Genomic DNA, 144,179 nt, shown 5'->3' with positions numbered 1-144,179 from the left:
GAGGCCCTGGAGGTTTTTCGCCTTCCTCTGTAGCATGGGGCACGGGTCACTTGCTGGAGGATTCTCTGCTCCTTGAAGTCTTTAAACCATGATTTGAGGACTTCAATAGCTCAGACATAGGTGAGAGGTTTTTCGCAGGAGTGGGTGGGTGAAATTCTGTGGCCTGCGTTGTGCAGGAGGTCAGACTAGATGATCATAATGGTCTCTTCTGACCTTAGTATCTATGAATCTATGAATCTATAAAGACATAGAGGTAAACAATAATTGGAATAACATACAACATGGTTTTACTGAAGGTAGATTATCCCAGATCCCTTTCTTTGAGAAGACAGTTCCTTTTCTGGACAAAGGAAATGCCATAGATCTAATCTACCTGGATTTCAGGAAAGTATGGCATATATACAGTTCCACCTGGGAAATTTTGTTAAACTGGATAAAATGGGGATTAATACGAGAAACAAAAGGTGGGTAAGGAACTGGTTAAAAAGGACACTACAAGGGGTCAAGCTGAAAGGTGAACTGTCAATGTGGAGGGAGGTTACTAGTGAAGTTCCTCAAGGATCAATCTTGAGATCAATTTTTATTTGACATTTTCATTAATGACCTTGGCAGAAAAAGTGGGAATGTGCTAATAAAATCTGTAGATGACACAAAGTTGGGGATTTTGCCAATAGAGAGGAAGACTAGAATATCATACAAGAAGATTTGGATGACCTTGAAAATTGGAGTAATAGAAATGGGATGAAATTTAATGGTGCAAAGTGCAAGGTCATTCACTTAAGCTGGGGACTCATCAGCTGGAAATGACAGAGGAGGAGAAAGACCTGGCTTTATTGGTTGATCACAGGATGACTATGAGCCATTCATGGGATGCGGACAGGAAAAAGACTAATGCAATCCTAGAAAGCATCAGGCGAGGTATTTCCAGTAGAGATAGAGAAGTGTTACTTCCATTGTACCAGGCACTGGTGAGACCTCATCTGGAATAGTGTGTGCAGTTCTGGCCTCCCATGTTTAAGAAAAATGAATTCAACTGGAACAAGTGCAGATATGATCAGAGGGATGGAGATCCTACCTTGCAAGATGGGACTTGAGGAACTTGGCTTGTTTAGCCTGAGCAATGCTGGCACAAGAACAAATGGATATAAGCTGGTCATTAAGCTTAGGCTTGAAATTAGATGAAGGTTTCTAACCATCAGAGGAATGAATTTCTGGAACAGTCTTCCAAGCGGAGTAGTGAGGGCAATAAACCTAACTTGTTTCAAGGCTGAGCTTGATAACAGAGAGCATGGTATGATGAGGTTGCCTTCTATGGCATATAGCTAATTTGGAACTGCTATTAGCAAATATCTCCAATGGCCAGAGATAGGATGCAAGAAGGGGATGGTTCTGAGCTACAACAGAGAATTCTTTGCCAGGTGTGTGGTTGGTAAGTTTCACCCACATGCTCAGAGTCTAACTAATTGCCATATGTGGGGTTGTGAAGTAATTTGCCCCCAGTAAGATTGGCAGAGGGCCTGGGGATTTTTTACCTTCCTTTGCAGCATGGGTCACTTGCCAGTTTGAAATAATGGTGGATTCCCTGTAATGTGACACCTTTAAATCAAGATTTGAGGACTTTGGGAACTCAGCCAGAGGGATGGGCCTAATATAGGGCTTCATGGATGAAATTTTGTGGCCTGAAACATGCAGGAGGTGCTAGATGATCATGATGGTCTCTTTGGGCCTTAAACAGATGTCAGTGTATTAAGCATTGCAAGAGTTGTAATGATGCTTATGGATCACTGCCACTTGTCTATAAAATTTACTTGGGAAGACCAATTTTCAAGCAGTTTGATCCTGATGAACTGCCCAGATGACCAGACTAAGAGCAGATTGAGATGAGAGGGAGCATGGAGGGGAAAATATGGACACAAATATGTTGATTCTGATGGCGTTACACTTAGCTTTAAGATTCAAAGCTTTCTTTGTTTTCTCCCTCTTTAGCTTTTAGCAGCTTCTTCCTTTCTGCCAGTCTGTCCTTCCTCTCCAGATGCTCCTAGATACTGGGAGCTTTATTTTTCATTCTCCCCTAACATCTTGAAATGTGATTCTATGGTATAATTCCCTAGAGAACAAAAACTCACTATTAAAATGTTCTTTTCCCTACCTGGCCATACTATACATCACTGCAATCCAATTTTTTATATGAAAAATTATCCATTGAGATAAGAGAATTTCTATAGGAACCCAGTAAAATCTCTAATTTCTTCTATTAATGAGGAAACCCATTGTCGATTACTGAGTTTTCTGTGTGAATTAGCACGTAAGTGATTATAAATTTAAATGCTGTGCACAGGTAACATACATATCTTTAAAAACAGATATAGACAAAAGCCAAACAAACCCCTATCACTTAAGTCATGAGCAAAAGAACATAATACAATAAATGTGATCATGGTAATGTGTTCTGTATACGCATCATGCACATTGGCACATTAGACACTTCCAGAAGGAAGTCATACAACTACTCTATCAGGTTCTAACTGTGTCGAAGTAAGCTGTGCCCTTTCTTTCACAATGGGGTGGGGGTGGGGGAACTTTCTCAGAAAGATCTCATTGCTCTAGTCTTTCTAACAGCAGATTTGTAGCCTTGTTCTAGGGTAGAACTTAAATATGTGTTGTTCGAACATGTTAGCGACACATTTGAACTAACATGTTCTAAAAGTCTAGTGTAAACAAGCAGTGCATGGCTTAACACATGCTAAGCTGGTCAAGTTATAGCCAGGAACACAGGTACAAATTCCATCTGTTGGAAAAATTCCAACTGATATCCATCAGACACAATAATCATGACCATACAACTGGGTGGATGACCAGTCTGCATTCTGGTTTTATCCTATCGTAGTGATTTTGTAGCATTCTGATTTTCCTTACCGATCAGAATGGAAGTGTGGATACATCAAGTTAAGCACCTGAATCCAAATAAGTGGCCTGAGTTTCACAGCTTCCAGTCACCTTGACCATATATAACTCCCAATAACTTATTGTTGCTTGTTGTTATAATTTTGTGTGTTAGGTTATTGCAAGAAGGCTTTTGCAAAAAAAGTGAGTCTTGCCACATACTCTGAAATGGTCATATGTGGGATCAGTCTTTTATCTGATATATTGTTCCACCTTCAATTGAGAATGCTTTCTCTCCTCAGTTGATCTGACACCATGATTAGTGTTAGCTGTATTTGTCTCAGAGGACTATAGCTGCTTCAGTTGGTCACAAAGGGAGATGCTGTCTGTAATCCCATCAACCATCCCTCAGCCTGAGGATCTTTAAAGATGACGACCAGGCCTTGAAAACCAAGAACTGGCACCAGAACTGCATTAGGAATTTGATGAAGATATCAGAAACCAGCATGCTATGTTCTCAGGGTTTTCTTCTTGCTAAGGAGGGCTGCTGCATTTTTACACTAGTTGGAGTTTCCATATTGCTTCAGCCCTAGACAGAATGAGTTAGAATAGTCTAACCTGGGTATGATGAACATATAGATCCTTGAGTGAGAGAAAGATGAGTAGTTTCCTGGCAAGTTGTGGGCAGAGAAAGGCACTTCTCACTACTGTTGCTACCTGAGTATGCAGTAGAAAGTCAATATAAGTGATGCAGAATAGGGATAATATGATCCTGTTTTCAGGGAGTGAGAGTAATCTGGCTTCAGAATTCTACAGCACTTTAAATTTAGAGAGTTAAGATTTAGAAAGAGGGAAACTGCAATAGTTAAGTATTGAGGGCATAAAATGTGTATTATAGCAAAGACTCCAGATAAGGACAAACTCTTGTAATTTTCTGAAGTAGAATAGGCAGATTTATGAACAAGGTATGAAAGAAAAATAAAAAATGAGTAACATTTTTGGTCTTATGAGCAAAGTTTAGATTAGTTAGAGATATGGGACAAGCAAGACTTTTTAGCTAACAGGATGAGTTCAGTAGTGATTTCCCCCTAGCTAGCCAGAGAAAGAAGGCACAGTGGAGAACCAGTAAATGAAGAAGTAGAATTGAATGTCAAGTACTTATCATAACCAGTCACTCCAAAACCTCAGCAAAGACCTGGTATCGTCACTTATCTCAAATAGTTCCTCAGGGGGACACAATGTTCACAGGAGCACTACATCAGACAGCATTCAAGTTTTTGCCTGGGCTCTCCACATTCACATTTGGCACCATTTCTCAGCTTCCACCTGGTCATATTGTCACCAGTCTTTGCCACACCAGTTCTTCTTTGATTTAGAGCACATCATTGTTTTACTTTGAGGTCAGAGTCTGGGGGCAGTTTTTCTGAAGGAACGAGGTTCTCCAAGATCATCAGCATTTCCTGCCATTTTCTGCTATTTTGTGATAAGGAATTCTCAAAGGCAAAGCTCTTTCTGGACTTCAGCCTCTTGGGTGTTGGAATGTGCCCAGGCAGTGGGCATCTTGGATCATACATCTGTTGATGTCTCTCCTTTTTAATGAGGGCATCCTGCCTCCCTGATGGTAGTACAATCCCAGCAAGGCAGTATAGCGCCAGTGCAGGAGTCAGTTTCAAAGTCCTTGTGATGATGCTACAGGATTGATTGAATGTCAATTTTGCATGCATGTGTCATGGGGTGCAACTGGATGATGCCTCCCACTGGCAATTCTGGGGATAAGCTCTGCTCAGTTCAGCACCCCCTTTCTTCTCTGTCACCGTTGCAGCTCTCCTTCCACCCACAGAGTAACAGCATAGCTGCTTTGTGAATTGTCCCTCCGGCTAGGTCACACTGTGATTCCCCTACTGGGAGAGTCTTTCAAAGTCTCTCTCCACAAGCAGCGTCAGGCAGTCCTCAAGCCCACTGCCCTGACTATGTCACTCCTGCTGTGGATGGTACAGGCCCACCCTTTACTCTGGGTTCCAGTCCCAGGCCCTATAGCAAGCAGTTAAGGTCTGTGGTTATGTCAACTTTACTGCTCTTGCCCCAGACTACTTCCTACCATGCTTCTCCAAGCTTTTCATTCTCTAGCCTTCCTAGTCAGACCCCCCTTCTCTTTGGCTTACCAGCTAAACCCTTTCTCAGGGGTTCCTATCCCCCCCTCCTTCTCCTTTATGATCAGGAGAGAGACTGTATACCTCCTCCCTATAGCCTCCTACACTTTTCCCAGCCTCCTGGCTTTATAGAAGCCCCACCTGTTCCCTCACAGGTGAGTTTCCTTCTAATTAGCACCCTCCACACAGCCTAAATCTCCCTCCTGTTTGCAGCTTAATTGGTTGATTGGACCCATCTGGCCTAATTCAACTCTCTCAGGACTGGTGTAGGGAGTACACCCCATCACAGCGTGGCTCAAATGTGACCATATCAGGGCATAGTACTGCACAGCTGATAAACACAGGGTGAGACTGGTTGCTCAGAGTATTTTGGTGTTAGCTTCCCACTTTGTGTTGGCTGGTCTCTGAGGTATACAATTCCTGGAGCTCACTTTCCTTTTCAGCTTCCTGATGTGCTCTTTGAATGACAGTGACCCTAAGGTACACCAGATATTCATAGAGCTCAAAGACTGTACTGGGCAATATCTGGAGTTTTTGCTTGGCCTGATGGCATTTCAGCTGGAAGATGCACACTTCTGTCTTGATAGGGCTGGCATTCAGAAACCATGTGTGATAGTATTTTCCAAGTACACTCAAAGAGCCACTTAAAAATCTGCTCAGTGTCTTCAAATCTTTTCAGCTGTGTGGTGATGCGAAGATCATCTGCTTAAGTGAATCTTTGCACATTGGGGAATTCTGGTTGGTCATTTGTGTGGACATTAAACAGCAAGAGTGATAGCACTGACCCTTTGGGTAATCCATTTGACCAGGAGAGGATCTGGACCATTTTGCTATTTCTCAAAATTCTTGCCAATTTCAGTAAAAGTGTACTGTGGTTCATTGTTGTAAGAAGCCAAAGGATCAACAAACACATGCCCTGTAATTTTGCAGATTTCCAAGCCATCTTTGATGTATTGAGATAGGTTTGCAACTTGGCTGCAGCATGAATGTCCTGGACAGAAACCTGCATGGTCATCTGTCAGCTGCCCTTCCACTATTGGTGTTGTTCTACCTATCAGTATCTACTTCTACCTATAGCTTGTGGATTGAGCAAAGTAATGATACTGGGTGGAAACTCTAAAAAGAGTTAGGGTCTTCAAGTCGTTGTAGTGGTGCTATCAATCAATCACTTTGACCTGTCTTCACAGCCTGGGTATCTGCATTGTCTCTGTGCAAGAGTTAAAGAAGTCATACAGCTACTTCTGTGCTCTCATCCTGCAAAGTAGTAATAGTCCACTAGATAGACCACTGAGTCCAACTACCTTTCCACATTTCAGCGTTTTCATGGCTGTTGTCAGCCCCTTAATTTTCAGCTGCTCATTGTAGACTTCGCTGTCTCTGAGGAGTGAGCTAACTTGTTTCATTCTGCATTTTACTTTGTGGGCTTGTTTACCAATTAGAATAAGTTGGTGTGCAACTTGGTTTGGAGAGTCTGTGGCAATGTAAGTTGGTTGTTATCCATCCAGGTTCAGTTTATGAATGGTGACCAATGCTTTTTTTTTTTTTTTTTGCTATTATGACACAGATTTGTTATTTTAATCCGCTCTCTCCACTGTTCCTTTCCAATCTCGCTCATAAGCATTTCCCCAAGCCCAGTGGTTTCTTCACCAAAGGGATCCAGGTCAAACAGCTCTGAATATCAGAGTATTGTTGGTTTGTCTGTTCTGAAGGCCCAGGAACACGGAGTGTCCAGCATGCTTTTGGGCAGTCTTCCATACCAGGAGACAAATTCTTCATCATGCTCATATGTTGGAGTAACATTACAGATGGATTCATGCAATTCAAAGGCAAAGCACTTCCTAGATAGCCTTTCTGAAGCTGAATCTTGACAGGTACTTTTTTTCCCTGGGTTGTACTGCAGCCTCTATTGTCACTTGTACTGGTCCATGCTGCAATCCTGGGATCACTGTGAGAGACATTCACTTCAAGGAGTCAAAAATCATTAACTGTCAGTTGTCTGGAGGACCATACAGCCAATGGCTCTGGTCGGGAAAAGGGAGGTCCCAGGGAAGTGGTGTTCTGGCATTATTAACAGATGTGTCAGCCCTCTCCTGTTCCCTAGAAAAAGAACTAGTATCTCAAGTTTCTCTGTTCCCTGGGTCTCCCTCTCCACTGGGAACATAGCCAGTGCCCATTCTGCTGAGCTTGAGGTGGAAATGGGGGTAGGGCTGCTGCTGTTACAGAGCTTTGCCTTCTCTGGTCTCCACTTGGCTGGAAAGTGGAACAGTGGCCCCTCATTCTGTCTTCTCTGTCCTAACTCAGCAAACTTCTCCTGCCACTCCAACTGTCTTTACCAAAGATCCTACTTGCGTCTTCCTTAGACTTCTCCATCCCACCCTCCTCACACTCCCTAGAGCTGTAGCTTCTATACAAAATTGACACAGGAAATTCCATGGAGGAATGCTCTGTGAAAGTGTAATTTTCTTCAAGGAATTTTATTGGAATAAGGAAAAGAGTATCCTTAAAGCTACCCACTCTCTCTCTTCCTGAGGATTGTAGGAGTATTTGGGAACAAGGCTGAGAGTGGGTGTGCTTTGCTGTTTTCTCTGTGTTTTTCTACTGGAGAAATGGGTTTTTGGTTTTTTGAGTTTTGTTTAGTTTTGTGATGGTTACTGGTTTAATTTCAGGATTAAATGGCCAGCTCAAGGGCACAGAGACCTCAGTTTGTTGTGGATTCTGAGGGTTTAAACCATGGCCATGTCTTGTGGGCTTTGCCTCCAGGCCCTGCCTTTGTAGAGGAATGTGTTCTAACTGTGGGGAAGGTGACTGGGTTTAAAAATATGATGTATGCCTCCCACATGAACAAGGCTGCTGTGACCACCTGTAGCCTTGTCGAGCATGTGGTTGGGAGGGGATCAGTGTACAGTGTTTTTGTCTCTGTAGTGCCCTTCTCAACACCTGCTGTTAAAGTCACCATCTCTAATGTTCCTCCTCTTCTAGAAAATGAGCAGCTGGCTGGAGACCTGGTGAGTTATGGTCAGATCACTCCTGTTAGGAGGATTCTTTGGGCTGTAAAGCCCCAGAGGTTTGGCATGTCTTGTCCTTTCATAGGCAGGTTCATATGATATTAAACAATGCTTCCAAAGTTCTAAAAGTTTTCCTGAAGTATAGGATTGGGGACCATGACTACATTGTGTTTGCTGCCACTGAGGACATGGCCTGTTTTCATTGGTCTGTTGACAAATTTGGTTAATCAGCACTGGAAGAAGAGGCAGGCTGTCCCTGGGAACGGTGACCCTGTACCTGGGAATGTGGGGGTTTCTGAGAGTAAAGCATAGGGTGGAGTGGCCGTGGCAGAGACTGAGCCCTGGTTTACGCTACAAATTAATGTTGAGATAACTATGTCACTCACACCCCCCGAGTGACACAGTTATACTGACTTAACTCCTAGTCTAGACAGTGCTATGTCTCTGGGAGGGCTTCTCCCATCAAATAGCTACCGCCTCCCGAAGAGGTGGAGTACCTACGTCGACTGGAGAAGGTCTCCTGTCAGCATAGGTAGCATCTTCACGAAGCAATACAGTGGTGCAGCTGCATCGCTGCAAGTGTAGACAAGCCCTGAGCCCCAACAGGCTCCAGATGTCTCTATGGATGTTGGTTCTTGGCAGTTAGTGCCCCCTTTATTACCTGGGGGAGGCAGTATTACTGGTTCTGTGGCTCCTGACTCAGTGGCCTCTTGGCCTGAGCCTGACTGCAAGATGGAGGCTGAGCCTGTTGCTATGGAATCTGGGGCCTTGGCTGTGGATTTTGCTTGCTGGCAAAGCCCAAAGTAAAAAATGGCTATTAAAGGAGGACAGGGTTCCAGACTCTGGGGATGCTGAGAAGTGGGCTAGTTTGGTCAGTGCAGTTGGGAAGCATGCTGCTGGGGTGCTGCTGAGGATGGTTCTTTGGCTTGGGGTATGGAGAATTCTCAGGTTGTCATTCTGCCCCCTTGGTCCCAGAAGCGCCTTCTCTCTGGTCTCTCTGAGGTCAGTTGTGACTCTGAGTCTGAGAGTGTGCGGGATGATGAACTCAGATTCTTTGAGTCCTGAACTCCCTGAGGGGGTGTATACATCAGATGCTATTGGAAGGTTTCTGGATGAGACTAAGGGGAAATGTGGAATAGAGGTGGCAGATTGGTTTCCTGATCTTAATCTGTTTTTGTTGTCAGCTCACTATGCTACGAGATGTCTCTCTGTGTCTGAATTTGACAAACACAAGCAGTATAGACTGAACAAACTGATGACCAAAGTGCGCGTCTCTTTGACCAACGGAAATGTTGAGGATTAAGAGAAGACAGCTACCAGTGACAGACTCCATTCAGCCTGGCAAACTGTATACAAGCCTCCAATTGAGAAGAGGATGGGTGATCTCCAATGGAGAATTCTTCACAGGGCTACTGCCACAAATGTGTTTGCGAATCATTTGAATCTGCATATGTCCATGTCATGTCTTTTTTGTGACACTGAGGAGACTGGTTTTCACATGTTTCTTACTTGCTTTACTTCATTATTTGTTTTACTTCAGGGTATTTTTCAGTTATTGTCGCTAGATTTTTCTCTGACTGTATTTATTTTTACTGTTAAATATAGGTTCACAAATAGATCTATGGTATGCCTTGCAAACTTTATTTTGGGGTCAAGCGTAGCTGGCTATTTTAAAAAGGAGATGATGTAAATTATGTGATACTAGGGTTGCCGATGTTATGCTTGCTTTTTTTTATTTTTAGTGCTTTTACGTGTTCGTTTGGAATTTGGATATTATACTCATAAGCAATTTGGATCAATTTATTCAGAGGTGGGCTATGGGAAATGCACTTTGTACTGCTCAGGATGGGCAATTACTTTTGAATTTGTAATTTATTGTCTTGTTTTTATTGTTTCTGTACTGATTTTATTAAAAAGGTTTTAAAAGTCAAAAGTCTCTTTCTCTGTCTCTCCGTTTCACTATAGAGTTCTGTCTAGAAACTTCCCTATCCTCATCCCTGACTGGTTTCCCACTAAAGATTTAAAGAAATAATATACCTAATATCCATAGTCCTCACATCCCCAAGAAACATACACAATATTGGTAAATTTAACCATGTTTATATCTAATTTTGACTTTATCATACAGAATTTCTATAAATATATATTATTTAACTTATTAAATTCCTTGGTCCAATCTTATAAGCAAAATTCCATCGACTTCCTTTACTTTCTCTAGTGTGTCTTTTTGTCTCTTTTCCTCTGCCTTTTTTAGTATTTAATAAATACAGCCAAATCCTGCATTCCAGGACTTCTGCATTTGGGCCCACATGATCTAAGAAACACAGTTCGCTGTCTAACAAACACTCTTAAAGACGCTTTTTTCATGTCTAATCTAACAGCATATTCTAATCTAACATCTCTAATCTAACAGCACAATTCAGTAAAGAACTTTTAGTCATGGACAGAGAGCCTCAATTTTGTTGTAGGTCTTACAGTACAATTGGAATAGGCTGCCAAATCGGCCTATACTGCTCCTACAGTACCCTATATTTTCACTGTAGGCATTTTGACCAAGAATGAGAGAGAACAGAAAAAAAGATGCTTTGGGGTAAAATTTTCAAGAGTACCCAAGTGACTTAGGTGCCTAACTCCCATTGATGTTTGGTGCCTAGTGGAATCTTCAACAGCACCTAGGCATCTGTCTGTATCTTTAGATGTTTAAATGACTTTTAATATCTTCCCTAAGTCCCATTTTCAAACCTGACGAAAGTACTTAGGAGTCCAAGTCTCTTTGACTTTTAATGAGTTAAACTTTTAATGAGTTTTAATGAGTACCTAGGTCACTTCTGAAAATGAGATAATGGGCTGATTTTAAGAGGCATGTAAGCACCTAAAGGTGTTTTTGAAAATTCTACTAGGCTCCTATGTGCATCTTTAAGTACCTAAATGCCTTTATAAATCTAGCCCTTAGCTCTTTTGTTAATGTTACCCTTTATCTTGTTAATAACAAAGAGTTCTTATGGAGGAGTAAATATTTCAGAGATATAGTTATGACAAACTATCAGTCATGTCTGTGAAAGGAATGGGAATATGAGATCTAAACATATTAAGCTGAATAACCATTTTGTCCCAAAAAGAAAAGGAGTACTTGTGGCACCTTAGAGACTAACCAATTTATTTGAGCATGAGCTTTCGTGAGCTACAGCTCGCTGTAGCTCACGAAAGCTCATGCTCAAATAAATTGGTTAGTCTCTAAGGTGCCACAAGTACTCCTTTTCTTTTTGCGAATACAGACTAACACGGCTGTTACTCTGAAACCTGTCATTTTGTCCCAGTTATCATTTAAAAATAAGGTTCACCTCCTGTTGGTTTGTCTTACTCTTTGGATGAAGAGGAAGAAGATGCTAGAGGCAGTTTCCATAGTGGATATGAGATACATAATAATATTGGAGCAGATTAACATATTAATGAGTATATGTTTGAGGATGAAGGGCTTGATGAAGTATTGTTCAGTGGATGTTTGGAAGTTCACCAGCTTCTCCCTGCATTTTTGTGAACATCTGATATGTTGTGTGAACAACTAAGGGCACTAATTTAGCTGAATTACACTGTTCGTAGAAAGGAGAAAAAAGAAATTTAATTTTTCCTAGGTATTTCTACTGCACTTTTCAAATTGAATTTTTCTGTGAGAGAAAACTTGGACATCATTTAATCCATATTTGCATGATTAAAATGCCCTGTGGAAAACCTAGTCTTTTTTTTATCAGACATTTCAGATCTTGGTTACTTTTTCACCCCGGTAATATAAATCTGTGTTTTATACCATCAGAATGGCAGATGAAAATACAAAATTTTTATTTAATTTGCCATGCCTGACTTTTGTAAAAGGAAGAAAAATAGTAGAGAAACATTAGCTATAATTTTTTTAAAAAGAAAACTAAAGATCAGCAGCTTTAAATTATTTCTCGTTCATTTATGACCTCTAGTGGAGGACATATACCATTACACTCCCTCACCAGTATGACCTGCTCTCTCATTTCTATGCCCTGGTCTACACTAGGACTTTAGGTCGAATTTAGCAGCGTTAAATCGATGTAAACCTGCACCCGTCCACACAATGAAGCCCTTTATTTCGACTTAAAGGGCTCTTAAAATCGATTTCCTTACTCCACCCCTGACAAGTGGATTAGCGTTTAAATCGACCTTGCCGGCTCGAATTTGGGGTACTGTGGACACAATTCGATGGTATTGGTCTCCGGGAGCTATCCCAGAGTGCTCCATTGTGACCGCTATGGACAGCACTCTCAACTCAGATGCACTGGCCAGGTAGACAGGAAAAGAACCGTGAACTTTTGAATCTCATTTCCCGTTTGGCCAGCGTGGCAAGCTGCAGGTGACCATGCAGAGCTCATCAGCAGAAGTGACCATGATGGAGTCCCAGAATCGCAAAAGAGCTCCAGCATGGACCGAATGGGAGGTACGGGATCTGATTGCTGTTTGGGGAGAGGAATCCGTGCTATCAGAACTCCGTTCCAGTTTTCGAAATGCCAAAACCTTTGTCAAAATCTCCCAGGGCATGAAGGACAGAGGCCATAACAGGGACCCGAAGCAGTGCCGCGTGAAACTGAAGGAGCTGAGGCAAGCCTACCAGAAAACCAAAGAGGCGAACGGCCGCTCCGGGTCAGAGCCCCAAACATGCCGCTTCTATGATGAGCTGCACGCCATTTTAGGGGGTTCAGCCACCACTACCCCAGCCGTGTTGTTTGACTCCTTCAATGGAGATGGAGGCAATACGGAAGCAGGTTTTGGGGACGAAGAAGATGATGATGATGATGATGAGGTTGTAGATAGCTCACAGCAAGCAAGCGGAGAAACTGGTTTTCCCGACAGCCAGGAACTGTTTCTCACCCTGGACCTGGAGCCAGTACCCCCCGAACCCACCCAAGGCTGCCTCCTGGACCCAGCAGGCGGAGAAGGGACCTCTGGTGAGTGTACCTTTTAAAATACTATACATGATTTAAAAGCAAGCATGTGAAAGGATTACTTTGCCCTGGCATTCACGGTTCTCCTAGATGTACTCCTAAAGCCTTTGCAAAAGGTTTCTGGGGAGGGCAGCCTTATTGTGTCCTTCATGGTAGGACACTTTACCACTCCAGGCCAGTAACACGTACTCGGGAATCATTGTAGAACAAAGCATTGCAGTGTATGTTTGCTGGCATTCAAACAACATCCGTTCTTTATCTCTCTGTGTTATCCTCAGGAGAGAGAGATATAATTCATGGTCACCTGGTTGAAATAGAGTGCTTTTCTTCAGGGGACACTCAGAGGAGCCCGTTCCTGCTGGGCTGTTTGCCTGTGGCTAAACAGAAATGTTCCCCGCTGTTAGCCACAGGGAGGGGGGGAAGGTTGAGGGGGTAGCCACGCGGTGGGGGGAGGCAAAATGCGACCTTGTAACGAAAGCACATGTGCTGTGCATGTAATGTTAACAGCAAGGATTACCCTGAAAGAGTGTAGCCACTGTTTTATAAAATGTGTCTTTTTAAATACCGCTGTCCCTTTTTTTTTCTCCACCAGCTGCGTGTGTTTCAATGATCACAGGATCTTCTCCTTCCCAGAGGCTAGTGAAGCTTAGAAAGAAAAAAAAATGCACTTGCGATTAAATGTTCTCCGAGCTCATGCTGTCCTCCCACACTGACGGAGCACAGATGAATGCGTGGAGGCAAATAATGTCAGAGTGCAGGAAAGCACAAAATGACCGGGAGGAGAGGTGGCGGGCTGAAGAGAGTAAGTGGCGGGCTGAAGACAGGCTGAAGCTCAAATGTGGCGGCAGCGTGATGAGAGGAGGCAGGATTCAATGCTGAGGCTGCTGGAGGACCAAACCAGTATGCTCCAGTGTATGGTTGAGCTGCAGCAAAGGCAGCTGGAGCACAGACTGCCACTGCAGCCCCTCTGTAACCAACCGCCCTCCTCCCCAAGTTCCATAGCCTCACACCCAGACGCCCAAGAACGCGGTGGGGGGGCCTCCAGCCAACCAGCCACTCCATCACAGAGGATTGCCCAAAAAAAGAAGGCTGTCATTCAATAAATTTTAAAGTTGTAAACTTTTAAAGTGCTGTGCTTAAAGTGCTGTGTGGCATTTTCCTTCCCTCCTCCACCACCCCTCCTGGGCTACCTTGGTAGTCATCCCCCTATTTGTGTGATGAATGAATAAAGAATGCATGAATGTGAAGCAACAATGACTTTATTGCCTCTGCAAGCGGTGATTGAAGGGAGGAGGGGCAGGTGGTTAGCTTACAGGGAAGTAGAGTGAACCAAGGGGTGGGGGGTTTCATCAAGGAGAAACAAACAGAACTTTCACACCGTAGCCTGGCCAGTCATGAAACTGGTTTTCAAAGCTTCTCTGATGCGTACCGCGCCCTCCTGTGTTCTTCTAACCGCCCTGGTGTCTGGCTGCGCGTAACCAGCAGCCAAGCGATTTGCCTCAACCTCCCACCCCGCCGTAAATGTCTCCCCCTTACTCTCACAGATATTGTGGAGCACACAGCAAGCAGTAATAACAGTGGGAATATTGGTATCGCTGAGGTCTAAGCAAGTCAGTAAACTGCGCCAGCGCGCCTTTAAACATCCAAATGCACATTCTACCACCATTCTGCGCTTGCTCAGCCTGTAGTTGAACAGCTCCTGACTACTGTCCAGACTGCCTGTGTACAGCTTCATGAGTCATGGCATTAAGGGGTAGGCTGGGTCCCCAAGGATACATATAGGCATTTCAACATCCCCAACAGTTATTTTCTGGTCTGGGAATAAAGTCCCTTCCTGCAGCTTTTGAAACAGACCAGAGTTCCTGAAGATGCGAGCGTCATGCACCTTTCCCAGCCATCCCTCGTTGATGTTGGTGAAACATCCCTTGTGATCCACCAGAGCTTGCAGCACTATCGAAAAGTACCCCTTGCGGTTTATGTACTTGGCGGCTTGGTGCTCCGGTGCCAAGATAGGGATATGGGTTCCGTCTATGGCCCCACCACAGTTAGGGAATCCCATTGCAGCAAAGCCATCCACTATGACCTGCACATTTCCCAGGGTCACTACCCTTGATATCAGCAGATCTTTGATTGTGTGGGCTACTTGCATCACAGCAGCCCCCACAGTAGATTTGCCCACTCCAAATTGATTCCCAACTGACCGGTAGCTGTCTGGCGTTGCAAGCTTCCACAGGGCTATCGCCACTCGCTTCTCAACTGTGAGGGCTGCTCTCATCTTGGTATTCATGCGCCTCAGGGCAGGGGAAAGCAAGTCACAAAGTTCCATGAAAGTGCCCTTACGCATGCGAAAGTTTCGCAGCCACTGGGAATCGTCCCAGACCTGCAACACTATGCGGTCCCACCAGTCTGTGCTTGTTTCCCGAGCCCAGAATCGGCGTTCCACAGCATGAACCTGCCCCATTAGCACCATGATGCATGCATTGGCAGGGCCCATGCTTTCAGAGAAATCTGTGTCCATGTCCTGATCGCTCACGTGACCGCGCTGACGTCACCTCCTCGCCCGGTATCGCTTTGCCAGGTTCTGGTGCTGCATATACTGCTGGATAATGCGTGTGGTGTTTAATGTGCTCCTAATTGCCAAAGTGAGCTGAGCGGCCTCCCTGCTTGCCTTGGTATGGCGTCCGCACAGAAAAAAGGCGTGGAACGATTGTCTGACGTTGCTCTGACGGAGGGAAGGGCGACTGACAACACGGCTTACAGGGTTGGCTTCAGGGAGCTAAAATCAACAAAGGGGGTGTCTTTACATCAAGGAGTATTTCAGGCAGGACTTCATGGAGGGTTCCAATAAGAAATGGTGCACCTAAGTTATTGTTCTTATTGGAACAAGGAGGTTAGCCTGGCCTCTGATTGATACATGGCTAGATTTACCTCGCTGCACCTTCTCTGTGAGTGACTGCAGTGTGACCTAGAGGAATGAGTCCCCTAGACAGGGGAGGGGGGGAAGCAAATGAGTACAAAACAAATCTGGTCTATTTCTTGTTTTGATCCACTCCATCTATCTTTTACATCTTTGGCTGGCAGCAGACGGTGCAGAAGGACTGCATGCCATCCACATCTCATGGCTGCTCGGCAGAAGATGGTACAGTACGACTGCTAGCCATCCTCATCTCTTGCCTGCCTGGCAGAAGATGGTACAGTACGACTGCTAGCCATCCTCATCTCTTGCCTGCCTGGCAGAAGATGGTACAGTACGACTGCTAGCCATCCTCATCTCTTGCCTGCCTGGCAGAAGATGGTACAGTACGACTGCTAGCCATCCTCATCTCTTGCCTGCCTGGCAGAAGATGGTACAGTACGACTGCTAGCCATCCTCATCTCTTGCCTGCCTGGCAGAAGATGGTACAATACGACTGCTAGCAATCCGTATCGCCTGCCTGCTCACCATAAGACGGTTCAATAGGACTGACTGCAGGACTAAAGAGAATGACCTGGTCAAGTCACTCCAAAGTTAGTCCCTGCGCCCATGTCTGCCCAGGTGCTCCCAGCCGACGTGGCCAGGAGCACCTCGGACATGACGAGGACGACTACCAGTCATACTGCACCGTCTGCTGCCAGAAGGCAATGGGTTGCTGCTACTGTGTAGCAAAGCCGTACCGCGTCTGCCAGCACCCAGGAGACATAGGGTGACGGTTACCTGAGCGGGCTCCATGCTTGCCGTGGTATGGCGTCTGCACAGGTAACTCAGGAAAAAAGGCGCGAAACGATTGTCTGCCCTTGCTTTCACGGAGGGAGGGAACGGGGGCCTGACGATACGTACCCAGAACCACCCGCGACAATGTTTTAGCCCCATCAGAGTGCTCCATTGTGACTGCTCTGGACAGCACTCTCAGCTGCCCGATTGTCTGCCTTTGCTCTGACGCAGGGAGGGGCAACTGAGGACAAGGCTTACAGGGTTGGCTTCAGGGAGCTAAAATCAACAAAGGGGGTGTCTTTACATCAAGGAGTATTTCAGGCAGGACTTCACGGAGGGTTCCAATAAGAAATGGTGCACCTAAGTTATCGTTCTTATTGGAACAAGAAGGTTAGCCTGGCCTCTGATTGATACATGGCTAGATTTACCTCGCTGCACCTTCTCTGTGAGTGACTGCAGTGTGACCTAGAGGAATGAGTCCCCTAGACAGGGGAGGGGGGGAAGCAAATGAGTACAAAACAAATCTGGTCTATTTCTTGTTTTGATCCACTCCATCTATCTTTTACATCTTTGGCTGGCAGCAGACGGTGCAGAAGGACTGCATGCCATCCACATCTCATGGCTGCTCGGCAGAAGATGGTACAGTACGACTGCTAGCCATCCTCATCTCTTGCCTGCCTGTAGAAGATGGTACAATACGACTGCTAGCAATCCTCATCTCTTGCCTGCCTGGCAGAAGATGGTACAGTACGACTGCTAGCAATCCTCATCTCTTGCCTGCTCACCATAAGACGGTTCAATAGGACTGACTGCAGGACTAAAGAGAATGACCTGGTCAAGTCACTCTAAATTAAGTCCCTGCACCCATGTCTGTCCAGGCGCTCCCAGCAGACGTGGCCAGGAGCACCTCGGACATGACGATGACAGCTACCAGTCGTACTGTACCGTCTGCTGCCAGAAGGCAATGGGTTGCTGCTACTGTGTAGCAATGCCGTACCACATCTGCCAGCACCCAGGAGACATAGGGTGACGGCTACCTCAGTGGGCTCCATGCTTGCCGTGGTATGGCGTCTGCACAGGTAACTCAGGAAAAAAGGCGCGAAACAATTGTCTGCCCTTGCTTTCACAGAGGGAGGGAGGGAATGGGGGCCTGACGATATGTACCCAGGACCACCCGCGACAATGTTTTAGCCCCATCACGCATTGGGATCTCAACCCAGAATTCCAATGGGCAGCGGAGACTGCGGGAACTGTGGGATAGCTATCCACAGTGCAACGCTCCGGAAGTCGACTCTAGCCTCGGTACTGTGGAAGCGCTCCGCCGAGTTAATGCACTTAATGCACTTAGAGCATTTTCTGTGGGGACACACACACTCGAATATATAAAACCGATTTCTAAAAAACCGACTTCTATAAATTCGACCTTATTCCGTAGTGTAGACATACCCTATATATTTGGCACCTGGGTATTACTGTGTCCCATTGCTTATCATTGTTCCCAGTTTCTGTGATGCCTACTATATCAATATTTTCATTTAATACTAGGCAGTCAGGTTCACACATCTTAGTATTTAGACATCTAATATTGGTATACAAGTACTTATAACATTTGTGAATATTTAGTTATCTGCCTTCATCTGATGTCAGTGAATGGGACTCTTTCCTTTGACTATTTCTCTTCAGTTCCTACCTTTATCAGTTTCTAGCCTTTCCTCTTTACTAGGATATAGAGTATCCCCTCTAACAAATCCTCCCCTAAAGGATGTCTCTGTCCAAACTTTGTCCTCCTTCACAACTGTCAGCTTTTCCCTAGCTCTTTTCATTCAAAAACTCCTCTATAACCTTTTTAATTTTACATGTCAGCAATCTGGTTCCTTTTGGTTTAGGTGGAGCCCATCCTTCCTCTCCTCCTGTACCAAATAGTTCCTAATAAACTTAAATCCCCTCCCAACACCGATTGTTGACCTGCATGTGGAACTGGAAGCATTTCAGAGAATGGTACCATAGAGGTCCTAGACTTTGTATGTGTAGGTAGCAGGGCTGCTACTAATAGGTCAAGCTCTTGTACCAGGTAAGAAGTGGCTACAGAGCTTCTTTCCTAGAGAAATACAGCAGAGAGGTTTCTTCCATAAGAGCCTTTAATGCACTGCAGGCTATAGTTATTACCAACTCAGGTATTTTATACATGGGGTCATCTAGTGGCTGAACAGTATAATACAGTATGGTATTCCATTACAGGGCAGTTTCCCTATAAAAAACTGTATACAGATTAAGGGAATTAGGGATATTGTTAAAACAAAAGCCTTACTTAATACTGTATATTTCATAGGCTTTAATTGTTTGTTTCTTTATTGAAAGGTAAATGGTAACTTGCTTAGGCCCATGGCAGGCAGAAGTCTCCATACTTGTAACCACAAACAATGTTTAACTTTTGAATGTTGCATAGTGACAGGATCATGTTCACAACTTTTACTCTTTGGGCTCATTTCTTCTATTGAAATGAACACAACACCTCTCCAATTGTGCATGTGATTAAAACAGGTTGTGCTTTTAGTCAACATCAAGATTTACAAGCCTCCATTTTCCTTTAACAAGTGTTTTCTGCATGTATTTTAAAAACAACTCTTTTGAATTTCTAGCTTTTGCCCCCCAGGCTTCTAGCTATAGTAGTTTATCATTTCTAGGGGTGGTCCTACTTACTGAGGACTCCTGGGTCATATACTAAATCCCATTGTTTTCCCTGTCTAAGCAAGGTGATGGGCCTTCCTGTGGATGGGTGGGGATGAATCATGGGTTGGAAGAAGTTAGACTAGCTCCCTTATGTTTTATATCATTATTTCCAGGACATTGTCACTTCCTGTGAAATCATAACTAGAGCTGGAAGAAATTTTTCAAGCTAATATTTTACTTGCCAAAAAAAAGCAGTTTTGGGTCAGCAAAAACTATTTGTGTCAAGTTCATAGAATAGTTTTGACCAAAAAGTTTTGAAACGTTTTATTACCAATTTCTTAACTCTCTGTCATGGGGCAGCTGCTCTATGGGGAGCTAGGGCTCAGCCTGCCTGTGACTGCCTTATCAAGGTCCCACTGAGGGTAATTGACTGTCCCAGGTTCCTAACTAGTAAACAAGCACCTGGACTTATAAAGGTTACCCAAGTTCAGTTAGAGGGGAACTCCAAAGGGAGACAGGAAGCTCCTGTGGAGAAGCACTCCCAGGAGAAGTCTGAGGCCAGAGGGCTGAGCAAGGGTGAGCTTGCTGTGGAATCTACTCCAATGGGGGACCTGTAAGAGGTACTCCTAGAGAGAAGAGCCTCCTAGATGGAGGTCTGCAGGCATCCAAGAGGCCCTGGTCTCAGACAGGGGTCTCTCAGACACTGGCCAGATGCCTGGCAAGGATCACCCACCACCCACCCCTGGAGAAGAATCACCTCCCTGGGCCCCTGAGTCCAAAGAAGGATCTGACTCTGGTAGGGGCATGAGGCCCAACACCAGGGACAGCGATTGGAACTGAGAGAATGCCTGGGGAAAATCCTGGATAGAGGGGAACACTGGACTCAGGTGGAGACAGATGGACTAAGAATGACCTAGTCATCCAGCTGAAATATTGGGGTGAAAGTTCTATTTATGGTCTGCATTGGTTCTTCTGTTACTAAATGAGACCCTTCACAGGGGGTGTTCTATAGCATCTAATGGTCTATGGGGACATGTTGAAATGCTGGGTGAGGAGAAAAAGTCAAGTAAGGACTCACCTTCAATACCATGCTCTCCCAATCTCTTTTTTGATGTTTAGTAGGGACAACTTATTACTTCCCATATGTCATCTGCTCCTTTCAGTGTCAACCTCTTCCTGCTGTGTGGTGCCACTACCCCTTGTATCTCCACTGCTCATCCTCAAGAGTTGGTTGCTCCTCTCGGCACATCTGTCACTCTCTCCACCTATACTCCCCTGCATCAGCTGCTCACTTGCTCCCTCTGCAACTCAACATCTTTAAACAGAAAGCTGCTCTCACATGGTACTGACTTTGGGACACTCCCAAATGTAGTTGGAAGATTTGAACTACCAATCAAGGGGAAAAGGGGTCTGCATTCCTATTGCCAAGCCCGTGAACAGAGCTCTCTTGGGAGTTTTTAATTATCCCCTAATTTCACGCAGTCCCAGGGCCACCCTTGCATGTTTTTAAAGCCCAGTGACATTTCCGGGAACATAACTGCCAGAGGAATAAGAGACAATGTGGGTGAGATAATATCTTCTGTCCAATAAAAGTTATAACCTTATTACCAACAGGTTGCTCCAATAAAAGATCTTGCCTCACCCACCTCGTCTCCCTAATATCCTGGGACCGACATGGCTATATTTACACTGCGTACAACAATGGAAATAAGAGTCAAGAGACATAAAGAAAGGTTTGAGATATCCCAGAATATGTATCCTGCTTTAAATTCACACCCTATCTTATTTCAAAGTAACTTTCATGTGTGGACAAGTTCTAAACTTCAGAATCTGACATCCTGTCATGGTAAATGGCTGCAGTCAACCATCTTGCATTAGTAATGGGGACCCAACTCTTATACACATTGAGAGCCCACTGGCTAATGAAATAATGATGCTCCACTGTATTTGAATGCCACCTGGCACAAAGCTGGCATCTTTCTGCTGGTCTACTGTATTTTAGAGCTACAACTTATTCTATCATTATAGCTGTAAAACATCTGGAGTTAAAATTCCGCATGTGTCTGAGTTTCTAATTTTACAGACAGATTCTTGTGTCCAGACACCCTTTCATTAGCTATGGAGTTAATCTTTATTCCCTTCTAATCATAGAATCATAGAATATCAGGGTTGGAAGGGACCTCAGGAGATCATCTAGTCCAACCCCCCTGCTCAAAGCAGGACCAAGCCCCAGTTTTTGCCCCAGATCCCTAAATGGCCCCCTCAAGGATTGAACTCACAACCCTGGGTTTAGCAGGCCAATGCTCAAACCACTGAGCTATCCCTCCCCCCAATCACAGTTGGTTCACCTCCTGTTTCAACAAAGAAGGCAGATGGTTGTGCTGAGTCTTTCTTTCAAGCACCCTTCACCTAATGTGATGATCTTTGGTGTTTATATGAAGCCAGAGTGGGATGCTCTTCTTTACCAGCTCAAATCTTTTACCTGGACTTCCCCATTCTCAGGAGTGACTCTCAACAGTTAACCCCATGGTGAGGTTACAGGGCAGCAATGTCATCATAAGACAATGTCATAGGGTTGCCAACTTTCTAATTGCACACAACCAAACACCCTTGTCCTGCCCCTTCTTCGAGGTCCCACCCTGCTCACTCCATCCCCCCCTCCCTCTGTCACTCCTGCTCCCCCACCCTCACTCACTTGCTCATTTGCATTAGACTGGGGAGGGTCCTTTTCGACTGCATGTTCCAGTTGAAAACCGGACACAGCGACAAAGAAGGGGAGAGAAGGGGGGGGGGAGGGAGTGAGGTGGGAAGGAGAAAGAGTCTTAAGTTGAAGGCTGGGCAGAAAGAGGTGTTCTGAGCCTGGGGTGTTTTAAAACTAAGGAGGAAAGAGGCTTTTGAGTTTGATAAGGCTGAATGTGAGGGTTGACTGAGGGAGGCAAGGGTCTGGTAGGAAATGGATGCTGAGGATGTAGGATTGGAGGGAGAAGAGGCAACTTGTGGGGGGGTGGGAAGACCTGAGCTGGGACTGGAATCATTTGGGATGACTGTAGGTGGATGAAGATTAGTGTGGATGAATTTGTGATGTATTGGGAGAATTGGCATGATAATAGCTAGAATGGAGGGGGAAGAGATTGGGAGAAGGAGAGAAAAGTGAAAGGATCACAGGGATAAATGCTGGTTTCTTCCCTTTATAGTAAAGTATCCCAGCTTTCCATTCTGAAAGGGGGAGTGTGGTAAGAATGTGTGACCTTGGCAGGCCTCCTGCCAGCTTTTGCCAAGGCTACAGGGCAGGTATTAGCTAAGTACTGTCAAGCTCATAGCTGGAGACCAGACCAGTTCACTCATTAAAACAATAGGATTTAGCTCAAAATAGGTATTTGTCTTATAGGAATGTATTTAGTGTTTAAACTCTACAGAATGTTACTGCATTCATTTGCAATGTCTGTATTCCATGCTATAAGCAAATATGTAAGTTTTGCTTTATAACTTTGAAAATATTTGCTGTGAACTCAGATGGGAAGATCGTTTTATTTCCTTCATTCAGCCTCCAAGTCCATAGGAAGAGCTTCCTTGCACATAGTATTTCCAAGTTGCAGTAGGGCCATTAACCAATCCTTGGTTTTGAGATGTTCCTTAATAGCCCATCTTATTTTGATAGTTCTTCCAGACAGGCAGGCAGTGGGTAGGGGGGGAAGTCACAGGAAAGTTTTCCATCTCTTTGCTGTTTGAACTCTCACAGGGCCAGAGACACTAAACTGAAGCCAGATATTCCCTGGGGTTACCCTGGGTTGGCCTGAAAGACATTTTGAATTGTCAGATCACTCCAGTTCTGTCACCCTTAGGATTTAGATTGCAACTCATTTATGGGTATGTTTGCTTGTTTTAAGCTGTAAATAATGCTTTTATTTATTTTTCCTATTTAATAAACCTTAGTTTATTACAGGATTGGCTACACGCATTAGATTTTACACCAAAGGCAGTTACCAATTGATCTGGGATAAGTGACTGGTCTCTTGGGACTGGAAACAAACTGAATATTTTATGATTTTTGGTGTAAGTGACTAAGTCCAGCTTGCCTGGGTGGCAAGATAGACTGGAGAGTCTAAGGGGACTGTCTGTAGCTCCATGGTAAGACTGTTAGTGATCCAGGAGTCCACATTTGTTACTGACTTGGTGAAGTCTAATTGTAGACTTGTCTGCCCTGTTTTTGACAGTCTGCCCTGAGGTAGGTACTGACAGTTGTGAGCCACTCCAGACAGTATGACAGTGAACACACAGCATTTTTCTTCCTACTTTGCCAGCTTCCTTGGTCCCTCACCAAAACCCTTCTTCTCCCATGTTCCTTATTTTACACTGAAAAGCTAGCCAATCCCCAAAAGGTGGGGAGGGGGACAGATGACACTCATTGATTCTTCCTCTACGAAGAGGAAACTGAATTAATGTCTCCCATATCCTAGGCTTTTCCCCTAACTAGTAAATGGCCTCTCAGATTTTACTCTCCCCAAGGACAGAGAACTCTAAGATGAATTGATTCAGAATAACTCTGTTCAAGCGAATAAAGTTTCTCTATTTCTGATATACACTGATCAGCATCTGGCCAGCTTGATTTTTCATGTCATGATGGCAGAATTCCAATTAATTTATCTATAATGTAAAAAGAAATTAAGTTTGTTAGGCCTTTAAATTAACATACTTCCAGAGAAAAATGCATAAGTACTAATGGTAAGCTACAAGCCCCAGTCTTTCTAGTGTAGACAGCCCCTGTTGTGTTTTGATAACTTCAACTTGAAGAAAGTTTATCTTGGTGTTACACTGAGAAATGGTTGTCTGATATTTTGTAAAATCTCCCCCCTCAGTTTAACAAATATGGAAAAATATTTAAGAGAAGACTCAGAAAACTAATTAAACAAGGTTCTCATTACTTTAGAAAGCATCCATAGAGGAAATGCAGCAAAGGATTTGCAAAGCTGCAAAAGGCATTGCTCTCTAAATTGGCAGACCCAAGAGATCTTCAAGAAAATCAGTTCCTAATTTTGTGAATCCTGAGGCCTACCTGTTTACGTTGCTCTGTGGGCCCCCATGCAAACTGGCATCATCACTCTAGCATATGTTGGTATTGGATACCCATCAGGTGCTCTGGAGGGATCTCTGGGAGTTAATGTTTTCAGCAACATTACCTTCACAATGGATTTCTAGTCAGAAACTGGCAATGTCCTGAAGGGAGCCTGATGCAGAGAATGACTATTCCTTGGCTTCAACATTTTCCACTCACCCAGAAGTCTGTGGAGTTTGGGTAGCACAGACTAAGCTAGGATTATGACAAAGCTGACCAACAAATTTGGGGGAAATATGCAAGGGCCCACTGAAAGATAAAAGTATAGATGCATTCCTGGACCTTCATTTTGGAATGTGGCTCTGTGGACGGCCAGAGGTTTGGCTGAGAGTCACAACTTGGGCTGAAAATTTGCAGGATGTCCTTTCCCTGTGAGCTGTAGTTTTTCCAAGCATGTGTACAAAGGCACCACCTAGCTAGATTCCCCCTTATGGCTCCAATTTCTACATAGTTTTGAGAACTAATTGTAGAACAAACTCCAAATGCACAAACCCTCAACTTCCCCACCCAAACAGCCTCCCTTTTCTCACTAGGGGTTTTTACAGACCCTAAAATAATCTGCATGAGGGGATATAGTTGGATAACCTAAAGAATAAAAATCACTTTTGCTAACTGACCGTTTGATGTGATAAAATAGCAGTGCACATGTGCAACTGTCTTGGTTTTTTTAAGTTTAATTTTTGTCAGTTAAAGATGCTCCCAAGAGGGGCTGCTGCTGATTCTTCAATCTTAGTGAATAGGAGAAAACCCTCTTCAATTAGCTACATAAGCCTTTTTCCAAATGGTTTCCTTTTCAAAGGTGTGTATTCTCTTGCAGTTCATTGTTCATTTTAATTCATCCTGCTCAACCAATATTACAATGGTAGAATAAATAAAAAAAGTATTTCAGAAATCTTGTAATGTGAAAAATGGCAAACCCACTCTCTAAAGACAGAGACATACCAAAACTCACTTTTCAAAAGGAAGCTAGATTATGACAGATGGATTCCAGCACTTTCTGGTCTTTGGAAAACCTGATGTTGTCTTGAGAAAGATGACTCAATCCTCGTAGCTCTAATCCTGTGTTACACTCGTGACCATCAAGGGAGAGGGATAGATAGTATAAAAAACCTAGCTCTAATATCTTGCTTCCCAGCATTATAATCCACTTGGAAAACTTATTTGCATATAATTTATAACTATTTAAAATTTCTAATGAGCAGAGCCAGTATTTTTTATTCTAAAAGTTAAAAGTGAGCCCCCTATAGTTTTCCTGGTTAAATAGTATTTTTAAAACTCATCCCATATCTCTGTGGTATATCCATTTATAGCATGAGATCATTACAGCTGTAAACTGTCAACGTCTTCACAGAAGGATGGTGTGATCAGGTCCTAGTGGGGGCCAGCTGTGGTCACTCAATTAGGGTAAACTGCAAAGAATGGGGAAGCCAAACCCCCAAAAGCTGGTGGATATTCCAATATTTAAGATTCACCAAACCAGCATAAAACGGCTTCTTTATTACCTTAGTGGTTACTCAGAACTCCAAACAGTTTCCTTAAAGTGATCCAGCCTCAGGCCTCCATCCAGGTACCCAAGTCAAATATGATGAAAATTGTTGTTAATCTTATTTCATCATATAAAAGAAAAGGTTCTATCAATCCCAAAGGATCGGACACATTACCTCCCAGGTTAACGAATGTTTCAGATCTTACCCAAATACACACTACAGCCAACTCCTATTAACTAAACTAAAATGTATTCAAAAATGAGAGAATGGTTAAAAGATCAATATACATACAGACATGAGTTCAGTTCATTGAGGTTCAGATTCATGGCAGAGACTGAACTTTGTATTTGCTAAGAGTTCCTTTAGAATTCAGTTCATAGGTCTGGGGCTGGAGCACCCATGGGGAAAAATTGGTGAGTGCTCTGCACCCACCGGTAGCTCCCTGCCCCAGCTCACCTCCACCTCCGCTCTCCCCCCTCTGCTGAGTGTGCTGCATGCCCGCTTTTCCCCCCTAGCTCCCAGCTGTTTTGCGCGGCAAGCGCTGGGAAGGAGGGGGGAGGAGGGGGAAACAGTGAGCTAGGGGACGAGGTGGGGCCAGGGTGGAGTCGGGGTGCAAGCACCCACTGGCGCCAGGAAAAGTTAGCGCCTATGGGTCATAGTCCAAATCTCATATTCAAGGCGTACCAGCATAACTGGAGGACCTCAGTCTTGCGACTCAAACTTCCCCAATGAAGTCTAAGCAGATCTGAGATGACAGAATCAGGACCCAAGGATCTTTTATACAATTTCTTGTCCTCTTTGAGAAGTTGGAATTTCCTCAGGGAACAAAAGGTAATTTAGGATGACCTTGAAAGAGGTCCATCACTGGTACTTATGTTAATTCATATAGCTAAGGCCATTTGCTTTTTCCTCCACCATTAACAGTACATTTCAAAGAGAGATGAATACTGAGATATCCCATGTTCACAATTCATTTAAATGATATCAGAATACAGCCTAGACGGGGACTGTTGACTACATTGTTGACCCTACTCATACATATGTAAATACACAAAAATGCAAACATGATCTCCCCACATGTCTTTTGAGGGTTATTTTGCAGGATGTTTAACCCTTTCTAGCCGTGTGTCACAGATGGTCTGTAGCTAAGTTGTGAAACTAGAATTGGGCTGCACTGGTCAGGCCAGCAGAAACTCACTACTGGATACCAATGAGGCTCTTGCCCTCTTGCATTGGGGTGCTGTTAGGATCATAGAATACTACTTTATTTTTATTTTAAATATTTTGGAGATCTTCAGATATTATGAAGATGGGAGCCACATAAGTACCTCACTGGAACAGGATCTTCCAGACACTAAAACTCTACATAAACTTGCACTGAAACCGGGTTATCTGTACTTTGATTTCTGCTGGGGTTGCTGATTATCTGCTATGTGGCAATCTAAATCTCTCCCCTCATATGTTTTCTTGGTTTGTTTTCTCTGAAGCAATGCTACTTGTATGGCCAGGATAGCTTGTACCTATAATCCATCTAAAACTCTTCAGGCTCTCCCTAAAACCACATTGTTTATGCAAGTTTCCTTGCCATAAGTATTGGTAAGGGACCTGTAGATCCCCTGCCTTCACCTACCTGCTCAGTTACTACTATGCTTCCACCTTTCTTATCACTCTTCGACGGTACGTTAAGCTATTCTGGCTATACAAGTAGCACTGCCTCAGAGAAAACCAAGAAAACACTGAAATTTTTCTAAAGCCATCCTTGAAATAAATTCCTTGACCCATAGAATATTAGGGTCTGAAAAGACCTCAGGAGGGAGGTCATCTAGTCCAATCCCCTGCTCAAAACAGGGTCAACACCAACTAAATTATCCCAGCCAGGGCTTTGTCAAGCAGGGCCTTAAAAACCTCTAAGGCTAGAGATTCCACCACTGCCCTAGGTAACCCATTCCAGTGCTTCACCACCCTCCTAGTGAAATAGTGTTTCCTAATATCCAACCTAGACCTCCCCCACTGCAACTTGAGCCCATTGCTTCTTGTTCTGTCATCTGCCACCACTGAGAACAGTCTAGCGCCATCCTTTTTGGAACCTCCCTTCAGGTAGTTGAAGGCTGCTATCAAATCTCTCCTCACTCTTCTCTTCTGCAGAATAAATAACCCCAGTTCCCTCAGCCTCTCCTCATAAGTCATGTGCCCCAGTCCCCTAATCATTTTCATTGACCTCTGCTAGGCTCGCTCCAATTTGTCCACATCCCTTCTGTAGCAGGGGGACCAAACTGGATACAATACTCCAGATGTGGCCTCACCAGTGCCGAATAGAGGGGAATGATCACCTCTCTCGATCTGCTAGAAATGCTCCTACTAATGCAGCCCAATATGCAGTTGGCCTTCTTAGCAAGAAGGGCACACTGACTCATATCCAGCTTCTCAGCCACTGTAATCCCCAGGTCCATTTCTGCAGAACTGCTGCTTAGCCAGTTGGTCCCCAGCCTGTAGCGGCACATGGGATTCTTCCTTTCTAAGTGCAGGCTCTGCACTTGTCCTTGTTGAACCTCAAATTTCTTTTGGCTCAATCCTCTAATTTGTCGAGGTCACTCTGGACCCTATCCCTACCTTCCGGCATATCTACCTCTCCCCCTAGCTTAGGGTCATCTGCAAACTTGCAGAGGGTGCAATTAATTCCATCATCCAGATAATTAAAGATGTTGAACAAAACCGGCCCCAGGACCAACTCCTGGGGCACTCCACTTGATATACCAGCTGCCAGCTAGACATCGAGCTGTTGATCACTATGCATTGAGCGTGACAATCTAGCCAGCTTTCTATCCACTTTATAGTCCATTCATCCAATCCATACTTCTTTAACTTGCTGGCAAGAATACTAAACTTGATCAGAAAAGGCAATATATAGGAGAGAGAGAGAGAGGACAAACACAGGTTTTATTGGTGCAGAAATCAAAGTACAGATTATTTAAACAGGTCTTGATAACCTGGTTTCAGTAGAAGTTTACACAGAGTTTTAGTGCCTGGAAGATCCTGTTGTGAGGTACTTTATGGCTCCCATTTTCATATATGATATATCTGGGCATCTCCAAAGTATTTAAAATAGATATAAAGTAGCATTCTGTGATTCTAACAGCATGCCAATGCAAGAGGGCAAGGGACTCACTGGTACCGAGTAGTGAGTTTCCACTGGCCTGACAAATTCAGCATACACCAATTCTAGTCTCATACTTTCACTAGAAGCCATCATTCTGTGAAGACATCAACAGTTAAAACTTGTTTAATGATCTCATACTATAAATGGATGTTATGACATTAGACATAAGCTGGGACCATATAGATCATTGTTGCAACCAAAGTCCTGTAGTGGCACCAAATCTTGCCTAAAGGGGGTCAAACAAGGTGTCTAAGACAAGCTTATGGTTTGCTGGTTATGATTATGCTGTCTAGATGTGTATCATTTTTGTAATTAAAGTTATGAATATTGGCTCTATACTGTCTGTATTTCAAACTTATGCTATGCTTCTTGGTGACACCCCAGACAAGTTGGTGTCAGCTCTGCCTAGCCTGCTTGATGGTCCTTAATGGGCCATCACCTATACAGTTGACCCACTGAGAGAAGGCAGACATGCCTTGTGACTCAGCAAGGTATGCAGGGACATACCTATGGATAGAACGCTGAGGTTTTTCCAGGCCATGTGGTGCACTGCTTGTCTTTGGAACAAAGCAAGACCACATGGCATGAGAATATAAAAAGCTGCTGCAGCTCCTCCATCTTGTCTTCAATCCTGCTTCTTACCTCTGGAGGAACTTTGCTACACTGAAGCTTTGAACCAAGGACTGAAAAACCCATCCCAGCTGTGGATGTACTCCAGAGATTTGATTTGAACCTGCAGTTTATTCTATCACTGCTGCAAGCCTGAACCAAGAACTTTGCCATTACTAAATGGAATCAGTTACATACAACCAATTCTAGCTCTCATCAATCTCTTTTCCTTTTATGAATAAACCTTTAGATTCTAAAGGATTGGCAACAGCGTGATTTGTGGGTAAGATCTGATTTGTATATTGACCTGCGTCTGGGGCTTGGTCCTTTGGGATCGACAGAATCTTTCTTCTTTTACTGGGGTATCGGTTTTCATAACCATTTGTCCCCATAATGAGTGGCACTGGTGGCGATACCGTGAAACTGGGGTATCTAAGGGAATTGCTTGCGTGACTTGTGGTTAGCCAGTGGGGTAAAACCAAAGTCTTCTGTTTGGCTGGTTTGGTTTGCCTTGGTGTGCACAGAAACCCCAGCCTTGGGCTGTAACTGCCCTGCTTGAAGCAATTTGTCCTGAAGTGGCACACTCAGTTAGGTCCCGCCAGAGCCAGCATCGTTACAGATGTAATGCAGAGATTTGGGATAATGGCTCCTGATATCCAGGCATCCCAATTTTTTACAATGTGGTCAGCGTGTTGGGAAAATGCCACGTCTGGTTTCCACCTTCAGACTCTGAACCGCAGATGGGCATGCTCGGGGGTTAGCCCCATTCTAGTTCTGGCCTTTTGTTTAAAAGGTTTGTGCTCGTTCATGTGTTCTTTAGGCATTTCAGCTGCCATCTCTGCTAGAGGTCCACTGAGTTGTGGCCTCAGCTTCACCATATACCAGTTGTACCCAAGGCAGGCCCTTTCAAAATGTTTTAAGAAGGCCTCTGTATCATCACCTACCTTTTAGGTGGGGAATGGTACCTGGAGGAGGACTGTTAGGGCTACCCGGTTGACCCAGTTTAGTCCTTTCCAGCTCCAATCTATTTTAAATACTTTGGAGATGCCCAGATATCATATATGAAGATGGGAGCCATACAAGTACCTCACAATAGGATTGTCCAGGCACTAAAACTCTATGTAAACTTGTACTTTTTCCCCTCCAAGCTGTAAGCTGGGTTATAACAACGCTCACTGCTCAAGTTACACTTCACTCTGGAGCCAAGGGCCCTCGCCTATGGAGCATCCCTCTGCTGGGGATCAGGAAGAGCCCATATATTTTACAAAATAAAATGCTGGAACATCCTTGAAGGCCTGGCCCCAATAGAGGACAATCTTCAAATACACAATACATCCCATAGGGCTCATTTTCTATACAGCAATGAGCAATTCTTTTCTTTTTTAAGTAATGGTGTTACCCACCTATCTAAAGTACTATGGTGATGGTTGTTTTACTCATGGCTAGGGTAGATACATACTCTGCAGCAGTGGGGCTAGGCACCAGATGCACAATTACCTAGTGCTTCTATTTTGTGAATCTGACTGGGGGGGTGGGGAATGTGATCCTTTATGTTGGATCATATTAAAGAAGTTCTGTATTAAAATCACAAATGAGTTTGATTCCCCATAGTTTAAATTCCAGGGTATTACTAATTAAGAGGTCTCTTGGTTTTTGGTACTGTTTCTCTCCCTCTATGTGCGAGGCTTGCAAGCTGCTAATTGTGTTAGTACATTCTAAGACAGTCTGTTCTCAAAGAAATTCACGGAGAGAGAGGCTCAAAGCAATACTCTAACAACAGAAACAGCACCCAGAGACTCCCCACCCTTTTGTTGTATTAAAAATTGTGATTAAAATAGAGAGAGGATTTATGTGGATGGATGCTTGGTGTGGATAATAACTGAATGATGAGGGAGGTGCCAGCCTAAGAATCCAGCGTCCATCGGCTGAAGAAGGCGTCAAATGGAAATAACCAGAGGACCCCCGGAGGGCAGACTGGAATCCACCCAAAAGCCTCAAGAATGGGAGAGCCAAAGAACAAGATAACATCTTGGAGCACGGAGCCGTCAGGAATGTGCTATCTGCTGATTGATTCAGCAACAGCATGATGAAGCAATTCCCATAGACTGGCATAGGAAGAAATTCCTATAAAAATAAACTCTAAAAAGTGAGAACTTTGGGGTCTATTCTGCAAACCAACTTCCAGGAGCATCAGATGAGCATCTGACAAGGCCCTGCTCCCTCCTCATGTCCAGGCCACCTGGCCAGTAGCTTGGCATGAGCAACTCTAAGGCTGGTAACTATGATAACAACCTTGCAGAACTTGTGTGTGTGTTTGTATGAATGAATGTGTGAATAAATATGAGATTGAATGGAATGTTATAGCTATAACTGCTTACTATGATTCTTTCTGTATTCACAATAAATGTGGTATTTTGCCTTTTTCCCTTTAATAGGATCCTGCTGGTTTTTATTGGTATAACATTTATTTGTGTTTATTTTCTTGTTTGGGGAATCACAGCTTGCTATGCCAGTGAGCAAATAAGTCCGGTGATCTCAGGTTCTGGTCACATATGGAATAGACACATGCGTGTAGACAAATGACCTGATGTCTGCATGAATGTGTTCTGCTTCACCTCCTTCCCTCCCTTCCCCCCCCCCCCCACTTTTTTGTTCTCCAGCCTCTTGAGAGCGACAAACATACAAGCAATCCTGAACCATGTAGGTCATGACCTCAGACAGGTAGTGAATTGGTGAAAAAGGAGTATTTAAGAAAGCATAGCACGACAGGAAAAGTTAAATTACACAATTTTTGGAGGGAGTAGATAAAATCGGGGCTAATGAAACTCTGTCATTTAGACATACATGCATACCTGGTTGGATGGTCTCTATACTATGCTGTTTAAGATCCTCTATCAAGACTTTCCAGGACTTGGCCTTTATACCTGGGCAGAGGAAGAGTTCTGATCTTCAGTTGAAATAATCCTGGGAAATGTAGTTCCTCAAGGGACTACAATCATTTTAATTAGCTGAATTGCAGCATTAAGTCTGTTCTATTATCCTGAGCTACAATGTCTCAGAAGTACCCTACCATAAAAGGTCCCACATTCCTTCTGCCTTTGAAGAACATAATTAGGGCACTGACAAACATTTAGCATCTGATTTTCAAAAGGCTAGAATGGTGGGAGCTAGCAGGTATGGAGCACCTTTGAAAGTCTGGCCACTTCACAAAAGCACCCAAATGGGAACAGAGCTCTCGAAAATGTGGCAACAAGGGATCAATTCTGCTACAGCACACACTTTTAGTGTCTTAGAAGGAGTAAAGTTTCCCACTGAAATCAGGAGAGAGGAATGTGCCTTTTCTAGTTTGGAGGGTTTTTTTATTGTTTCAAGGCAGCCCAATCTATGTAGAATAAAAACCAACCAACCACCAACCAAATTTGGGCTAGGCCAGGCACTAAGTAAATTCAAATCTTAGCAGCACAATTATTTATATGACTTACAAGCAATACTTATCCCATCCAAAAAAAGAAGTTTCAAGTAAGCAATCTTTGATTTCATTGCCTATGAAATTTCTTCCAAAAGACTTATGGCCAAAGGACAGTCAGTCATTTACTGTTTGCCAAAGGTGCTCTTATCAGCTGGATGTAGACAAGGGCTGAGATACAATGCTTGCCGTGAGGCATAGAAAGAGAGAGAGGGGACAAGCAAAACTACAAAAATGTAGTCATTTCAGACATGCAGCAGTTAAAGTAATGCAAGAAAAAGCATTGTAACAGGGTTTACTCACCTCTCTGCACTTCCTCATGGCCAGGCATGGCATGACAGCATGCTTGTAGGGGAACAGCCCTTGTCAACAGTCACTCTGGGGCTGTGGTGGTTTCTTTCAGAAAACTCATATCCCTCCAGCCAGGGTACAGTCTTTAGCCCATTCCTTCCAGGGTCAGCTACCCAAACTAAAGTTCAAAACCCTCTTAACAGAAATCAAAAGCTTCCACCCTCTGCACAGCTCTTCTTTAGCACAGTCACATTCAGCCTGCAGCCCCCTCATTGGGCTCACCTACCCTTGTACACCACTTCCTTGGGGCTGGTAGGGAATCCAGTCCCAACCTCAATTCTGGGTTACAGCCCCAGGCCCTGTACTGCACAGCTAAGTCAAATCCTCCACCCATAGTGCAGTGTTCCCTGCACCATTACCGTCCTCACCTCTTTACTTACCTTCTAGGTCTCCCCATCTACTCCCTGGGTGCTCATTCAAGGCCCTGCAGGCACCTTTTGACTCTCTACATTCTCTTTCCTCCAGCCCTTCCTCAGCTGGGCCCACTCAGTAGTTAAACCTGGAATCACCTAATTTCTCTCAGGTGGGGCCCATTCTGTAATCAGGGCTGGCTTAGTCAGGGGCTCTCTATTATTATCTCAGAGCTCTGGATGATCTCTTAGTGTTGATCTCTCTCTCTCTCTATATATGAATTTTATTGTCAGGCTCTGGCTCTGACCCTCTTACACCAATCACTGTGACTGACTTCTAGTTAGGATTATCTGTTTTCTTCTAATGATATTGGGCCAGCCAGTGGTGCCATGCTGCATTCCATGAGCTGAGGATCTGGCCCATTGTTCTCATGTTGGGCCAGATTCTGCCATTCTTATGTTGACTAGTACAATACCCTACAAGCAAGCCACATTGAAATCAGTGTTAGTAGAGTGAGGTATTCCTCAGTGTGAGTAGGAGTGGCAGAATCTTGCCTATTACATCTAACTATTTTTTCTACACATAGCAATGTAAATTAAAGGCTGTTTTCTAAATACTACACTTGTAAAAGTAGATTTTCTCCCTGCCTAATGCAGCTGCCATCTTGTCCTTAAATGCAGCATGTTACAGTCACTATGCTTTCTCTGCCATGAAAAATTTCTGTTTGTTCAGTCTTTGGGCCCAATTCGGAGACGTGCTGAGCACCCACTAGTTCAGTGGGAGTTCAGGGTGCTCAGTACCTTGCAGGAAGCGGTTAGTGCCTCTTAGGGTTAAGCCCTTTCTTTCATGTTTTTCCTTGACCTGAAATGAAAACAAATCTAGACTGAAGAGTATGTTTTACTCGGTGAGTATGAGCATGAAAAACATCGATCCTGTGGCTTGGAATCACCTTTGCCATAGCCTGCGGAGGTTCTTTACCTTATGCAAGATTTTGTGTTTAGGTAACAGTGGTAGCACCTCTGTCTTGTCTATTTATGTCCTTCTGCTTGTGTGTCAGTCTGTGTTGTGATCCTGTGTGTCATATCACTGTGTAATGTATGAGTAAATGTAAGTGCAAAGAAGTATCTGACAGATGTTCAAGGAGCAGATTTATACCACACAGATTTATACAAGGGGAGAATTGATGCATTCTGACTTGTAGTTAGTATATGTTTTTGAAAATCAACATTTCAACATAGAAGATAGTTTTAACATTTTATTATTTTGCAAATGTCAGTTGAATATATGCTGCAATTATCTGTGCGTTTGACCATCACCAGCATGTACACAGTCAAGTAATTGAAAACAATCACCCCACTAGATATGAAATTGTTCTTTTGTGAAAGGAGTTGTGTTGAAGGGTTGTCACATTGTCAGAAGTTCAGATGAATATACGCCAAGGAAGCTTGTCTTTTAGCCAAAAAGCTCCCCAAAGTTGGAAAGCCCCTCAAGGGAAATTGGGATTAAAGGGGTTTATTTGAGGGCCCTTACTAGTTATCTAGCACAGTTTTGGATGAAGCTGTCCATAAAAGGAAAAGTACAGGTAAGCTTGACACAGACCAAGAGAGAGAGGAAAAGGAGGAGAAATGATGTGAGAAATATGCCATGAATTTTGCAAATGTCAGTTGCATATATGCTGCAATTATCTGTATCTATATGATTTTATGAAAATAAGCTAATGATTGTGAGTATAATGTAACTGGAATATGCTTCATGCAAAAGGTCTCTTGTAAGGTATCATTACAAAGCTTATAATCTACTGAGTGTGGTCATCCTATTTGCATGTATGTATCATTCTTGTGTCTGAAACTACAAATCTGAAAAATAGCTCTGAGGATCTATTGTAGTTTTGCAAAGTGTGGGCCATTAATGGTGGTTTGGAATCTTGATGGCTCCCATCAACCAGGACAACTGACTGTGGATGGCTCTGTTTCTTTGCAGGCCTTCCTGTGAGTCAGGAAGGCTTGGGGTCTCACAGGACATGCGACCATGTCACCTGGTACTGAAATCCATCTTAAACCTGGTGCTTTTCGATTTAGAAGGAGGGGTGGGGACCCAGAGAGACAAAAGATTCCCACCTTGTGCCAAAGCTATATAAGGGGGTAGAACAGAACAAAGGGGGTTGCAATCATGAGAAATCCCATAGCTACCGCCTGAGCTGGAACAAGGGCTGTACCCGGGGAAGGGATTGTGCCCAGACTAGGAAGGTGTCCAGACTGTGACAGAAGCTTCTTGAAACATCTGAGGGTGAGGTTTTGTCTGTATTCAGTTTTCTTACTGTACTAGGCTTAGACTTGCGTGTTTTATTTTATTTTTCTTGGCAATTCACTTTGTTCTGTCTGTTATTACTTGGAACCACTTAAATCCTACTTTTTGTATTTAATAAAATCACTTTTTACTTATTAATTAACCCAGAGTATGTATTAATACCTGGGAGAGGGTGGGGGGCGGCAAACAGCGGTGCATACCTCTCTATCAGCATTATAGAGGGCGAACAATTTATGAGTTTACCTTGTATAAGCTTTATACAGTGTAAAACGGATTTATTTGGGGTTTGGACCCACTGGGAGGTGGGCATCAGAATGTTGGAGACAGGAACACTTCTTAAGCTGTTTTCAGGTAAGCCTGCAATTTATGGGACGTGGTTCAGACCTGGGTCTGGGTTTGTAGCAGGCTAGCGTGTCTGGCTCGAACCAGGCAGGGCACTGAAGTCCCAAACTGCCAGAGAAAACAAGCTCAGAGGTAAGCTCGGCACATCAGTTGGCAGTTCCCAAACCCAGGAGCTGTAGCTCACGAAAGCTTACACTCAGATAAATTTGTTAGTTTCTAAGGTGCCACAAGTATGCCTTTTCTTTTTAACCCATCACGGGTACATCCTAGATGGGAAGCCCAAAACTGTAATCGAGGCGGGGGAGATCGGAGCCAAATGGGTGGAGGTAGCGGAGAAGAAGAAAGCTAGTAGCAGTTGGAGGGGATACCAGAAGGGGCAACCCGGGTCAACACCCCACCATCAGGGTCAGCCCAAAGCCCCACCTTGCAAGGAGGAGACCTGCACACAGCCAGGGACACCTCCCAGATGCCCTCTCATCCCACCACCCTCCTCTCCAACCACCCACCTCGCCCCAGCCCACAGACAGCTGGGCGATGCTTTAAACGTAATGAGCTGGGGCACGTGAAGGCCAGCTGCCCCAAGAGCACCAGCCGACTGCAACTCATCACCCCAGGGTCCCACCGAGAGTCTTCAGGCCCACATGCCTCACAAATACCTCCAGAGCAAAGGGAAACTGAGTGTGGATGGGAGGAAGATTACTGCGTGGAGAGACACTGGAGCACAGGAGTCAGCTATCTACAGGTGTCCGCTCTGCGGCCATGAATCCCTGGTGGACCCCAAATTCATTGACCCAGAGGCTCAAGTGATGGTGCAACCCTTTAAGGCCACCTCTTTTAACTTGCCTACAGCCAAGTTGCCTATCCAGTACAAGGGCTGGTCAGGAATATGGACGTTTGCAGTCTATGACGACTATCCCCTTCCCATGCTGCTGGGAGAAGGCTTAGCCAATCATGTGAGGCTAAGAGAAAGCGTGGGGATGCTCATCCGTAGCCAGGCTAAACAGGCCTCCACACCTAACTCCATTTCTGAGCCTCCTACTAGGGCCTGGTCCGTGTCCCCAGATACCACCAGGCCAGGGACCCAAACAGACGTGGTGGAACCAGACCCCAGACCAGAGTCTATGACAGCGGTTGTAGATGCAGTTCCTGGGACCCAGCCAGAATCGGTCCAAGGATTGGAACGGGCGGAGCAGTCAGCACCAGAACCCGTGCTTACAACCCCACCAGAGTCCGGGGAGCCAGCACCAAGGGGTGCCACGGAGCCTGAACCTGCAGCAGCAGCTAACCCAGCACAAGGGGCTCAACCGGACCCTGAAATACCACCTAGTGCGCCAGCGGAGAGCAGTTAACAGTCAACGGAGACACCCCCGTCACCTGCATCACTTCCAGGGGGACCAAGCCCAAGTCCACAACCCAATGAGGAACTCCTGTCTCCAGTATCAAGGGAGTAGTTCCACGCAGAGCAGGAAGTGGATGAGAGCCTCAAGGGAGCTTGGACGGCGGCCCGGAGAAACCCACGACCTCTCAGCTCTTCTAATAGGTCTGGGTTTGTTGTAGAAGGAGGACTCTTACACAAGGAGACCCTTTCTGGTCGGCACAGGGAGGACTGCCATCCTCAGAGACAGTTGGTGCTTCCAACTAAGTATAGGGAAAAGCTCTTGAGCTTAGCCCACCATCACCCTAGTGGCCATGCTGGGGTGAATAGGACCAAAGACCATTTGGGGAAGTCATTCCACTGGGAGGGAATCGGCAAGGACATTTCTACCTATGTCTTGTATCGTGAGGTGTGCCAGAGGGTGGGACAGCCCAAGACCAGGTCATGGCCCCTCTTCAGCCACTCCCCATAATTGAGGTTCCATTTCAGCATACAGCTGTGGATATTCTGGGTCCTTTCTCTAAGAAAACACCCAGAGGAAAGCTGTACATACTGACTTTCATGGCCACAATGACCTGAGGTGGGAAACGACCTGAGGTGAGAGTTCCATTCAGAGATTCCAACACAGGCTCATCGGCAAGTTGGGCATCCTGAGACATGTTTGGTTGCAGTGATGGAAAATGGGACTCCCTGACCAGGAAGAAAGGACCTACAGTTTCCCAGGATGAACGTGAACAGATACCAATTATTTCATAAGAGACAAGCAGTTTGGCCTCAGTGCTAGCAGGAGAATCCATGTGGAATTGTGGGGTTTTCAAATATAGGACAAACTCACAAAGAAGTTTAGAAATTTAAATACCAACATTTGAAGAAGTACTAACTGAAATCAAGTAATATTATACACATGATTTATAATGAGATGCAGGGGAATTTTAAAAGCTGTTACTATTTGTTCTATCCGTGCACCGTGAAAATATTTTCAGTTCATTTTACAATATTTGTAACGGGATATTTATGTCAATCTATTATTTATGTATTTTTCCTCTTTATGTATTTATCATAGATATTTGTTACTTATCAATAAATAATTATTTGATAGAAAATGGCAACCTATAGCAATCATGATTTGAATTAAATACCTATTGAACCAAAAAGAAAAAAGGAGAATAAAAAAAGCCCAGTAATTGTTCAGCCATAAAACCCCAATTCCAGAGAGTACTTATGCACGTGACTAACTTAAAGTTTGTGAGCCATCCCGCTGCTGTTCATGCTCGAACTAGGAACATGCTTAAATACATTGACAAATCAGTGTCCCAGTTCACAGTAATTCCATATTAAAATAATCGGTACAGAATGATAATTAGCCTTTCCATTCAAACAGACCACACACCACACCTGAACTCTGCCACCTTTTCCTATTCTACTTTTTACCAGATTACTTTTCCCCGCAAAAACTTGTCAATTTGGATGTTTAGTGTAGTAGATGGTTGTGTTGGAAGAGGCTAGATTGGTGCCGTTTCCCCCACTAAGCAAGATTGCATGCACCCCTTAATACAATTGTAATCAATTGTAAGTTTGTAATTAGCCTGCCCAGACCCCATCAATCAGGTTGATGTGCATTCACATACCCTCTCCCCACACCAAAATCAAATCAGGTTTGCATGTATCCAGCACCTACCCAGAATACATTTACTATCACTGCCCCCAATAGTAAGTCTGTGATCACATGCACTCTTATCAGGTTTGTGGTCCCACCCCCTCATCCCATTACCTCTGTGTGCCCCCAGGCTAAATTCATTCTTGGGTGTATACCACAAACAAAATTACATGTGAATAATAAGAGCAGGAATAGACCATTTTGTATTAGGATTATCAAAGTTTCTCTTTGTCACCTCTAAAATGCAGCTCCCCATTTGTTGGAATATGTCAGTCAGTTACTACACATGAAAAATACGAATTCTTCTGAAAAAGTCTAACAACCCCAAACCTATTCAGCTGAAACTATTCCCCTTCATTCCATCACACCTTTAATAAAAAAAGGGCCATGCTGAACTGAGCTTCAGTTGAGCTCTTTGACAATATCACCAGTTTCATAAGGAGCAGCCATGTCTCTGGGGAATCCCAGCTCACATTTATTAGAAGAGAGGAAAAATTTGTAAATATCTCCCTCTGAGATTCTCCCACATCCTTCCACTCATGGGCAGGAGGAAGGAGGGGCGGGTTCATCTGACAACTTCCTCCTGGAAGTGGCTGTCCTTCCATCTGCAGACTCAGCAGATTCTACGGTTTTGGCTCTGATCAAAAAGCTCTCTCCAGACACAGAAACCTGCAGCATCTGTCTCAGCTCTGGTCCCATTAGATTCCCTGCCCCCGTCCTTTCAGTGCCAAGTAGTATTTTCAGAACTACTATCCACTTACACAAAACTTGGGAGAGAGGTGAATCCTCACTAGATCTGATGCCACTTTAGATCACTTTAGATAAGCTATTACCAACAGGAGAGTGGAGTGGAGGGGAGGGGGGAAGAAAACCTGGATTTGTGCTGGAAATGGCCCACCTTGATTATCATACACATTGTAAGGCGAGTGATCACTTTAGATAAGCTATTACCAACAGGAGAGTGGGTTGGGGGGGGAGGGGAGAAAACCTGGATTTGTGCTGGAAATGGCCCACCTTGGTTATCATACCCATTGTAAGGAGAGTGATCACTTTAGATAAGCTATTACCAACAGGAGAGTGGGGTGGGGGGAAAGAAAACCTTTTGTAGTGATAAACACCCATTTTTTCATGGTCTGTGTGTATAAAAACATCTTTTGTATTTTCCACAGTATGCATCCGATGAAGTGAGCTGTAGCTCACGAAAGCTTATGCTCAAATAAATTGGTTAGTCTCTAAGGTGCCACAAGTACTCCTTTTCTTTCTCCTTACAGTGTGTATGGTAACACCCATTGTTTCATGTTCTCTGTGTATATAAATCTCTGCACTGTATTTTCCACTGAATGCATCCGATGAAGTGAGCTGTAGCTCACAAAAGCTTATGCTCAGATAAATTTGTTAGTCTCTAAGGTGCCACAAGTACTCCTTTTCTTTTTGCGAATACAGACTAACACGGCTACTACTCTGAAACCAGTTGATATTATGAAGTTGTTGTCATGAAATTTCCTAATCATAGGAAACCTCTTTCTCTGTGTATCCATCCTCTTGGAGAAAACCTACTGCAGGTCCTCACTGGGCTGAGGATAATAGGAAACACTTAACTTTAAAACTATGTTCTAAACACAACATACTTATGCTAAGTAGGGAAGCAGTTTGGCCAAGGTGGTGTTAAGAAGAATGAGGGTTAGGAGTGGAACCTACTGAAGGTCAACAAAGAGACAGATGACAAAAACAAAAGGTTCTAAAAGAAATCACTAGGGGAAGACCCACAGGACATTTGGGGAAGAGGAAGGAAGGGGATAAACTGGCAAAGGTCAGGTTATCTGAGCTGGGGGAGAAGGCTCTGTTTTTGTGCCTCTAAGTGATGCACTGCAACAGAAGGATGTTGGATGACCCCAAGTGACCCTGATCCAGGCCCATAGAAAGGCTTGGTGTGTTGAGGAAACTGAGATAGGGAATTTCGTGTAGGGTTTACAATTTTTCTTCCAATCTGTGTATTTTCTGCGTGATTAAGTAAATAGCACTAGTGTGTTAGAATCCTGTGCAAAGTGTCTGGGTGTTATTATCTACACCAGAGGTGGACAACCTGAGCCTGAGAAGGAGCCAGAATTTACCAATGTACATTGCCAAAGAAAGAGCCACCGTAATACTCAGCAGGCCCCCCATCAGCTCCCGCCCCACTCCCAGCGCCTCCTACCAACCGGCAGCTCCCAGTCCGTCCCCGCACCTCCCGATCAGCTGTTTCATGGCATGCAGGAGGGTCTGGGGGGAGGTGGAGGAGCGAGGTCATGGCAGGCTCAGGGGATGGGGCGGGAAGGGGTGGAGTGGGAGCAGGGCCTGTGGCAGAGCCAGGGGTTGGGCAGTGAGAACCCCCCGGCAGATTGGAAAATTGGCACTTGTAGCTCCAGCCCAGGAGTCAGTGCCTATACAAGGAGCCGCATATTAACTTCTGAAGAGCCACATGTGGCTCTGGAGCCACAGGCTGGCCACCCCTGATCTACACTTACTCCATGGCCCCTGGAAGAGGTAAACATCTATGGGTGTACTTCTGGGAGAGGACATGTTGAAGCACATTCTGAGCTTCAAAGACTTACCAGCTGACATCTCGGACGAGCCCCCACTTGCAATGCCGACAGTCCCTAGTTGTCAGTGGGCAGGATTGAACCTTAGACATTTGAATCTTAGTGTACGAGCCTTGACTGTATGAGCTGAAAGCCACATGCCTCTTAAGCCAAGGTTGTAGCAGACTCCTCAATGTCTAGGTCAGGGTCAGCAACCTATGGCACGTGTGCCAAAGGCAGCATGTGAGCTGATTTTCAGTGGCACTCACACTGCCTGGGTCCCGACCACCGTTCACTTAGTTTCTCTGCAATGAGTTTATCGTCTTTAAGTGCTCCTTTTCTATCTCGATTGTCCAGGGGCCCCACTGGTTGTTTAGCAGGCTTCCTGCTTCTGATGTACTTAAACATTTTGTTATTGCCTTTTGAGTTTTTGGCTAGCTGTTCTTCAAACTCCTTTTTGGCTTTTCTTATTACATTTAATTTAGCAGTGTTTATGCTCCTTTGTATTTACCTCACTAGGATTTGACTTCCACTTTTTAAAAGATGCCTGTTTATAGTTCTTGAAAAGCTTCCCCCCACCATCCCCAGTGTTGGATGTTACCTTATCATTCACTTCAGAACTCAATGCATAACTACAATAAATGTATTTCCTAATTCCGTTCATTTATTAATACTGACTTGCTAATTGTTTGTTTATTTCTTACTTGCTAATAATTTATCTAGGCACATTTACAACCATTTTCCCATTTCAAAGAACTCTTAACTTGTGTAAGTGATTTAAACTTTAGACGAATACATAAACCTTGCATATTGTTACCTCTGAGCAGGTATCTTTCTAACTTGTGGTTGTGAGTAAAACATTCTCCTTAGAATAGGGCCTTTGTCAGATAACATACAATGTACAGACATCTGTAAAATGTCTAATTTATATAGTAAATATAATACATATCAGTGATTCAAAGTACAGATTGTCACTATCATTTCTCTTACATTTAGCACAAGTGATAAAGCAGTTACTTAGGGACCTGTGAGTTCTCTCTTTTCAATTTCCATTAAGAAAAGGTTCCTAGAATATAAAATAACAGAAAAGCAGGGGTCCAATGGGGACTTGACTTCAGTAAGATACTGTGAGAGTATAATATTATCATTGGAACACTTCAGCGATTGCTTTTAATTTTATTTGGGTTTTTTTGCTTTTCTTCTTTCCCTATTTTTAAGTTCCCTTGGCCCCACCACTCCCTCTCCACCTGTTTGCAGTGGTGGCCAGCTATAGCTAGGAGCGTGCACCATTCTAATCGGTGTACAAATCACACAAGCTGGACCTTTGCTTGTAGGCATCAGTGAATTCACTGCCCTCAGATTCTCTACAACCCCAGCTTTTAATGGTATGTCAGATGATATCACAAATAAACATTTTAAGATGCATTTTTTAACATTTTTTCTTCTTTTGAGCACAATCAAAATAGGGCTGCTACTTTTGTAAATCAGTCTTAAGAAGCAAATTTGTTTGTCACAAATTCCTAACACTGCATTGGCACAATGTATTGCAAAGTGATGGTGGTGTAGTAAAATATCATCCTGTCAGGATATAGCTTGCTGTCATTCTACAACCCGAGGACAGTGCAGCAGAATCACACAATGTGCTGCAACAAAATGATGTTACAATGCACCGTGAGAAGGTGTCACAGTGTAATGTGACAATGGTGCAATGTATTGTGACATGTTTTCATCATCTCATGATGTAACATGGTGATGACATGAAGCAACATGTGCCAAAAAATCCTTCATGTGGTGTGCCAATGTTGTGGTTCAACAGTCGGGTGTTACACAGCAGCATGTCTTCATTCACTTCCCTTTTCTGCCTCTGGATCCTTTCCCAGCTTTGTCTTGTCTGTTTTGATTGTACACCGCCCAATGCAGGCCCTATCTCCTACTGGTTGCATGTACAGGGCCTAGCCCACAGGGCCTTGATGGCTGTTGGCAGTACTGCAATACACCTTGTGTAACTAAATCATTGAGCTGTGATACTATGTGCTGATGGGGAGACCCCATAACTGCTTCACTGAGCTGGCACGACCCCCTGTGCCGTGGTCCCTGGCTGGGGTTCTGGCCACACCTGAGGCCAGAGGCTTGGGGAGGACAAGAGGGCTGCCCTCTATTTGGGGGGTTATCCCATAGAATATCAGGGTTAGAAGAGACCTGAGGAGATCATCTAGTCCAACCTCCTGTTCAAAGCAGGACCAATCCCCAACTTTTGCCCCAGACCCCTAGAGGGCCCCCTCAAGGATTGAACTCCCAACCCTGCGTTTAGCAGGCCAATGCTCAAGCCACTGAGCTATCCCTCTCCCCTTGTCAACCCCCCCGCGCCAGGCTGCTTTGTGGGGAGGCTGGAGAGACCCAGCCAGCTGCCCGGGGACGCGCATGAGGATGGCCCTGGGCGCCAGGACTGGGCTACCAGCAGCACGTCAGTCACGCATCCCACCCTCACCCTCTACCCCGGGCCCGGCGCCTCCCACCGTCTCCCGCCTGCCCAGCTCTAGGGGACAAAAGAGTGAAGGGCCGCGGGGCTAGAGCGGCAACACCGGAAGCGCCCCAAACCCCTCCCTGCTCTTCCGGTTTGTGTGCGTGTGCGTAGTGCAGCCGGCGCGCGCGCTCTCTACTTTGTGCGTAGCGGGAGGCTGGTGCGCGCGCGGCTGCTCCTCCTATAGCTCCCTTTTGCCGTATCGGCGCGAACCCCCCCCCCCCCCCGCCGCAGCTGGCGCTCGCGCACGAGCGACTGAGAGTCCAGAGCCCGCTGGCCGCATTCGAAGAGTCTCATCTCTGCCACTCACCGCCCCCCCCACCCCCGTTTGGAGCCCCCCGCCGCCCGCTCAGTGCGCGCGCGCCCCCTCCTCTCCTGGAGATGGAGCGGCCTGGGAGTCAGAGCAAGAAAGTCAAGCTGAGCAACGCGGTACAAAGCTGGGTGAGCGGCTTGGGGAGCTGCACCGGTAGCGTGGGGGGAGGAGGGAGAGCAATGGGGAAGCTGGTGGCTCTCTGCCTGCCTGTGCTGATGTGGCATTGCTCGTCTGCAGACCTGCTTGCTGAGCTCGAGAGAGGCAGCAGCCTGTGTGTCCGGTTCGCGGTCTCCGTTGCACAGGCTGGGTCTGCAGTTTGCAAAAGGTGAGGGGCGGCGAGGGAGGATGTGCACGGCACGTTTGCACAAAGGGGGGTGTTTCGAGCGAGGGTGACTTGAATCCTTGGTACTTGGCTGGGGTAGGGTGTGGTGGTGCAATCGGATTGTAAATGTCTCATTGAGAGATTATAAATGTTGCCTTAAAATGAATATACCCGTGAAAGTGTAGCTCCCGCAGGCGAGTGAGACTGGGTAACAGCACCTCTCTTCATTCCCAAGGGATCTGCCTCCAGGGGTCGTTCTTTTATGTTTTGAAAGTTGGGCTCCGGGGGAAGAAGTAGGAAGGAGGGTTTGCACAGGGAAAAATGCAGATTTCAGGCTTTCACTCCTGTCTTTTGCACCTTGGTTCCTCTGCTTCAAGTATGTTGGAAGAGGGAAAGATGAAGAATTCAATGTACAATGTAACCATTCATAAATCTGGGGCAGCTTGAGACAGAGGTTCTTTGTAATGTGGTGGCTAAATAGAAAGCTGTCAAAGTAAGATTTAAGCCAAACAATGAAAACCATGGTTCTTATTCATAGAGGTGTGGGCATATGGGCAAATCAATTTACAGTGCAGGCCCTAGACTAGCAAACTAGGGAGAAAGAAGCATTCCCCGAGAACACTTATGTTGTTTTTGATACTGTGTGTGAAGAAAATGATTGGGAGTCTGAAAATAATGCTATATTTAAGCAGATGTGATATGGAGAGATGGGCCTCTATTCCTTGCCATAATAAATATTAGATATTTCTTACTGTACCATTAATATTGTAGAAATCAAGTAGCTAGTGTCAAAGTATTGCTTTGTAGTTTCCCACACGTTCTTTTGGTAAGGAAACTTCAAAATTGAAAACTAGTATTTCTTGGTGTAGTATTTCTTGGTGAATGTTAGACAAAACAGGTGGGATCTCTGTTCCTTCTGTATTATTTAGAGATAATATTATTGGTCAAAACACGTGCCTGTAAATTGTTTCCATACTAATTTATTGTATCAAATTGTTGGAAGTTCTTAATTCTGTGTCAAGAATGAGGAGCACGTGACATATTTTAATCTTTTGCTCTTAAACTGTGTGTGTTCAGTTATTCTGGATTCTAGAGTAGGAGAACCCTCTGATCCAGAATCATTGTTGTAATTGACTGCAATGGGCTTACGCAAAAATGAATTTGGTCCTTTGTATTATAAGGATCTTCACCTAGTATTTTATGACATTCTGGGCAGTGTCATTAAGGGAATACTGGTTAAAATCAAATATTTAAAAAAACAAAACAAGTTACTAACAACTCCATATGATTTTAAAACATTTAAACAAACAAAACCTGCTGGTCACTGTTCCTGCTGGTGTTTTGTTTAACTGAAAAGAAATGTAAGGCTAGTCCCTCTTATCTTTGTTTTATAGATAGTTTCACTTTTTCCTGAGTTAGTGCATTGCCTGAGTTCTAAACACTGCTGGGGATGTTTTTGTTTGGGTCTCATCTGGAATTTTAACACCCTCCTCCTCCTCCATTTCTGTTGGTTTTAGGGTTGTATAAGCTCACTCACCAAATCTAAATTGTCAGGGGCAAATTTGCCTCAGCAGTGTCACTTAATTTTAGCAATGTTTTTTATTCATTTAAACAGCTAATATCAATAGACCATGTATGTTGTTGTTGTTTTTCTCTAGTACTAGGGGGGTAGCCGTCTTAGTCTAGAGTCCTGTGGCACCTTATAGACTAACAGACATCTTGGAGCATTAGCTTTCGTGGGTGAATACCTACTTCATCGGATGCATGTAGTGGATGATGAAGGGGTATTCACCCACGAGAGCTTATGCTCCAAGATGTCTGTTAGTCTATAAGGTGCCTCAGGACTCTTTGCTGCTCTCTAGTACTGTGTAACACTTAAAACTGGTGATGTAACTAACCTGCAAAGGTAAAGTAGCAAATACTGTTAACTTCACCAATGTGTGCTGGATGTTTCCCTAAACCAGGCTGCTGTGGAAGTCAGCATGATACTTAAAAACATACTTGTTTCTTTAAGGTCCTACTATGTTCATCAATCTCCTATATTGATATGTTTCAGAGTAACAGCCGTGTTAGTCTGTCTTCGCAAAAAGAAAAGTAGTACTTGTGGCACCTTAGAGACTAACCAATTTATTTGAGCATGAGCTTTCGTGAGCTACAGCTCACTTCATCGGATGCATACCGTGGAAACTGAAGAAGACATTATATACACACAGAGACCATGAAACAATACCTCCTCCCATCCCACTGTCCTGCTGGTAATAGCCATTTCCAGCACAACTTGATGATCACTTTAGATAAGCTATTACCAGCAGGACAGTGGGGTGGGAGGAGGTATTGTTTCATGGTCTCTGTGTGTATATAATGTCTTCTGCAGTTTCCACGGTATGCATCCGATGAAGTGAGCTGTAGCTCACGAAAGCTCATGCTCAAATAAATTGGTTAGTCTCTAAGGTGCCACAAGTACTCCTTTTCTTTATATTGATATGATGACCAATTGTGCAGTGTGCTGCAGGGGTGGGAGGCTTCCCAGAGCATGGGCTTCAGTCCAAGTCTGAAGGCGTACACCGTAGTTAAACAGCCCCTTATTCCAAGCTGGTACAGTGTAGATGTGGCCTGTAATTGCAATGTAGACATGGCCTGGGATAACAATGGCTGAGCCATCAATGGGGCAAGATTCAACCTGTATGGGATTTTTTGGATGAGCTGAGAGAAGCTACCTGGATGTATCAGTGGAAAAAGTTGATGGTTTGGGAAAACTCAATCAGACTAAAGGATCATGTTGGAAGTGGTGCAGGCTGTTTCTCCCAATTCAGAGCAGGGGAAAAAAGACACATCTGCCCAAATTATAGGGATAGAGTGGTTGAGCTTAGGTAAAGAAATATAAGTGTAGGATTCTTTTGTTTTATATCTTGGCTCTGCCTGCTGTATACTATTGGGCAAAAGAATAAACAGTACTTTGTGTTGAAGTTGTTGTTCATTCACTTTAATTAGCTGCTCTCATAGACTTCTGAAGGGAAACACTTGTAGATTCCAAATCCCAGTTGGACCTGCAGAAGTAGTCATGGTTGGTACCCAGCAAGCTGTAGCCCAGATTCTGGTCCAAGAGTAGCCAATGTGCAGAATTCAACCTCAGGAGAAAGAAAGGCCTGATACTTCCTGAGACCCCCAAGAAGGAACAGCAGTGCATAAGCCCCAGTAACAGTGTTGCATTTATGGCCTTTAGGCTGTTAAAAAACTTATAGCTATAAAGGTGCTGCTGAATTTGGCCACCAAGAATGGCTTATTTATATAAATCTAATTATATCCTTTCAGTATTGATTCACATCTGTAGATAAACCTTATTATATTGGCACCATTCATTTTGATATACATAAAGGCTTTCTCAGCATTTATATTGTAAAATATAAATCCCTGACTAAATTAACTGATCGCTTCTTCAGACTGAAATTAGACATACATAATCTTATTGCCAGGAAACACTGTCTTCAAGTAGAGCCAAAAAAACTGACTGTCTTTAGACTTTGTGTCCTTATTATTTTAGCACTTTTTGGTCTTTTTGCAACCCTTCTGTCTATAATTTGAAATTTTACATTTAAAATCAATTTAATATTTTGGAAAACTGCACATTTTGAGTGATCATTGTCAATTTTTCATAACATTTAATTGTGATACACAATAGTTTTAATTTTGCATAGTGGTGCAACAGTAATATTGATTTGCGTAACTTTAAGATCCCAAAAGTGGGATTTCCAAAAGCACCCAAGTGACTTAAGAACACAAGTCTTATTGACCTACAGTGACTTATGTGCTCTAAATCCCACTTTAAATAAATAATGTACAAGTGTTATGAGTATGTTTACCTAAGATAGTAAGTGTATATTACATGCTTCTCCGAGACTTTTTCCTTACAAAAGAAAATTATTTTGAAGTATTAAGACTGAGACGTCCTTGTTTTATTGTCCTTGAAATTAAGGAATGTAATATTCTCTGGTCATTGTATAGATTTTTTTTTTTTTATAATCAATGGTATATAAACTTTTTCTGGAAAATCAGTATTTATATTGTGTCTCTGTTAGAACATTTACTCTTTCACAAGTGAATGGCTTATTTCTATTAAATGCGACTGGGTGGGCAGGGCTGAATGGATACTCTTGTTCTCCTCTACTGCAGTGCCAGCTGTTCCAAATACATATTTTTTTTCTTCTTTGAAATCAGGAAGTGAGTCTAGCCATGGAATATCTCCAATTTAGTATATGTACCTGAACTGGTTTGTTTCTTGAATCTATTCCAAAGTTGTCTCGCTACTGAATTAATACATTGGTTGCAGCCTTATAAAAGCCTCCTTGTTAACTTCCGCAGGCAGACAGAGCAAGAATTGGGAAACCCACTTGCTTACTGTTCAACTTACATGGAAACTGAAGCAGTCTGAACCATTAGTTAGTGTGGAATTGAAACTTTCATTTAAAAAAAATTCAAATGTACATTGGTGCACTGTTGTTGTCTTTAATTAGAAAGGACAACAGCCCTAGTGTTCCTGCTGCTGTTCTTAGTTTTGCTAGCACAGTACGTGACTGGATGCTTTCGCATCTTAGTGCAACCCTATGGGCAGCATTAAAACTGGCAGGAATCATGACAATTTTGCTCTGCATTCCCAAGCAGCTGATCCCAAGCACTAGAGCTGTTGCTGTGGACCGGGCTGGTAGCCATTGCCTCACATCTTATTCCCCTCTCTTTTTTTGTGCTGTTACTTAGCTGATTGGTTTATATCTCTGACTCATATGATTGGTAAATTTCTGGAGCCCTGAAGTCACCTGGAAAACATGCCCACACAATTATTGAAAAACCCTTTTGTTCTGGAGGTATTTAAATGTCCAAGTGTACAAATGTTGAAAATTCTTCACCAAAAATCAAGCTGAACACAGAGATCTGTGTCAGCTCTCCCAACCCTTCCCTAGCCAAAAATGCTAGAGAATCATAGTTTGTCAAATATAATGCAACATGCCAAGTATAGACAGCAAAATAAACAAGCCAAGGTTAAGATGTGGTACAGAAATGGAGGTAATTTTCCATTATTTAGGGCAATGGTGCTAGAGCTACTGTGAATCATTCACTATTGATGATCCCGTTTTCTGTAATACCGGCTGCACAATTTGGTGGTAGGTTGTCTAGACTAGGAAAATTTGTACTGCATCAAAACTGTCGTAATTTCCCAATTATGTTCAATTGAGAACAAATTAACAAAGTCACTAAATCTTAGTGCAACTCTTTATTAAAAGCTTCTCTCAAGAGATTTAGTCTAGATCCAGCTTTTATTTGGAGTCATGGGGGTTTTGTCACTTATGTGAGAGGGAATAGTATTGAGCCCTTTGGTTTTAAAGGTGAACTGCAAAATAAAAAATGAGTTGTGTTGTTAGGAAAGGGGTGTATTCTGGGATTCATAACCTTTGGATTTTTTTTATGGTTTCGTGACTCACAGCTGCACCCGGTAGGTTTTTGACACTGAAAGTACACCCCCAGAGCCCACTGGCTGCTGTGTTGGGTGTGTGTGTCTCTTCTCCACTCCCTCAGCTTTCTGCTTGTGGAGTGCCTTGCATGGTGACAGGTTTCAGAGTAGGAGCCGTGTTAGTCTGTATCAGCAAAAAGAATGAGGAGTACTTTTGGCACTTTAGAAACTAACAAATTTATTTGGGCGTAAGCTTTTGTGGGCTAAAACCCCCTGCATCAGATGCATGGAGTGGAAAATACTGTAGGTAGATATATTATACACACACAGAACTTGAAAAGATAGGGGTTGCCTTACCAACTCTCTAATGAGACAAATCAATTAAAGTGGACTATTATCCTTGTGCTGATACATGTTCTCTGTGTGTATAGATATATATCAGCATGAGGATAATAGTCCACCTTAATTGATTTGTCTCGTTAGAGTTGGTAAGGCAACCCCTATCTTTTCAAGTTCTGTGTGTGTATAATATATCTACCTACTGTATTTTCCATTCCATGCATCTGATGCAGGGGGTTTTAGCCCACGAAAGCTTATGCCCAAATAAATTTGTTAGTCTCTAAGGTGCCACAAGTACTCCTCGTTCTTTTTGCTTGTGGAGTGTCTCTGCTAATTTATCCTTGGCCAGACTCTGATTTTGAGTCTTCCTCCCTAGCGAATGACTGCAGCGCCTCTTTCTGCTGCAGCTCACAGTTCTTCAAGCAGCAGCAGAATGATAATGACCTGATCTTTGTCACTTTCATTGCTGTCTACAGTTTTCTCTAGAACACCAAAGAAAACTGATAGGACTTCTGCTGCTGCAGCCTGGGAGAGCCAACAGCAGAAGCACTGGAATAGTGTGCCCTGGGTTCTTGTTTTGAAAGGTATCTTTGACACTGTGAGTGTGTTGGGGAATAGGGGAAAGCGAGAATGATGGCATTGTGTGTGCTACTGGAAATAGTCATAATGAATGAATGCTTCTTTTAATAGGTTAAACAGGGTCTTTCTGTACATACAACCGAGCAAAAATATTTAATTTTTTAATACTTCAGGTTATTGTTAAAGAAGATGCCTCTGGGCTGCATCCCACTCACTGCACCCCCTCCCAAGTTGAGACTGTGCGAGATGTATATGGCAGGGAGAATAAGGTTTCTTATGCCATTCAAGATATCTGAAGCAAAAGTAAGGCCTTGTCTGTATTACCGCGGTAAGTCGACTTAAGTTACACTACTCCAGTTATGTGAATAACATAACTGAAGTCGACATAGCTTAGGTTGACTTACAACGGTGTCTACACTGTGCTGTGTTGACGGGAGATGCTCTCCTGTCGACTTACCTTATGCTTCTCGGGGAGGTGGAGGACAGAAGTCGACGGGAGAGTAATATGCCATTGACTTAGCTTGTTTTCACCAGACCGGCTAAATTGACACCCGCTGCATCGATTGAGCAGCGCCAATCTAGCGGTAAGTGTAAACATGGCCTAAGAGCGCAGTGGTGATGAACATACTAAATATGGATGGTTGGTATTTTCCCATTATAGTTTCTGCAGTGCACCTTTTTAGTACTCTGTATCATATCTCTGAACTTCTCCTAATTAAACATCTCACTTTGGACTCCAAACTACCTGTCTCCCATAAACCTCACTTTAAAACTATCAAATTGCTGAATCCAGAAAGTGAATTTAGTAATGTCAGTGTGTTTGTTTAAGCTAATTCAGCATTTTTTGAGAATCCTTTGAGAATCCTTTTCTAATGTGCTTTGTGTTTTTGTTTTTCCCCTTTATTGTCATATCTCTCATGATCTATTGTCTAATTACCTAATTTAGGCCTCAATCTTGCAGTGATTCACATGAGCAGCCCTCTACACCTTTGTGAAATTCCATCACCAGACACGTTAACAGACTTCTCCGGCTTCATTGGGTTGGGAAGGTATTTCAGTCAGGGTGATAAAAAGATCCTGGCTGTCGGGGAGAACGGTGTGCTGTGTGCTCTCCTCAAGCTCCTCCTCCTTCTCCTCATCTTCCCCGTCCATAAAATCCTCAGGCACGGCGGAGAGTACCCCATCATCGGAGTCCACGGACAGGGGTGGGGTAGTGGTGGCGGCCCCCCCCTAGAATTGCATGCAGCTCAGCGTAGAAGCAGCCTCTGTCTTGGCCTCTGTCCTGGAGCGTCCATTTGATTCTTTGGTTTTCTGGTACGCTTGTCTGAGCTCCTTAAGTTTCGCACAGCACTGTGTTGCATCCCTGCTGTAGCCTCTGTCCCTCATGGCCTTGGAGATTTTTTTGAAATGTTTTGGCATTTTGTCTTTTGGAATGTAGTTCTGGTAGCACGGATTCCTCTCCCCATACAGTGATCGGATCCAGCGTTCGGTCCATACGGGAGCTCTTTTTCGATTCTGGGACTGCATGGTCACCTGTGCTGATGAGCTTGTCTGACCAAACAGGAAAGGAGATTCAAAAGTTTCTGGGGCTTTTCCTGTACATCTGGCCAGTGCATCCGAATTCAAAGCGCTGTCCAGAGCGGTCACAATGGTTCACTGTGGGATAGTTCCTGGAGGCCAATATGTTTGAATTGCATCCACACTAACCCTAATTTGAAATGGCGATTTCGATTTCAGTGCTAATCCCCTCATTGTGGAGGAGTACAGAAATCGGTTTTAAGAGCACTTTATGCCGAAAAAAATGGCTCCGTTTTGTGGACGGGTGCAGGGTTAATTCGATTTAACGCTGCTAAATCCGGCAAACTCGTAGTGTAGACCAGGCCTAAGGACTGCCATGCTGATCACTCTGCTGGTTTAGGGCCTTAGATTGTAAGGTCACCATGACAGGAATGTCTTCTTTTTTGACTAGATTGTGTCACACATGCTTACAGTGCTATATAAGTAGGTTATTTTTAAATTTTTTAATTATAAAATAATTCTGTATGAAAGGTTTTGGCCAAAACTATTAACCCATCTCCCGTAATCCCTTCTCATCCACGAACAATGTCCTAGACAGATGGAAAACATATTATGAAAGCGTGTTGAACCACACACCTGCTGACAGCTGTCCAGAGCTATGTGATCTGCTAAATCGCGTGGCTGCAGACCTAGGGGAAAACACTGATCATCTGGGATAGCCTTTCATACTTCCTCAATGACAAAGTTGCAGAATGGCAGTGCTGCTGGACCTGATGGTATTCCATCTGAGCTACGCAAAAGTGCCTGAGAATCAGTGAGCATCAGCTTGCATCGACTGTTCCTAAAAGTGCGGTCATCAGACAGTTTACCACCAGAATGGAAAGTTGGCATCATAGTGTCCCTGTACAAGGGCTAAGGATCTCACACCGAGTCTGGCAACTGTAGGCTGATCTCATTGTTGTCAGCGTCTGGGAAGGTCTTTGGTCTCATTCTGTTTAGTAGGATGCAGCTGCTCCATAACAGACATTGTCATCTACAGCAATCAGGTTTCACTGATGGGTGATTAACAGTGGAAGCTGTCCCTATCCTCCAGCTCCTGGCTGAGCTGTGCCAAGAATTTAACCTCCTGCTTCATGTGGTATTTGTCGATATAAAAGCAGAGTTCAATTTGGTTGACAGGTCAGCACTCCTCACACTGAAAGGAGTTGGCATTCAAGATGTTTTGCTAAACCTGGCACGCAATCTTCACACCAGTACTAGTGCTTTGATTCATGGCTTTTGCTGTGTTTCAGCACAATCTCAGGTGTGCAGCAGAGATGCATTCTAACCCTATCACTTTTCTGTTGAGCAGCTGACTGGATATTAGGACTTGCCGCTCCACATGTTAGAATCAAGGCTGGCCAAGAAGCGTCCACTAATCAAGACTATGCCACTGACATTTCCTTGCTTGTGGAGAAGGCAGAGAATTTCAGCCCTGCCCCTCAAAGTCTCCAAGACACCACCAGCACTTTGGAGTTGACTGGTCTTCTGCCATGAGATGTAGCTGGACCTACAGAATCCTTGGTGCAAGTGGAGTCAAGTACCATGGAGAAAACTTGTCCAGTTCATCTATCTAGGTTGCTAACAGAGTTCAAATGATGGCAGCAAACTGGACATTTAGACTAATAAGAGTTGCTGCCTTCTATGTGAAGTTTGTGTTTTACTTAGGGAGACAAAAATGTCTTTGTGCTGAAGCAAAGTTCAGGATCTGTTCACCCTGTGTGCTACCTGTATGGCAATATGGGTCAGAAACCTGGATCCTCTTACAAGCGGGCTTGGAGCGCCTAGAGGCATTTCATATGTGGTCTGTTGGCAGATCCTGAGCGCAAAGTGGTATGACATTTAGTGCAGTCAAAATCTTCCAGCATTCTGGTCTTCCTCATTGCATATTCTTTGCCAATGCCACTAGGATAGACAAAAACATCCCAGCACACTGTGCTGTCACACTTCCCATTGACATGCAAAGGGGTGCATGCCTTTGTGTCGTTATCTGATAAAGTATGACCATGTAGATCACTGTTGCTACCACTGTTATATAATTGCAACAAATTTTATACAAAATGTGGCATGTAAGGTTATGAGTATGCTATGTGTATGCACGTATCATTATTGTATTTGAAGTTATGAGTATTGTATTTATACCTGGATTTCAAATGTTTGCTCCTGGGGTAACACCCACAAGATATTTAGCCTGCACATCTTGAGGGGACTATTCAAATTAAGTGGCTCATCAAGGAACACTTATCTCACAATGGACCATGGGAGAGGCCTATCTACAGATAATGAACTTTCTTTCTGTGACTAAGCGAAATTATGCATGGACATGTGATTTGCCCATGTGACACCAAACTCCATCTTTTATCTGTAATTTTCTACTAGCTGTGCTGAGGGCTTTGTTTGACACAGTGGATTTCCCTCCACATGGCAGAAGCTATAAAAGGTGCTGGAAACGTCTCAATTTGCCTCTTTCCTGCTCAAGCCTCTGGACTATGAACTTACACTAATGGGCGCATTCTAACCAAGGGACTGAGGATCTTCCAATGATTTGGAAGCAACCAGAGACTTGACTTAAGCCAGCAGTTTATTCCATCACAGCTACAAGCCTGAACCAAGAACTTTGCAGTTATTGTATGTATTTTAGAAATAAACCTTTAGATTTTTTAGATACTAAAAGATTGGAAACAGCATGATTTTTTGGGTAAGATCTGACTTGTATATTGACCTGGGTGTGCGTGGCTGGTCCTTTGGGATCAGAACCACCTTTTATTTGATGAAACTGATTTTAAAGAACCACCCATCTCTAAGTTTAGTGGTTTTGGTGGTGATACAAGGGCCGGAACTGCTGTTCTGACTACTTCTGTTTCACCACACTGGCTAACAAGTTTACTTTTGTTGCTGGTTTGGTATAACTCATGGGAGAATAACCTCCAGTTTTGGAGTGTGTCTGCCCTATTTCTCAGCAGTTTGTCCTGAATTTGGTATTCTCAGTTGTGACTCATGGAGGCATAGTCTTGACTCTACCTGATGCTGCCCGTGGGGTCACCTCAGACACTGTTGGATTTTGAGCCGTATCTGGGAACTTCATTTCACAACAGCTGCAACATCATCTAATGGTAGTCACTCTGTGTAAGGCCCATCAGATCTCGAACCCAGGCCTGTAGAGCTGCTAGGCAGCAAACACCTCCCTGTTGCAGCCAGCAGCAGCGGTAGCCAGCTCACTCTCCATTCCCCATCACCTGCTGCAGACACAGACCATGGGAAGTCCCACCTCATAGGGTAGTAACCTCATGGCTCCTGATTGGCTCCCCACCCCATATAACACCCAGGGGCATTCCAGGAAGTATCCAGTGTAGATCTTCTGTAGCTGCTGTGACTATTCCTGATGTCTGCTCTTGAACTCCTGGCTTCAACCTTGGCTTGATTTAGACCTTGGCTCTTGACCTGGACCTGAAACCTGACTTGGACTCTGGTCCTTGGTATTGATCCTGTCCTGGAATTTGACTATGAACTCCTCCACTATTGTCAGCCTCAGGTTTGACCTTGCTCCAACTATTTGTCCTGACTGCCCTCGTCAGGATCTTGGCAGTCTGGCTGGTGCAATGGTCCTCAGTAGACTATATTTGTTTGATGATGGGGGACCCCCACCTCCTCCACACACACACAATCCTAATTCCTTTTAATAACTTTTCATAGTTTTTTAAAGCATTTTGCTAACTTTTCCTCTAACTGAATAGTCAAGAATTGGAATGATAGTTGAAGGTATTTTAGAAGTTGAAAGAAGATTTACCTAAAGGCAGGGTGGTCTAGATGTTTGAGTGCAAAACTGGAAATCGGACCAGACATGCACAATTTACAGGGGAAAGGACCCCTTTTGGGGAATTTTAGAAAGGAGCATTAAGCCTTATAACTGGAGCCTTGTTACAATCCTGTGAGAATAGTTTTCCCCTTAATCTAAAGAATTTACAGTAGTGCTGAAAAAAATCTAACTGGTGTTCTAATTACCTAAATAAGGGCATTTTAGCATCTGACCTCATATTTTTAGCCAGTCAAATTTGCATGCAATAATTGACTAGTCCAGCCATCCCTATGGTGGAAAGTGGGGAGTTCAGTGTATGTGGTTCACGCAGGTGGTCTGTTTAATTTCCTTTGTACCCTTTGGCTTTATGGAGCTGCTGATCTATTCAGTGTTAACTTTTGCTTTTATTAGTTTGCCTGCCAGTCTCGCTTTGTATGTGTGAATAACTTAACCTAACTAACTCTCCTTTCTACAGGGAATGCAGAGAGCTACCAATGTCACTTATCAAGCCCACCATGTCAGCAGGAACAAGAGAGGCCAAGTGGTGGGGACGAGAGGTGGCTTTCGCGGCTGCACAGTCTGGTTAACAGGTACAGTCAAACCCTGTGCATGGATTTATGAAGGTTTTCTTCATTTTTGTTTACCCATTGTATCTTTTTTTCTTCTTTTCAACTTTTTCTTGCTAAATGTGGGTATGAGGCTTAGATTAAAACAAAGGGGCTTGTCACGGTGCAAGACTTGCCCCTGCGGCGCCTCCTGCTGGCCTCTCAGGGACTTAGCTCTTCCAGCCTCCGGCGCGCCCTCTGGAGGCTGGTGTCCCTCTTGCCGCTGGCCCTCGTGTCCCTCCCGGACCCCGGTGCCCCTTTTACCAGGTGCTGCCCCCTGGCAGTACCCCCACAGTCTCTGGGTCTCCCCTCCCTAGGGAACCCCAACTTACTATCCCCACCTCGCCTCAGTCTTTGGCTACTGCCAGTCACCATTGAGCCTGCACACTGGGGCGGACTGCAGCGTATAAGCCAGTCATCACAGGCAAGGGGGGTTTGGACCTGCTGCCTCTTCCTACCCGTGGGCTGCCCTGTTGCAACCCCAATACCCTGTCTTAGGCCGTCTGCCAGGCCTGCATCCTGGGGCTTTTCCAGTCTGGAGCCTCCCAGCTCCTCTGGCCTTCCCCAGCCCTCGTACGCTCCCTAGCAGCCAGGCCCAACTCCCTCCACAACTAGAGGAGGCTCGGTCTGCTCCTGACCCACTGCCCTCTTATAAGGGCCAGCTGAGCCCTGATTGGGGTGTGGCCACAGCTGAGCCTGCTTCCCCCAATCAGCCTGGGAACTGCTTGCTCCCAGCCACAGCCCTCTCCTGGGCTGTTTTAAGCCCTTCAGGGCAGGAGGGGTGACCACCCTGCTACAGGGCTACTGCTAGTTTATTGACTGCACAGTCATGGAGTAGGGAAAAGTTTGCTTATGTCAGAGAGAGCGCTGAGTGTTGCCTGTAAAAGGAGCTATTCAGTCCTTTGTGGGGGTGGTGTTTTTTTTTGTTTTTTGTTTTTGAAGGGAGGTTCTTGGAAAGGGAAGTGTTCTATAGAATCACAGGTCTCATAAAATATACAAAGTTTTTGTGTAGGAGAGCGAATGTTTCTCTTTAAATCTGTGCAGTGGGATCCTGGTCAGGCTTGCAGGAAATTACTGTAGGATAGACAATAAAATGGTCTTTCTGCTTTGAACGTAATTTTGAGTAGGCCAAATATCGGCTTACATTTGTGTAAACAAGACAGCACCATGCCAGTGTTAGGGAGCTTATTCCTTCACCCACTTACTTCCCTGGTCCTTCTCGCATGAACAGAGAGCAACAATACCCGAAGTCCAAAGGTGCAAACAATTTGATGTTTATTGGGGTGAACTTCCAGTAAGCATGATTCCAGTTTCCTTCCTTAGTGTCCCCCTTTCCAGCTCTGAATCCAGAGAGCCTTACACCTGTGTCTCTGTTCCCATTCCTGCCCTTAGCCAAACATGATTCCAATGTCCCCACCCCCATTCCCTGTTCCCCCATCCACTTCCTGATTGACTGCAGACTATATAGTAAAACTTGAGTTCTGCGTAGCTATACTGTAACCAATCGTTTTACTGAAATTTAACTAACCAATCCTAACATATTGTAACATGATTATTTAACCAATTATATCCCACCACCTTAATTAGTTTACACCCAGCAAAATTAATTATACAGAAGACAGAAACAAACACAGAACCAGACAGAGATTATACAGACAAACAATGGGGAAATGGGGACTACAGTGATAGAACAAACACAGAAATGAGGATTTCACATCCCAGCTATTGATAAGTGAGTTCTTGCCAGATAGGATGCTATCAAACTAAGTTTCCTTTTACATCTTCTAGGCACTTCCCTTTCTCTGGAGGCGATAGGCATTATCAGGACAGGATTGTATTCCGAACAGGCCAATAGCACCTTATTTCAATGTGACTAGTTTGGAATGTGAGGATGTGACCGGTCGCTTCCCAGCTTATGGCTGTCTCTGTTGCTTAGCCAAAGGCCTTAGCCTTAAGAACAGGGCCTCAGACTGTCACAGTAAGAGAAGGACCTTACGCTGGCAGACAGTGATTTTGATTCTTTCTTTTATACCTCTATAACTAGCCAAGTGATAAGAATACATCTAAATTCTTAGAGTATAGGCCTTTACAGACAGGCCTGAATATCTATATCCTAACAGCCAGGATCAAGAACTTCCTTCAAATATAATTTTAAATGGCACTGTTGATTTAAGTCTCACTGCTGCTTCCAAATATAAATATGGCAAATTCTAAGAACGTTGGTAAGCAGACTTAGAGGAAAACCAGAAGTAAAAGTACTGATTTCTGTCAGGATTCACAGGATGAAATTGGCCCCTTATTGCCTGTCTAGGCTCCAGGTAGAGAGTTGGAACGGCTGTTTCTGAAAAACCTTGAAGCTGCACTACAAAAGGATGGGATTTTCAAAAGTGGCAAGTGACTTAGGATCACAAGACTCTCCATGGGACATGTGCTCCTAAGGCGCATAATCGCTTTTGAAAATCCCACTAAAAGTCTATAAGAGAGCCTTAAACTTTTTTGCATATCTCTGTGCACAAAACGATACATGATTTCAGAGGTTCTGCAGATGATGAGCTCCCTCATTTGGGCAACACAGTGGAAACCTAAGTCTTGTTGGATCCCATAGATGATATCAATACGTTGTCAAGTGCTTCAGAGGCAGAGTAGTGAATCAAAGCCATTAAAGACAGGTTCTACAGCACATGATCAGAGCAGTGAAAAGCAAATAAAGTCTTAGGTTACTGGATCATCTTAATTTGGCTTCTTTATTCAAAATTAATCTTTTTTTGTACCACCAGGTTTACATCTTAAATACCTGGCAACCTTTTCAACATAATCTTTCAGGCAGATGTCCAAAGTAGCCCATTAATGGCTAAGAGGAAAAACTAGGGCTCTCTGAGCAATGAAGTGTCTAGGTACTGTTTACATCCCCCCCACCCCCCAAGGTTTTAGGGCCTGAGCTTAACTACCCTGAAGTTGATGGGTTGACTCTCTTGGTTGACTTCAGTAGTCTTTGGGTCAGGCCCTTACTGTATGAGATTCTTTCTTATATTTTAATGGATTTATCTGCAACTTGTCAAGATTCTAAATTGCAGTGTTTGTTCCTTCACTTGATATCCCCCTCTTTGTGAATTGCAGAAAATTATAGTTCCTCTTCAGGGTTATGTGATAGTGTACCATTCTCTTTGTTCTTTCTTATGGTCTCAGTCCAGAATGTTAAAGAAGTACATTAACCAGCATATCAATAGTGTCAGGCAAGTCATATCGCTGAGTTCACTACCACTCAAATAGGTATTGCTCTTCTGTTTTGTAGGATCTCTGCCTCTCTTTTTTGAAGACTAAGAATTTTCTGAGTCAATGATTAAGATTTTTTTAGTCTTTTTTTTCCCCTCAAGTGGTTGCTCTTTGAGATGACTGTTACTCTTAAATTTTTTCACCCTGTTGCTGTCTTGTTTGTTTTCTCAAGTTACTTTTCAGTCAGGCCCTCCGACTTTGTCTGCTTTAAGAATCTGTCATGTGTATCTACGTAATCATACAACACGCAGTCACAGGCCCTGATCCAGCAAAGTACTTAAATGTTTAACTTGAAGCACATGAGTAGTCTTACTGACTTCAGTTAAGTTTAAAGTTAAGCATGTGCTTAAGTTCTCTGATGGATTGGAGCCTTCATGATCAGTCTTCACTGAGTTCAGTGCTACTACTATCTAGTTTGCAGAAGACGGCAACTACACTAGAGACTTGTGTGAGCACTGCTTAATCTGTCTCTGGTATTTCTCTCATTCAGTAGTCGAAGTCTGGAAGGAGAAAGTAGCAGCGCAATAAGCAGCTTCTTATTGTAGACCATGGAGCTCCTATTCATATGGCATCTCTGGCTCAAATTTCCTTCATCTGCTTAAAAATATTTGAGGGGGGTGTGAGAGAGTGACTGAATATAAATAGAGGAAGCTGATGGAGTTTAACATAATTTTTCTCCCATTTCTTAAAGTGGTGTATGTTGAATGTCTAATTGGTCTAACTTTTTTGTTTTTGACTTGTTTAGGGCTGTCTGGGGCTGGGAAGACCACAGTTAGCATGGCACTGGAGGAGTATTTAGTGTGCCATGATATTCCATGCTACACATTGGATGGTGACAATATTCGCCAAGGCCTTAATAAGAATCTGGGCTTCAGTCCGGAAGACAGGGAAGAAAACGTTCGACGTATTGCTGAGGTTGCTAAGTTGTTTGCAGACGCTGGTTTGGTGTGCATCGCTAGTTTTATCTCTCCTTATACCCAAGTAAGCATACTGCCTTGATACATATTTATGGTGCTACAGGATGCAGTGGTTTTGCTGTGCCACAAATGTGTTCATATCACCAGTCTCACTGGAGAAAACATGTAAAATATGTCAGTGTCTCTCAAGGAAAATTTTTAAGCTCTAGAAATCGTCCATTTAGCCTCTCTTCAGCTGATAAATATAGTATACATTTTTGGTATGTAAGCTTGAATTTCCTTTGAGTTGCCTTAGAGATACAACTGTAGGTGACATCTCATGAATTTCCTAGCCCAGTTGAACTTTTTTCAGTATTAGTGCAGTCCCTGCGTCTGCTAAATTTAAAATAGGAGCTGTCTTTTAGTGTAATTTTGTCACAGCTGAGAAAAACAAATTTGGCATTAGGACAAGGGGGAAAAGGAAAAAAAACAAACCAAAATTTCAGTGTGTTTTTTCACTTGTCCACGTTAGCCATCTGGATTTCTTTGTTTTTTAAATACTGAGAAGATGGAGAATATGCTTCATCTGGAAAACATAATTCAGCTGTTAAAACCTCTTTTCCACCCACCTCAAATATACAGCATGGTCTTTACTTCCTTAAATTGTGCAAGCAAAATATGCACTTGAGCATGCAAAATGGGTAACTATGTTCAACTAGTTCAGTTTGTTGTTGCATGCAGTTTTGCATGTGTATTTGGATGTGGCTTTTTGGAAATACAGCATAAATGTGTGTGTACATTTTGTACTGTTAAGAATTTTTCATTGTGTCTGTGAAGATGTACTCAGTGAATGAAGGGGAGAGAGTTGGTGAATGGACACCAGGGAGCATCTTTCAAAATAGGTTTTATGGAGGGTGTCTATAGTGTGACAGTTTCCAAGTGAGAATTACCTCAGTATTTCTCTGGGTGTTGCGCTGCAAACTATTCTTTAAAGAATAGTTTGGAGAGTTCAGGATCCTGTAGCAAGCCACAAGTTCTAGAGATGAGAAAAATGCTCTATTGTGTATTTGTTTAGAGATCAAGAAATCTAGATTTAATATTTTAATTAATTGCTTTTTTAATGATGGCTAATGATTGGGAATCTTGTGACTAATAGTATGCTCTCAGCAGGACTGTATTTGTAAAATGTATGTGTGTTATTTGGGGCTGCACAAGTCTAGTCAGGTTGAGGTGTGCAGAAGGAAAGTTGGTATTCAGTGGAAAGCCAAAAAAAAAAAAAAGGGTCGGGAGGAGGGTTGAGAAGAGTTGAAAGATTCATGGGCAGTAAGTGACATCCCTTCATGGCTTCAATGAAATAGGGTAGATGTATTACTCCTAAAAATTTTTTTGGGGGGAAATAGAATATCCCATTGTACATATGACTTGAGTATAAAAATCCAGTCCTGTATAAACTACCTCTGAATTTGGTGTCCATTTTACTATGCAGATAGCAGCAGACCCACTAATCATATGTAGTTTATACTTTATGGAAGGAACATATCTGTTCCCCCTACACCCCCACCCCCGCCACCCATTTTGTGATTGCAATCTTAAATAAGCTAATGTCCTTCAAATATTCTTCTTTAATTTTTTCTGCTTCAAAATTCTATTTAAAATCTGTTAATTCTTCCCCCCCCTCCCTGTTCAGGATCGGAGCAATGCCAGGCAAATTCATGAAGGTGCAAGTTTGCCTTTTTTTGAAGTATTTGTGGATGCTCCACTGCATGTCTGTGAAAAGAGAGATGTCAAAGGACTCTACAAAAAAGCCCGGGCTGGAGAAATTAAAGGTGAATCTAAGTATAGTCACATCTTTTTCCATGCTAAACTTTGATCTTGTTGTAATGGTTGGCTCTGTGGACAAATAAATAAAGGGCACACTCCAGGCTACGTTTCATTAAGGTGCAGTATGGTCCAGTGAATTGACACTGGACTGAGACTCAAACAACTGGATTTCTATTCCGTACTCTGCCCCTAGCCTGCTGTGTAACCTTGGGAAAGTTGCTTTGTTTCTCTGTGACGGTTTCTCCTCCCACCCTTTACCAGTCTTCTCTATTATAAGCTTTTTGGAGCAGGAACAGTTTCTCCACTCTGTACAGTGCCAACCACTGTGGGGTCCTGAGCTAGTTTCCATGTGTAGACACTGCTGTAATGCTAATAATGGCCTGCCAAAAAAGTAATGGAAAAGTAGTACATTCACAATCCTTCCTTCTGTAAAGCTGCATCATGAAGACCGGTTTTACAAATTTATTTTCGTGGTGCTGAAGAAGCTGTGGTTGCGTACTGATGCTCTGTTACATTTTAATACCCCAAATGAGACCCACTGCCCCACTAGAAAAAATTTAAAAAGCTGGAAAAAAATATCCTAATGGATTGGAATCAGTCAGCAATTTTGCTTAAGGATAACCTCATAACTGCCTTTTTGCTGGATAGTAGTCCTGCAACTTGTAGTGGTTGGCAATAGTCATTCTGCCTGTATTTGGAAGCAAAACAGTGTTGTACAGTTTCTGCTTCAGCTACTCAATTTCATAGACTTTAAGGGCAAAAGGGACCATCATGATCATTTAATCTGACCTTCTGCATGTTGCAGGCCACAAAACCAGCAATAGGCCCATAACCTCTTGATGAGTTACTGAAATCTTGATTTAAAGACTTCAAGATACAGAGAATCCGCCATCTTTTTCTCTAGAGATGATGAAGCTACCGAATCAAAGACCGCTTAGTGTGTATCTGGATTTCTGTGGAAGCGATTGTGGGTGTGACAGTTTCAATCATAGAAATCTCCTTGGGACTGTCACCTGATGTGGTGAAACTACCTCTGAGCCCATTTTCTCTGCCAGTTTGGGCCTCCAGAACCCTGCCTTGTTGTGCCAGACATGCCAGTCTTCTCCAGCACAGACCCAGGGTCTGAACCATGTGCCCCAAAGCTGCAGACTTAACTGAAAACAGCTTAAGACGTGCTCCTGTCTCCAGCACCCAGACACCCAGCTCCCAATAGGATCCAAACCCCAAATCAATTTGTTTTACTCTGTATAAAGCTTATACAGGTAAACTCAAAAATTGTTCGCCCTCTGTAACACTGATAGAGAGATATGCACAGCTGTTTGCGTCTCTGCTCTGGGTTAATTAATAAGCAAAAAGTGGTTAAATATAAATACTAGGATTTAAGTGGTTCCAAGTAACAACTGACCAAACAAAGTGAATTACCAAGCAAAATAAAACAAACACGCAAGTCTAGGCCTAATTCAGTAGGAAACTAAATGCAGGTAAACCTCACCCTCAGAGATGTTCCAATAAGTTTCTCTCACAGACTAGACCCCTTCCTAGTCTGGGTCCAGCAATCACTCACATCCCCATACTTACTGTCCTTTGTTCCAGTTTCTTTTGGGCATCTCTTTGGGGTGGAGAGGCTATCTTCTGAGCCAGCTGAAGACCAAATGGAGGGGTTTCCACGGCCTTTTATATTCTCTCTCTTGTGGGAGGAAAACCCTCTTGTTCTCCTGTGCAGAATCACAGCTACAAGATGGAGTTTTGGAGTCACATAGGCAAGTCACATGTCCATGCATGACTCAGTTATTTACTGGCCAATGCCATTGTTTACATGTTTGTTTGAACGTTCCCAGGAAAGCTCAGATGTGGATTGGCGTCTCCCAAAGCGCATTGTCGGTTAAGTGTTTCTTGATTGGGCACTTATTGAGAATAGTCCTTTCTCAAGAAGCTGACCAAATGCTTCACTGAGGCTACTTAAAATCAAAAACACATTGAGATACAACTACATAGCCAATATTCATAACTTCAACTACAAAAATGATATACACATAGTATAATAACCAGCAAATAACCAGCAAATCATAACCTTTCCATAGACACCTCACACAACAACCTTTGTACGATATTTGCTGCAAATATTGTGACAAAACTCTGTCCGTGCCTCTGTGGGTCCTGCGTTTCCTGGTGAATTTTGCTAGCCTCAGAGGCTCACTGTGACCCTCCAAGTAACCCTTCTCTCTCTAGGGACAAGGCTCACAGTCTACTGAGCCATTTTCATCATAAGCCAGCGAGGGAGGTGAGGAGAAGTTATCCTTCCTTGCACAGTCTCTGTTATCTCAGTGATCTCAGTCTCTGTTATCTCAGGGGGCAAAGGTGGGGGAGAGCCCAGGCCCACCCTCTACTCCGGGCTCCAGTCCAGGGACCCTAATAGTATCAGCTATGGTATCTGACCTTTTAGAAACATGACATGTACAATTCCCTGGGCTACTTCCCCCACAGCAGCCCTCACTTCCTCAAGCTCCACTTCACCCTTACCTCAGGGCCTCCTTCCTTATGCCTAATATGGTGTGTACTACTCAGCCTTTCCACCAACACAACTTCCTCCCACAGCTCCTGACATGCACACTCACCAGCCTAACTGGGAGGCTTTTAACTAGTTTCAGCCAGCCCCTGATTGGTTTCGGGTGTCCCAATCAACCTAGCCTTCTCCCTGCCTTCTGGAAAGTTCTCAATTGGCCCCAGGTGTCTTAATTGACCTGGAGCAGCTGCCATTTCACTTATCCTGGTACTAGGGATTTGTTTAGCCTGGAGCTAATATATCTATCTCCCACTACTTTTCCATAGCCATCTGGCCTTGCCCCGTCACAATATACAGTAGTGATTGCAACAATGAACTATACCATCACAGTTTATGTCAATGTCACACACTGATAGAGAGATATGCATAGCCGTTTGCTCCCCCAGGTATTGATTACTTACTCCTGGTTAATTAATAAGCAAAAGTGATTTTATTAAGTATAAAAAGTAGGATTTAAGTGGTTCCAAGTAATAACAGACAGAAGAAAGTAAATTACCAAGCAAAATAAAACAAAACACGCAAGTTTAAGCCTAATACATTAAGAAACTGATTACAGATGAAATCGCACCCTCAGAGATGTTCCAATAAGTTTCTTTCACAGACTCGACTCCTTCCTAGTCTGGGCCCAATCCTTTCCCCTGGTACAGTTCTTGTTAGCTCCAGCTCAGGTGTTAAGTAGCGGATTTCTCATGTCTGGAACCTCTTTTGTTCTGTTCCACCCCCTTATATAGCTTTGGCACAAGGTGGGAATCTTTTGTCTCTCTGGCTCCTTCTAAATGAAAAAGCCCCAGGTTTAAGATGGATTTCAGTATCAGATGACATGGTCTCACATGTCCTGTGAGACCCCAAGTTTTAATTCTTCCCAGCCTGACTCACAGGAAGGCTTGCAAGTAAACAGAGCCGTTTATAACCAGTTGTCCTAGTTGGGAGCCATCAGGATTCCAAACCACCATTAATGGCCCACACATTGCATAATTACAATAGGGCCTTAGTTATATTTCATATTTCTAGTTTGATACAAGAACGATACATTTATACAAATAGATGACCACACTTGGTAGATTATAAGCTTTGTAATGATATCTTACAAGAGACCTTTTGCATGAAGCATATTCCAGTTAAATTATATTCACACTCATTAGCATATTTTCATAAAATCATATGGAGTGCAGCGTCACAATGGGATTGCGTCCCTGGATGGAGAGGCATGATAGCGTGATTGGTTAGAAGCTCTTCTGTTTCAGAGTAGCATGTTAAGTAGAGAGGGCAGAGAAAATGATATGGTGTCTGATTTGGGATGTAAATACAGTCTTTAGGAGTGTAATAGCCATGTATAGCAGGCTTTAACAACTCACTTAACTACTTTCAGCTGTATTAGAAAAACCACTGTGATGTTTTGCCCTTTAGAGTTCTGCATGTTGAATCAAAAACTTGTTAATCAATCTTGAGTGCGGATAAGCGAAATATATAAAGATTTAACAATGCATTCCGTATCAAAGCAATTACAGTAAGGACAGCCAAAAGGGTGTCTAATTAGTAACTTCAGATTGTTGTGCATTGTGCTTTTGCAACACTGCCTTCCTCATGTTATATTCTGTTATTTACTGTAGAAGGGTGCATTTAGAAAGATCGGACAGTGATAATAAAGGACCTCATTTAAAAAGTCAGTCACCATACAAAATAGTGTCAAAGAAGTTAAAACTAAGTACTCTGCAATACTGCGTGTCTGAAGTATGGAGGAATTTTCAGTTCTGTCTTCTGTCATGCAGGTTTTACTGGTATTGACTCGGAGTATGAAAAGCCTGAGGCCCCAGAACTAGTGCTGAAAACTGATTCCTGTGACGTGAATGACTGCATTCAACAAGTAGTGGAACTTCTTCAAGAAAGGGTAAGGAGATGTGGTGGTGTTGTCTGATATTGATTTAAGTTTTGGTTTAAATTTATCTCCAAATTTGAATTCTTTTAAAAATAAGTTTTATGAAACTAAAGAGCTATAAAAATCTTTTCCACAATTAAAAAAAAAAAAAATCCACTGTGAACAGTTGTCTTTAAACTCACCCTGCAGAGTCTTAAAAACAAACGTTGTAGCAGTAAGAACCTGAAAGTGGGAAATAGACTGCAAACAAAAATGAAACTTAATTCATTTTTGTTGTCTAAGCTGAGAGACTCAAAAAGTGAGGAGCTCTTCTGATACCTCACAACTTGTTCATCAGTAATATCATGGTAAAGTGCGTATAGCAACATTATAAATAAAGTTATGAACATAAACTGAAATCCATGGCTGAAGAGTATTTCCCAGTTAAGTCTGGGGAGTGGTTAAACCAGTTCCTCAAAGACAAAGAGCAAGTTAATGCCCCAGCCAGGTGTCAACAAAGCTAATGAGCCATTACCTACCAAGTGGCCATTATTTACAAAAAAGGGTGTGCAGGGACAAAGACTTGCACCTTAGCACAGAAACAGCATGGAGATTTTTTCTTCCTGAGACTGGCAGTCTTCTAGTTTCCAACTGGAAAAGCTTTTAAAAGAGGAACAGGGGCAAACACCCCAAGGGACCCCCCTTCCATCTGCATCTGGCATGGCACCTAAGACGACAGAGGAAAACAGCCATTAGACTCTGGAGGGAATGGGAGGGGATGTGGGTCCTGACCTGAAGAGTTTGGTTAGTAATCTTTCTGGAAGTGTGTGGTGAGAAATTTTGCTTAAATCTAATATAGTTTAAGCACCAGTAAGCTTTTTATCTTGATGTTTCATGTAACCATTTTTGACTTTTATGCCTCGTTACTTGTACTCACTTAAAATCTCTCTTTTTAGTTAATATACTTGTTTTATCTAATCCAGTGTGTTTTAGTTGAGTGTCTGGGTAACTTTTTAAGATAAGGTGGTATATTATTCCCTTAAAGAATAATTGAGTTAATACATTTGAGCAGTCCAAGAGAGAACTGGGCAGTACAGGACGTACATTTTTGGGGTGGGGCTGGGGGAGGGGATGGGAATCTGGGACTGGGGGTATGATGTGATTAGGTGTGATGTGGCAAGGGTGACACAGCCCCTCACTGTTCTGACTTTTACCCCAGTATGTCACATAAAGCCACCCCTGTCACTGTAGCGTCTGAGCACCTCACAATGTTTATTTATCCTTGCAGCACCTCTGTCAGGTATGGGCAATACTTATTTTACAGAGTCTCTGTGTCTCAGGTCCCCAAGTGACTGTGGCAGAGCAAGGAATTAAATCTAGGTCTCAAGTGCTAGGGTAGCACCCTAGCTATAGGCCATCATTGTCTAAATATATACAGGGAATACATACAGGGAAGCATTACTTGCCATATATAGAATGTTACTAATAACTTGATCACAGGATCTCTGCACTTCCTACTAGGAAAAGCCATCTCTGTTCTAAAACTTCATAATTCAAGAGACCAGCAGCATGTGAGCCCATATAACGAGCCTCCAGTTCTTTGCTCAGTGCACTGGGTCTGGTATGCTGACTAGGGTTTGGCGTTTTTCTCAATTAAACCGGTTTACCCTGTCCCTTGCTTAGACCATACTGTAGCACTTACTAAGAAGAGAGAGAGAATGAATAACTATTCAGGGAAGGGCATGGGGGACTTTCTTGCCATTCCTCCCCTGAAGGACGAAGAGGGTGAATCCAGAAGGGAGTGTTGATGTGCCAGAGACTGTCTACACTACATCGTTTACAGTGTCGCATCAGTAGTGCTTCAGGGGAAGACCCTCTAAGCTGATTGGACAGAACTCTCCCATCGGCTTAACTACTGCCTCCATGAGAGGCGGTACCTATGTTGGTAGAAGAGCCTCTCCCGTTCACATAGTGCTGTCTACACCAGTGCTTAATTTGTCACTCAGGGTGTAGACTATTCACACCCTTGAGTGATGTAAATTATACTGAAGTAATTTGTAGTGTAGATAGAGCCTTAGTCTCAAGTGAATTATGTATGCTTTAAGAATCTATTAGGAGTAGTATTTTACCTGTAATAAGCACGTGGATTCTCTTTTTTAGCAATCTATTAGGACTAGCAGAGGAAAAGCAGCAGAGGGAAGACAAGATTAAAAAATTTGATTTTGTTTAAAATAGTTATGGAGCAATCCTTATGCAAAATGTTGGTATTCCTTGAATTTTTTGAAGGGAAACAAGCAGCTTTGATGTCTTCCTGAAATCTGTGCTAAAAGCTGGTAGTTTAATGGCTATCCAAGGGTTATGTAATCCCAAATTAGGGGAGTAGGTGTTAAATTGGTATAGGATTCCTCATAATCCTGCATCTTCCATTTCACTCATGCTTTTGAAATGGAGTAGGAGGAGGTTTCTGGAGCACTGAATCATGTCTGGATTCCTGTGAATCTTGTCATGGCTGGAGAAGTGCTGGATGTAGCAACATCAGTACTGGTACTGTCCTCCACTAGGGGGCACGGAGAGCTACAAATAGAAGGAGAAGATGAGTTTCAGACTTAGAGCTGAATTGCGGAGATGCACAAAAAGATGGAAGGTAGTAGTGAAATAGCGGAAGATATTAGTTCTTGCTGGGTTTGGTTCATGTTCTCTTTGGTGATACAGCTGTAGTAACTGAAGAAATATCATCAGTAGGATTCAGGAAGGAGAGTTGATGAGAAATAGACTCTGAAATGGGATTGTGCATGTAGAGGGGGAAGAAGATACAAAATATATCTCCATGAGCTCCTGGGAGAAAAGGAGTGAGGGAGACTAGAGAATAAGACAGTACGGGAGAGAAGTGAGACATCAAAGGGGGTTTTGAAGAAATCTTACTGCAGAGGAGATGAGAAATCTTACTGCAAAGGAGATGAGACAAGGAAAAGAAAGGAGTTAGGACACAGATGAAATGTAGGAATTTGGGTTTCTTTTGGTTATAGTTAGTTTGGTGGCTGAAAAAACCTCAAGCACCCTGTAAAGAAAGAACCTTCTCACCACTGCCCCACATATTAAAATTAAGAAACCTGAATGACAAACTAGCGTATAATATGATCTCCCGTTACCAATATCCATTCTGCTGTAATACAGGTTTAACAATCAGTAAAAAGCACACTGCTCAAACTTCTTTGTCTTAGGTTCAGAGACTGATATTCTCATTGTTAAATCAGGAGGGGAACTGGCCTGTGTGTGATGTGAACAGCCAGAAGTATTGAATTGTTCTCTAAGGGTATGTCTACACTGCAATTAGACACCTGTGGCTGGCCTGTGCCAGCTGACTCAGGCTTGCAGGGCTCAGGCTAAGGGGCTATTTAACTGCAGTTTTGATATTCTGGCTCAGGCTTCCATTCGAGCTATGGGTCCTAGAGCCCAGGCTCCAGCCAGAGTCCAAACATGTACACCACAATTAAATAGTCTCTTAGTCCGAGCCTGAGCCAGCTACCATGGGCTAACTGCAGGTTTTTAATTGTAGTGTAGACATACCTGAAGGGTGCTTAAGTTGACCAGCAATATTGTTGCTAGCTATTTTTCTTTTGTTTATTGTTTAGGGCTAACTATTTTCCATTCCCTTCATTTGCTTAGTTACACGTGTTCCCATAATCTGTTCTGAGGAAGTTCTCCTTCTAGCTAGCATACTTTCCAGGATGTGACATCCTAGATTCTGTCAGTCTTAAAAAACACATTGTGTATGAAACACCATCCCCTGTAGTGTTTTATACATTTCACAGCAAAGAACAGCTATTAAGACAAAATCAATCAAATAAGATCTAAGCACTATCTGAGTTCTATGACATGACAAACAAAAAAGGTATTAGCCTTTATTAAAAAACAAAAACAAACCACCACCCCCAAAAACCCCCAAACAAACCTATGGTAGCTGTGAGGTTCAGAATATTACAATAACTGTGAACTAAAGAAACAAAGATATGGGCAAAGTCTAAATCACAAGAGCCTTTAGACCTCAAAGCCCCATACTCTCCAATCCACTTGAGTGTCAAGATACTTACCTCAGGGTCTCCTTTAAACAAAAATGTGTAAGTCAGTATACATGCCAACAGATTGGTACTCTCTATTGGCTACAAATAGGAAGAATTCCTCCCTTCCCATATTCAGCATTGATAAAGTGCTGTCACACTTGAAATTTAGCTCTGGTTTTGCATAGCTTGAAATAGTGTTTTATAATATACCTTCTGTGTCTGAAAGACATGCATTTTTTGTGGTTGTCTATTCAGTAACCAAGAGGAAAAGCTTCTGTCTCTAGCAACTTCCTTGAGATGGTTTAAAAAATGGCTCTGCGTCTCCTGTAATATAAGTTTTGGTTTTATCATATTACTGTAAAATTAGAGTAACGTCATTAAATTTACTGGAGTGGCTCCTGATCCGAAGAGTTGTAACAGAGCAGAATTTGGACCTATAACTTCTGGCTTTATTTTGTCTTGTGGCAAAATAGTCTTGTCTTCTTGAGGAAATACAGAAAAGCATAGTTTGGTGATAGTTACTTTCTTATAATTTACACAAGCTGTGGTGCTTAGAACCTCATTGCTACTCACCAGCCAGTTTCTCAGTGGGGTTTCTAAGAAGAAGCTATTTGTCACTAGGGTTATTGGTCTCCCTCAAATTTCTTATTGATCATAGTTTCACCGCCTCTGGGTCAGCAATACCGTGCAGAACGTACGCTGCCCATTCTATAAACAATAACCATTAATCTGCTGGTATATAAAATGTAGAAAATACACGTTTAAATTGCAGTGGTGTCACATAAATACAAATGTGAAACAACAAAACTATTGACTCAATATTTATTTTGGAGTGTCACAAACTGTCACTGTGAATGCACAGTGTGGGGTAAAAAAAATACAGGAAAAGGCTGATTATTACAGGATAGAACACCACGTTTAAGTTGTAATACAGAAACAATTGCCTTGTGTCACTGTGTTTAGCCTGTGGGTGTTGCTGAAATACTGAACAGTGCGTTCTGTTAACTTGATGCGGAACACTAGTCACCAATAAGCCATAGAGAGTCACCCTGGGACATTTATGTAGGGATAATAGATCAGTGTCCAACCTGCTGCTGTATTTATTTTAAGGGTAGAAATGGTTTAACGTACTAAAATGAAGTATTTTTTTGTGATAGCTTTCAACCCACCTTAATATTGGTCTATTTTTCTTCATGCTGAGGTCCACAGATCCATTACAAAGGTACTGCAGCGTGGGGGCAGAACCAGACCGGTCAGTTACTGGCAACAGGAGAATGTCCCACTTTCTGAAATCTACAATTTTATCTGTATCTGCAGCAGCCGATTGCTTAGCAAGACCTTCCTGTTGCAGAGCATTATTGAGGACCATTCCGAACTTCATTTCCAATTTTCAGACTAACATTTCAGTTCAATATATCCGTGTAATTCCCAGCTTTGTCCATTAGGTTCTTGAAGAGATTGTCCCCTTAACTCCCCTTTCCTTACTGCTTACCATTTCTTTCCTACCCTGGCCTCCATTGTATAAGGCCAGAAGATTCTTGTGTGTGCAGTCAAAACTTAACCTGGTATCTGTAGTAAAGATAAATGTGGCTGTTTTCCATGGTGGTCAAGGACTTGATATCTTTTAACTGCAGGGGAGATTTTATCTTCACTATACAGGCCCTTTGTAGACAGCCAAGTCCAGGCAGGCACTCTCTCAGTCCTTTCATTTGAGCATAAAATCATAGGTGGCAACCGTTTAATAAAAAATATTAACTGTCCTCTGACAATATGTGCCTCAACATGGTTTCACAAGCAGCGCTAACATGGATGGACTGTATTGCAAGTATGGTCTGTCTCTCTCTCTGTCGAAAAGTCACATAGTCGAAGGGTTTCTGTCTTGCAGGTTGGGGGAACGGGATTCAGATGTATTTTATGCAGATATATGGAGCTTTCGTCCTTGAAATCAGGTGCTCAAACAATCAGTTCTGAGTTATCATGGTGTGATACAATAGGAGACTTTACGGAGAGCTGAGGTTATTCAGTCATTAGAAAAATCTACTTAAAATCCTGACCCCTGCCAGTTCTAGAAAGGGATTTTTTGAAGTAGTCCGAAGTACAACAGGAGAAAATACCTCTTTGCAAGTGATTGCTAGATCAAGTTGCTAGATCAGGGCCAGAAGTTGCTCTCTTTTACCTCAGCGCAATCTACAGATCTTTTAACTCACCTTAGTGGCGTTGGACCCTTGCTTAGTGCCAGCTCTCTGTTTGGGAGAGAAAGGACTACCTGTAGCTTTGGTCATCTGAGGTCCCTGGACACGGTCTTGAGGGATACGTTGCAGAGATGTGAAAGAACTTCAGGAGCAGCGTTGTTTTATTCCTAGTCTCAACAACCCACCAGAAGGCCGTCTACTTCAGATTGGAGCACTGTGATCTGCTTCCCGTCCTATTTCTAGCCTCAGAACCAGGGACAAGCAGAGTAGGACGCTGAAACGTCTAAAATTTCATAACAAAGGCTTATGTTTAAAGCATTCCCGTATTTTCTGTCCTCAGACTATTCTGTTTTGCAGCTGGATGACAGCCTCTTCTCACAACTTAGATCATTTTCTGTTTGATCTTGTGTGTATTCCCTGCGTCCCAAGTCTCCCCACTGCCTGATGGGGAGGAAGTATTTGAACTTGAGTCTCCCACCAACTGGGAGAGTGCCCTAAAACTGAGCTATGGGGTATTCTGCTGTGGGTCTCTTGCTCTCCCCTGTTAAAGCTGTTAAAGCCACTTGGAGCAGGACAACTGGACCTCACCTCTCAGGAGAGTGTCCTAACCACCAGGCTGTCGTCCCGCACTCACACTGTCCTTAGAAGTGGGAGACACCTGTTCAAACCCTCTCTCCTTACAGCCGAGGGAGGCACTGAACCTGGGTGTGTCACCTTCTGAGTGAGTGCTCGAAGTAATAAGGGAGGAATCACCACCACCTCCTCTGGCATTTCTTGCAAAAAACAGCTTAGGTGCCTAATGCCAGGAGAGAAGCTGAGGATCCCAAGCAGAGGGAGGCACCTACCTACAACCTGGACTCAGGTGCCTAACTCCCAGAAAGGGGCAGAGCTTAGGACACACCCCTTTCCTTGGCATCTACTAGTGGCTACCTTGGGTGGCTCCCAGCCTAGTGTGCTGGTTTTTGTGGTTCCCATTCTTAGGTGCCTGTCTGTACCCGTTCATTGTATAGGGAGCCTAGGGTTAAATACTATGCCCAGTTTGTTCAGTCCTTTTCTTCAGGGCACCTTTTATTCGTTGTATTGATAACTTTCAGCAAACCACAAAATAAAACAGTTCAGCATAAGTCAAACAGCTACCTTTCCTTTGACTCCAGGGCTTCTTGCCAGAGATTCCCTGTTCCTGGCAACTCTTCCCTGTCTTCCTGTCACAGGGGTTAATCTGCATCCTGGAGCCCCTGCTCATGAAACTGAGCAGTTTCAGTCTTTGCCTGATAAGCACCTGATTCCTATAATCACCTAACACATCCCAGCTGGATCTGATAATCCCCTGTACCAGACACAAACACCTGTTCTTAATAGGCTCAGAACAGGGCTGGTTGGACCCCAGGCCCATTGGTCCTTAGTGGGTCAAAATACTCTGTTACATATATCTGTCCAGTAACTCAGTATTCTTCTCCCACCACTCTACACCCATATTATCCTATCTCATCCATTGGCATAGTCTTCATTCCCACAACTGGTGAATGCAAAGAAGCAGGTTTTTATTTATTTTTTTGAAGGGGCATCTACCCAGTTCAGCCTAGCATCCACCTGCTGGAACACAACGATTAATTGAGGTCTCTGAGCACTGCTCCTTCCATAGATAAGACTTGTTCTGATCATGACAGTCAATGTGTCTGAAAGAATTTTCTGTACTGCTATTATGAAAGGGATTCTTCAGTTTTGGGCAGAGCAAACTTTCCTGTCTCTGTGGACTGCACACTAAGGGGGATACGAATACCAAGAAGCCAGATTAGCAGGGTGGCTGCTGCACCCAGAAATATCTTGAAGTCAGTTTGGTGAGCTAATAGATCACATTGCATCTGGAAGCAGCGGTCACGGGGCCCTTTATCTAGTGTCTGTGTGTTGGATCTTTGGATGCCTTTATCTTATTAGAAGTCTGCTATTGGAAGACCATCCTCCATCTGAGACCAGACAGGTTTTTAATGAATTCTTGGTTGAAATGATTATTGCTCACATGGAGCCCCAAAGAGATATTAACAAATAGAACTTATTCTACTGGTTGGTGCAAAATTTACTGGCTAATATATGTTAAACCAGTGAAACATAGTTGTTTGCAATGTTGTTGTAGTCATGTTAGTCCTAGGATAAAAGAGAGACAATGTAGGTGAGGTAATATCTTTTATTGGATCTACTGAAGAGGAGCCTTTTGTAGGTCTAAATCATGTACCTTCCACCAACACAAGTTGGCTCTGCACAACTGCCTGCCTTGTCTCAGTGAAACATTGTCACGCGTGGCCATCGCCCAGGAGGGCTTTCTTTATAAAGAAAATAGGAACCCAAAAGCCAATCCTTATGTGTAGAAGCCCTTACTGAGGTCTATAGGAATACTTTGCTGGAACTGAAGGATGAGGCTCTCAGTTTCTCACTTGACTCCTGAAAAATACACAGTTGTAAATATGCATAAACATATACAGAAATTCTGTATTATCTGTGCTATATTTTTGATTTGTACCTGTCTGTTTAGAGTAACAGAAATAGAATTCTATTATGTGAAGCACAGTATGTTCCTTGAGCTAGTGATCTGATGTCTGTACTTTGATATTGAAAAATAAGAGTAAAGGGCATGCTGGATGGCCACCTGTGTCATAAAATGGAATCATTACAGGCCCACATACATCTTTCAGTATTCTTTTATTGAGAAACTTAGGCCATTTCAAGCATCGGAGCCTAATATTTTCAATATCAACATAAAGCATGCATACAAAATCTTGAATCTACTGCATTTTCATCATTTTAATATAAATTAGGGAAGCAATAGAGTGCATTTGACACACAATTCATTATACCCATCTTTTAGTAAATTTTGAATAATTATTTTACCTAAAACCTTCTTTCCTGTCTCTCATGCCCTCCCCCAAATGTCCTTAGTAGTATTCCTAGGCAGTCCCCATTGAATCCTTGAGACCCTTTCTTAGCTAACTATCACAGAGGATGATTGGGTGGGACTTCTTTGGAGTCATAAGAAAAAGTGCTCAGCATAAGATAACTGAGTTAAAGATTTGTAATGGTGGGGGAAGGACTTACTGGATAAAATGTAATGCACAGGAAGAAATCTATTGAGCAGCCTGTTTCTAAATCTTCAGTGTGTGCAGCGCTGCATATTCTCGGATATCAAAAAGATAAGCTAATGGAGAAAAGATCACTGTTGGTGTAACCTTGAGGAGATTTGTAAGTTTGTAAGAATAAGATTGGCAGTCAGTTTCAGTAGTAAAAGGGGGAGAGAATGGTTTAACATATTGATCTTAATGAAATATATTGTTTTGCATCATAAGAATGACAGCTATATTTTGACACAAATGAGGGGAAAAACACTGGTGAACTGGTTTAAAGAGACTTTTATTTAATTCCTAAAATATGATTATTTTTATACTTCTAAATTGAAGATTTGAACACATATTGTAAATATGTTCCACAACACTGTGGGCAGAGAAAAGCCTGCATCATCATAAAAAGTGCTCATAATATTAAGTATGATGAGGAATTTTTGTGTACATTAAACTTCACTAATCTTCACACCATATAGTCAACACAAAAGGTGGATCTTTTCCCATATCTCTCTGCAAAATTGAACAGCACATATGGTATTTAAGTTGCATAAGTTTTCTCTATCTTTACGAAATATACTAAGTGTGTTGATGGGGTAAGCTGTTTCGTATAATTAAAACAACTATAGTTGATCAAATCAATAAAATACAGGTATAATTGTTTTGAGTTAGTTAACTGGCTAATTTAAAAACTTGCACTGAATCTCCCAGTCATTCATGAGGTTGTGCTGTGGTTTCTATTTTATCAACTGCTACATTCTTTCAATTTATGTCATGTTGTCTATGACTTCTAGAAACAAGAATCAGGGGAGGACTGCTAATAAAGAAAAGGTGTAGGAGTGAAACGCCCCCTCCCCTCCCCACTTCCTCTTAAGTTGCTTTGTTTTACAGAATATGGGGTAACTTAGAAAACATAGGTGCCTAATTTGAACCCAGTGTATTTAAACAAATAAATAATTACATGTTTAAAACCATTAAAACCGTAAAATATACATGCATGTTTATACATATGCATACATTGTGGTTTTAACTGTGTTTGCAGCTTTGACCTAAAATATGTTTACTGTTTGTCTAAATATTATTTTCACAAAAAAAACAAAGTGTATTTAAAATGTTGATCCATAATTGGAGAGGGCTCTAAGTGCACTTGTTTTCACCAAGGCTATTTAAAGCAGAAAATATTATCAGTGTCATGTACCCAACTTGCTACCTGTCGGCCCCAAAACATTTAAAATACCCAATGAACACTGATGTCTTTTTAATACTGTAAAATGCTTGTGACTAATATGAATATATAGTGGTCACCATTAGGATCTTGACAGTTGTTGCATGCAATTCTGGCCTTGTCCATGAGACTGAGTTTTCCCTGTACTTGAACTACTTCAGCACATGCTATTCCAAGCTGAAAGTATCAAAATTTTTAATGGTAATTGCAGTACAGCAGGTGTCTGTACTACTGCATTTTTAATATCTGGTTTTTGTGGGCTTAACTCAATGTTAGTTGAATGACTGGTGTTACAAATGCCAATCTATTTGTGTAAATTTGCTGAAGACTGACTGTTCCTTCCTCTAATAGTGTATGCTTTTCGCTACTATCCGATGTGCTTAATAAATTGCTTGAAATGCCTAGGTTTTTTTGTATTGGTTTGACATGTAATTATATAAATGTACAAAAAAAATAAAAGGGAAATGCTTTATAAGCATTGAGGGATGTTCAGTGCAACTTTATCAACCTAAAGTGGTCACTAGATGGCCTGCTAGCATAGCCTTTTTACTGAAATTTCATATGGTTTGAAGACATATGGATTCTTCTTGCTGCTGTTTTTAATCTAAAGTGATGTTTTAAATACTGTTTTTATATCTACCAGGAACACTAGATTTACTAATGCTTTAAGTTATTTAAATGTCTGTCTCTTTGTGAAATGGTTTAATGTTCCAAAGTGAATTTTATACTGCACATAAAACCCAGGTTTTTTTCACAAACAAATTTTAATGTGCTGTCAAATATATCTTTGGGTAGTGCGCACCTCCTTGGATGGGGGGAGGGAGTGTGTGCACGCACGCGTGTGTGTGTGTGTGTGTGTGTAATATACACATTATACAGTTCAGATAGAGATTTTTAGTAGACATAAAATATGACTAAGTTTAACTTTCAAAGGCAAATTTGGATGCAGAAAATAAAGGGGGGAGGGGAATGTCATAACTTTGTTATGTGAGAGCACAGTGTTTTGTTAACAATATACCAAAATGCTTTTATGTTTAAGGAAAAGTGTCCTTCACCTCCCTTTTACGCTTATGGAGCAGACTGAAAGTTGTGCTTGTTTTTGTTTCTTGATTATTTTGAGGGAGGGAGCAATGTTTTAATTCTGTCATTAAATGAAGCTTTAATTTTCTCATAGCCATGTGATGGAAGTTAAAATAAAAACAGAGGCTAAGCATTAAGATGTATGAAAGATGACCAAATAAACATTGCAAAATTTAATTTTTAATAATGAGAGATCTGGCAGCAATAATAGATACAGATCATTGACATATTCTTAGCTGGGTCTATGTAATTGATTCTGTATTTTCTCATTATATACATAATTAAAATTGAATATCTTCATTTTTGTTTTGCATTCTGCATCTGCAGTAGATCAACTTTAAAACAAAATATTTTTACTAAAAACTTTATGGTAGAAAAATGTATGGATTTTGCAAAGCTGCATGCTGTGGAATTTAAGATTTTTATTAACAATAAAGAATGTAATATTTAATTTCTTTCATGTGTACAAACACATCAGGTTTATAACAGAATAAATGCCAGACTGTTCCCATGAACAGATTATTATAGTTCGTAATCTTGTTTAGAAAACTGTAAGGATTAGTAGATAGACCCTGGAGATTTCTTAGGTACTATCTTGCTCAACTGGAACTGTCTGCATGCATACTGTGGAAAGTGTAGAAGATGTTTTTATACACACAAAGCATGGAAAAAATACCTTCCCCCACCCCACTCTCCTGCTGGTAATAGCTTATCTAAAGTGATCACTCTCCTTACAATGTGTATGATAATCAAGTTGGGCCATTTCCAGCACAAATCCAGGGTTTAACAAGAACGTCTGAGGAAGGAGGGAGGGTGGGTTAGGAAAACAAGGGGAAATAGGTTACCTTGCATAATGACTTAGCCACTCCCAGTCTCTATTCAAGCCTAAGTTAATTGTATCCAATTTGCAAATGAATTCCAATTCAACAGTCTCTCGCTGGAGTCTGGATTTGAAGTTTTTCTGTTGTAATATCGCAACTTTCATGTCTGTAATCGCGTGACCAGAGAGATTGAAGTGTTCTCCGACAGACACACCCCTGGAACCCCAACCTGGGATATTCTATCTACTACCCAAGATCCATAAACCTGGAAATCCTGGGCGCCCCATCATCTCAGGCATTGGCACCCTGACAGCAGGATTGTCTGGCTATGTAGACTCCCTCCTCAGGCCCTACGCTACCAGCACTCCCAGCTACCTTCGAGACACCACTGACTTCCTGAGGAAACTACAATCCATCGATGATCTTCCTGATAACATCATCCTGGCCACTATGGATATAGAAGCCCTCTACACCAGCGTTCCACACAAAGATGGACTACAAGCCGTCAGGAACAGTATCCCCAATAATGTCACTGCAAACCTGGTGGCTGAACTTTGTGACTTTGTCCTTACCCTTAACTATTTTACATTTGGGGACAATGTATACCTTCAGATCAGCGGCACTGCTATGGGTACCCGTATGGCCCCACAGTATGCCAACATTTTTATGGCTGACTTAGAACAACGCTTCCTCAGCTCTCGTCCCCTAACGCCCCTACTCTGCTTATGCTATATTGATGACATCTTCATCATCTGGACCCATGGAAAAGAAGCCCTTGAGGAATTCCACCATGATTTCAACAATTTCCATCCCACCATCAACCTCAGCCTGGTCCAGTCCACACAAGAGATCCCCTTCCTGGACACTACAGTGCTAATAAGCGATGGTCACATAAACACCACCCTATACCGGAAACCTACTGACCGCTATTCCTACCTACATGCCTCCAGCTTTCACCCTGACCACACCACACGATCCATTGTCTAAAGCCAAGCTCTGCGATACAACCGCATTTGCTCCAACCCCTCAGACAGAGACAAACACGTACAAGATCTCTATCAAGCATTCTTACAACTACAGTACCCACCTGCGGAAGCGAAGAAACAGATTGATAGAGCCAGAAGAGTTCCCAGAAGTCACCTACTACAAGACAGGCCTAACAAAGAAAATAACAGAACGCCACTAGCCGTCACCTTCAGCCCCCAACTAAAACCCCTCCAACACATTACTATGGATCTACAACCTATCCTGAAGGATGACCCAACACTCTCACAAATCTTGGGAGACAGGCCAGTCCTTGCCTACAGACAGCCCCCCAACCTGAAGCAAATACTCACCAGCAACCACATACCACACAACAGAACCACTAACCCAGGAACCTATCCTTGCAACAAAGCCCGTTACCAACTGTGCCCACATATCTATTCAGGGGACACCATCACAGGGCCTAATAACATCAGCCACACTATCAGAGGCTCGTTCGCCTGCACATCCACCAATGTGATATATGCCATCATGTGCCAGCAATGCCCCTCTGCCATGTACATTGGTCAAACTGGACAGTCTCTACGTAAAAGAATAAATGGACACAAATCAGATGTCAAGAATTATAACATGCCTAAACCAGTCGGAGAACACTCCAATCTCTCTGGTCTCGCGATTACAGACATGAAAGTTGCGATATTACAACAGAAAAACCAGAGTCCAGCGAGAGACTGCTGAATTGGAATTCATTTGCAAATTGGATACAATTAACTTAGGTTACCTTGCATAATGACTTAGCCACTCCCAGTCTCTATTCAAGCCTATTCCCCCTTCCTCAGACGTTCTTGTTAAACCCTGGATTTAAGCATAGAGGACTACTGCTATGTTCCTGGGTTAGTCAATGACTCATGGTTTAGCAAGATTGCGCATAAAGAACCATTTTAGACAAGTGGAAGATAACACAGTATTTCTAATGTCAACATATGTCTCTTGAATCTTATATACCCTAGCATTTTATACTGTCCATCAGAAGATGACTGAGAGCCAGGTGAGAGATTTGATCATGGGCCTGATATGCTCACAGTGGCCTAAGCCATGGAGGAGGTTAGCAGATGCTTTCTGGACCATCTGGAGTTTGTGCATAGAATCATAGAATATCAGGGTTGGAAGGGACCTCAGGAGGTCATCTAGTCCAACCCCCTATTCAAAGCAGGACCAATCCCCAATTTTTTGCCCCAGATCCCTAAATGGCCTCAAGGATTGAACTCACAACCCTAGGTTTAGCAGGGCAATGCTCAAACCACTGAGCTATCCCTCACCCCAAAGGCTTCACATTCAGCTGTAATCTAGCCTAGATGTGACAAATGCATGGTCCCTTGTGATCAGCTTATTATCCAGGAAGAAGGGATGAAGTTTCCTTGTGAGCTGGAGGTGAAAGAAGACATTTTTTTAGAAACTGATGTTTCCTGCTCATTCAAGCTTACTGAGGCATCAAAGTATCCTGAGGCTTTCTACCACATTGATGAATCATGGCTGTGTACCTTCAGTGGAATGTGGATACTGTGTCTTATAGTTTTCAGAGTAGCAGCCGTGTTAGTCTGTATCTGTAAAAAGAAAAGGAGTACTTGTGGCACCTTAGAGACTATCAAATTTATTAGCGCATAAGCTTTCGTGAGCTACATCCGATGAAGTGAGCTGTAGCTCACGAAAGCTTATGCTCTAATAAATTTGTTAGTCTCTAAGGTGCCACAAGTACTCCTTTTTCTTTTTTGTGTCTTACAGTATTTTTCAGGGCTTCTTGAGCTTTGGCATGTGCGATGGGACCAAACTCAGTCAGGTGCAGTGGAATGGATAATACTATCTAGTCAGTGCTAGAAGCTTCTTTCCCAGGTAGCCCCATATGTATTCAGTCGACCTTGTCAGCAAAGTATGCAGACTGCTCTTCACATCAGTCGATGCCTAAGTCTGGTATATAGGATGTGCAATCTGGGTTGAGAAGATGGTTTACTATGCAATAGAGCTCTCATAGCCATGATTCTGCTCGGTCGTTTGTGGGGGAGGAGAACGCTCATTTTGCCTTCTTTCCTGCAGTGGCATGTATTTGTATTGTGCAAATCTTAATGAACAGCAAATAAAACCAGCAGCTTTTGCGCCATGTATATTTGTTTGAGCTTCCTTTTCACGTAAACTAGTTCTTAGAGATGGCATTATTTTCACTCTTGTCTATAGAGATTTATTAGTTCCTTGTCTAATAATTGGCCAGACATTCCTCCTTTTTTCCATAACTACAGGTGCTTTATCACTTCTCTGTCCCACCTTGATTTCTGCAAATGATACCCATGATCTGTCATGCAGTTTACTCAAATGATGCCAGTTGCATAAGATGCAGAGAACATTCCTTTTTGAAACACTAAGAACAAACTGTCAGTGAATTACAGAAGCACTAATCTGTATATTAGTTGCAGGAAATGGAAGAATTTAGGAATAGATTTATATTCATGCTATGTTTTTGCAAATGACTTATTTTAAAGCTGTCTGCACCAGTTTCTTGCCTGTGTCAAAAACAGAACACAGCTAAAAGTTTTGCAAAAAGGGACATCATACTCTAAAAATTATAATAGCTGACTGACGAATGTTTCACTGACTTCAGTTACTAATACGACTGGAACACTTGGTTGGATTCTGAAACTAGCCATCACTGGAGAGGAATTAATTTTCTAGTGAAATTATATGGTGTTCCTCCTTTAAATATTTATCATTTTTCTCTAAGATGGTGAATGGACACTTGTGTGTGTCCTGTACATCTCATGGAATCTGTTACACAATATATATTTTTAAAATAGACAGACATGGAATAGACATTTAATTTTTATTTTAGACTTTAAATGATGTAGATTTGGATTTTGGGTTATAGCAGAAGTCTATCATAGTACTTTTATTGTTGCTATCTGACTGCCATGTCAGACATCTTGAACGAGGGATAAGGATAAGGAGGATAAGGCTAGGGGGAGACTGAGGATGACAATCAGTATACCAAGAAACAGAAGAGGAAGCTTGAAATTTCTTCATTTGGGCAGTTTTCTCTTGTGAAGACTTTAGTTCAAGTCCCAATCCTACAAACACTTACATACATGTGTAACTGTATGCACAGAGTGTTTGTTTCCATTGAATTCAGTAAAACTTCTTATGTAAAACTACTTCATGTTAGTGTTCGGATTGGTGCACTTGTATTATCCACTATTTACATGTAATATTTAAATTTGTGCCAGTGCTTTGTGGTAATCAAATTTGCTTGAGAAGCATATTTTGCACTGCTTTGTTAACCTTGCTAAAGTTTCCTGTGCAATTAGTTGCTTAAATTCCAAAATGAATGAATGTTCTCTCTTTCTGCATAAGTAAATAAAGTTTAAAAAATTTTACATGCCCTGACACGAGCTAAATTTGTAAATGACAAATACAGTACTAATGAAAAATTGTATTCAGTTCAGTGATAAGTAGTTACTCTGTAGTTGCTAGAGTTTATACCATACTATATAATTATAAGAGTTCAGAAAAAGGTTCCTTATCAGGGCACTTAACCTATGCAAAAATTAATACCTCTAGCCAACTTGTTGGCTAGCAATATATCAAACTTTTAGAATAAATTTGGTTTTCAACTGAATAAAAATGATTTAAGATGTATACCGCTCAGAGAGATTCTGCAACAATAAAGTATTACCTTGACCATATGTTCAGCAGCTGAAAAGCATTTTGAGTGAGTACTGAATTATGATTCTTTTTTTTTATATGTAGGACATTGTACCGGTGGATGCCTCTTATGAGGTAAAAGAGCTGTATGTGCCAGAAAACAAGCTGAAATTGGCCAAAAGTGATGCAGAGACTCTGCTAACGTTGGAAATAAATAAGGTAGAGGAGTAATGGTATTGTGTTTCAGTGATTTGATTTCTGAAGCTGAAGCCAGAGTCTAATCTGTCAATTCAGGAGTTATAGCACAGTACCTAAACTAGTTACACGCTGTAACTTTTTAAAGATTGCTACAACATCCGCTTTGCTGATCTTTTGTTATCTTTGAGTCTCCATGACCTCAAAACTAATTGTTAGCATTTTAAAAAAATTTAGTTAATTCCCTTAATATCTCTATGACATGAGTCGGATCGTCTGTATGATATGTTTTCTAGTTTCCTAAACAAAGCAGTCTCCTACCTGCCTTTTATAGATAGATAGCTTTTTGTACAAGTTCTTAATTATTTTACAAATGTCCAGGCTTTTTTATTTTTCTTAAAGACAGATTTATACTATAGAAGGTGACTCTTTGTAATTTCATCCTTTTCTTTTTATTAACTAAGTTACATTTTTTTTTCCTGTCACTTATTTTTCTTTTTTGCTTTTAGCTATCATGACCTCATGCTGCTTTTTCGCTCCCCTTGGCTTCCCTGCTGGATGCCTTGACCTACTCTGTTCTTATTTGATTAATTTACTACTCTTCCAGTTCATATTTGAGCCAGTCTTTTGAAAACACAGACTGGCTGCTTTTTGTTCCTTGTATTCTTCTTTTTTTCAGAGGAATTGGGCCATGAGCCAGCAAAGCACTTAAACACAGACTTAACTGTAAGCACATGAGTTTTCCTTTTAACTTTTTAATGAGTTTACTAGTGCTTAAGCATATGCTTAACTTTAGGTGCTTTGTGGGATCAAGGTCTCAATCTGTCTTGGAAGGATGCCTTAAGATTTCCAGTCTTTTTTTTCTACACCTGTGGATTTTAACACTTCCTCTCACTGCAGTTTATTAGATTCCTTGCTCTGCTGCCTTCTGTGAAGTTATCTGTTGCTTTTCTGAATTAAAGTAGCTTATTGGTCACTAGTACCAAGCTTCTTATATTGTAAATTGCTTCCTCTCTCTATTGGTAAGAAATAGATCAAGAAAAAAAAATTCCCCCCTCCTTTTTTTTTTGGTTACTAAATACCAACAAAAGCTGTGGGAGAAATCTGCATCTTAATTGTCTCAACATGAGGTAAACAAAGTAGTAAATATTAGTCATGTACTTGTATTACATGCGCTCTTGCACAACGGACCTGCCCAAGCTCAGCAAGCTCTTCCTTGTGAAAAGCTCTTGACTCAGTCTCATTAATGTGCATACAGAAATAATAAAACAGTTGTGATACATCTCACTGTGTGGCCTTTACTAAGTGTTAAGGGAGGAAATTCCCTGTAAACTGATATCAGTCTTTTAAACTAAAATAAGTAGTAGTCTGATTATTATGAGGCTGACGGGAGGGGGGGGAGACTTAACTGCTTTTTGCTATAAAAATACCACTTCTAATTGATTAAAAGACTTTTAACAGTTATGCCCAGGATTATTTTTCTGTTTTATGTGTTTCCCTCATCCTCTTGCTTAAGAATGTAAGTAGCCCTATGTATAAGACATGGTCTTGTTCATTGCAGAACTATCTGAATTCTGCTAATTTGAACTACTAAAGGCCTTCAGTATACAAACTAATTGCAATTCATTTATTTCTAGCATAGCATTGGAAATTCAGCTAATACGATGCTGGAAATGTGAAAAGTAGCTCATTTATAAATTGTGAGGAGGAAAAAGGCATTTTTTTTCTGTGAAGAGACTGAGATCTATGCTACTGATGATTAATGCTCTCTATTAAAAGCTGATCTGTACTTACATATACATTAGATTTAGTATGGAGAATATATCTGTATTCTGAAAAAAAATTCTCGAAGGTTACTTGGCTCAGTGCATGGAGTTCACTGGTGTCAGCATGTGTATGTCTGTCTCTTTATCAGGTGGATATGCAATGGGTGCAAGTACTGGCAGAAGGTTGGGCAACACCACTTAATGGCTTTATGAGAGAGAGAGAATACTTGCAATGCCTTCATTTTGACTGCCTTCTGGATGGTAAGGCATTTCAGTTTAAAAATACTTTTTAAAACCACCCGAAGCACACAGCTCTGTAGCTTTGTTGTGGTACATTGATTTGCCATGTGAGAACTGTATTAGATGTGTGTCCTCTCCTGAGGACAGAGAATCAAAACTTGCAAATGATTAAACTTAATATGAAATAATATCTTGCTTTTAGCTTCTGCCTTCTTGTTACTGGATTAGTTTTATAAATGAAAACCTTCCACAATTAATAATTATCTTCAGCAGTGTATATGTCTTTCAAACTTTCCTATTCACTTTTGAAAAACTTTGTCCTTCTCCAGTCTCGTTAATTTTTGGTATTCAGGGTTACTGATAAATAACTGTTAGTATGTAGCTCTGGACCAAGATTGTCTAAAGACATGTTCTGTGGCTGTGCCAGAGTGAAGAGAGTGCAAAGTGATTCTCTGCTGAGGCTTGGAGCCATGGCAGACAAAACCAAGAAGAAGGTTCAGGCCCTTCTGGTCCCCTTTGAAGCTCTGCTGGACTCCAGCCTGTCTGATTTTGCTTTTGCCTCTTACAGCTCCCCTTTGCTACAGAATTGACTCCCGTCTCACCATTTCCTGCTGTTATTCTTTGTCTGCCATGCTGCCTCCAACAATTGTTACTCCTGTCTTATCCCAATGTTCCAGATACCTCTTTTAAATCCCCTTATTTCTTTTACAAATCTCTCAAATACTAACCTGTATAATAAAATGTTATCACCATTCCATTATTTCATACTCTTCAGGTTTGCACCACCCTCTGAGACTTCTTTCTTTCTTTCCATACCATTCCATTTCTTTGTCTCTCTGCCCTGTAAAGCTCATTCGTATAGAGACTTCAGCTTCTTTTTGCATCTTGTACATGACTGAATGTACTGTTTAACAAAATGTACATCCTTTTGTAGTGATACTATAAATGCAGATAAAAAGTTTAGTGAAAAGTTTTTTAAAATGGTGGAGTATTTTAATATTCTTTGGAAAAATATCTGGTTACTGTTTTTGAAACAGAATGTATCTCTGTCTGTGTAGAGCTGTCCTGCAATTCTGTTCTTTTGTCTGGTTGTATCTGTAAATGCAACTGCTTTCAGTTTTGCCTCTGTTTCTTTCTTTGATTCTTATTTAGGTCAGACACATGGAGAGAGTAGCAATGTAGGGAACATGTGGGAAGAAAGATGTTGGGGTGAGGGGTAGAAACAGCTGCACCCCTGTCAGTATACCTACAATCTTTCCTTTGATCACAGATTTTTCAACATTTCAGAGGCCTGTAGTTTCACAGATGGTCATTTGAGGGCAGGTCCTTCAGTGAGAAAAGAAAAGAAACGTCAATTTTCAGATTGAAGGTAGAGAGGAAATATAGTGCCTAAGGAGGTGATAGCAGCCATTCGGCAGTGTGTGTTTGGTGGTATTCATTTTGAAACATGCCTTTTTCCCAAATCACTTCTTCTGTTCACCTGTTCTGTTCCTTGCATTTTTCTTACATTTGTGTATTAGCAGTTAATTACAAGCTAAAATTATTTTGTAACAAATAACAAAATGCATTCCCCCATTTTCCCCGTTCTTTGTGCGAATAAAGTTTACTTCAGCACAATGCAATTTCGAAGCCCGTAGCCCCAAAACTTTTCCTTCATGGCTTTAGTTTGCAGCCCTAGACTTGTCATAGTTATAGAGCAAGCTGCGCTTTAGACCCCTTTACAGTTCTTCTTGAGTACACACCTCAGGCAACAGGCTATGCTGCCTTCACCTCTCTAGGTGGAACCCCATGGTTCTATCACTGCTACACTGGATCTTTGGGGTGCGGCCCCCACTGTGCCCAAAGGCTACTTAACTTCCAGGGTGTTTGTATGCATTTTTTAATGCAATTTTGAAAAGTTGTAGTAAATCAGGGTTAGCAATTTTTGACTGTCAAGTGAAATATTAATTATTTAACATTGTGTTTTTGGGTTTTGTTTTTTTTTTTGCAACCAAACCTTAGTGGTGGGCAAGTAGACTGGCTGATAAAAGGTTTGACGCTTTTGCAACACAGTAAATGTTTCTCTTTTGTACAACTAAGTGCTTAATAAGTGCTATTTTATCCTTTGTTTGCTTTGGAAAACAAAGAATCTGGATACTAAGACTAAATTCTGAGTGCAAGTATGCGACACACCTTTCATTTCAGATTACATGAGAGACTGGGAATAAAAAATTATTGCATGTTCTTTTCCAGCCAACTTCATCATTTTTAACTTTCTGACTCTAGGGGCAGGTTTGAAAGGTTTCTAAAATGTATTGTCCAAAGATGTGAATTTACATAGGGCCAGAGGTGAATTCTTAACCCCACTGAATTCATTGGCCAAATTCCCGTTGACTTCAGTGGGGACAGGATTTTGCCCTAGGTGAATACCCTGGAGTTTCTCATTATTATGCTAAGTATGACATTAAGACTTCAAGCTTTTTCAGTTAATTTACAATAACTAGTCCACTAGTCTCTCATAACCTAATTCCCTTATTGTTGTCAAGAAAAATAAGACTTCCAGCATGTGGTAATGAAGTAAATCTTTAAAAATGAAGATCACATGTAGTTTTAGAATTGACGTGCTCTGGGCTAGTTTTGTGGGAAGTTGACAGTTGATAAGATTGCAACTAAACAAACATATGCTAAATGTCTGACCAACTCAGTTGTCAATGTGTTTTGAAACATATGGGTTCAGGTAGTTCAGTCTGAAAATATGTTGATTCTCTCAATATTATAGTAGTAAAAACTTAACTTTTGAATTAATTGAATAATATACACTAGCTGATTTGACGTTTTTGACCACTTTCCATCACATTGAACTTGTCCAAGCATCTGAAGTACAACTAACAAAAATGTTAGTGGGAACCAGAGGTTAAAATGCAGATTTGTGCCCAGATGATTTTTAGATGATCTTCTGATTTAAAAGGCAACATTGAACAAGAAGTGAAGAGCCTCCTTTTACTCCCTGAATGTCAGTTTTGGAACCACATACCCTAGTATGTAAGGCTGTTCCGGCAGCCATAAAACATGGACTATCTTTAGACTCCAAATATTTGTGTCTAGTATCAATCTTTTGACAGATAGTTCTGTCTGTGTAGATTAGAAGGTTTTGGTACCACTTTCATTAGTGCACATGTTGATTGTGTCACAACCAATTTTTAAACACGCTGGTTCCTTCTCAAGACTTGGTGCCTAAATTACTGTATAGCTACCTTGTATCTCATAGAGGAGCACAATCTCAAGTATTTTATTCTAAAATTTGCCCCTTTAGCACCAGTTAAGTGTAATTACTTGAACTATGTGTCATGGAATGTATAGCTTGTATTATAACTTGTTAGAAAGAGAAGATTGGGTTTGCATATGCCATTTGGTCACCATTTGTGACGTGTGTATTCTTTATCCTACAGGAGGAGTTATTAACCTATCAGTGCCTATAGTGCTGACAGCTAGCCACGAAGACAAAGAGAGACTGGATGGATGTACAGCTCTTGCACTGGTGTATGAGAGGCGTCGTGTGGCCATTCTTCGTAACCCAGAGTTTTATGAACACAGGAAAGAGGAACGCTGTGCCAGGCAGTGGGGAACAATATGCAAGGAACATCCCTACATCAAGGTTGTTTGAAAGCTGTGTTATCTAGCTCTAATTAAAACTATCCTTTTTGTAGAGTTATAGTTGCAAGTGGAGTAGAGTTGACACCAGCAACTGTTTACCTGGACCAAAAATTCTTTGCTCTTCTGTTTAATTTTTAGACAGAAGTAAAGCTTTTACTGTTCGATGCAGCTGATCTCTATTGCGTACTCTTCACTTGTTAGTGTGGCATTCTAAAATGAGTGGATGATCTACATGTGAAACGCATAGACTGTGCCACAGAATCAGCAATAGATCAGAGAAGAGAACTTTCTCCTTGGGTACACTTAGGAAATGCAGCCTTCTGTTTAAGGTGGGCCCAGATGGGTCATCAAAACTACTCAAGCAGCAGATGAACATGGTGCATATGGGGTGTATCTATCCTCCCTGAATATATAGTGGATGGTTTTGAAGGTATTGAAACATTTAGTGTTCCCTCTCATAGGGATAATTAACTTTCCTGTCTCCTTGCACTCTGCCTACCACAATGCGTGTTCTGATCATTGAGTAGTCTTCGTGACTGTGTCTTAAGGTTTGTAAACTCTGTTCGTTAGGGTTTGTAAGCTCTATGTGGATACTGCATTAAAGATTACCTGGGTTATCTCCAGTTGAGATGTTTTTTGAATAGTCTTGTTGGCATGCTGATGACTCAAAACCAATGTATTTTTTAAAAACTCAGACTAACTGTGAGTTTGTCCTAAAAAAAGGAAAAGTTATTGATACGTTTAAAAAATCTGTACAACCAATACTTGCACAAATTTGAAAACTGCACACTGTCCTACTTTACATTAACCTTTTAAATAATATAGTGCCATAGAACATTCTTGCGGGAATATGACTATATCTGGAATATTGCATATTTAGCTGTTGCTAAAATTATTTCAATGATCATGCATTCCGTCCTGTACAATGACAGGTCCGGTGGATATGACAGATGGATGGTGAGATTGCAAGTTCAGTAAAAGCTGACAATTATATCGGTTAAAGAAATCCAAGACAATGGAATGCATACAACAGGTGAATGCCACCTTATAGTATGCCACCAATCGCAATATGACTTGGTTAAGATTGGTGTAGGAAATATGAGCCCTCTTCTCATGTCTGCTCAGCAGCTTTGCACCATGTTATCAGCCCAGAGCAGTGGATCTGGCTCCTTAGAATTCCCCTTAGTTAAGAGGACTGTCTAGGTGTCATAGAGCTGGTATAGCAGTTCCTATGTTTTTCACATGCCCCTTTTTTTCTGCCCTTGGGCCTCCATTTCAGCAGGCTTTTTTGCAGAAAAGGGCACCATTTTAGCATTCTTAAACTGTAGTGATCCCTAGCTGTTGGAATGGTCCCTTTGGAGAACTGGAAGCCCGATATAAGTTAGATTTGCCAACAGGTGCAACTTGGCTGGAGCAGATATTCTAGGCTTTGTTACTTCAATATCCTGATTTGTGTAGGTTTAAAAAAAAAAAATCCTTTATTGTAACATTTTGAATGCAGATGTGGCACAAATTTTGTATTCTTCAAATTCCATAATGCTGGAATTTAAGGATAAATTTATTCACACAATTGCTCTTTTGTACAACAACTGGGCAGTTACTGGCTCAGTTGCTCATTTGTGTATCCTTGCATAAAGGCAGCTCTAGCCTTTCAAGAATATGAATTTCATACTTAGATTTCCACGCATACACTTCTGCTCTGTCTTCTTAACATTTGTCATAAATTAATATTTGGTGATAAAGGATGAGATGACACTACTTCTTAAAAGTTATAAATAAGTAAATACCTGTTATGACACAGATTAATAAAAGTCAAGGCAAAATAAATCTAAAAACTTTAAAAATCCTTAAGATTTCAGTTTTAGTCACAAATGTAATTCATTGTAATGGATGAATAGTCAATAAAAACTTTATTTCTTTATTTGCTACTAAATGCTTGTTGTTACTTATTGATTTTGGGTTGACCAGAGCTTTTGTAGGCTTCATTCCAATACTGGGAGTAAGAAGTTTGAACAACAATTAAATGGCATGTGTCCTGAAGTAGGAAGCTTCCCAGGCATCTACACCTTTTGGCTGTGGATATTGCATAATTACACTGGTTAAGATGTTAGTTACTTTTCATTTCTATGCAGCATTTTGAAGGGAAATACACGTGCCAGTCACGGATTAGTTATTCTCACCTTCTTTGCCCTACAATGTAACTGATTCAGATCACATTTCAGTGATTTTAAAAATTACCACTTAGACTCAGAGAGTCTCTATAAAATAGAATGAACTCAAAACAGATTTTAGCAATTGCATTGAAGTGCAGTCCTTTAGATGTTCAGCTGACAACAGTCTTCTGTAACTGAAGTGTTTTTGTTTTAATTTATATGCTGACAAAACCTCTTCCACTCTTTCTTCTAGATGGTGATGGAGCAAGGGGACTGGCTTATTGGTGGAGATCTACAAGTCCTTGACCGTATTTATTGGAATGATGGTCTTGATCAATACCGTCTCACTCCTGCTGAACTAAAGCAGAAATTCAAAGAAATGAATGCTGGTGAGTCACTTTTGTAGCTGTATCCTAGTATTCTCCATATTATCCAGAAGCTTACTGCTGCAAGACTGGATGAGCTTCTTGCCCAGGAGGGACAAACATCATTTGTGGGACATGTATTTTGAAAATGTTTTCAGTATCTTGGAAAACTTGAAATTCTGTCTTCTAGATGAAAAATGGGCAGACATATTCTTTAAAATTTGGGTGAGCTGTTACTTGCCCAAGGCATCATAGCAAGTCAGTGACCATTGAAGACCTGTCTTCCCAGTACCCTTCAGAAACCACTAGATGGCTGCTCCACAACTACATTCTACAACTCAGGAAAAGAAGAGATAACATTGGCTTGTGGTGCAGCATGATTTTAAATGATCATAAGGAAGATGTACACTAAACCTCTCCCCAGTGTGTTCCCAGCTGGATAAACGAGTGCAAGTCTGATTGATTGATTGATTTAATTCAGATCTTCAGAAAGAATTCACTAAGCCATTGCAATATTGAGCCAGAAAGGTAATCTTCAACAACAAGCAAGTGCCTTTTTTCTCCTTCCAGATGTAAAAGAGAGCCTGACTGTTTTGAAAACTTTGTTTTTGTTTGTTAGAAATAATGTGTGTCCACACACACACCCACCCTTAGAGGACTGGATTAGCTTGACTAACTAAAGACTGAAATCTGAACTAGTTGGAGAGGAAGCCATGTTGTGTCAGGCTGTCTAAATTTAGCTATGTGGGTGTATTAATATCTGTGAAACTCAGACTCCTGACAAACTCTTGGTGGGTTGGAGGTTGGGTACGTGGCTTTTTTCTGTGAAAGATTTGACATCCCTGATCCTTCAGTTGAATGCCAAGAATGCTCCCTCTTCAGTTCCCAAGTCCTCAAAGAAATCCTCCAGCAAAACCAGGGAAGACAATTGGTATTTCTGATGGCTTGAAGGGCAAAAAAAAAAAACCCTTTCGTAAAAATAAAATCTTTCAGACTCCTCTGTACAGCATAAAGAACCAGCCCTCCCCCTTATTCCCCCCTCCCCCCCCCAAAAGAACAAGTATAGTTTTTTTTTCAGGTCGCCTTTGATGACTGCCTTTTAAATGAGCCAAATATTATTGGTGTTCTGTAATTCTTTGGAATGCCTTTATAGTGTTTTTCCTTACATATTATCTTCATTGCCTTTTACACTCTTTTAATTAAAATCTATTCCATGCTGCTCTTTGGGAACAAAACACATGAGCCTTGCAAGGAAACTAGCATAACAAAAGGTATTGGAACTTTTTTAGAAGTATTTGGGATCCAATTACTAGCTTCACATCAGAGAAAAGTAACCATTGTGTTAGTTTATTTGTTTTCCGTTTTTAGAGGTTCCTGTTAGATAAATAAGTAACAGACCAAGTGGTAATGACTTGGCAGTAAAGTTGTTTGTTCTTTGCTCTTCTAGCGGAGCCGCAACAAACGGGCTGCTAAGAAAGCACTGTAAGGTGTGGGAGAGGGAGGTAAAAGATGGAACCCAAATCAGCTATACAGAGTTTGAGATATAGAATCCTTACTTTAAGTCTTAGTTATCCAGTGAGCAGACAAACAGTTGTCTGACATCTGAAAAACCTGTTATCCTGGCTTCATTATTTCCTTATAACGAGGTGGTGGTGCTACTGTGCAGTCATGCATGATCCTCATGTCCTTCATTGATTTTCAGTGGAAGGTAAAACACTGTAGTTTTTTTGGTTTGATGTATTGTTGAAATGACTTTAAGGTAATATTAACTCTAGTCTACCTATGTCAGCTGCTTACACTGCATAAACTCTACTATGGTGATTAAAGGTGGAAGAGACCTATTAGGTTGTGTCAAATCCCCTTGTAAAAGGTAGGCTACATTCCTTTTATAGTGGGGGCAGGAGGAAGGGAGGGAAGAGGCAGGAAACGAGAGGGGATATTAAAAGAATTCTGCTGACATCTCAGATAGTCTGTAGACTGTGTGCTGCCTCAGGTTTGTGATCTGGTTATTCTGTAGACTAGTTCATTAAGACCTCCGTGTCCAAAGAACTTTCATGTTCTGGGATCACTGCTAATGTGATGCCTGTTTGGTAGAGTTCAGCAGCAAGCTACTGGATTTGGGTCACTCTGGCAGCTTTATGTTCAACAAATGCCATTGCTGTTGCTTATGGAGAAAAGCATTCTAGATAATAGGGGTGCATTGGTTCATGTATTACATAACGTTTTCTTCTGTGGATATTATGTATACCTAAACCAAAACCAGTATCTTAAATTTCATCCAGAATCCAATCGGTAGAGCCTTGAGCAGATACAAAATTTATACCCGTGGATATCTGTGGAGTTGCAGGGCTCTACCTGTAAATGAGCAAGTCCAGCAGGGCCATGGCCAGCAACCGTGACAGGAACTGCAGCATCAAGTCAGCTGCCACTTGCAGGAGCCAGGGGGGAAGGATAGCTCAGTGGTTTGAACATTGGCCTGCTAAACCCAGGGTTGTGAGTTCAATCCTTGAGGGGGCCATTTAGGGATCTGGGGCAAAAACTGGGGATTGGTCCTGCTTTGAGCAGGGGGTTGGACTAGATGACCTCCTGAGGTCCCTTCCAACTCTGATATTCTATGAGTGCCGAGCCTGGGCAGCTCCTCTGGCATGGCTGTACCGCCCCTAGCCCTACCCACTGGGCGAGCTGTCCCTGGTCATGCTAGTATATGCAAGTGGCTAGCACGCTCCCAGACAGGAGATGTAGACCACTGCGTGGGAGGGACCATGGGACCAGCCAGCTTTCTATGGACCCTGGTTTGAGAACCTCTTGGTAACCAGTACAGATCATGGATCACAGCTGCGATGTGCTCTTGGAGAGATGCCCCACTCAGTAAGCAGACTTGTTTTTCAGTCTATTTTTCTGAATATATTTAATGGGGAGTAGCGCTGTGTAGAGCTCATTGCAGTAGTCTAATTTTCTGAGTGATTAACGTCATTGTATAGGCAATCCATTATTGACACAACTCGATAACCAAAACCTGGACTTATTTTTTGCTTCTGCCTTGTGAGTAAGGTGTGAATCCATGCTGATTGGCTAGTTCGAAAATGCTGATAAAGTACATAAAGCAGTGATCACAATTTAACATTGTTGAATCATGCAGTCTACTGCTCATGGTCTGAACTTCACAAATAGTAACTCTAACCATTTTGGCCCTTTTTTCTTCCCATAGATGCTGTCTTTGCATTCCAGTTGCGCAACCCAGTGCACAATGGCCATGCTCTGTTAATGCAGGATACCCATAAGCAGCTTCTAGAACGGGGCTACCGGCGTCCAGTTCTGCTCTTGCATCCACTTGGTGGCTGGACAAAGGAGGATGATGTTCCTCTGATGTGGCGTATGAAGCAACATGCGGCAGTACTGGAGGAAGGAATATTGAATCCAGAAACAACAGTGGTGGCCATATTTCCATCTCCCATGATGTATGCTGGACCAACGGAGGTAGATAAATTGTGAGAGTATAAAAACAATGCCAGTGTTACTCTGTAATGCTTTGTATTATTGCGCTGTGTATTTTTTTTTTTAAACGGGCAGTTGAGCCTTTAATAATAATCTTCTCTTCCTTAGCAAACAGCACCACAGAAATCTCTTTCCTATTCAGGCAAATATCTGTTTCTATGCAGTAATGGGTTTAAAGTGGGAGATGGGAGACAAAGCAGTGTCAAATTTTTAGATGCTGTTTCCTTTTTTCTGTTAAAAAGACATGATGATACATATCTCTTCACCTTTTCTTTTTAGATGACGTTATAAAGTCTTTTAACATATTGAATAATTGCCAAAAAACAGGGATTTTAGAGATCCTAGTTTTATGTCCCAATTAAAATTGGGACAGTGGGGTGGGTGGATGGGTGTGTGTCTTTGGCAAACTTAATCTAGGGAGAATTGCTTTACGGCGTTACATAAAAATGACTATGAAATAACTTTTGGCAAGATTTTATTTAGAGGTTTGCATTCAAATTGAACCCTCTAGAGGTTGTGGGATACAGTGAAGAGAATTAAATGTTGACATTTGGGGGAGATTATTTGGCTCAGGGGACATTGGTTCTATATCTCATTACCATTTTTTTTTTCCTTCGGGCCATGGGAAGTTCAGATCCTGACTAGGTTCACAGTAACTGAAAATTAACCATCTGATGGCGTTGTGATGGACTTAGTCTAGTTATTGTAGACAGGGAGTCCACATAGCAAAAATCAGCAGTCACATTTAATGTTCGGTTACCTCTCGTTGGCAGGCAAGGTAGTTATGGAGACTGAGCTGCCTTTTCACCCACAGAGAAAGGTAGCTCCAAATCACAGTTGAGACGTGTTAGCAAGGCACTATGGGAAGCTTGTGCTGTTGCTTACGGTGGATATGTTGCCACCTTTCACTAAAACTAGATTCATGCAGTTTAAAAAAATTCTTTTGACATTAACAATGTTATTGCTTTTGGCTGCTACTTGTACTCTGTTGTGGTTTAAGAAAACCAAACACCTGTAAATTAAGTCGCTTATGAATACAGTGTCCCTGTTTCCATGTTTTCCAAGTGAAAATCTTGAGTGTGTAAGAGGGATTTGAACAAAACTCTACCCACAACCTTCAGTCGTGATACTGAATAAAATAAGAAACATCCCCTAATTTATGCAGCATTTCCAATGACCTCAGAAAGCAGCCTGCCAGTAATGTATTGTAACCAGCTAAGGGAAAAAAAACACTCTTCCTTTAATCATTTTCTGTAGGTCATTTAGAAGACATTGGTACCAGATTTGTTTCTTTAGCGCAAATGATTTACAGAACAACAGGCAGCTGTTAAGCCAGTATGGTTATCAACAGGATGTACATGGTTTTCCAGTCTGTAAAGATTTAATGGGCATGTTTTGTAGGCCTCAATTTAACATTTTTGTACTTTAAAAACCTCTTTTTATGGTGTGTTGGGTAACCAGCTAGGAAACCATATTTGGAGTCCTGACAGTTATCTCTGAAGAAAAAGAATCAACTCCAAAAAGGGCAAATGCCATATAAAAACCTAAACTGCTTCAACCACTGGGGAAGATGAGCACATTGTCAAGGAATATGAATGCATCACACTTGGACAATAGTTGCTGATTATGTTCTTGGCTCTCACACTTACACTTTATATGATTCTAAAGCTTTTTGAAATTATTCTAATGAAACATCAGTTGTATCCTCCACCAGGTCTCATTGTGGCTGAGATTTCTTGGTTGTTGTTAGCAGTATGATAGTACAAAACAGCGGTGGCCAACCTGAGCCTGAGAAGGAACCAGAATTTACCAATGTACATTGCCAAAGATCCACAGTACTATGTCAGCAGCCCCACATCAGTTCCCCGCCGATCAGCGCCTCCCTCTCCCTCCCCCACCTCCTAATGAGCTGTTTTGTGGAGTGTAGGAGGCTCGGGGGAGCGAGGGCATGGCAAACTCAGGGGAGGGGATGGGAATGGGGGGGGGTGGGGGGCAGAGCCAGGGGTTGAGCAGTGAGCACCCCTCCTCCCCCGCCCGGCACTTTGGAAAGTTGGCGCCTGTAGCTGCTGTCCTGGAATATACAAGGAGCCGCATATTAACTTCTGAAGAGCCGCATGTGGCTCCGGAGCCACAGATTGGCCACCCTTGGTATAAAACATAAAATTTTCCTTTAGAGATCAGGAAAAGCCCAACAGCTATAGTGGCCCATCTGCATGTTGCTTGTGTAAGTGATGGTGTGTTCATGGTGCAAATGTGTAAAATAGACTTCAGATGCTTTGTTTGTACCCATAGCTCTCATCAGCAGTGGAATCCGGTACATGTGCTGTCTAGCTGTGGTCAAGGTGAAAATTCATACCAGTTGTACAGTGGTAATTCTGTAATTAGTTCCTGGTTCCAGTATTTGCACAGTACTTTGATACTATATGAGCTCCCCTCTTAAACGTTAAATCCTGTGTTTCTTGCCATGTTAACACTTGCAGTATAATTTAATGCAGAATACAGTGTCATGCATAGTTACCTAACACACAGGATATTCATCTTTCAATAGGAGATCTGTGTATGAAGCAGCTGCAGAAGCAGGCCTTTGACTCTTAAAACTGTAAAAATGCGAATTTACATTTTTGCATGTAAATGTTTGGAATAGGAAGATGATTATAGGTGTCTGCAGAAGTCTGTTTAAACCTAACTTTTTGCTGACGCAATTTTTATTTCTAAAGTTGCATGTTTCTAATGTCACAGTAACATAACAGTCTCACTCTGATCTTCTGTATCACTTTTTTTTTCTCGGTGGTTGCCTGGTATTTTTCTTTTAAGACATTTTAATTACCGTCTAACTCAGTGTGTCTATTTTGTGTTCACACTATCAAGTGCAATATTCTGTAGGCTACACCTTTGGAGTCTTAAAAGGTCACCTGCCCTGCAGGGAATTTTCTAACTTGCAGGGTGAATTCTGTTGATTTCCTATAAAAGACACACTCTTCCTCAAGATAGGTAGAATTTTAAGGCATCAGGATTGTACACTGAATGAAAATATGCACATGCACAAGGTGCTGTACTTGTTAAGCTGTATTTAATTCCCCCCCCACCCCCCGTTCCCATCAAAAAGTGTGAAGGTTGACAAACATGAGAATATTTCCTGTTAAGGGGATAAATTGATATCCGCTGAACTTCTCTATCGTTTTCAGTCAATTACTTACTATATATTGTACAGCTAAGCCACACACTGAAAATATTACAGCTAACAATGAAAGAAGAAAATTTGCTTAAGAACTAATTGTATAACTGGTTATACTAGAAGCCACAGAACTTCTGCTTGGTTACAAAAAAATCTAGTTCCATAAGAGCCGAAGATATTTAATCGAAAGGTGTTACTTTGTCCTATCAGAGATTACATCATAAAAGGACTCCAAGTGGTTTTACTCTTAACACACTTAGATTGGGATTTCAAAGGTGAGGGAATTAGGTGCTCAACTTGCAGTGAAATTCAGTGGGATTTGGATGCCTAAATCCCTTAGGCTTATTTTGAATATTAGGAAAATATCTAAAACATACATGGAATCACACGATATGTTACACTTTGGAATCTAGTGAGTATTACTTGCAATCTTTCTATCCACCTATTATGTTAATGAGGATTATCTACAGACAGACGTTAAACAAGTTCCTCACTTCTCTAAAAACAGTTCTCTGTGTTTGGCTGTAGAAGAATGTCAGTTCTGTTCAATGTGGCATAGTCTACACAGAATTTGCTTTTTAAAGAAAAAATTTCTGCCTTCAATAAATAGCTTAGCAAGAGGGGAAAAAAATGGCAAAGTTGAGCTGATGGAATGAGTGAAGCTTGTAACTATGACTTTACAAAAAGTAATGTAGGAAAAAAATGTTGGCATGTCTCAGTTTTTAAAAATGTGTGAGTGTATATAAGTGCATATTAAAAACAAACAAACCCTGAAATATGTTTTAATATTTAAATGCTGCTTTAAGATTTGAAATTTTAACAAAAAGTCAGGAAATGCAAAGGTAAAGTTTCTAATAAGTGTTATTTCCTACCTTTTTCATTCAGGATATATTTCAGTCTGACAAGTAATCAGAAATAGTGCACAGATGCAGTTTGGCTGTGTTTAAAATTGCTGTGGGAACTGTAACTTTCACATTTTCTGACTGTTGAGATTTGCAGTCTTAAAACTATTTTCCTTGATGTAGGGGAAGTAATTGTAGTAATGTTCTATTCTTTTAAGTTCCGGAATCTTTCTGTTGACAACCTAGTCTGCCTGAATATATTGCTAACAGAAATAGCAGTGACTTTGGAAATACACAAGAAATACTGTTCCTTTGTCTATGTGACATGAGGAATACCCATCTTCTAAGACTGTAAGGGACAGATTTTCAAAAGAACCCTGCATGCAATAGCTCCTGTTTAAACACCTAAACAAAGTGGACAGATTTTTCATTTGTGCTCAGCATCTGTTGAGACTAATGGGAGCTGCTGGGTACTGAACACTCTTGAAAATCTTGTCACTTCATTGAGGTACCTGAATAGGTGCTGAGTTTGTAGAACAAATAGCCCCAGTTTTGAGTACTGAACACTTCCGACATGGTGTCCCTACATCTTCTGGATCTTTATAAGAAAGGCCATAATGGGTCAGACCAAAGGTCCATCTAGCCAAGTATCCTGTCTTCCGACAGTGGCCAGTGCCAGCTGCCCTGGAAGGAATGAACAGAACAGGTAATCATCACGTGATCCATTCCCTGTCACTCATTCCCAGCTTCTGGCAAACCGAGGTTGGGGACACCCTCCCTTCCCATCTTGGCTAATAGCCATCGATGGACCTAATCTCCATGAATTTATTTAGTTTTTTTTTGAATCTTGTTATAGTCTTGGCCTTCACAACATCCTCTGGCAAAGAGTTCCACAGGTTGACTGTGCGTTGTGTGAAGAAAGACATCCTTTTGTTTGTTTTAAATCTGCTGCCTCTTAATTTTATTTGGTGACCTCTAGATGTGTTATGAGAAGGAGTAAATAACACTTCCTTATTTACTTTCTCCACACTAGTCATGATTTTATAGACCTCAGTCATATCCCCTCTTAACCATCTCTCTTTTCCAAGCTGAAAAGTCCCAGTCTTATTAATATTTCCTCATACGGAAGCTGTTCCATACCCCTAATAATTTTTGTTGCCCCTTTCTGAACCTTTTCCAGTTCTAGTATAGGCCACTTGCATGCCAAATGGAAAAACTGTTCATTCCCTTGCCTGTGTTTGTCAGTTTGGGCTCTGCTGTATATCTTGAAGTAGTTCTTGGTGAGAGCTGCTCTTTTACACAGGAATAGCCGTACGGGATCAGACCCAAGGTCTGTCTAGTTCAGTATCCTATCTCCATTAGTGGATAGCACTAGAAAGCTGCAAGCTTTAGATAGGTTGATATGGGGTAATCTGGCCCCATGAAAGTCTCATCCTAATCCCTAATCTGTCTTCAGCCCTGAAAAATTGAGAGTTCATCTCATTTCTGCTGCAGAGCTACTCTCCTCCTTCATCACTAATGGGTAATGCTACCTGTGGAATTTTGGATGTGATCCGTTGTTATTCCTGGAGTCTCCAGGACTAAGCCTTGCCCTTCAGATCAGGCCACCAGATCTTCTGCATCCAGTGGTATAACAAAATAGCAGTTCAGTAGGGGCGGAGGGTCCCGGGAGGTGGTGGTCAGGGAACAAGGAGCAGGGGGTGTTGGATGGGTCACGGGTTCTGAGGGGGGCAGTCAGGGAACGGGAAGTGGGACGGGTTGGATGGGGGCTGGGGCCAGGCTGTTTGTGGAGCACAGCCTTCCCTACCTGGCCCTCCATACAGTTTCACATCCCAATGTGGCCCTCAGGCCAAAAAGTTTGCCCACCCCTGGCCTAGGTCTTCAGAGTTGCTGCAGACAAGATGTTAAAATCCTGCACCAGTTGGAATGCTAGGCATCTGAAAAACTGTTCATGAAGAAAGATTCACAGCTCCCTCTACAGTGTTTCTAGTGGCCGTGCGGGAAGCTTCATCTGCGGAAGATTTGCAAAGTAGGTTTCCATTCCCCTGCGGAGGTATCTACTCGTAGGAGGTGCTACTGGGTTGGTTCCCAAATAATTCCTTTAAATTACAAATCTCTTGCTGTATATGGGGTGAATGTCTGTTTCTGCCTGTTATTCTATTACAGTAGTTAAAACTCTCTTCTTTTCCTTTCACTCCCTCGTTCTGTGGTACACTACTTCCCATTAGTGATGAAAGAGGAGAAAAGCTGTGCAACAGAATGAGAAATTTGTGACCTGGTAATGCTCTTTGTTAGCAGATTCTCTCCTTATTCAACCTACCCTGGTGGTCTGGTAAATGACTAGAATGCAATTTGTAACAAATTGAATTTTTTTTTCCCTAAAAAGACTTGACCATTTAATTGATTTAAGGTTGTTATATATAAATCAAGTTATTATTTTAATGCTAATCCATTGCTGGAGGATTTTTACAGTTTTGGAAGAACTCTTCTGGTGGCCTGAGCTGCAGGGTGGGACTTAGTGCTGGAGCCTACAGCAACACTGGATTGCCTCCAAATTTCTTAGGTAAATGATATTAACCCAGTAGTGATGCATGAGGAGAGAAGCTGTTAACAGAAAATTATCAGTAAGAAATTGCTCATTCCAGTATAACTTTGATTATGACCTAAAAGTCATTCATCAGAAGTTAACATTTTTCTATTTAATTGCTCAATTCTGGACATTTGCTGACTTATTCTACTGTGAAAACGCCTTATGATAAAAGAAGAGGACAGTGGGGAATATGCAGTCCTTTGGCACTCTGCCTTCCAGCAGTCTCTTTAGTCTCTTGCCATCTTGCAGAACTTGCTAATTGATCAAACTGTCTTCAAGATGCCAGATGCCTCCTGATCTACTATGGCCACCCAGTGTAGTTTGGAAGGCCAGGGAAATGCAGATGGAAAGTTGTTTTTAGTTTGACTTCAGTTTGGCAAAAGTAAAACTGCTGAAAGTGAGTAAATATTTATTTCATAGTACTGATTAACCTATAGTAATGCTTGCAATTAAAATGTTTATATATGTAATTTTTTATTGCTCTGATGGGATTTTTGGCAGGGAATTACTGGGCTGCATTTCTTTTAGAGGAGGAACGTATTTAATTTTAAAATGGAAATGTGGAGCCAGATCGCATTTCACTGATGGAAAGACTTCCTTTGTATTAATCTGTCATTATACTGTAGGCCAAAAAAAAAAGGAAAAATAAAACATTTTCAGAGAAACTAAGTGTTCCCAAAAAGGATAGCAAAAAAATTAAAGGTTGCGTATTTTTCTTCCCAACCACGTTAAACACAAATGAACAACCCTTTTCCCCACCTCAGCCCTCCCTCCCCCCAGAATTAATATAGAGTCTATTAGGATTTGCAGGTGGTATTTTCAAAAGTGCCTAAGGACCCAATTTTCAAAGGTATTTAGGTGCTGAGAGATGTAGATTATCACCTAGTGGGTTTTCAAAAACACCTGAGCGGGTTAGGCACCTAACTCCGATTGATTTCTGAGTGAGAGAAGCTTTGGGGAGCTTTGGATTTAGCAGTGATATGCAGAGGTGTTGGGAGCAGGGAGCCCAGAATCTCATCAGAGGTGCTCGTAGCCACCTCCACTCCGGCTTTGTCTCAGCGAACCAAGCAAGAGTGCCAGGGGTGCAGAGTGCTTGAGCCATCTGTGCACTAAGAGTTCCCTACTTCCATGCAAAACAGTGCAACGTTTACTCCAACTGTGTTAGAAATAGCCACCTTCTTACTGGTTGGAGTGTTGAATTGATTTAAGTAGATGGCTAATGTGTGAATCCTGTAGATTTTAATTAATGGTTTATGTTTCAGTATGTTGTATTGGGTGATTGTTAATAAAGGGAGTTTTTTATGTAGCAATAGGTTGTAGTGTATTAATATGGGAAACTATTGCCTGTCCATGTTACTTAAGTGATGTGGTGATTTATGCATAACTGTTTTTTCAATAATTGGCATTTATGGTTGGAGATAAGTGTTGCACATTTTATGCAGAGATGAAGAGGAAAGATGTGCATTATGGTGGGCGTGTCTGGGTGAGGTAATATACATATGGCAAAACTATGGTGGATGGGTGAAGATTGAGTTAGGGATTTCCTGTGGTGGCTTTTTATTTCCTTTTTTTTTTTTTTTTTTAAATAATTGTTGTATTGGTGATATATGCAGTTGAGCAACCTTACCTGCTTTTTAACATTTTGTTGGGACACTGTATATTCAGCTCATGGATCATTTCCCCGCTCCCTGTCTTTTAGTACCAAATAAGAAGCATAGTTATTTGAACACAGGTGCACTTTTAAATATGCATTTCCAAATTTTGCTGTTATAAAGCAACGTTGTGAGAGAATGCATAATCTTTTAGGGAAGTGCATTTTACTCTATCAGATTAACTTTTAAATTTTGGGGGGAGTATTGAGGATTGTGCCTAGAAATTGTAATATTATGGAATGGAGAAATAGTGTGTGCTTGGGTCTAAACTATTGCTATCGTTTATTTCAGTATCCTCAAGAATACTCCAGGATATGTGCTCCCTCATGTCTCAGATCAGTGTTCCAAACACTATGCTAAAATTACTGTATCTTAAATATGTAGAAGACCCAAGGAAATCTTAGATGTCATTGGATTGCCTGGAGATAAAGCACCACTTGTATGGGCAATACATATAAAAATGATGCAGAAAACCACTTTAATTTTAGGATAGGTCTAGATGAAGGCTTATATTTACATATTTAAATATTTGAGGAAAAACTTGTGTTTGTGTGTTTGTTTAGATTAGGATGTGGAAGTCATTTCTGTATTATCAATCAGAGGCTACCTACCTATGGTCATCCACTGTTTGAGGGTGTGAGACACTCTTCTGACACGGCATGTGTGACTGGTTGGATCACAGAAACCCCCTTGGGAACTGCCAACTGATGTGCCAAGACTACTTCTGCCCCTGCTTTCCCTGCCAGTTTGGGACTCCAGGACCCTGTCTTGTTGAGCCAGACATGCCAGTCTGCTCCAACACAGACCCAGGGTCTGATCCACGCACCCCAAAGTTGCAGACTTAACTGAAAGCAGTTTAAGAAATGTTCCTGTCTTTGACACTAAGATTCCCAACTCACAATGGGGTCCAAACCCCAAATAAATCTATTTTACCCTGTTTAAATCTTATATAGGATAAACTCATAAATTGTTCATCCTCTATAACACCGACAGATATGCACAGCTGTTCCCCCTCTTCCCCCCCCCAGGTATTAATACATACTCTGGGTTAATTAATAAGTGAAAAGTGATTTTATTAAATACAGAAAGTAGGATTCAAGTGGTTCCAAGTAATAGCAGACAGAGCAAAGTGAATTACCAAGCAAAATAAAATAAAACACGCAAGTCTAAGCCTAGTACAGTAATAACACTGAATACAAATAAGATCTCACCCTCACAGATGTTTCTATAAGTTTCTTTCACAGACTGGATGCCTTCCTAGTCTGGGCACAATCCTTTCCCTGGGTACGGCCATTGTTCCAGCTCAGGTGGTAGCTGGGGATTTCTCATGATGGCCACTTCCTTTTCTCTTCCACCCACTTATATATCTTTTGCATAAGGCGGGAATCCTTTGTCCCTCTGGGTTCCCACCCCCCTTCTCAATGGAAAAAGACCAGGTTAAAGATAGATTCCAGTTCAGGTGACATGATCACATGTCACTGCAAGATTTCATTACCCACTTGCCAGCCCACAGGTATACAGGAAGACTTACAAGTAAAAAAGAGCCATCTACAGGTAATTGTCCTGGTTAATGGGAGCCATTAAGATTCCAAACCACCATTAATGGCCCACACTTTGCATAACTACAATAGGACCTCAGAGTTATATTTCATATTTCTAGTTTCAGATGCAAGAGTGATACATTTATACAAAATAGGATGACCACACTCAGTAGATTATAAGGTTTGTAATGATACCTTACAAGAGACCTCTTGCATGAAGCATATTACAGTTACATTATATTCACACTCATTAGCATATTTTTATAAAATCATACAGAGTGCAACGTCACAGCATGTTAGTTCAGTTACATTTCTTGATTTTGTAGGCTTATCCGAACAGCATTTCTGCATTGCTCTCTACAGGCAGGTTAATTTTGACACTGCTGTTAAACATTAAAAACATAGTGATTTACACATTAGGTCTCTTTGTTGTAGTCTCTTGTCTTTTTATAGTGGGCAATACCACATGTTTCAGAGGAAGGTGTCAAAAAATCTCTGAAATATATCTACATTAACACTGTAATTTTTCACCTCTAGGGGAAACTTTCTTCCCTAACTCATAAGCTTGTGTTTAGAAGGCTGAAACAGGACACCTCTTTTAACTTCATTGTTGTTAATACAACTACAATACTCTTATCCACGTGAATAACTAATCTGTTTTAAATCCTACTGAGCTATTTACTTCCACGCTATCTTACACAAGGGAGTTGCATAGGCTAATTATATTACTTAGCGTTTGCCCTTATAGATTTTTTTTATTTAGTTCCTTTAAATTTAGAGGTCCCAGCTGACCATTCTATTCATTATTCATTCCATTCATTCGTCATGTCAACATATTCTTTCCAAGTTGTGTCATCCTATTAATCTCCTACAGAAGCTTCTCCCTACATCTTAACATGACATCCCTAGGGCAACTACAGTAATTGGTTACATGGAAAAGTAAGAGGAAAGTATTCATTGTAGCCTGACTGTCTTTTAATGAAACTTAGCAGCTGGAAATGGAAAACCAGCACTGTGACCAGTCAGGTCTTCATGAACCTAATAGCAAGTGCTCTGTTGAACCCTCACTGATTTATGGCTTGCGAACTGCTTAACAAACTGGTATGTAATATTGCTTTCAAGCAAACTCTTGTTTTATATTTTTACTGTAGAATAACAATAATATATACACTGATGCACATTTTATTTATTTTCTTGGGACATGAGACACCAGAGCCTAGTTCTACGTTATAGGCAATAGTGTTAGTTTAGCAGTAGCAATAGCGTTGTTGGTCCTCCCACTTACTCCCACAACTTCTCTTTGTCTCCTGTTGGTTTGTTTTTCTCAAATTGTGTTCCAGGTTCAGTGGCATTGCAGGTCACGGATGGTAGCAGGAGCTAATTTCTACATCGTGGGACGGGATCCAGCAGGCATGCCACACCCTGAGACTGGGAAAGATCTCTATGAACCAACCCATGGTGCAAAAGTGCTGACTATGGCGCCAGGCCTCAAAACATTGGAAATTGTACCCTTCAGAGTTGCAGCTTACAATAAGAAAAAGAAGGGCATGGATTATTATGACTCTGAACAGTAAGTTGTTTCTGAGTAATGTGTGAGGTTTGGGTTGTATTTTTGTTAAGTCTTTCAGCATTTATCACCTAGTTTTTGATTAAATAGAAGCTTCTCGGAGATCAGACAGTTTGGTTTGGGAACACTTAGTCTCAGTTCACAGTTCTTAACTTAGAGACTAACCAATTTATTTGAGCATGAGCTTTCGTGAGCTACAGCTCACTTCATCGGATGCATCCGATGAAGTGAGCTGTAGCTCACGAAAGCTCATGCTCAAATAAATTGGTTAGTCTCTAAAGGTGCCACAAGTACCTCTTTTCTTTGTGCGAATACAGAGTAACACGGCTGTTACTCTGAAACCAGTTCTTAACTTGTTTTTTATCTTTGTATAGAAGAAATTATTTTAACCTCCACCTCTTTTGAGGTTGTTCTTCACTCTGTGTGTCCCAAAACAGTGTCTATATCTATATATATTACTGTGGTGCCTACCAGTGCTGTGCCACTGTAGGTGGAGATCATTTACCATTTCATTTCAAACCACTTTCTTCAGGAGTTTAAAACACAACTGCTTTCCTTTTATACTAGTTGATATTGCTGACAAGCTGTAAGGGTAGATGTCTTTCCAAAAAGACAGCATAAATTAGATACGTTATGTCTACAGCATACATTGGGTGGCCACCCTGAGGCTCCGGAGCCACATGCGGCTCTTCAGAAGTGAAGATGCGGCTCCTTGTACAGGCACCGACTCCGGGTCTGGAGCTACAGACGCCAACTTTCCAATGGGCTGGGGGGAGTGCCCATTGCTCAACCCCTGGCTCTGCCACAGGCCCTGCCCCCACTCCACCCCTTCCTGCCCCCTCCCCTGAGTTTGCCACTCCCTTGCTGATCAGGGGGAGGGAGAGGGAGGCGCTGGGAGAGGAACTGATGCGGGGGGGGGGGCGCTGCTGGCGTATTACTGTGGCCCTTTGGCAATGTACATTGGTCAATTCTGGCTCCTCCTCAGGCTGGCCAGCCCTGGCCTACATCTACGTGCTATGTGGTGTATCAGGTCTCAGTTATCAGGGCAAGCAAGCTGCCTGTATCACATGGCCTGCTGAGGGGTGTTGTGTGGCACTGCTGCTTTTCCCCCAGTGGCTGGCCTCTGTGAGAGCTTCCTGTCCCTTCTGGATACTGACCTGATCTATGAGCAGGTCTAACTTTTTTTTTTTTAACACATACAGCCACCCCTAACTCTTGTTGCCGTCCAGTTCAGGCAATAGAAAAAATGTGGCTGTGCTGTAGGGCCTGTGCATGTGACCACTATGCGCCTATTGCTGAAGTTGCAGGATCCCTCCCTTGGGATTTTTCTATAGGGTAGGAAGGGTGGTCTAGGGAACAGGGCAGTGGACTGGGACTCAGGAACCTGAGTTCAGTTACCAGCTCAGCCACGAATTTCCTGTGTGACCTTGGGCAAGTCACTCAATCTACCTCATGCCTCAGCTCCCCTTCTGTAAAATGGGAATAATACTTCCCTACCATCCAGGGGTATACTGTGAAGATAAAATCGATCGGTGATTTGAGGCACCCAGATCCCATGGTGATGAGGGCCGTATAAAAAGGCCAGTGCTTTTTTTCCCTCCTACCATTTGTTTGAGGCTAGTGCTTGCAAGCCCAGGCAGCTGGTAAGACGAGAGAGGTTAAATGGTTTTTTTTACTGAAGGAGTGAGGCCAGATGGAAGTAGGGAGGATTTAAGATGATATTCTGAAGAACTCCTAAACTCTGCAAAACTGAAAGTGACCGAAGCTGTGTTTTTTCTGGAGCTAAATAACTCCATAGGACCATGGCTTTCACTCTTGTAGAGTTGAGCAGGTGTTCCCATCCCCTTCACACTAGCTGGCTGAACTTATGGGTGGGGATGAGGAAAAGGTAGACAGACCTGTTATGTTCAGCCTCGCAGCAGGGAGAGTACTTGTGCAATGCCGACAAGGATTAGATGGCAAATTTACAGAGGGAAATTATGCAGGCATTTGGACAGCCCGTATAACCATGTAGTACCTGGGCCCTGTATGATGCTTAATTAACAATTTGGGATGGTTACGTAGTTTTGGGTGTCTACTGAGGTGGAGTAATTTTCAAAAGTGCTGTAGGTGCTAAGGCGCCCAAGTCCCACTGACTTTCAGTGAGACTAAGGTCTGGTCTATGCTGCAGAGTTAGGCGTGCTTATTTACATGGCTCAGTGCTGGGAAAAATGTCATGCCCTGTGTGATGTAATTAAGCCAGTCTAAGCCCCAGTGTAGACAATTTTAGGTTGATGGAAGAATGCTTCCATCGACCTCACTACTGACTCTCAGAGAGGTAGATGAAAGAACCCCTTCTGTCACTGTAGTAAGTGGTTCTACACTTAGACGCCTAAGTGTCTAAGCAATTTTTGAACTGGTGGGACTTAATCCCTCTTGTAAATTTTACCACCGTTTATTTTTAAAAAAGGCTTAATTTTAAATGCTAACCTGGGATTAGGGACAGGGATTATGTGCATAGTTTGGACTGGTGCTGTTTATAATAACTGAGAGCAGTAGAACTACTTAATATTGAAAAGTTACTAACAGCACCTAAATATTTCTGTATTTATATAAAATAAACTACAAGCTTTATAGTAATGTCAAACTAATGACATGAATATATTTCAGAGTAACAGCCGTGTTAGTCTGTATTCGCAAAAAGAAAAGGAGTACTTGTGGCACCTTAGAGACTAACAAATTTATTTGAGCATAAGCTTTCGTGAGCTACAGCTCACTTCATTGGATGCATACTGTGGAAAGTGTAGAAGATCTTTTATACACACAAAGCATGAAAAAATACCTCCCCCCACCCCACTCTCCTGCTGGCAATAGCTTATCTAAAGTGGTCACTCTCCTTACAATGTGAATGATAATCAAGTTGGGCCATTTCCAGCCCAAATCCAGGTTTTCTCACCCCCCCCCCCCCCGCCCCCCCAACACACACACACAAACCCACTCTCCTGCTGGTAATAGCTCATCTAAAGTGACCACTCTCCTTACAATGTGTATGATAATCAAGGTGGGCCATTTCCAGCACAAATCCAGGGTTTAACAAGAATGAATATATTGTTACTTGAAGATGTCCCTGTATAGTGATATCATGTTCTATGTAGTCCTAAATCAGCAATGTTAGCAATGGCAAGAAAGTTAAATCCATTGAGTCTACCCACTTGTAACATGGGATAGTGCCTGGGGAGACTATCCATATATTATACTGATAAGGTACTGTCACTGCTAGTGCATTGAATGAATATGCAGGCATGGCCATTAGATTAACCTGCTATTTAAGGGTCCTTGCAATAGATACAGTAGCAGTTAATATTAAGCATCTTATCCAACCAAACATTGGGCAAGTCAAGAGGAGTGTTCATGGAAAGGGTAATGTAAATGTTGGGGCTAGGAACTAGAGAATTAAGCAACTGAGAAATGTTTTCTTTAGTTGTAGTGGAAGGGAACCAGCAACAGACAGCAAAACTGAAATGTGACAGCAGAACTCCCATTTCATGTGATGGAGAAAGTTTGTAGGGTGAAGCACTCTCAGAAAAAGAGGTGCTTAGGAAGCAGAATTTTAAATCCTTTTACAAAGGGAATGCAAGCCAACCACCTGGGACTCAGAGAACTTGGCATTGCGAAGGGAAAACAGACTTAAATGTGTTCTGTGCTTTTCCTTTTGTCAAATGATCAAAGCAGAATTGTCTAGCATGCTGTGTTACCATTTCTTTGTATTGCTGGATAGCTGATCTCACCTACATTTCTGCAGGAAAACTTGAGCATTTTTGCTCAAAGCTGAACTTTTGTAGAATTTCCTCACAAGACTACATTCTACTTCACTGAACTATTACATGCAGAAACCAAGATGGTACAGTACTATGGTCCTGTGCTAACCCTAACTTTTAATGTAAAATTTGATCATACTTACCCATTGATAACTGAATCAGTTAACATTAATACAAGCAAGAGGTTTAGAGAAAACTTCCAAATGAATTTTAATCATTCAGTGCACTAGGTGGGTGCAAAATTTGCTTGCTAGCCAAAAATATACTATGATAACCATGAAAAGGCAGCTGTTACACAGTTAGTTACTTCAGTCAGGTGTAACTTTGCAAGGCTGGAGTTGGCAGCTAAATAACAGTAATTGTTTGGGAGAGGACAGATTCCCAAGTCTTTGCAAGAAGACTTTCCTGTAAAATTCAGCCACAGACTGCTGCTGAGAAGAAACTCTATTAAGAAAGGAAATTTGTTTAATAATCGAAAGAAACCACAGCAATCTTTGGAAAAATTAATAATTCTGTCTTGACGGAGAACGCTGTGAGATCCTCTTAGCTAAAGGAAGCCCATAAATACAGCTACCAGAGCAGGCTGTTTGTCCTCCCTCTAAAATGTGCTTGAAGCTAATCTATCTATATATGCAAGGAGTGATGCTTCTGTAGCTCCTTCTGTTGGCCCTGATAATGGGTTTTGGTGCTGCCAGTGGAAAATAGGAAACTTAAAATGTTAAACACTTACTTTAAAAGTGTGGGGGGAACTTCAATTTGTTTAAACTAAATATTGCACTTTTCTCAGTAGCCTGCTATCATTCTGCCATGAGTAGACACTTTCCTGGAGGTTAAGGCATCAGACAGAGACTGAGACTCAGGAGAGTTGGGTTCAGTTCCTGCCTGTGCCACAGACTTCCTATGTGACCGTGGCCAAGTCCCTTAATTTCCATGCCTCAATTCCCCATCTCAAAACAGAGGTAATATTTCCTTCCTCTTACCCTTTGTCTTCCCTCTGTGGACTGTAAGCTATTTGGGTTAGTGACTGTCTTCCTATTTTTTTGTATGTAAAGCTCATAGCAGGGCATGATGTTGACCCTGGTTTCTGCTGGGGCCTCTTGGTACCACTATAATTCAAAAAAATATTGAATGGTTAAACTTGTAATCTTTAAAGAGAGAGAGAAGCCCATTTTACTGGAGTGATAAGAACTCTGGTCTTGAAAAATGAAAGAAAATAATGAACTGTTAATCTATTTTGTCTGGTTTGTCAATTATCACATACTTTGTTTGATTTTTATATCGTGATTAGTGGTATAGTCCAGTTGTGTTACTGATATACAACGTGAGTAATGTGAAGACCAAGTGGACAGCACCAAATTGTTCTCTGTTTGCATCCTAATAGAATATAGGTTTCCACATGTAAAATGCTCTTTCTCTCTCTATCCATCTTGTCTTTTTAATTGACTTATTGCCATTTCCCCCTTATTCAACTGCCTAGCTCTTTAGAACCGAGCTGCAACAGACTGTACTTGTTTTTGGGTCTCAGGCTTACACCAGGCTATAAATCTGCAGCATTATTGACCTTCAAATGCCCTTTCAGCTACAGAGGAGGCATGAGGAATACTATGGAGCTCTTTCTTCTCCCTCCCTCGTCCCCACCCCTGCTATGGGTTTAATAGAGCAATCTAACCCAAACTTCAATGCCCACTCACAAAACATATTTCATAGCACTCTCATGGAGTGATTTTACAGCTTCAGTATAACAGAGCTGCAATACAGTATGCTTTGGAGAAACTTTCATCATCTCACTGGTGCATATTTTGAAGATCAAGTTTTCTGTTTCCCACGCCACGTTGACAGTTTTCACAGCTAATTTATTCCTGTCTTTTTGGAATGTGTGTTTAATTGCTGTTGCTCCACAAATTGTAAAATTTAAGTGGAGTTGTTAATCCTTGTGCAGATCCTTCATGAAATTCCCTGCTGTACCAACCAATCCATATAGCTGCTCCCCAAAACAAAATAATTTAAATGTTACCAGGCTAAGGGGGAAATAAACTAAGGACACACTCTTTCTTTTTTTGTTGTTGGCCACTTCTAAAAGGCTGTGAGTAACCTTTATTCTTGTGAAAGGTACTCCATCACATCAGTGCTACAGTCTGAAACACAACTGGCAGGAAAATAATTTTAAATAACTTGTGGAAGCATATACAGTAATATAATTTGGCTCAGCCGAAACTAATTCCATCCCATAGAAATAATTTTCAGAGTGCCTAAGTCCTATTTTAAAAAGTGATTTAAGTACTTAGGAGCCTGAATTCTCTTAATTTAACTGAGCTTTAAGTTTCTAAGTGCCTAAGTCTTTTTTGGAAATGAGACTTATGTGCCCTTGAAATGTCTACCCAACATCAACGTTACTCTTATGGTAAAGGTGTCTTTCTGTCCCTTTTGTCGCCCCATTTTATTCCTGCCCAGCTTCCCATTCCACCGAGTAATGAGCACAAGAATTCCTAACGCATCCAGGAGTCCTCCTTAGCAGTCCTCCTGCGTTGTTTAAGATATTTATTTTTTTCAAGTAGCACCTTTTCAACTGGAAGCAAACTACGTTTACCAATATGTGTTTTTTCAAAAGAATGCTGGGTCCTATTGAATTATAGTTTCAGTAATGGTATTGGGTAAGGCTTCCTTTTCTTGCTAGTTACATCCTCCATTGCTAATACTCAATGGCATTATGATCTTTATCATTAATAAATATGTCAAATCGTGAGTGGTTGAACAATTAAAGCTACTTTTATAGTATTTTCCGTTTTAAAATGGAAAACGTTCTGGCAACACATACAACTTCAAACCAAGGCCTATGCAAGGACTAAGCAAACACTATTGGACCAGATCAGTAGCAGGTTTAAATTGGAATAGTTTCATTTCAGTTTAGCTAAACTTATTTATGCCAGCTGCTGAGAATCTGGCCCACTGCATTTAAGGAAAGCCATGCATTATAAAAGAAAATGTTTGCTGGAGGAAAAAAGAAAAGTGAGGAAGAGGAGAAATAACTCCTTGACCAAATCAAAATTTAATTTTATGAAGATTTGTGTAAATCTATTTTAGATAGTAAAAGTTCTTCCAGTTTCTTAAAAAAATTAGAACTTTTTAATGCAGCAATGGACCCCTAGACTTCTTTATAATATTCCCCATAATTCTCTAATCGGAGTTTCTTAGCCATCTGACATATCTTGCTTGAAATCTTCAGGTCTGTGCTCTATGTGGCTGCTCCTTAGGGATGCTGTTATACAAACAGGGCCAGGGAGAGGTCAAATAGACCATGCATTGATGGAGATGCACTTAAATAGCATATCTGAGTCTCTTTAAATCCAAAGGCTGGTACCCTCTTCTGATCCCTTCTGGGAACCTGAGCCTCTGTTCAAATTCCCACCCCATTCCCTGCCTATAAACAGCTAAGTGTTGACACACAAATTGTATGCGAGCTTCAGAATTAACACCCCACAGAGTAGAATGTGGGGAGTCCATTCTTACAGCTATCTTAATCTGTAAACTCTGTACTATCTTATTCACACTAGGAAATTAATCTGGGTGCCACCTCCTGCAAACTATTGGAGAAAACAGCTGCTTGTGTAGATAGGACAAAACTCTTTCCAACACAGTTATTGAGAGGTTGATAGACACCAGAGTCCTATCTATGCTGGGGAAGAAACTTGATGAATGTTCCCTATTTTTCAGTCCAATTCAGAGCACAGCTCTTCTCCATTGCAGTACCCTCCCTTTAAAAAAATAGTTCAGTTAAGGTTTCTTATCTGATGGGTGTTATATATTCTGTGTAGTTGAAGTACGTTTATATATATTTCTCCTTTGTTTCCGCAATCTGGGCATCCACACTACTGAGAGCAGGAAGCTCATTCTAGGCTTTACTGTTCTGCACCGGACTACAATTCAAATCAAAAAGCTGTGTTGCTAACAGCTTGTATGGTATGCATTGTGAAAGGGGACTGTGGAATGCTTTCTGTACTTTCCAGAGTTGCAGCCGTGTTAGTCTGTATCCACAAAAAGAAAAGGAGGACTTGAGTACTCATGCTCAGATAAATTTGTTAGTCTCTAAGGTGCCACAAGTCCTCCTTTTCTTTCTATAGCTTGCTAACCTCCAGCTCATACTGAGCATGGTTTAGCACTTAAAGTTAAACTCTGCCCTCTGATGCACACACTTGGTTCTCATTTGTTTCAGTCTGAACCATGTGCATGTGAGGTCAGTATTTGGCTTTTATTTCAAACAGACTAGGGAAGAATGAGTAACAAATACATGTTGCAAATTGAACAAATGAAGTAAGTAAAATTGCTATATTTAATTTAACAATAAATCACTTTTGCTTAGGAACACTTGGTGGATTTTCTTACATTGTGTCTTTGTTTTCAGCTGTGTTGGATGTTGAACTTGAGTAGCTGATGATAGATAATCCTGATTGCCCTCAATTTTCCATCTCTCCTCCTGAATTTTATCTTTAGGAATTATAGCTGTAGGAAGATAGTTTCATCCTGGTCCACTGCCTATCTTGAGCATGTGCGGACATACACACATACCCCTAATTTATCTTAAGAATATATATATTCTATAGGGTGTATATACTTTCAGGATTTTCTGGTACTCTTCATTAGCAGCATGTCTGAAACCACAGTTGTGTTCTCAAATATCACACTCCAAGGTGGGGTTTTATTAAAGTAGTATAAAGTCATTGTCAAAAAAAGGAGGAGGTAAGATCAGTCTCAGCTATAACTTCCATCTTTTCAATTTACATTCTCTTTATATTTACTTTTTTAGCCATGAAGACTTTGAGTTTATATCAGGAACCCGCATGCGCAAGTTGGCTCGGGAAGGACAAAACCCTCCTGAAGGTTTCATGGCTCCCAAAGCCTGGACTGTGCTGACAGAGTACTACAAATCCTTGGAGAAGGCTTAGGCCTCTTATTAACTGCAGATCAATCTTTGACACTTGATTTATTACCAAGAAGGGGACCACACAGTCACCATTCATGCTGCTTTGTTGTGGTGTCTGTCAGGAAGTTCTTCCCTGGAAACAGACTCTTTCTCCCGAACTTAGCATCATTTGTTGCTTGTCTTATGGGTTCTATTATGTATTGGCACCTAACAAACTGCTGGTTTTAATGTCTTCTCTTTTATTACAGTCTATACTCTTGCAGTAGGATTTTTAACTCTTGTCTTTTTTAATATTATTTTTATGCCTCTGTCCTATGAACTCTGCAGCTGTTACATCGATGCAAATTTTTTTCATACACTATTTAAGCAGTCTGGTAGTTTTTAATTTCATGGTTTGCAGGATAAATGTAATGATTAGAACTATGGAAGTAAATGAAATATTTTAAAACTGTACTCAATACTTTTTCTGTCAACTAGTGATCACAGAAGCATTGTAACTTTAAGCTCTTGTTATATGTAATCTCAGAGAAAACTTCTTTATGAAGCTCAATTAAACTTTTTTGCTTTCTGTATTACATTTCGGAGTTTATTATTTTATTTTGTACTTCTGCACTGGAGCAGCAAAGTGAGAGAAATGCATAACTCGTGAACAGAGAAAAATATAGGCTTTACTATTAATTATATGTAATGCTTATCCCAGAGGTTTAGGGTGGTGGTTGAATTTCTTTTATTTGCTTGTTGCCAATGGTGTAATATGTACTTAGTGGGAATATTTTATCTAGTTGGATTTTAAGTCTTCTCAATATTTGGTGCCACTTATTGTCTCATGACCTTAATACTTTTTTTAAAAAAAATGTGGGAAATCCTGCATCCATTTTTCTAGTTACTTATATTTCTGTATATGCTCTTAGGCAGAGAGTTCATTCTCACCAAAAAAATCTTCAAGTCTTGGCTACTATTGCAATATAAATACATGTCTCATGAGAGAATTTAGTCCAACATATGAACTCCCTATTTCCATCTTTTCAAGAGTTTTTGATGTGAAGTAAAATCTAGCCTTTTTTCTAGAACTTCCTAGTTTGTGTAAACGATGAAGCCCCACACATTTCAGAGGTCCAGAAAAAAATCTTTAACTAGTTAAATTCAGCATCCAAAACAATATTTATTGCAAAAATTACAAAAAGCAAATTCTCAGAAGAGTGAAATACAAACACTTACTTTCTGCTGCAGGATCTTTGGGGGGGAGATGAAAGATCACACAAAGTGACTAAGTTTTAAAGCTTTATTGATAAAATAACAGCGGTGAGTGTGGGCCAGAGGGAGGGACGCTGAGCCTCCCTCTGTATTACTCGGCCTCTACCGCAGAGGGTTCATACACCAAATACCACCCCCCCCCCCCCGCAGGGCAGAGCGAAAAACCCTAAATTCTCTTCTGCTCAGTCATGCTACGGCTGAGGGTGGGGCACACCTTTAATCATAAAATCCTCAACATGAAATACCAACCGTGCTGGTCAGAGCAAACATGAAATACCAAGGGAAGACCAGTTGGTGCACTCTGCAGGGCTGGTCGCTCTTTCCCCCCTTCCCCCACCCCCCGCATTTCCACCAAAACTGTGACAGATTTATGTTATCAATCTGCCTGGGGTGTCAGGTGATCAGGCTGAGGCCACAGGATCTTTAGGGGAGGAGATGAAGGAGCACACCAAGTGACTAAGTTTTAAAGCTTTATTAATAAAATAACAGCGGTGAGTGCGGGGTGCTCACCACATCATTCAGAGGAAGGAAGGAAGCGTTAGTGCCCCAGCCCTAATCCACTTTCATACTCACACACGCACGACCCGAGGCTGGCCAAGCCCGGGTGTAAAGTAAGAAGAAGAGGGGGAAGGGTGGACAAGAGTTCTGTCCTGTGCACAGGCCGTCCAGGGTCTGCTGTTCATCTCCGACTTGCTTTAGCTTTCAGGAGGGTTTTAAGTCTTGGGATTTGTGTGCGGCATTTTGTTCAGGGACCTCTGTACCCTGTGCTCTTTGTACCAGTCTGAACCGGCCTTCCGTGGCTTCCTCAGCTTTCCCAAAATACACCAGCTTCAGGGACGCAAAACTGTTTTCCCCCTCGCTGGCCTTCACCGTCTCACTAATTTTTGCAATCCCCAGCCGTTTTGTTTAGTTTACTGCTCTATTCTCACAGCTGGTTGGGGTTGGAATTCAGGCCCCATCTTTTTTGGCATCAGAGAATTTGCTTGGGTGCGATGGCCTTGGGCGGCTGGAGTCAGCTTCTTATTTTCGGACCTAGCTGGATTGTCGAGTTAACCCGTTCCTTTCTTCCTTCCTCCCCCTTTGGCCTCTCGCAACCTGCAAAGGAATCTTTCGCTCCACACTCACACCTTCAACCCCTCCCAAAATCCTTTCCCATGCATATGCCTATATAGGTGTCAGCGATATACAATGTTGGTGCTTACCCAGGGGACCCCATGGGGGGGCAATTTAACTGTGACTGGGACATTCCCATGGGGCTATTTTACTGTGACTGGGACACTTTGGCTGTACCTTAATTTTCTTTTTCTCCCTCCCAGTAATGAAACTGAGTGATTAATTCTGCTTTTCCTCTGTAGACAAACTGTCTCTTCAGAAGGCTTTTTCTGTGTAAAGAGGCATACAACAGAAATGCTGCTCCTTGCTGCAGGCTCCTCTGTGGTGTCACATTCATGACTATACAGTGATTCAGAACCTTTTCTATAGCTGCTCTCAAGCTTAACTAGAGGAGCTTCTCAGTGTCCTTAACTGCCTGGCGCTGACATCCTTTTCTTTACAGTGGGTGCTACCTACCAGGGGGCCATAACTTTGAGAGCCTTATGGAGAAACTAGCAATAAGTGCCTTACACAGGCAGTAGCAGGACTAATGAATTACAGAGGTAAATTTATCCCAGACCTATCCACATAGCTTTTGGCACCTCATGTAACTGAAGACTGACCAGGGTGTTAAAGGCTAACAGGAACTATTTATCTCAGGAACAAGTGAAATTAACAACTTTTTGGAAATACTGATGTAATTCTGAATTGCAAAAAGATAAAGATGTATTTACTGAGATGTTTATTACTTGACAATAAAAGAGCACCCATCCAAAGTTCTTCTTTTTGAAGATAATCTTCCTGAAGTATAATGGACCAGAGTTGATTCTGACTCAAAGAATTTGGATTAGATATACATTTCAAGGTGACTTTTTTCCCCTCTCACTCTCTGGCTAAAATCCTTACAAATGGGCAGTGGCCTCCCATTCTGATCTTACACAGGGGGACCATATGGCTGTTCTCCCATATTTTTTGCAGATCCCTGGAACTCTTACTCACCACTATCAAATCATTCTGACATATTGAGTATAATGGCTTAAAAAAGTAATAAAACACCAAAAAACTAAACCCCTTTCCTGCTGATTTTAAAACGCTGTATCAATGATGCAAGGACAAACTGGACCCAGCTTTCCAAAACGTAAGAGTTAATGAGGTGGATGGAGTTTACCAAGTCCTGGTCTTTTGGGGTTGAATAAGTGTTACAAAATGATTACAGCTCCTCAGTGACATTATTTATTCCAGATGATGCCAATTCCAGCAACATGCATTGAGCAACTTGAGAAAATTGTATGAGTTTTCCTGTAGAGTCACAAGGAAGCATAGAATGGAGGACTCAGGTTGCTTATTTTAAGGTTACACCAAACTGCTTGTCAGTGTAAATTGTGTGGGATGATGTTCCAAATCAGATGCCCTGGTTTGTGATGGAAAAGCAGCCAACAAAGACTGAGGATAGTGGCTCCTATCTGTATTTTTCAATAAGGGATCTAAACACTTAACAACTCAGTAATATTCCAGACATGGAAAATGTGGAATAGGTTGCATAAAGCCTGGAGATAACCCAAACTTCTACATCTGGAATAATTCTTCAATAAAAATCAGCAAGAATCAAATATACTGAATGTTTTGGATGGGGAATAAAAGGATTTGAGTGATCATAGATCTTAAAGTGGATCTTAATTGCTGTTGGGCCAGTCCTCCATGTGCTTTGTATCTGGCCCGTCCATGGACTTCAGTTTTTCCCTAATTCATTGACTTCAGTGAGAGTTCCATGAGTGGAGCCCCTTGCAGGATCAGGTCCAATGACTTTTAATGAGCTAAAAGAAAAATATACCCTAGACCCTAGTGTTTGTAACTTAGGAAATGCTAACCAGGAAGTTTTGGCCCTCTATTCCTAATGGAATGTGAATTAAGGTACATCTACACTAACAACTGTACACATGTCCATACACATGGTTGTGCCATAACCCCCCTCTTTTCCACATCTAGACCCCTGAAACCTGTGTCTGAAGGTGAATACAGGGCATGTAAGCCACTACACTTGAGGAGTGTGGGTATATACACACCTCACACTAGCAGTCACATACCCATTCTATGGGCCAATACCAGGTGCTAAATTTCAGTAGTTCTCCAACTCCTTTCTGATCCAATCTATAAAGGTCCCTGTCTGCCCCTTGTCACTGGGGGTAGCAAACTGTGCTGACCAACTGAGAATGTGTTTTCTGCTGCACTATTTTGATCAATACATGTGAACATGGATCATGTTCTGAGAGCAGCTGCCTAGTTCACCAAGCACACATGGGCGTGGTCAATGTGTAGTTGGAATACACCGTCCTCCACGATTTCTCCCAGAGCTGCGAGAACTTTCATCTATACTGGGAAACTTCACAAAGGCTGCAGGAGGTGGGCATTTGTTGGACTCCGTCCCAGTGCTGGAAACACCTGAGGCACCTGTACTGGAGATCAAAACAGTCACTCCGGGAGGGATCATCATACATGCCCATTCTATGATAAACTGGACACAGTGAATCTAAGGTTCCCAGTGTAGAGCCTGGAGTGGCTAATGACCCCCTCCCCTAAACCCTGACAGCCTCCTCATCCTTTGGGATGCCAATGAGGGCCAGGGTAAGGAGGCAGCAGGGACTGTGGAGGAAACCCCAGAAGTCCCAGAGGAAGAAGAGCATGTCACTTTGCTCCTAGAGGAGACAGCTGAGCAAGCACCCACTGATGAGCCTGGGGAGGACCCTGAGCCAAGGCAGAAATAAGTACCAAAGGCTAGTAAGTTACAATAGACCCACCCCTGCCTTTTCCTGCCAATATCCCCTCATGCTCTGGTGCTAAATGTCTGGTTTTTAAACCCAGCCCCTGCTCCACTCTACTCCAGAATGTCCCCAAGCAAGACATGGCTGTAAATCAACGATTTCACTGAATTCCCATGAAGCACTATTATGTATTTGGCAGAACATGATTTTATACACATACAAACACATCTTTCCTGCATAGGCTTCTCCTTTCCCAAAAGGCTCCTCAGTTCCTAATAAACCTAAAACCCTGTTCCCTACACCATTGGCTGGCCCTTTCACTGCATTAAGACTCTTCAGTTCTGCCTGGTTAACTGACCCTGCGAGGAACTGGAAGCCTTTCAGAAAATGCTACTATGAAGATCCTGGACTTTAATCTCTTAACACTGTAAATTTGGCTTTCAGGACCTTTCTCCTATCTTTCCTTATGTCTCTGGTACCTACATGTACCATGACCACTCCTCTCTAGTACTGCACATAAGTCTGCCTAGATGTTTTGTGAGATATGCAGCCTCTGCACCCAGCAGACAATTTACCATGCGATTCTCCTGATTGTCACAAATCCATTACTCGTGCCTGGCTCTCCCTAGTAAATGGGATTCCGTCCTTGGGAGAGGTATCCTTAGTGCGAGAGGATACCATGTGACATCTGGAAGGCGGGTCCCAACTATGGGCCATCTTGATTATCACTACAAAAGTTTTTTTCTCCTGCTGATAATAGCTCGTCTTAATTAATTAGCCTCTTACAGTTTGTATGGCAACTTCCATCTTCTCTGTATGTGTATAGATATATATCTTCTTACTATATGTTCCATTCTATGCATCCAATGAAGTGGGCTGTAGCCCACGAAAGCTTATGCTCTAATAAATTTGTTAGTCTCTAAGGTGCCACAAGTACTCCTGTTCTTTTTGCAGATACAGACTAACACGGCTGCTACTCTGAAACTATGGGATTGTAGCTCTGCTACAGCTTGATGTTCTCTTTCTCTGAGATTTTCATCCTCTTTAACAGCATAGAGGCTGGCAGACTGGTGGTGGGATTGCTCTACTGTGTCCCTTAAAGTCTCCTTTTGTACCTCTCTGTCTCCCTTAGCTCCTCCAGTTCAGCCACTCTGGCCTCAAGAGCCTGTATTATCAGAGGGCCATGAGCTGCTTGTCCCATGCCACCTGTTCACAATTGCAAAATGCAGATAATTGCACATGCTGCGTTTAGTGCAATGAATTGGGTAGCCCTCACTCTGCTGCTGGACTTCTGCCTGCTTTATTTGTACTCCTGCAGTTCTTTTGGGGAGTGGGGTTACTGGCCTAAGTTTAGAGTATGTTTGTTAGGTGTATTTGCTTCTCACACTCCCTTGCAAAACTCCCCTGTTTGCTGCTCCTGGCTTTTTAAACTCCTGTTCTTCTGAGTTAGCCCCACCCCAGTCAAGGGATTGCAGGATGGCAGGCTAGAGCCTCATTAGTAAACTCTCAGCCTAGCCTTGCTGGCCCTTTGTCTCAGCACACAGCCCCCAGAAGAGACCACACTATAGTTTGCATGCAGCAAACAAACAAATTAACAGACAAACTCGCCCCAATGGTCTTATAGTCTCTCCTCCTTCACCTGGAGAACTCCCTCATGAAACTCCCCTCTTTGCTGCTCCTGTTCGTTAGCTCCTGACCTGAAGCTATAAAACAGATTATTAGCAGACTATCAACGTGGCCTTGTGTCTGTGCATTTCTTGGCCAGCGTGCTGTCAGCGATAGTCCTGGGGCCATGCAGACCAAGAGAAGGGATGGGTTTGGAAAATGCCTGGTTGGGGATAGGATAGTTGTTGAAAACTAATGGTTGTCCACAGTTACAGCTGTCTTTGTCTCCTGTGAAGATTACAAAAAAGTTTTGAATGATTTACCTGAATTAACACTTCCCCCTCCATGCCCTGTCTTACTGTCCTCTTACAAATGAAAGTTGCACGAAACTGGGGGGCTAAGAGGGTGCAGGGTTGGTTAGATATGGGAAGGGAAAGGGAATCCTTTGGTTGTCCAAGGAATGTCATAGCAGTTCTTTCTCCCTTTGAAGATTGACAGGTTTTTTAACCCTTCCCAGTCCCTGTTGTCTGGCTTCTCCCTGCTCCTAGCTGTGTTGCAGAAGCCAGTAGAGGTGTGGGGTGGGTGCAGTATCTGCTTCAGCAATTGTACAAACACAATGCAGTGTTCCTTTGCAGTGGAAAGGTGAGTAGCTTGCAGTGTCGATCACAAAGTTCAGGGACAAAATAAAGTTGTGGTGTGTCTCTTTCCTTCCCTGCCTCTTTCAATACTGTTCGCTGGACACAGGGGCCAGATTTTCTGGTGATGAAGGGGCAGTTGGGGATGGGTGAATGTTCATAGTGGTTTGCTTCTCTCCTTTCATGGAAACTCCATCTGCTAGCATGGAATATAATCAATTTCCTGTCAAATTCCCACCCACGCGCATATGCATATTTCAGCAAATTTCTGGGGTAGCAGAAATTCCAGCTGGTTCCTGAGGTTCAGCGGCAATGCAAATGTGGTTCACCTTCATAGCTGACCAAAACCATCCATTCAGCAATACGTAGAGGGTTAATCATTAACAGAAACATCTCTCTGGCATTGATTGACGAATCATCTCCATGGGACTGGAAAGCCACATCTCTTTTTTCCATTCTGGTACCTTGAAAACTACTTTGTTCTCCAAATGCTGACCAGCCTTTAAAGAAGAAATTGGCAGTTGGTAATGTAGTCCCTTGAAGGACTTGAACCCCATCCCAACTTCCCACTTGAGACACTAAGAATTATATTTTTTTAAAAGTATTGCTATATGTGTCTTACCATTATTAGCCTCTGCTCCTGGGGGACTGCAAAAGTTGTCTGAGAAGCAAAGATAGTCTAATAAGTGCATTCCTAAAATGCTCAAAAGTATTGATAATGTGGCCTTCAACAGCAAAATTATGTGTGGGGGATTTTTAGCTTTGTCCAAAAAATTTAAAATAAATTGCTATCCTTGTCTTTGAATCTGAAGGACCTTTGGCTGTAGAGAGGGGAACAATTCCACCAAGAGGCCAGGAGCAGCACCCCAAAGACAGCAGAGGCAGATGGAGAAGGATCCTGGAGAACCTGCTGATTGATATGGAGACTAGGAACCAGAAGCAGTTTCAGTTCCTCAGAGCACAGGAGGATCGGTCTCTTTAGCAGGAAGAGATACTGATGAACCAGTTCCTGGAGCACGATGCACGCCACTGGGAATGACCCAACCCCCCAGAGTGACTGGGAGGAGCCTGCATGACTCTTCATACAAACACCCCTCCATCAGCACCTGAATGCCCTCATAAAGGAACCCCCCTGAGTGTGCAATGGGGGAATGATGAGCCTGAGGCAGTCCCTGAAGCCCAGTAAGAGTTCAGCCTCTAAACCCTGTCCAGGAGTAGGGTTGCCAGGTGTCCGGTTTTTGACCTGAACATCCAGTCAAAAAGGGAAGCTGGCAGCATCCGGTCATCCACAGTAGCCTCCAACTCCATCCCATCCCAGCATCGGCATGCAGCAACTCCCTCCAAGTCAGGCTGCCTCTCCCTGAAGACTCCGCAGAGGGTCAAACTGCTTGAGTGACCCCGTTCCTCCCTGGGTCCTGCTCCCAGGCTGCAGCTGCTCCTCACCTTCTTGCAGTCTGGGTACCCCGCTCACGCCTCATCCTGAAAGAACCCAAGGTTCCTGGTTGCAGCTGACTGCACTTATGAGTTCCAGGTAGTAATCAGCCCTGTGCTTGCATCGCTCAGCCTGCAATGCTCAGAGCTAAACAGCAAGGATAGTAGCTTTCTACTTGTAAAAGAGAGAGAGGAGAGAGCAATATCTCAATTGCAATTATCATGGACAAACATGCAAATTTTCTGCCATAATTGTGAGTGTGCCTTTTTTGCACAAACAATTGCTCCAAAAATCATGTGTGTGTATGTAATGCCTCTGTGCGCGAATGAATGATCGGTCTCCCTCTCTGTCAGGCCTCAGTGTTCACTACGCGGCTGATAGAATGCCAGCTGTGGGGTTCTGTTTTTCACTTCAATATCGGCCACCCAGCTGAACTGACAAAGCCCTGAGCCCAGGGGTGAGGGGTCTGCAAGATGCCTTCTCACAGACAGGCCACGGGGCATGCTCGTGGCTGGGCCGGTGGCTCCAGGCACCTCCAGTGTGCAGTGTTAGGCTGCTAGGCCCGTCTCTGTGGCGACACTATGCTGTGGCGCAAAGACCAAACTGTGCAGTCGATGGGCTCTGTTCACAAGGCTTGGGCCGGGAGACCCCGGGCAGGGAGCAGCTTTGGGCCTCAGAACAATCCGACCCCTCCCTGCCCTAACCCCTTGCTCCAGGGACCGAGCTCCGCTGTGCCCCAGTTGAGCAGGTGGGCAGGTTCCACGTCAGCTCCTCCCAGCCTGGCTCTGCAGGCAGCAGGTGAGTCCCAGGAGAGGAGGGAGGGAGGGGTGGAGAGCGAGCGATGGAGGGAAGGGGGAGAGGACTGAGCGGGGGGGCTGAGCCTCAGGAGAAGAGGCGGAGCAAGGGTGTTCGGTTTTCAGAAATTAGAAAGTTGGTAACCCTATTCAGGAGACATCCCTAGTTGTTCCCTCCTCCCACCCCCAAACAGTTTTCTGTAGCCATTTCTCCTCTTGTCAGGGGGAGTGGGAGTGGGAGGGTAAGGAGACAGGTTCACATGATAATAAGTGTATGGTGCTCAGGGAGTGAGACACCCATTGTGTTTTGACATGCAGTTCCTCTTTTAAAAGTTTCACCTTTACCTTACATGTGTCATATTTAATAAATGTTACAGTTTCCTTGACTTGCGTGTGGACTCTCCTGCCTGAATGGGACATTTTTTCTGTTTTGGTATAGGGTCCCCTATTCAAAGCTTATTACTTTGATTTGTGTAACACTCTGTGGTGTCAGCACATTGTAATAATAATTTTTTCCTCCCACACCACTTCTCCCCCTCTCCCCCATGACCATAAATATCCAAATTCCAAAGAATACACCAGAAGGATGGGGAAAGTGAAATGTGCTCATAATGCACAGGTAGTTTTAACATAAACAGAAGTCACAAAACAGAGAAAGGTTAAATAAACTTATTTATGGCTTGGTTCATATACACGTAAGCAGGATCTGAATGAGCTTTCCCGCCCCACTCCCTCAACATCTAGTGATGAGCTGGGGGAAAAGATTTCAGGAACAGACCGTATTTGCATAAACATAGCTACTCTGCCTAGGAATTCAGCAGAGGGAACTGCTTTGCTAAAGTGATCAGTTTTCCTGGTGTAATGAAATGTTATCCTGATTGTATGAGTAATGGGCAGCAGAACTGTACTTATTCTGCCCTTATTGAATGGGTCACCCTCAACTGAATCTCACTTGCTAATCAGGTGGTTGGGATGCCAAATCCCAGTGAAAGAGAGAGAGGGTGGGACAGGTGTTCCTACCCGGGGGTGTAGGCTATGCCTAACATATCCTAGACACTATTTAACTCTCTCTTTCTCCATTGTTTAATGACTGAGCTAATTAGACTCAATTGCGAGTCCTTCCTTTTGTTTAGTGATTATTAGAACTGAAATCACTTGTAACTAGGTCTGAGAGCCAAGCTTTAGACCTGGCATGGGACAACGTTTTAATGAAAGACACTGTACAGCCTGCACTCTAGCAGTGAGGTTCCCCACTAACTGGTGAAATCATGGAGAGCTCCGTTAAGTTGTGGGACCTCAAGATGTGGCATCACAGGGGGTGCAGTAGAGAGGCAGGTGCAGCAAAGAAGTAAAGGCGCAGTGGAGAGTATGACAGTGCAGCAGGCAATGGTGGCAGTGGTGGGCAGCAATGCAAAGTGAACAATGGCAGCTGTGAGACAGTTGCAGCAGTGGCCACAGCAGCTGAGGTCTTGGCGAACACAAGTGAATGCTCCTCTGAACTCTGGGTTCTCGCTGACAAAGGATGGCAACTATGGGGTGCAGTGGAGGGGGAGGGGAGTGGCATATTAAAGGAATTTTTGTTTGTTGGACTTTCGCACCGCAAGATGAGAAACTGAGGCAAAGGACACTACCCTAAGTACTCTGGGGTCGGTGTTTTTCTCATGGTATATGCTTTTGAATCATAGTTGTGGTGTTTCCTCAAATTAAAGCTGGCTTCCTTTTTCCTTTTTATTAAAAGTTTTCTTTGTTACATACAGACTCAGTCCTTGCAAGAAGGGAAGAATTGCCTCTTAGAGGCACCCTGGGGTGGTGTTTAACTTTCCCAGATTAGTTATTGGGGGTCAAGCCAGTTCTGTTTTGTATTGTTAGAGGAACCTCCTAGATACTGAACCCGGCCCTCATGGCTGATGACTCAACCTGGCAGAAGTTACATACAGAACCAGGAAACGCAATTAAATTAATGTAACAGTAAAGACATCAGGCACTGAACAGTGATTAAATGGCCCCTCACCCCCACCAAAATTTGACCTGTTTCAACTTTGGTTGTAGTCAAGCATAATAGCTGATGAGTGCTGTTATCACCACACTCAGTCAAGAGAGAATTTCTGAAGTTCTTCAGGACCTTTAAACAACATTTTGGTCATTGAAACTGATTGAGTGCTCCTGAAATTGTTAATGTTAACACTTGTTTGAATTAACACAAAAGCATTCCACAATGATCCCAATAGAACTGGATCAACACCCTCAGCAACACAAAAGCCAAGCTCTGAGGTGTTAACCCCGTTGAGATGCCCTACCAGGAGTCAGTAGTTACAGAAATGGATGGCTAATCACATGGTTATAGAAACATCGGCTACAGGGGAACAAAACCTTCACAAAGGTATGTTGGCACACTATGTACCAATGTTCTCTCTTGTGCTGTTCCCACCTCTGCATATGGTGTGATGGTATCCCATTGGCACAGGCAGTAATCACCCTCTGTCTTCCTGCTGTTCCAGGATGTGTGTACATGTGGCAGCCGAGATTTTCCTTGTCTGCTGGGATCCAGCACTAGTGTGCACATGGGTGGGATCTGGCTATCTGAAAAGGCTTTGTAAACCAATCCCGCCTTGTGCCCACTCTGTGCAGAAATACTCCCCTTCACCATTGCATATGTTGTGGAGGGCAAAGCAGGTCATGATTATGCAAATTGTGTTGGCCACATTCGTGAGGCCTACACACCTGTCTGGATGCCAATGAGCTTTCAGCTTCCGACTCCATGACCATTCTGCAACTAGTCAGTATGTAGCTGAAGTCACGTTTTCCTGGATCATGGATGTTGGGGTACCATTTCATGATCCAGATTAGGAGCTAGTGTGTCTGGTCCCCCAAAATAACCATTGTCACAGACTACCATAGAAAATCATGTCATGTTTGGGAAATAAATTCCCATTTCCACCCCTGAGGTACAATCCCAATCTCCTCAGCACTCTAGCATCATGAACCTTTCCTGTGTTTCCAGTCTTGGTAATCATGAATCTGCCTCTGAGGTCCACTAAGCCTTGCATTAGTAACCTTTTTGATTCACAAACTCGCATGCCCCTTTTGGTGGGCAAAGTATTGGGATGTGGGTGCCATTGATGGTCCCTGAACTGTTCAGAAAACATTGCTTCCTCCCTAGTTCAAGCATAAATTACCCTCCTCAGGTTCTTCCTGAGATTTGTGTGCAAATAAGGTCACTGTGTCTTCATTAATTATTTGTATATTGTTAGCACCTCTGGGACACCATTGTGCTAGGTGCTGTACAAACACAGAACAAAAAGACAGTCTGTGTCCTGAAGAGCCTACAATCTTACTTCTGCATGTCGATATGAGCCTTTCCAAGCAGAAGAAGGGAAAACAGCTGCCTCATGGCACCAACCCCAAAGATAAAGAGGGGAAGGGCCATGGCAATGTGCACCATTCCTCTGTTAACAATACAGAAAATTCACACGAAAAATGCAATGCAGTCTGAATCTGCATCCATCTATCCACTTATATAGAGGTCATCATAGTATCTGAACATCTCTGCAGTGTTAAATCCTTGGAGGCTGAGTATGCAAAAATTGAGTTCAACCTACTCATAAGTAGAATAAAATATCTTGCTAAAAACTATAAGGCAGCTGGAGATTTCAATCTGAAAGTGATTCACTTTAAGATCATGAGTGCGTTGACTCTAATAGATGCTTGAAAGAGAGAGCAACTGCTGGCTCAAAACTAATACTTAGATCTGGCACAAGAATTCACCCTTGGAAGTTACTCAGAATGCACCCGATGAAGTGAGCTGTAGCTCACGAAAGCTTGTGCTCACATAAATTGGTTAGTCTCTAAGGTGCCACAAGTCCTCCTTTTCTTTTTTCAGAATTTGAAGTTGTTTGTTTGTTTTTCAATCTGAGTTCTTTAAAAGATTAATTTGATATTTGATATTTGTCCCTTTTCATTCCAATGTATAATGTTAAAAAAAGTCACTAGACTGTATCATGCATTTTTAAAAGTGTAAACCTATTGTCAGTATGCCTGTTAGATACCACAGACCTCTTGACAATGCAGCAGCTGTTCGTCAACTCATGATTTGAGAGAGGAACATGTGAGAGTTTCTGCACAGCTGTGTTGTTTTACCTTGAAGAAAGCCTGAGGGTTCAAGTAGCAGGCCTCTTTTAAATTTGCTTTCTACTTTCGTAATAAACTTTGTTTTGATTATGAAACAAGCTGGATTTTTACACATTCTTCAAAGTGGACATGAGGTTTCTGAGTCTCTTGCAAATCTCGTGCCCGCCCTTATGAGGTGTGGGGTTTTTACATGTGTCCCTTTCATGATTTAGCTTTTATGAAAATGTTACATTTTGCGCCTTTATAGAGAGGGAGGGTAGGAGTGTGTGTGCACATGCACCAGCATCACTCTTGTGACATTACCAGAGCTGAGGGATCTGGAAACACCATCTTGATATCCTTTTGAAGCTGAAGGGGAAGGCAGCATCACTGAAAACTAGATCAGCGCTTTAAAGTGCATCTGGGATTCTCAAAGACAATAAATAGTTCCAAGTTAAAACGGAGTACAGAGGTGTGCCATAAAATTCCATGAGACTTAGATTCAGTCAAAGGATTCCCTCTTTCAAAGTATTTATATGCAGAGTGGTTGTAGTCCGAAGGCTACCTTTATATAAAATGGCATCTTATTCAACATAAATCCCAGTGGGACATAAGTGGTGCATAGGCCTTGTGCTGTTCTGCACTCAAGGGAATTTCATATCCTAAACATCCCACTGGAAATTTCATTTCTCATTAAAAATGCCCATACTCTTATTTCATTCTTCCCATTTCATATTAGAACAGCAGTTATAACATCTTGCTGGGCCATTTCCTGAGGGTTACTGGTTGGCTGGGATTAATTCATTGAAAGTATAGTAAAGAGCAGAATTATCAGACGTAAATAAACACTTAGTTGGGAAAGGCTCAACACAATTTTTGTAAAGGGAAATCATGCCACACCAATCTATTAGAATTCTTTGAGGGGGTCAACAGGCATATGAACAAGAATGATTCAGTTGACGTAAGATACTTGGATTTTCAGAAAGCCATTGATAAAAGTCCCACACCAAAGGTTCTTAAGCAAAGTAAGCAGTTATGGGATGAGAGAGTCCTCTCATGGATCAGTAACTGGTTAAAAATAGCAAACAAAGGGTAGGAATAAATGGTCAGTTTTCACAATGGAAAGAGGTAAATAGCAGGGTCTCTCAAGAATCTGTACTGGGACCTGTGCTGTTCAATATATTCATAAATGATCTGGGAAAGGGGGTAAACAATGAGGTGGCAAAGATTGCAGACAATATGGAATTACTCCAGATAGTTAGGGCCAAATCTGCCTTTGAAGGGTTACAAAAAGAACTCACAAAACTGGGTGACTGGGCAACAAAATGGAAGATGAAATTCAGTGTTGATAAGTGCAGAGTAATGCAAGCTGGAAAAAATAATCCCAACTATACATACAAAATGACAGGGTCTGAATTAGCTGTTACCACTCAATAAAGATTCTTGGAGTCATTGTGGATGGTTCTGTGAAAACATCTGCTCAATCTACAGTGGCAGTCAAAAAAGCTAACAAAGTTAGGAAATAGGAAAGAAATAGATGTTAAAACAGAAAATATCATAATGGCACTATATAAATCCATGGTACACCCACACCTGGAGTATTAGGTGCAGTTCTGGTTGCCCCATCTCAAAAAAGATATATTAGAATTGGAAAAGGCACAGAAGAGGGCAATGAAAATGATTAGGGGTATGGAAGAGCTTCCATACAAGGACAGATTAAACAGACTGGGACTGTTCAATTTTGAAAAGTGACGACTAAGGTGGGGGGGATATGATCGAGGTCCATAAAATCATGAATGGTATGGAGAAAGTGAATAGCACACAGGTTTTATGACCAATTGATGCCAATGGCAAAACTCCCATTGGCTTTATGACCAATTGATGCCAATGGCAAAACCCCCATTGGCTTTAATGAGAGCAAGCCCTGGGGTCTTAAAATGTCAGATGAGAACTGTGAAGTCAAAGTATAATGTGTTGCATAAATCCATTGTTGCATTATAAATAGGCTGGAGGTCTGGTGGCACATAGAGCACTTTGTTGCCTGCCGCGAGATGGCTGGTCACATGGTGTTGCCTTTCTGCCTCATTTCTAGCTGCTGAATCCAGTACGTACTCTTCCATCTAAAAAAAAAAAAAAAAAAAAGGAGTACTTGTGGCACCTTAGAGACTAACCAATTTATTTGAGCATGAGCTTTCGTGAGCTACAGCTCACTTCATCGGATGTAGCTCACGAAAGCTCATGCTCAAATAAATTGGTTAGTCTCTAAGGTGCCACAAGTACTCCTTTTCTTTTTGCGAATACAGACTAACACGGCTGTTACTCTGAAATCTTCCATCTAAGTATCTGCTGCAGTTGCAACAAGGATGAAATGTAATCACACATGAAGTGACGTATAAAATGTGGTTCCCACTACAAAAAATTAGGAGAACTCTGCTATATATAATTATTTTATTTGTATTACCATAGTGCCTAGGAGCCCTAGTCATGGACCAGGATCCCTATAACTTTATATTCAATTTAATTTTATATTTCATTAACAACTTCCTCTATAAAGCCTTCCAGGACTTGCCCACTAAACTTACCTTATATTTTTTTAGTCTGAACTGAAGCCCGTTTGAGTCTAATGAAAACACTCCCAGTGACTTCAAATGGGCTGTGGATCAGGCACCTTGAGAAGGAGGTGTTGGTTTTAATAGTTTAAGTGCCAGAAATCTGTGTGCTGAGCACCAGGCTACAGTAGTTAACTGTAAAACAGGCATAGACTTTAGGAATGTGAATTTTATTCCATAGATTAACATATACTCCACGGAATGACTTGAAAGCGCAGCCAGATACTGATCCAAAACACTCAGTGATGTAAATCTGGAGTTAACGCACTAAAGAAATTACTTCAGATTTGTACTAGTGTAGCTGTGAACAGAATCTGCCCTCCAAGATTTGTGAAAACTTCTCCGCTTTCAGACTATGTCTCGGTTATGAGTGATGGGTGTGATTCCAGTGCACGTACTTGGGCTCGCTCAATGACAGCTAGTGCAAGTATCAATAGTAGTGTAGCCATGGTACCATGAGCAGTGGTAGCTCAGTTTAGCCATATTGAATCCAAACCTACCTGAACCCCGTGGGTGTGTACTTGGCATGGCTGAGCTGTGCTGCTGTTGTCCATGCCACTGAGGTTACACTACATTTATCCTCACACTAGCTATCACTGAGCTAGCTCAGGTGTGTGTATGTGAGCTGGGAATCACACCCCGAGCTCAGAGTGCAGACATAGGCTCATTGACTAGTGATTTTGGTTGACTCAGCTTTTGGGTGCCTAATGTGAGACACCCTAAAGAGACCTGACTCTCAGAAATGGCTGACCTATGAAATGAGGTCCCATTAAATGTCAGTTTTGAGCACCTAGAAACCGAAGCACCCAAAGTCTGTAGTTACTTTTAAGACACAATTTCTGGGTGAATGTCAGGTTGGGCAAATGTTACTCTCCAAAAGGCATCCAGGTGGAAGTTTGAAGGCTGTGAAATTGAGCAATACTTTGGCCTCATGAAACATAGAACAGATACAACTCAATCCTACTTTCCAGGCAAGAATGCAAGTTATTACACTGTAGTTGTTACCCACAACCAAAGCTGAAGGAGCCTGTGGGTCAACTGTGCAGCTCTTCTGTGGCTGGAACTTCCCTGGCTTACTGGCTGAGAGCACCAACAGGGTAGAAGTGAGGCACCTTTGGTGGAACGTGCCGTCGATGCCAACAGGAAAAGCACTATAAAAAAGCTCTGTATGATCATTGTTAATTATTTAGAGGCCTTTATAAGTAACTTCTATTACTATTGCTTTATTGGTTATTTCTCTAAACCACAAGCACAGATGCTTGAGTCAGAAGATTGCCAATCTACTGGACAGTTAAAGATACGTTGAGTAGCAATTAGCTAAAAGTTATTTTCAGCTCTCGTGTTTACTGTTCTGCTTCAAGTTTTTCTAACTGCAGGGTTTTTATAGCTAATTCTTAAACTCCAAATTAATAGGCTCTTGTGAACAATAGCACCAATTTAAGACTTTTCATTGTCAATTACTAAACATCCCTCTTGGGTCACATTTTACATTTGTTTTATAATTTTTCTCTCTAGAAGGGCGAACTATCTTATTCAGAGAATAGCTAGCTTGCATACAGAAAACTGTTCAAATGGAAGCCACTAGTCAACAGTTGTGGTCTGATTATTTCCTTCTTACACAAGTATTCAGCTCAGTGCCTTCTGTGTTCTTACTTTCTGTGTTGCAGTTGCTTCTTGTGAAACACCAGTTCTATACGCTGGAGAGAAGATTTTGGCCTTGTTTAAAAGCAAGTGTGGTGGGAGGGTGAAACCCTCAAACTGAATCAGTGAAACACAGAATCTATCATAAATTAAAGAAATGATCACATCATGTAATGCAGAACTTTTTTGCTATATCTTCACAAAGAATAGTTTGTAGCTCACTGTTTTAATTACCTGTGGAGGATTTTTATTTTCAAGGGCAAAACAAATACATATTTCTAGATTTAAAACAATCTCTAACTGAACAGGAAAAAAAGGGAGAATTAATGTCCTTTGGTCTCTTGGATATATACCTGATAGAAAAATCTTCCTTTTACTCCTTTGAGTATTCTCCGGAGAAGACATTTTTCCCAGCAAAAGTTGCGTTTTATAAAGCCCATAAAATAGTCATATAACTGAGACTAGATCAGGTCTCTCTTGTGCTGTACTTGGACATGAGCCTTGATGCTACTGGCTTCCATTGTTTCTCTCATCTAACTGTTGAATCATTATCAGTGAGAGAATTTGCTGAATGTTGTCACTGAACTGACCTATGGACGTCACTTGCAACAGCTCTTTGATCAAACCAAAAGCTGCTCATTTCACTCAAATACTCTTTTGTGTGTTTCTCTTGTGAATTTAAAATCAACCAACAGAGAGAAATGCATGAATGTCTCTGGTCTACTTATGCGGGTAGTCATTGCCTTTCTCATCCTGCAACCTCCACATGCCTCTCCACCAATAGTAATCTCTCTCCCTCTTCCCAAACTACCTTCAAACCTTGCATCCAGTGTCACATCTTTGGAACACAGATTTGACATTGATGCTTAGGAAGCCTTCTCACACCAGTTTTATGAAGTACATTTTGCAAGAAGTCAACCAGCTATCTTCAGTCTTTAAAATGGCAGCTTAAAGAAAAACTTAGCTGGCTGCGGACCAACGGTGACTCTGACTCACTGAGTGTGTCTGCAAAACATCTCAAATGAGCTAGTTCTCTTCTTACGTGACTAAAAGTGGGCTATCATCATGCAGGGTTTGTTTGATGACAGGAAATGGGAAAAACCACCAAGTTGTGAACTGTGACAAGATTGCTTGGAACTTCATTGTGATGAACTTGGCTTAAATAGCTAAGTGAAGTTTCTATACCATTTATGTTAGGTTTTTTAAATTTTTTGGTCCATGACCCACAAAATGAACAAAAATTTGTCCCGTTGCCCACCATATCCCACAATTCTTTGTGCCTTCATTTCCTCAGGGGAGATGCATTTAATGTGAAGGATTCCTGTTTTGAAGATGACTCCACACTGTACACATTCACTGTGCATTTTATGGTTGCTGTGGGATCTTTAATATTTATTCAACCTCCATGTGCAATTTTAATAAAACACGTGCCCATGGGGCATTCCACTCCTGTATCCTCTCTTCCTTTTCTCATAAAAGAGTCCTTTATTGTTTCAGGCTGAAAGTTCGTCTTAAATTTGGACATATCTGCAAAAAAAATACCACAGTTTAGAGTTTTATCCTGTATACTATGAAAAACTCAACCAAATTATGTCTCTCTCATCATGGATTCACAACTTGTAAAAAGCCACGTAATTATCAAACCCAACTGTAAGTGGAAACAGAGACTGTCCGCACAGTTTAAAATGCCTCAGCAGGGAGGGGACTACTTTCCTCTCTTACTCTACATTTCCCCAGTTTATAAAAATAGGGGAAATGTAGTGTAAGGGTAAGGCTACACTGCAATTAAATAGCCATGGCTGGCCCATGCCATCTGACACAGGCTTGTGAGGCTTAGCTAAGGGGCTGTTTAACTATGGTTTAGATATTTGGGCTCAGGCTAAAGCCTGGGCTCTAGAGCCCTGCACAGTGGGAGGGTCCCAGAGGTTGGGCAGCAGCCTGAGCCCAAACATCTACACTTCAATTAAACAGCCCTTTAGACTGAGCCCCACTAGCCTGAGTCAGCAGCCACAGGCCAGCCGCGGGTATCTACTTGCAGCATAGGCATACCCTAGGAGAGGGGAATTAAAAAAATGTAGGTAACGGGAAGAGAGGAGTTCATGAAAGGAAGGATGATTTCATGGTTAAGGCTCTAAACTGGGATTTACGAGATCTATGTTCAATTCGCAGCTCAGCCATAGACTGACTTTGGGCAAATTGCTTCATTTCTTGGTGCTGCAGTTCCCTATCTGTAAATCAGGGATAATATTTCCTTTCTTTCACCTTTTAGCAGTCTTGTCTATTTAGATCTTAAGCTTCTAGGGTCAAGGACTGTCTCTTACTATGTGCAGGTACAACACTTAGTACACTGGGGCTCTAACCTTGGTGGAGGCATCTAGATTATTATTAAATAACAGTTTATGAGTTCTTTCTATATAAAATTAGGGAAAGGAATTGGTGCAGTAGAAGAAATAAAAATAGAGAGAAAGAGAGGGGAAAATATTAAAGATAAAGAAGGACAGAAGGTGGATGAAGTAAGCAGTATCCATCAGCTAATTACACATTTCTGTTTAACGCAAACTCCTTTTCTTCTCCTACATCTACAAGAAACAGCTGACATATGACGGCTTTTCTTCCCAGGTTCGTACACTGAAACCCATCACTATAGTATAGGTGGATTGAGAGTTTGGGGAGAAAATTAGTTCATATTTATGTAAAACCAGCGTAAGTATATAAAAATGGTATATATCTGTCTATCTCCTTCTGCACAGCCTTCCATGTGTTGTTCATCTTAGATTGTGATTTCTTCAAATCAGAGCCTTTGGCCACCTCTGGTTGTGTAGCTCCCCGCACTCTCCATAAGGCCATGATCCTGAATGGGACTTTGGGGCACTGTTATAATCTAAACATTAAATAATGTAGTACAAGGAAGGAGTTGGTGCTAGAGCTGGAATTAGAATGCAGAAGTCCTTTCATTTCTTCCTACCTTGGCATGTAGCTTTGTCATTTATTGGTCCCAAAAATCAGAAAGGCTCCTGTGGGCCTCAAAGCTTGGATTTGCTGAGGAAAAGCAGCACCAGCTTTTCTAAGTCTAAGGGACGCTGAAGCAGATGAAGTTCTCAACTGGACCTACTTTAAACATATTCTTTCTGGTGTTTTGGTTAGGCAGGTGATTAGCTGTGACATTTGCTTTCCTACTAAATTCTGTTCATTTTATTGTTGCCTCATCCTCCCAACTCGTACCCACCATCCCCCTACTGTGTTCTGTCTGATACCTAGATTGTGAGCTCTCTGGTTCAGGGGCTATTTTCAATGTTACCTATTGGTACCGTGCTAGTCTAATGCAGCCCTGATCCTTGATTTGGGGCTTCAAGTATAAATAATAATAATGGTGGTGGGGAAAATCCTCTGGATTAGCAATGTGTTATATGCTAATTCTCCTGCTAGCATCTCTTCATTGACAAAATGTTCCCAGAGCTGCTTTAACCTCATCCATGAAACTGATGCACAAACCAGGAAGTAATCAAAAAGCCATCTTCATTTCAAGCTTCATTAGAAACAAAGAGGGAAGGAGAATGCGCTCCAGACGGAAAACATACCAAGTCAGTAAGGGGGACAAAATATTTTAAAAATTTCTTAAAGGCTATTTGATACCAGATGCAATAAAAGAGAAAACAAATTAAATTATTTGACTAATATTGGGCCTCACGCTGACAAAACTGCCACCGAGACTTTGCATACATTAGGACTGAAGGAGCGGGTCTGTTTTGTTGTTTTTTTATATCATGAGTGTTGCCACTTCTTGTTCTAAAACTAGCTTTCAGTTCTAGTTTAAGCACTGTCAAATTTTATTTGGGGGGGATGCATCTGAAACTGGTAAACTTGCAATGGGTTTTTCTTTTTTAAACATTTGTATGACTTAAAAGTAGCCAAACTGTGTATGTGTGTATGTGTGTGTGTCTCCCTCTCTCCTCCCGCCCCCACCCTTAAATCTGTAAATAAAATAAAATAATTATGTTTTGGCTGAGAACTTCTTTGCCAAGGTTTTGTTTTGAATTACCTTTTGTTTTTATACCAGGCTAAAACTGTAGGACATTTTGCAGTAAGGTGTGTTACTCTACAACTAGTGTGTTAAACCTGGTCTGCAAATTTAGGGTTGGATCTGCAGGTGTATATGCAAAGGTGGTGTAAAGCACCCTTCTATATTTCTCTAATGCTGCTGCCATTTCTGGGCAGTGTCAATTTCCCATGTACCAGCTTGACCCTCCGTACCTTCCGCAGGGATTAATCGGATATGTTCGGTTTTAATGAGGCCCAGTAGTTGATAGGCAGAAGCTGCTCTGTCGATAGCTGTTATCAGTGCATTCTCTAGCTACCAGCCATGCCCCTTCCCTCTCAGCACTTCGCATTTTGGGAGTTTTATTTGTTCCTCACAGGCCCCCCCAAATCTCGTCAGCTGCCACAAACTCATCCCTCTTGGACTTTCAGCTACTTGAGTTGTCTGCTGCAGTCTATGTTGGCAAAGTCATCTGAATCTAGCCCCCGGCCCTGGAAAGGCTACTACTTTGTAAGTGTGAGGAAAATGTCCTAATGGTAGAGTCAATCCTTGACCTTTTCCCAAACAAGCTTTGTTTTCTTCTAAATTGGAATGAGTTAACTATGAGGCTGGAATATTGCCTGAAAGTCTCAGCAATGGCTTCATTCTTTTTCTTGCTGAATTTTTCTTTGCCTTATTTTCTGTGTAGTTTTTGTAAAACTATAAAATGCTCAATAAACGATATTACATGGAAGAATAAAAGTCTCTCCACACAGTTTTGTGCTGAACAAGCAGGACTGTAATGTATTTCCAATAATTGCACACTAAGCAGACCTTCTACTCATATGTGACACACTTATTTCCATTCACTCTGATCTTTTGCCCAAATCAGAATGCAGGAACTGAGTAGGATTACAGGGCAATTAGGGTTTTCATTTTATGCAGACAGTTGTAGATTGCACACTAAATAAAGCATCTGAAACATTATCCTTTTCTGTCATCCAGCTTCTCTTGAAGACCAAGCTGCTAACATTGATTTTTTTTCTGTTTGAAGTCCATAGTATGGTGCAGTAATAAAAGAAACCAAAATATACCTGTAATAATTAGAATAAAAGATACCATTCCTTAGATTGTAAGTCCTAGGGGGAAGAAGCTATGACTGCCTCTTTTTGTACTGTACATAGCACAATAGGATTCTGAACTTGATCAGGGTGTCTAGGTGTTACTGTAATAAAAATAATTTATATAGTTCTCTCTTTAAGAGCTCAGCTCATATGAACGATCATAACTTATAGCTAAATTTTCAAAATTCCATATATCTGCTTGCATGAAAACATGACCTGTGCGGGAAGATTGAAAAAAATGGGTTTGTTTAGTCTGGAAAAGAGAAGACTGAGAGGGGACATAACAGTTTTCAAGTATGTCAAAGGTTGTTACAAGGAGGAGGAAGATAAATTGTTTTTCTTAACCTCTGATGATAGGACAAGAAGCAATGGGCTTAAATTGCAGCAAGGGAGGTTTAGGTTGGACATCCTAACTTCCTAACTGTCAGGGTGGTTAAGCACTGGAATAAATTACCTAGGAGGTTGTGGAATCTCCATCATTGGAGATTTTTAAGAGCAGGTTTGACAAACGCCTGTCAGGAATGGTCTAGACAATATTTAGTCCTGCCATGAGTGCAGGGGACTGGACTAGATGACTTCTCAAGGTCCCTTCCAGTTCTATGATTCTTTGCAATGACTAAAATAGTAAAACATTAGATTTATCAGCAACAGAAGAGTAGGCAAATAAAATTGAGGCTTGATACTGATTTCACGCCAGGGTAAACTGGGTGCAACACCATTTAAGTCAGAGCACCAGTGATGTCAAATCATATCAGATTTGGATCTACCTTTTACTGCCAATGTTAAGTTGGTCTAATGGCATCTGCTTACTCAAACTGATGTGCATCCTTTGAGTCTCATCTGCTTTCTTTAGCAACAAAACCAAGTGTTTATTCTTGTTGGCACTGCAGATCAATACAGTTCTGGAACAGCCAGCTATGTTCCATTCTACATTATTAATCGAACAGCCAGCTATGTTCTGATTGTGCTATCTTTATAAACAGAAAGAACAGAACCTGATTTTTCAGATCTCAGGTTGTGTTTACTGTGCTAGCAATTATAAAAATAAAATAAAATAATCTTCTGGCTTGTATATTGAACTCCTTTCAGTATGAAAATCAATGAAAGAGAACAAACATAGAAAGCTTCCACAAGGTGAAATGACACTTTTTCAGGGTTGACTCCTTGATTAAGATTTAATGGGGGCCTGTGTTGTACGTCAGATTTTAGTAACATTCCTGAAGTCAACATAAAAAAAGATTGTTGCTGTCATGTGCTTGTAGAGATAAATCCTCATCTTTTAACTTGAACTAGAATTAACTTTCTCATGGCACCAGTAGTTTGAGAATCAGCAGCTTTGAAGACAGAAGTTCTTCTTTCTCCCTCCTTTTCCATATTCTTCTCTTCCTTTCCTCATTCCACACTTGCAATTATACGTAAAGGACCACAAGGATGGTACACAAAACATTAAAGGAAATGTGATCTATATCTACAGTATGCTGCATATTTTAATTCTTGTATTTGGTAATTACATAAGGAATTGTTAATGAAAAACAATGTTTTTCATGGACTTGCGCTAACCTACAGAATCCTTGTTCTTTTCCAGTTGATTTGTCTTAATAAAACTGCCAGGAAAAGCATCTTAGAATTCTGCCTAATGTCCACTCCAGCTAGGGCAGCACATACTGCTTTGCAATACTTCACTTTAATTGATTTTTCTTGGAAAAAACTCTGTGTGTACCCAACTGCAAAGACAGAGTAGTTAATACTGGAGAATTGTGATTAGTAACGTTTTCTTGGTAAGCTCAAAGATAAAGAAATTTTTAATTGCAATAAGCTTTTATTGCTATTCCAGCTTTCACAAAGCCTGTTTTAAATTCAAAAAGGTTTTTAATTTCTTTCCTTCAGTAATATGTAATACAGAAAAATCATGGTTTGAATTAGCTTCATATTTATGCGGAATATACTAAAAAATGTTCATAATTAACTCTTCTGTATTTATAGAATTTAAGTCCCTTGGCAGAACTGAAGTTGGTGCCACATAGAGTAGAATTTACCTCTTGACATTAGTAAAGACTTCTGTGAAAACTTAGCTGCAAGTAATACTGATGTGCATTCCACCCTTAAAGTTAGTTTTTCTCAAGTTGAGACATTGGAAAATTTGAAGGCATTACTCCCCTGTCCCCCCACCCCATATTTTTTGTTTATGATGATTTTTATTATTAAGATACAATATGAATGAATGTTCGAGATTTAGCAGATCTTGATAGCTGGACATATTAATAAGAAGCGTTTTTAAAATGGAAGGGAGTGGGAGAAAAAAAGGGGGGGTGAGGTGAATGAATAACTCACAAGGTTCTCTCTCTCTCTCTTTTTTTTTTTGTAATGCCTCTTATGCCAATAGAAGGGATTTTAGGTCATGCAATAGAAACATTGTACATTCAAAATAATTAAAAAACTGGGCTGGCTGATCTGGTTGTGAACAAAAGGACCATATTCAGTAGACAGCAAAGCCCAGAAATATTTGAGTCCATTTGGATCAGTTGCCTAAAACTGGCCAATTAAAGATCCCTGTAGGAAGCCTTGATGACAGGCAGAAGATAAATCCACATGCTCCATTCCCCATCCCCTCTCTTCTTTGTGGCCCATTCACACCCAACACCTTCCCCTGTTGACTTGGTTTCCTTAATTTTATTTGTTTGTTTTTGATATGTGCCATAAAAACCCACGTGCTGGGAACACATGGGAAATCCAAATATTGTGTAAATATTTGGTCTTCTCTGATGTATACTACTTCTGCACTTTGTTGTATATGTGTGCACCTAGTATTTGTTTGGTTTCTTAGAAGAAAAAAAGATTGAAAACATTTAATAAATAATTAATTTTTTAAAAATGCAAAAAGCTTTGGTTAAACCTTTTATTTTTAAAGTGGTAACCAAGGCAAAATCTTAAGTGTAAAGAATCTTTTGCAAAGTTAAAACAAGCTTCACTCAAATATTTAACATAGCAAATACCTCATCATATTTTCGCTTTGTCTCCATATAATGTGTAGGGTGATTTCAAAGCAAAGCTTATTATGGCATCGGAACATTGTAGGCATCTTCACTGCTGTGGTACAAAGACTATCATTAATTAAAGGTGGCAAAAAGAACTTGTCACTTTGCAACATGATCCATCACTAGCTTTGATAGGTTTTCTACTGCAAGCTCAGTGGGTGAAATTTGCTCTTATGCAGAGGGCCAGCACAAGACCAATGTACCTCTTAATGGCAAAATTCTCAGCTGATGTAAATTGGAGCTCTACTGAAATCAATGGAGCTATGCCAGTTTACGCCTGATGAGGGGTCTGGCTCACAGTATCATAACCCACCGAGGGCTCAAACGGTGAATAGGTCTTGTGCTTAATGCTCTGTACAGGAGTAAATTTAACCAAATATGAATGGACAAACCTACGCTTACATGAAAGGGCTTCATCAGCTTTTAACAAACCATATGGTAAAAACATCTATGCATATTTTTCTGTTACCTTCAGGCACTGCTAAGCAGCTGGTATTAATGAATAAAAATAGCCAGTGAAATCATAGCATGTGGTTGTTAGGAAGGAACAATTTATAGCCAGGAGTATTATAGATTACTGGGGGCGCAGGGGAGAGGGGGGGACCCACAACCTCTGAAAGCACGTATGATTTCTGCATTTCATCTAGATCTCGGGCACCTGTGCCGCTCAAGGCAACAGAATGCTGGATTGATTAGCAAGTATTAATTCTATTCTTACCACTGATCACCATGGGGAGTGGAAATCTGAGAACTGCTGTTTTTTAAAAGGGCCATTTCCGTCATTTGTTTTCTTGTCACGTATAGCATTATGTCAATTTTACAAGGGAAGTTTCCCTCTCATATTGGGTGCCTGTTGGAAGTATTTTCACAACCAGTAATCCAAATGTAATCCATAAAGTGAGCCACTAAAGGTGGCTGTTGTATAACTTAGTTTAAGTTAGTGAAAGCACAGGAACTCATAACATGAGGCAG

The 144,179-nt window shown here is 42.0% G+C and overlaps 1 protein-coding gene across 2 annotated transcripts; it reads left to right on the top strand.

Moving 5' to 3' along the window:
* The first annotated feature begins 44,985 nt into the window (after positions 1 to 44,985).
* PAPSS1 (3'-phosphoadenosine 5'-phosphosulfate synthase 1) lies at positions 44,986 to 117,682 on the top strand. Of its 2 annotated transcripts, none has more exons than XM_077815113.1 (12): positions 44,986 to 45,098; positions 57,482 to 57,596; positions 61,630 to 61,865; positions 63,468 to 63,606; positions 67,934 to 68,052; positions 85,282 to 85,395; positions 87,287 to 87,398; positions 90,806 to 91,011; positions 93,417 to 93,552; positions 96,737 to 97,005; positions 108,164 to 108,393; positions 116,989 to 117,682. In XM_077815113.1, exons 1-12 carry the CDS (start codon positions 45,039 to 45,041, stop codon positions 117,125 to 117,127), a joined length of 1,875 nt encoding a protein of 624 aa, XP_077671239.1. In that variant the 5' UTR covers positions 44,986 to 45,038; the 3' UTR covers positions 117,128 to 117,682. The 2 variants fall into 2 exon arrangements, with proteins under 2 accessions (XP_077671239.1, XP_077671240.1); XM_077815114.1 differs by lacking the exon at positions 44,986 to 45,098 and adding an exon at positions 45,275 to 45,295.
* The last annotated feature ends 26,497 nt before the right edge of the window (positions 117,683 to 144,179 follow it).

Source organism: Eretmochelys imbricata, chromosome 4 (assembly GCF_965152235.1).
Source record: "Eretmochelys imbricata isolate rEreImb1 chromosome 4, rEreImb1.hap1, whole genome shotgun sequence".
In the NCBI taxonomy this organism is placed as follows: domain Eukaryota; kingdom Metazoa; phylum Chordata; order Testudines; family Cheloniidae; genus Eretmochelys; species Eretmochelys imbricata.
This window is presented reverse-complemented; position numbering and strand designations above follow the sequence as displayed.

Excerpts from the sequence above, each read along its gene's own strand:
- PAPSS1 (XM_077815113.1), top strand. The coding sequence starts at position 45,039 with ATGGAGCGGCCTGGGAGTCAGAGCAAGAAAGTCAAGCTGAGCAACGCG. Across the intron at positions 57,597-61,629 it reads CTGCACAGTCTGGTTAACAG|GGCTGTCTGGGGCTGGGAAG; the intron begins GTACAGTCAAAC and ends TGACTTGTTTAG. Across the intron at positions 87,399-90,805 it reads TTTTGACTGCCTTCTGGATG|GAGGAGTTATTAACCTATCA; the intron begins GTAAGGCATTTC and ends TTTATCCTACAG.